The sequence below is a fragment of the Glycine max genome, chromosome 5, assembly GCF_000004515.6.
Source record: "Glycine max cultivar Williams 82 chromosome 5, Glycine_max_v4.0, whole genome shotgun sequence".
In the NCBI taxonomy this organism is placed as follows: domain Eukaryota; kingdom Viridiplantae; phylum Streptophyta; class Magnoliopsida; order Fabales; family Fabaceae; genus Glycine; species Glycine max.
In genome coordinates this window covers 39,505,668-39,629,174 of record NC_038241.2, presented here as the reverse complement: position 1 = coordinate 39,629,174, position 123,507 = coordinate 39,505,668, and the positions used below count along the sequence as shown (strand labels likewise).

Here is a 123,507-nt window from a genome sequence, read left to right as displayed (position 1 = left end):
ATAATGGATTCAAGTATTAATATACTAGTAAATTAGAATAAAAATATTAAAATTATTATTCACATAAACATAGGTTTTGTTTTAGACGATCTAGTACTAGGCATGACGAAAAATCCAATTATCCAACTCAATTCACAAAGGAAATCGTAGACTAGCATCTTGTCACAAGCCTCAATGGCCCCCTGACCATCGACCATGCATACCCAAATCATGCATTCAATCTACACTTATACGTGTTTGATAAGTAAGTGATTAATTCTCAAATGACTTCACCTAAACTATTATTATATTTTTCTTATAATATATGGTTTCTTTTTATCCATTAGGCTCCTTTCATCAGGCATAAACTTTTTTTAATATATTATTTGTGTGAATTATTTATTTATTTTTTTTTAAAAAATTCCAATTGATCATATTTAGTAAAATCTCTTATTTTAATTAATTTTTTTATTTATTTATAAGATTCAAATATGAAACTTTGCTTAGGAGATCATTGTACACAAATTTACTTTAACATTTAAGTACTTATATATGGTCATCCCTAACATACCAAACATTCATGCAGTTTCTCCATTGCCAAACTATTGGCCAAGATAAAGATCGCAATTTCATGCTCATCAACTTTTCTTCTATTGGTCAAGATATCGTTGAGAAACAACGTAGAATGATTGTAAATTTATTTTATTAATTAATGTGCTTATTTACACATTATCACAAATATTTTTCTATAAGAAAGATAATCTTGAAGAGCATTTACAAGGTCCTATATGTAGAATGTAATCATGTATGGTAAATTGGGCTCTATTCCAAGCCTATGCAAACACTATTGGATTTTGGGTTGTTGCTTTTTGCACCCTCTTCAATTTTTTTTTTACATTTCATATTAGTTATTTCAAAATGCAATTTTACATTTAAAATTTTTCATTTTAGAAGAAGAAAAAAAACCCACAAGAAACAACTTAAAGGTACGGAAAGAACAACCAAACCAAACGTTTACAAAACCAAACATAATAAAAATATTTAAACATAAATGAGATTATTTTAAAATTAATTTTACCAATACTCACACTAAATGAACGTTGATTTGATTTAAATGAACGTTTAAATCAAATCAAATCAGTTTTTATTTTATTTTGACAAACTAAACACAGCCTACCTACATGATTCCAACTTACACTAAAGAAAAGGAAAAATTCAGCTTTGCCGCATAGCCAGAGGTTTGCTGGGTCCAATATGACGGGGCATTATAGGAACCATAAACATTAAAGTAAATAAATACTGATACAGTACAAGCTATGGTTTTTACCAAAATAGGAAAAGAAAGAAGCAAATATCGCCAATTTGTGGACGTGAAGCAATTTTGCGTCTGTACTGTTCCATACGAGATCAACGTGGATCATTCACCGCCAGTTCTCAATGTAGAGATCATTTTTAAAACTACAAAAAAAAAATCGTTATATTTTCAAAATAAACATAAAATTTAGATATCAAAATAGTCTTACTTGTTATTTTTTGAAACAAATATTTGTACCCTTAAACTCGTTGTGTCCCTCACTATTTATACTTTCCATTGTGCAGCAGTGCATATACGATGAGGTGAATATATTTAAAAGTACACCAATAAACGCAATCCAGAAATGGAAAATTGGATAAAAGTCTTTAAATGACTTGTTTTGAGAGTTATAAAAAGCTTCTCAAATCCTATCGGATAAGATGTTAATAATGGGAAGAAAATTGATAAACCAAATAAGTGACAGAAAAGGTAAGCAGAAAAGACAGTTTCCTTGTGGGTTATTATTATTATTGTTATTATTTTAAAAGCAAAATCTAATGTGGATTATTGGTATAAGAATGAGGATTATATATTGATGGTATAAAAGAATTATATAATTATTTAATTATAATTCATTAGTAAATTTATTAAATTTTTAAAAATAATTATATTAAAATAATTTAAATGAAAATTTGTGACTCAATAATAATATAAAAAAAGCATAGACATTAAGTTCTATTGTTATTATAATTTTCATGCATGATTAGGTTAAGATTTTTACACTCTCAATTATTTAGTAGAAATTATGTTAAGTGTATTTCTTTAAAATGACTAAATAGGGAATAAGTATAGAAAAGATGAATAAGTAAAATGTGTTTGTGGGTTAAAAAGCAGAAAAGAAAAGACAGGGGAAGCGTTGACGTGGAATGTAGCATGGATGTGAATCACGAAGATTTGTACTGTTGGAAAGCAGAACATGTAAATTGCAGCATGACGTCTCTAACAAGTTATGAAGTAGTAGTTTTATTATCCGGTGTGCGGTGGAACCTGATAAAGTCTGGCATTGACACTCAGATGGATTCTAAGGCATTGCCAAGCTCCAGTTTAAAGACTGCAAAGTCTCCTCATAATTCTACAGGGCCAGGATCTGGTGGGTCTGACACTGATGGTGTGACTTTGAGAGAATGGTTGAAATCTAGGCACTGCAAAGGGAGCAAAACAGATCATTTAAGTATATTTAGAAAAATTGTGGATTTGGTTGATGGTTCTCACTCTGAGGGAGTTGCAATGCACAATCTGTACCCTTCTCATATTAAATTGTTACCATCAAACCAGGTTATGTACCTTGGGTTGCCTACTCAGAAAAAGATATTAGATAGTATTGCAAATTCTGAAGTTCTTCAGCTAGAGAATTCTTTTATTAGGAAAAGGCTGTCAGAGAAGGTAATATCTGCCTCTCTTAATTTGCGGTCGAAGAAACAGAAATTCAATGAAAATGCTAGAGTTGCTGGTGATTGGAGTCAATGCCCTCCAAGGACTGACTTGAATCTTCAAATTGCCAATGATATTAAAGTCAATGCGGTGGGATCACAAGATTATTGCAATGAATACAAGGAAGATATCCAATTTTCTAAACATAATATGCAGAGCATGTCTCGCATCCCTCACATATTTAATGCAGGTCAATTGCAATTGAATTCTTTAAATGAAAGATTGGAAGATAAATGGTATGCAAGTCCTGAGGGTGGTTGCACAACATCATCAAATATCTACTGTCTGGGAGTCCTTCTTTTTGAGGTGCATAGCGTAGTTGATGGATGCCATCTTTATTACATTTATTCAATGTTCACTTGCTCGGTTATATTGTTGACTTCTCAAAATTGATGTGTTTCTAAATACGAAGTACACATGTAGGAACTAGGAAACATGCTTCTATCTGTGTTTTTGGGGGAGGGGGAGGGGGGTATGTCTTCCCTTGTTTTGAGAATTACCTTACAAACATCCTTGCAATGGAAATCTGACACTTTCTCTATAAGAACGAAGAGATGTTTCTTGACCTAAAGTTCAAGGAATCTTTTAATCTGTTTCTAACATGAAATAGCTTATTAAAGAGATTACTTATGCTTGTTCATTGTCAATTGTCTATACTCTACTTTGAAATCGTTAACATTAAATAAATAATAAGACAACAGAACTGTAATTTACTGTTTGTTTGGTTGACTTCAAACTCTGTCTTTTTTAGTTTTTGTTTTCACTTTTAGCAACTATAATATATTGTCTGTTTTGTAACATTGCTACCTCATTCTGGATTGATGAAAATGATAGTGTTGGTGGTTACCCTAAATCTTTCCAATCAATTACTTGTTATAATAAATTTAATCCATTAATTGTTTTGACAGACCTTTGAATAATCTGATATTCTTTTATTAAATATTAATTCTTAGTCAATTCTTATTGAAACATTACAGTAGCATTAGTTTACATAAAGTTACGGACTGATTATATTTTAGGTCATTTCTTTCAGTTACTTAATGATTTTGACTCAGAAAGAGCACATATTGCTGCAATGTCTGATCTTGGTCGTAGGATTCTTCCTTCAGTTTTCCTTTCAGAGTATCCTATGGAGGCAGGATTTTGCCTTTGGATGATGCATCCTGAACCATCATCACGTCCAACAATAAGGTAACACGGAAATCTTTGTATCATAGTTATCAGATTTCCTTTAATTAAATTAAATGCAAATATGATTCCACAAACATCTGTTACAGAAATCTCATGTTTATTTGATAAATGTTATAAAACTAAATCATGGCATGTTCTCTGGGATGATGTTCAGAAACCTATGTATCGGTAGTTAGAATTCTACTGTCCAATGTCCATCCATTTGCCATACTCCTTCCAAGAGTTCTCGAGCCTTTTCTTTCTGAGTGAGTACCATGATCCTCATTGGGTTTATCAATCATCTCATATTTAGCAGAAAATCTCTCCCATTATATTTTTCTAGATAAAGTTTCCATTGTGGCCCCATCCTAACAAAGATTTGATACTTAGTCCACCCCATTAAAATTTTGTCATCATTGGTCTACAGTCTGTTGTGTTAACTACTCTCCAGTGTCATTGAGAGTTTGAAGAAGAATATACTACCTTTTGGTGAATGCATTTTGGAAAGAATATCACACAAACCCCAACCAAACACATTTGTATGGATCACTATGTACACTGTTTTCCATCTAAACCAAACAGGCAGCTATAAATCACATTGTTTTCTTACTATTTATCTAAAATAAGTTTTCTGCAATGCTTCATCTCTTTTCAAATTCATACTGTCTGGTCAGCTTAAGGATCTATTCAGTATCATATTTTTACTTATCTGGAAAGGGTGGCTCCAATGCTTAATGTAACTGGTTGGGGTGGTGTTAGGTTCCATCAAGAGCATCACACAACAGGGTTCAACTCCACGTTGGTTGAAACCAATGGCTGACAATATTGTGGAGCCCTTGCTACTTTTCCTCTCCTATATCCTAGTTCCCACCCATAACTTGAACATATCCAGACATTAGTTAAAGATTTATTAACCACCTAATGGATGCATCAACCTGCAAAATCAAAGATGGGAAGAAATTCTTTATTAATCAAGTATAGTAAAAATAGTTTCATTTTAACTAGATTGTGAAAGTGCATACTGAAATGCGAGTTTTCTTTTTTCTTTTTGTTATTATTTTTTAAAAAAAAATTGTACTTCTGGCAAGCTATTGCAGAGAGTTGATTTTTTTCTTTCTTGGAGATGTCAAACTCTTTTATTTGATATTACTTACTACTGACTATTATATAATGGTATGTGCGTTTTCATGTTGGTCTGTACTAAAACACATCACATTGATTGTTTGGCTTAGTGAATTTTGAAAATTGATATTCTTCCCTTTCAGTCCTTAAATACAGATTTAGGAATGTCTCAAGTAAGTATTCTACTAGGCTTGTCCTTTAATTATGGGCCTCAAATATGAGTTATGCACACAGTTGGGCAGCTTGAGAGTGGAGAGGCAGATAAGATGATCCTAGACAAAGAGTAGGGGATATAGATAAAAGACTTCTGAATATTGTGTGTCTCAGGTGCACACATGTGTATTATTTATAAATGGTCATAAATACAAAAGAAATCAATGGAATCCCAAATTTACAGAAATGACTTGAACGGGATAAGATGGGAGAATAGGGGGGAGAGAGAAGGCAAGACTAATGGAAATTGAGCACTAGAGGAGGTTCACCTTGGGCTCAATTTTCTGAGAGGGCTTCTTTTTGCTCTTGTTCTAGATTAATTTACTAGTCTTGTAAGGAGGTTCCATTTTCTTGTCAGTTGAAGTTCTATATCTACCACAGCCCACTATGATTTCCTGAAGTTATAACGCATTTTGCACAACAGGGAGATCCTACAATCTGAAGTGATTAATGGAATGCGGGAGGTGTACTTTGAGGAATTATCATTAAGTCTTAATCAAGATGATGCAGAATCAGAATTGCTATTGCATTTCCTCATCTCACTAGAAGAGCAGAAGCACATGGATTCCAACAAATTGGCAGAAGAAATAAGATGCTTGGAATCAGATGTAAAAGAGGTTGAGAGGAGACATGACTTGAGAAAATCCTTGCTTCCCTCAAGCTTGCAGAACGACTCCTCTCTTCAAATAGAGAATGTGTCTCTTCTTAAAGAATCTTCAAGTTCAGAAACATTACCACCAGTATCCACAATTTCTAATGCAAATGAACTGAGATTGATGAAAAATATGTGCCTACTTGAAAGTGCTTACTTTTCCATGAGATCAAAAATTAAGCTTCCTGAAACAGATACTGCAACTCACCCAGATAAAGATATACTGAGAAATCATGACAATTGGTGTGTAGCTCAAAAAGACATGGAACAACATAAGACGACAGATACTTTAGGAGCTTTCTTTGATGGTTTGTGCAAGTCCACACGTTATAGCAAGTTTGAAGTGCGGGGCATAGTAAGAAATACTGATTTTAACAATCCTGCAAATGTAATCTGCTCTCTGAGTTTTGATAGGGATGAAGACTACTTTGCTGCTGCTGGGATATCAAAGAAAATTAAAATTTTTGAGTTCAATGCACTTTTCAATGACTCCATTGACATCCATTATCCTGTAGTTGAGATGTCAAACAGATCAAGGCTCAGTTGTGTTTGCTGGAATAACTACATCCAGAACTATCTTGCCTCGACAGACTATGATGGTGCAGTGAAGGTTTGTTTGTATGGCTTGCACATTAGATTGAATACCATTTACACTGTTGCTTATATCATTGGCATACATTCTTTGCTTTATTCATCAGTTATATTTTTGCACATGCAGTTCTAAACCAAAATGTAATGGTTTACCTTCAAGGGTCTACTAAAATTTTCACTTGTATATTTGGGATAAAATTGCATCTATGGATGAGTTTGTTATGCCTACAAAAAAGGGAGCAAACCATTGTGGATGAAATTTATGTGAAAATTTGTATTGAAAATTCATCATTTAATTTTTCATTCCCATTTTCAAGAATATGTGAAGCTAACCCTAAAGGGACAAATGGAGAACTTTACTCTAATTTGGTCCACATTGGCATCCGAGTTTTAATGAGCTGATTAGTAAATTATTAGTTTCTTTTCTTGGCTTTTCTAATTGGTTTCCATGATACTCTATGTTGCTTGTATGATTATTGATGACCACATGCAACGGCTGGCTTTATTATAGTTCAAGGATGGATTGCTTTTTTACTCTAGGAAGCAGAGAAAGTAGTACTGAACATGAGTATGTTATGATACATTGGGTCCCATCATGTAGAGTTTGTCTGATAAACTAGAATGACATTGATATCCACCGGAAAGCAAAAAAAAAAGTTGGAAGTTTTTTTTTTAGTATGAAAAATGCAACCATTTCTTGATGATTTGTATGCTCTTATTTCCAGCATCACTAATTGCATTGCCTAAATGACTGCATTTTCAGCTATGGGATGCTAACACAGGCCAGGGGTTTTCTGGATTCACCGAACATGAAAAGAGGGCTTGGTCTGTTGATTTCTCTTTGGTATGCCCTACTAAATTTGTTAGTGGGAGTGATGATTGTTCTGTGAAACTGTGGAGTATCAATGAGGTAAGCTTAAGCTCTTTAGCATGCACACACAGTCATAGGCACACCACCCGCTTAAACATTGAATGTGCAGAATTTGCTTGATGGAAAAACAGTAATTAAATAAACTGGGGTTACTATCGATTGTTGCTTTCTCCCAAGTTGTTATGGCATTGGTGAATCTGATCTTGGCTAAAGCTACAGCAAAAAATAACATGATAGTTTCTACCATATATTCATCCAGAGCTAAAAAAAATGCAAAATTATGTTGCAGAAAAAGAGTTTAGCCACAATCAGGAATGTTGCTAATGTCTGCTGTGTTCAGTTCTCTACTCATTCCTCTCATTTGCTGGCCTTTGGATCTGCTGATTACTCAGCATATTGCTATGATCTTCGCAATCTTAGAAGCCCTTGGTGTGTGTTGGCTGGCCATCGTAAAGCTGTAAGCTACGTCAAATTCTTGGACTCTGAGACACTTGTTTCTGCATCAACCGATAATATGTTGAAGATCTGGGATCTCAATAAAACCTCTCCTGTGGGTCTATCAACTAGTGCTTGCAGCTTAACCTTGTCAGGACATACTAATGAGAAGGTTTGGGTTTAAGTATTGTTGCACTGATTGTAAATTATGTCCGTGACATCTTTAAGGATCTGTTTGTCACATCCTTCCAAAATTTGTTTTAAAAAAAGAAAAAATTATCTTTTTTTTGTGGTGTTAGATATAGCATTCTGATGGTCAGAGTAGTGAAAAAAATTTTACAAAATTCAGATTTACCTTCCGAAATGTTATTTGTTAACTCCTTCGGTGAGCAACTCATAAGGCTGCACATCAGAAAGACTGACTTATGTTCCACCTCTTGCTTTGACAGAATTTTGTGGGTTTATCAGTTGCTGATGGATATATAGCATGTGGTTCAGAAACAAATGAGGTATATAACATTTGTTAGTCAGGCTTTTAAGTTATCAAATTCAAAAATGTTAATTCAATGAGTATTTTATCCATGTAGCTTGTTTTAATTTTACTGGTGTTGTTGTATATCAACTATTCGCAAACCTCTCTGAAATGAGAGTACTTACATTCTATTATGTGCTTGAATATGCACAAATTTTGTGATGATGCCTATATGTGATCTTGCAGGTTTTTGCCTACTATAAATCACTTCCAATGCCAGTCACTTCGCACAGGTTTGGGTCCATTGATCCTATTTCTGGTAAAGAGACAGATGTTGACAATGGTCTGTTTGTTTCAAGTGTGTGCTGGAGAGAGAAATCAGACATGGTTATTGCTGCCAATTCAAGTGGATGTATAAAAGTTCTACAGATGGTTTGAGAGAAAGCTTGCCCTTGATAATGGCACCGTTATAGTTTAGGGTTTAGGGTTCCACAGTTATAGTGTTTTACCCGTGTCACTCAAGTCAATCCCATCAATTTTCTCCATGTGTATCTAAAATTCTGTTAACATCATAATTTGATGTAGGAGGGATTGGTTTCAGGCATAGTTAGGAGTAGAAACAGTCACAATCTTAATCCAGATCTTCTAATTTGAAGGTTTGATTAAACATAACGAAAGCTTGGACTTTAAACCTGAATTTCAATAGAAAAGGCTTGTTATACATAAAGTCTCGAGGATCAATTTGAAGACTGGAAGCAGATTCGGCATGTAAAAGATTAACACTTAAGAATGGACATGGCAGGAATTTCTACAAACTTTTAGTTTCAAGATTATAGTCAATATCTCTGAATTTAGTGTAAAGTGTATGTTGGAGCTAGCAATTGTGCACTTGTAATGAGATGTTTGTCTCTTAAAGCATAAAGCAGCTTCAGTAACGCTAACGCCTTCAAAGGAAAGCATTTTCAATTTTTCCCCTATAGTTGCGTGCGTATGTGTATATGACATTAGCATTACGGTCTGACCATGTTATTATTTAATGGCATCTGGTTGCTGTAATTTTGCACAAGGATTCTGTAAAGTTTTGAGGCTAATGCCTCAAATTCATAATGAGCTAGATATTTATCCGAGTATTGTAGTATTGTACGGTTGCTTCTTTTCTTCTTTTTTTCCCTTAATTCGTGATACATAAATGTATTTAAACTTTAAAGTATAGCGCGTTGGTTTTCATTTATGCTAGTCTTTTTACTGTGATTTTTTAACATAATTTAATGTGCCCAATAACATTGGTAACACATAATTTAACTGGACAGATAAAATCATAAAATCTCAATGCTATAACTTGAATTTCAATAATGACGAAGTGAAGGAAGCACTAGCTCAAATGCTGCATCCCTTGACAGCCTCACGTCCAAATAACACACCAGCCTTATTTTATAAGCGCTTCTGGGATCAGATAGGAGACGAAGTAGTGTACACTTGCTTGGATATTCTGAATGGTGAAGGTGATCCTACGGGTATGAATAAAACCTTCACTGTCCTTATTCCCAAAGTCAAAAACCCAGTTAAAGGCTCTGAATTTAGACCCATAACTCTATGCAATGTGCTTTTCAAGTTTGTAACAAAAACTATTTCAAATAGACTTAAAAAGATTTTGCTTGACATTGTGGGGGAAAATTAGAGTGCTTTTGTGCCAGGAAGGTTGATTACTGATAATGCTCTCATTGCATATGAATGTTTTCACTACACGAGGATTAAAGATAGAGGAAAAAGATGATTTATGGGGTTAAAACTTGATATGTCGAAGGCTTATGATAGGGTGAAGTGGGGTTTTCTGGAAAGTTTGCTGAAGGTTATGGGTTTTCCTAGCAGATGGAACTCTTTAATAATGAAGTGTGTCTCTACTGTATCTTTTTCTGTTCTTGTGAATGGAATTCCTCATAGAGAATTTTGTCCCCAAAGAGGTCTCAGACAAGGAGATCTCCTCTCCCCTTACCTTTTTATTTTATGTGTTGAAGCCATATCTGCTATGTTATCATCAGCAGTGCACAATGGTCTTATTCATGGTATTAAAGTCTCACCTAGTGCACCTATGATCTCTCATTTATTTTTTTGTAGATGATAGCATTATTTTTGCACGAGCAAATTCTCAGGAGGCAACTAACATAGTTGATGTTTTGAGTCCTATGAAAAAGCGTCTGGCCAAAGAATTAATCTCCACAAATCTGAGCTTTCTTGTAGCTGAAACGTGCCTAATACCAGGACTGATGAGCTGATTTTTCAGTTGGGTGTAAAAAAAGTAGAAAGTCATGAGAGGTATTTGGGTCTACATACTTTAGTGGGAAAATCCAAAACTCAAAATTTCAACTTTGTGCGAGATAGGGTTTAGAAGAAATTGAAGGGATGGAAGGAGAAAGCTTTGTGAAGAGTAGGCTTGAAAGTCCTTATAAAATATGTTGTTCAATCAATCCCCACATATGTGATGGGTTGTTTTATGCTGCCAAAGTTGATTTGTGAGGAGATAGAAAGTCTCACGGCAAGGTTCTATTGGGGGGAGATATTGAAGGGTGGAAAATCCATTAGATAAGCTGGAAAAAACTCATAAGAAATAAAAAAGAAGGGGTCTTGGTTTTAGATTTGTTAAAGCTTTTGCTTGCAAAAAAGTGGTGCCAGCTTATGACGAAGGAGACATCCTTGTTGGCCAGGCTTATGAAATCTAAATATCATCTCCATGGGCCTTTATGGGAAGCACGGAAAGGATACAGACAGAGCTTCACCTGGACTAGTATATGGGAGGCGAAATGGATCTTGGAGGAAGGTTGCGTGTGGAGCATTGGCGATGGACGGTTTGCTGACGTTAATGTCTAGAAGGAATGAAGGTCAGTGAGTTGATGAAGTAGGATGAATTTTCCTGTAATAAGGAATTGTTATCTAGTTTTTTTGATATTTCAATAGTGGAATGTATTGAATCTATCCTGCTGAGGTGGACTATGGAACCCAACAGAATTAACATCTGAACAGAAGGGGGAGGTTTTGTGGAAGAACATCTAGATAGGAGATGCAACACCAAAATGCATGCGCTTGTAACTTGTAGGGAGGCTCAGAAAGTATGGTTTGCATCCTCGCTGAGTCTAAGATTTCATAATTTAAATTTTGATGATTTCAAGCAGTGGGTGGAGTTTGCGATTGACATAACGGATGAGGACTCTAGAGCAATGGTGTCTGCGATCTTGTGGGCAATTTGGTACATTAGGAATCGACTTGTTTTCCAAAATAGGAGGATGGAGATTCAACATGTGTTGAGTAAGATGGCTCCTGTTCTACCATCAGGGAAGACATTACAATGGCTCAAGAATCAAACTTGATTCCAGCCTATTAGAAAACACCACCATTGGACATTTTTAAGATAAATTTTTATGCTGCTATAAGAAAAGAGGTAGGAGCATGCTTGGGATTCATTGTGTGTGATTCTGAAGGTTTGGAGCCTAGGGAGGCTGAGGCCTTTGCGTTCAATGGTCAATTATCAAGGCAGCAAAGTTGCTATTGTCTGATGCTTGTGATGAAACAGGTTGTTTGTAGATGGTACAAGAGTGGAACAAGAAAGAGGGTCTTCCATGGCATAGTGGAGGATAGTAGGAGATTCCTTGTTAATTCCCATAGAAAGAACCTCTTATTCACCAAGAGATCAAGGAACCAGGAAGTTCACTGTTTAGCATCTTTAGTTTTTACTTTTCATGATGTTTGCTGGATTGAGGAGGTCCCGTTTCAGCTGGACCAAATCATAGCCAATAATGTATCTTATTTAAATTTTCATCATCAATAATAATCCAGCTTTAACCTAAAAAAAAAACTTAAAATTCAATTGGTAACACAATAATTATATGTTAATATACAACAACTTATTTTTCTTTAAAAATATTTTAATAAGTTAAAACATTATTTTTTGAAAAATATAATCAAGGTGTAACTTTATATATATATGTCTCATAAGAAAAAATTTCCTATATATGTCAGTTTTATTTTTCAAGTTATAGATGGGGTGCTTTTAGCAATCTAGACAAGACAAATGCTAAACAAGTTTATTTTTCGGTAACAAATACATGCTCGCCAATTGTCATTATCGATATCTTAAGATCCTTTAAATCATGATGAAAATGTTAAACTATTGTAGCTATGTAATTTTTCTTAAAGTTAACACAATAATAAAGTCTCGTGACGTGAGTTAGATTCGTTACCTTTTAAAACACTCGAATAAATATCTTAGAAATAAACAAGAATTTATTTTCTGTATAAACACGGGTGATATTTCTTTTGATAAGCTTTTCTATAAGTACATCTAAAAAATAAAAAATAAGAAAAAAAAAGTTTATAAGTTAAAATGAATTTTTCATTAAGTAATTTATAGATATTATTTATTTTTTTAAAAAACATATAAAAGAATTTCTACTAATTAATTAATGAAAAACTAACAAAGAACTCATTTTAACTTGTTAGAAAATTCATCTTATTATTTTCTTCTTTCAAAAATATTTTTAATGAAATTTATCCAGACATATTCATAAAATTCATATTATTATTTCTTTCTTTCAAAGATATTTTTGAGGAAACTTACCAAAGCATACTCATACCAATATACAATGTCCTGGAGCAGGAGCACACAGGAAAAAAAAAAAAAAAAAACAGTAGTACGAGTGAGGAAGGAAAAGGGTGGCGCCAAAATAGAAGTGGCAGATTTGTTGGAAAGTAGGAACGAAAGGGCAAAATGGGTTACCGAACCGAAAGATATGCCCCACAAAACCATGGCTTTTTCCTCTGTCCTGTTTTGTCTCTCCCACGCATACGCCACGCACAACACAACACAATTCTCAGCTTCTTCAGCGTTCTTTTTTTTTTCTCTCTCTCTCTCTTCCTTACGCACCCAAGAGAGAGAAGGAGAAAGAGAATCGATCGACGCTGCTAGAGAAGTAGAAGAAGATGGCGGGTGGTGCTCCCAAACAATTGTTCGGATTCGGAGTTGTGGCGTTGCTTGCCACTCTCATTCTTCCTCTCTTTATGCCCGCCGCTGTTCAGGCTCAATCCGCAGCCCCTGCACCTGCCCCTACTAGCGACGGTAATACCCACTCTTTTCTATAATCATTTTCTTTACTTTTATATGATTGCTTCACACTTTACAATTCTTTATTATATTCATGAAAATTAAAATCATAATATTGTTCCAAATTCCAGTATCCAGTTCCTTGCTTCCTTCTTTTGGAAAACCAGAATGTAAATAATAAAAAGTAAAAACATTTATATTACACTAAAAATGTAATTTCAAGCATCACCAAGCCTTTAAATCAATTAGTGTGTAATTGTTTCAACTTATTCATTAGTTTTCAGTTTGAGTTCTATTGTCCATGATAGTCTTATTCAAATTGAGCAGGATTATCCCTAATTGAAGACCACTATAGTCTTTGTCAAAAAAAAAAAAAAGATTTCAAGTCTATTTCTTTAATCAGCATTCTCAATAAAAGAGGCTTTTTGGGAAACCCAAAAAAAATTGTACTTGCATTATTTATTTTTCTGGTACTTGTTTTATTCATACAAATACATAAAAAATATCTCAAATAAATTTAATGAAATAATTCTGCATTATTTGATTTTTATTCTGTAATTCAGGGTCCTCCCTTGATCAAGGGATAGCTTATGTGTTGATGTTGCTGGCTCTGGTACTCACATACATCATCCACTCGGCCTAAATTTCCTCCACCTTCTGAACTTATAGAGCAGAAAAGGGTTATGGGTGTTTGAAGGGGGTGTTGTGTTTGTTATGATTAACAAGTTTCGTACATTGTGTAGCAAGCAGTGGGAAATGTAATATTGCTAATACTTATGTTAGAAGAGTAGGTGTTATGTTTATTTTCCCAGTTAATAAAGCGGTCTGTGCCATTTAGTGGCTAGTGGTTGTGGTCAGTACCTGGTTACAGAGATTGCCAATGCATTTCTTTTAATAATAATTATCTTGCTTTTGGCATAATGATTATCTTGATTGATTAATGAACAGAAATGAACTAATCCAACATGGAAAAAGGGTAACTCTTTTTTGTTGTTGCAACAAGTGAGGCGTGTCATCGTTTCCTATGCAGATGCAGGGTTATGTTCACAGGTAAGAATTTCTGAAAAAAAAATAATTAAATTTGACTCTAATCAATTAAACATCAGTGGAGAAAAATGGCATATCATCAACCAAAGATGGAATATTTTTGTCTTCTCCCATAACGATCAAGGTTCTCGAACAGACAGAAGTCCACCCATTAGAATGCTGGAAGTTGTATTCATAGTTAGGTAGAAACACATACAATACACTGTAACAAGTCATACATTCCATTGCATCTCGCAAAGGGATTCAGTGTTTAAGTCGAACAGGGTAAAGGGGAAATCTTAGGCCACATTAACCCCACGCCACAGCTATGATTAAGGTGGTTAGGAACGGGCAAAACGAGCATAACATCCGATGATGAGAGATGCAAGCCATTGATTTCACCTCCCATTCAACTTTACACTTAACCAAAAAAAATATGTTAAAATCAATTATTTGTGGATGGTAGAAATTCAGATTTGAAACTGAACAGTTTCTGGTACATGAATATTTGAATTAGAAGGCACTTGGGATGCAGTCATACCAATTAAGCCTTCTTGCCACTGGGTTTAGTTTCCTATTTTTCCTGTCCAGCTAGGGAAAAGTTCTTCACTTTCTGTGGAGGCAGAAAACAGAACCAACTTAAAAAACAGAAGAAAGCACAACTTTGTTTAAACATCTGCAAACATAAACTCAAATATATCCAGTAATCAAGTTGGAATATATAGGAAAAGCCATAAACAACCAACCCTGAAGCGCATAATAATAATGTTCCATCCAGAGAAGGCAACACTACCAAATATGCATTCTGATTAAAGTGTTTCATATCATGTTTTGTATGATAGATCAAGTGCAACTCCAATAATATAACTACTTTCACATTCTGTTGTTGTGGCCACATCTTATAATCAAAGGGATCCGGTTCTTCAAATGTAAGGGAAAAGTAAGTAATTGTGGTTGTTTGTAAGAAAACTAATAGTTGATATCCAAACACATCTCATGATTTGTTGTTTATTATACATAACATTAACTATTGATTTTCTTATCGTTGACTCAGATTACTTTACTTTACCCTCTAAAATGAGTTGTTCATGGCCAATCCAGTACTGATTTAAATTGCTAAAACAAAAAATCTCCAAATTGACCATCAACTAGAAAGATTATCTAAATGAAGAACTCGTAATCCCCAAATTCAAGAGATCCTTGAAAGAAGTGTGTGTTGTCTACATGCCAAACGAGTACAATTTACTTCCCTCATCAACATTCTAAGGTGAAACCAACATGCTACATTACAACGAGGCAATTGAACGTAGAACGCAGGCAAAGAAAAATAAACTAAGTCTTGGATTGCATGCTTGACAGTTAGGATCTTAATCATAAAGGATTGGTTCGGATATCGAAAGGAAAGAGTACCTTGACGAGGACGCAGTGGCGCAATGAATGCAAAAGGCGAAGGAATTTGTCTTCTTCATAGGGAGACTGAGTGACGCAATTAAGAAGTGCGAGGGCTTCTTCTGCACACACCGGTTTCGCTCTACTTTCCTCCATCCTCGCTCAGTTAATTAGGGTTTTACGCACAAATGTTCAATTCAACTAAAATCCTTCTTCTCTTCTTCTTAATTTAAAAGGGAGGGTAATTCCTAAGGCGGCAATTGGTATTTCGCTAAACCACGGCTCCTGTGTGATCCGCCTGTTTCTTACTGCCTCTCCTTCCTAGCTTAGGTTTTGGTCGGAAAATTTTGTTGTGTATATTAATTTTTTTATTTTTAATTTTCAAAGTTTATATACAAAACAATTAAAATAAAAAAATAAATTGTTTTGCATATTCTTTATACTAAATAAAATACACTCGTGTCCCTTGTATTTTTTCCAAATTATATTCAATATTCCTCTTTTTTATATTAATTTTACCCTCTTCAGATAACGTTATTAACTAACCTCAATTGAAATATGTGAGTAAGATCAAATTATTTTATCTTAAATCTTTGTTACACTCACATCCCTTTTACATTATTTTTACCTTATTTCTGTTAACATAGTCAACTAACGTCAATTGAAATATGTGAGGAGACGAAATTGTCTTACCATCTTCCTTAAATACTCAATAACACTTGATTCTCTCAATGAACTTTTCTTAAAGTACTAACCGTTTTTTTTTAATAGTTGACTCTTAATTCATTATTATCAACACTTGAAGTAATCTATATGCCTTATACGTATTGGTAATCTGTATGTGTATTTTAATTTATTTTTTCAATTTGAGATCAAAAAATTATTTTATAATCATTTTAAAATTTTAAATAAATTAATATTTTTGTTTAAAAAAATTGGTAATAAATAAATATTGTTGTAAATTTTTTGTGTAATTTTATTTAATTAATTATATTCATTTTTTGAAGTTGATTTTTATTAAGAACTTAAGTAATCTGTTTATTTTAAAACAAATGTATATATATTATTGTGATTTAATTATTTCTAAAAAAATTATTAGTAAATTACAATTTGTTTATTAGTATTTAGTATTAAATATTTATATGGAAGTATAAAAATAAAATATTTTCATTAGTAAAAAAAATTAAAGTTATTGTGATGGTAATTTGTTGAGAAATGAAATAGTTATTTGTTAGAAATAAAAACCAAAATTATAGTTATATTTTGATCATTACTTTAAGTTTACTAGAATCGAATCGGTGTTGTCAACCCTATATATTTGAAAGAATAATTTCTATATGCATTTATGAATATATTAAGGTAATAAAAAGTTAATGAACAAATAATAAAAAATTTATTCATGAATTATTAAATTGGGATTGATTGAAGTATTGGTTGAACGCTTACATAAATTATTATGACTGTTTTAATGTGAAAATTATGGTTAGAACCAGAAGTTTGGGTCGAACTTTAGGCAAGGTTATAAGAAGAGTCCTAGGGAGAGAAGTCAGCCATGATGCAGATGAAGCCCCCAAACGACAAAGACCCATAGCATTCGCATATGGGCAACGAGAAGTTGCACTTGTTGGTGAGGATATTCACCATATGGATCATGCAGATGACGAGGATCATGAACAGCCTGAAGAAGCAGCTGTTGATGATGTGACACTGATGTCGAGGATTTTTCAGGCGGACCCCACGACACATTAGTGTTGCAAGATTATGTTTATCATGTGGCCGCGAAAGTTTGGAATGGAGAGGTATTTATATTTTGAAATAAATGTTATTTTCATAAATAATTGTTATTATTGTTGAAATGATTTAAATTATTATTTTCAGGAATGTCCTGAGCTGAAATTATGCTCCCATGGAAAGAATGTTGATAAATTTAGTAGGCCTGCCCCAGAGATCGAAGGGTCAGTGGCTGTCACAGGATTAATTCCTTTGATCGCATGTTCACTGGACATTGGTGATCGCGGACTTATGTCTGCTTTTGTGGAGAGGTGGCATACGAAAATCAGTAGTTTCCATCTGCCGGTAGGAGAGGTGACTATCACCTTGGATGATGCGGCGTCGTTGCTGCATTTGCCCATTACAGGCACATTCCATAGTTTTGAGCCTCTTCATGTGGATCATGTCGTGTTGCTCTTAGTTGAATTGCTTGAAGTAAGTGTTGAAGAGGCAAGAGCTAAGACAGTACAATGCCATGAGGCATATGTTTAACTATCCTATACTAACCACTCCTTTCACAACCAATTAAAATAAATGAGGTCCTTCCTCTAATACCATTTTTTGTGTTTGATCTCATAATCACCGCGACAAATCCAATTTCATAAGTAATAGATCGAGCCTAATGCAGAACATCGTCACGGGTAGCAAACACCTACAATGCAATGCAATCCATACAAGTTTAGTCTTCAAGGGGCATTCATTTAATTACTTAATAACAAAATCATATTAATACTTGAGAAGTATTGAACACATTAGAACAATCAACATGTTATTCATTCACACTAGTTTTGTTTTCATTTTGGTCATTCATATCAACTTCTTCAGACATTACACTATCATACATTCACTGATCTTCGTCCATCTTAACAAAACATTCAAAAATTTCAATCACAAACAAAAAATCCCTAACCACACCATAATTATACAATCATGTAATTTTTTGCATTTTTTACTGCATTTATTAATATAATAAATTAAATTAAAAATGAAAAAAGTTAATTATGTATCAATTCTTTTCACATTAATATCACTTTCAAGCTATACACACTACAACTATCAAATGAATATTCTAGCTATATCTATTTAAAAGTTCTTTAATTATCAATTCAATTTTTTTTCCTAATTGAACAATAAAATAAAGTTATATAAATAACAAATAAATTTAAAAGAAGCATACGGATTGGTAATCCATAAGAAGATTATGGACTGGCAATCCGTATGCTTCTTATGGATTGGTTGCAATTCGTATACTTCTTACAGATTGTTAATCCGTAAAAAAGTATATGATTATCAATCCGTAAGTTATATATGATTGTCAATCCGTAAATTTTACATAACTTACGGATTATCAATCCGTAACTATTACGTGAAAAAAATCAAATGAAGAACTTACCTCTGCCATTAATGGCCAAACCAACCGCTGCGATAACCACCACTTGTCGATGAACCATCGTAAACAATGCATCTCCACCAAAGTCGACACAAGAACGATTGATAAACTCTCATGGAACACCTCTCACGAGAACGAAGCTCAAGGAAAAAAAACAAAGTCGTGTGAAGAAGGAAAGTGTTGAAGAACAACTTATAACGGAGAGGGATATAATGGAGATTTTTAAAAATTGTTGGGTGTACCGGCAATTTTACTAGTGCCCAAAGCAATTCCCTTTTCATTATAGTGTTGACAAAAAAAAAGCCAATAGAAAAATGCAAGTATACAAGATGACATTCTATTTTAGGAAAACTTTTTACATTCCTAGTGTTACTTCGTACTGTATTATGAAAAGTTCACTCAAAAATATAAATTACTAATACAATGAAAAGTACAGGATATAATAGTGAAAGTGCAAGAAACAACATCTTTATTCCAATACCTCAAAACTCTTTCTGATTCTTAATTTAAGTCTGAATCCATCTTCCCACTCTTAATGATATAATATGAGGTGTTTGCCGTCTAAAGAAAAAAAAAAACACTTTTCTAGCACTAATTTAAATATCAAAATCCTTACAAGTGAACACATATTAGGACATAGCCTAGGAGTTTTAAAAGATTTGGTCCAACATTTTTTCACCCTGACGAATATTTGTCTCCTAGATTAGAATGAGTTTTTATTTGTGTATGAATTGATATTCTAGCACCTACACATATACCCTTTTAATTTATTGGATATAAGGCAAAAAAAATAATAGTTATTCAACTTTCTTGGTACTTCAGTCCAACTTCTATAATTATCCGTGAGCAACTTCTATATATTGAACAGAAGTTTAAGGAAAAGGAACTAAACTCTTTTAATATTAGAATACATGCTACATGCTTTAAAGAAACATACATAATATTCACAAATTATGTATGGAAAAAAAAATCAACGAGCTTAAAAAAAATATGGCGCATCCGAATAAAAAACTATTGTAAATAAATAAACAAGTTATGTGTATAAGCATTGGAAATTTTACTCCTTAAATTAAATTTATTTAACCCAATTTAAATTGATGAATTTATTTTACCCAACTTAAATTGATAAAAAAATAGTCACGCCGATATGGGGTCTCATTTTGGTTGTTTTGTGTTTTGGGGTGCCACTGAAAGCACTCCCATCCCTTTAATCAGAACCGGGTATAGGTACAATCGATCATCAGTTGAAAACTAGAATTTGATCCATTCTTATTTCTAATAAAAAATAATTGACTTGGTCAAGAAAAACGAGCTTCGCAATAACCGCACAAGCAGGAGGAGAAATACCAAATTTAATGACCATTATTATAAGGGTATCTTCAATTTAATCCACCTTTTGGTTCAATTACATACCATCACAATTCACAAGTTAACGAACAAAAGGCAACACTGACACAAATTGGAAAGATAATGGCCGTGAAAATGCATCTTAGTTTCTTCATCTTAGCCACCATTGGCTGCATGCCATTGGTATCTGTGAGTTCGACGACTCATGTTGTCGGACACAAATTGGGTTGGAATTTGCCCAGTTACCCAGGGTTCTACGACGACTGGGCCAAGAAACAAACCTTCGTTGTTGGTGACGTGCTTCGTATGTGTCATAATATTAATTCTCCTATCTTCTTGCTTCTTCATATTTTTCCTCAACACATATAAAAAATGTTAGAAAAAGAAGTGTTAAAAATAAATAAATTTCTAACACCCCTGAAAACAATTACTAACAAGGCAAGCACAGGAACAAGTAATTTCTTGTTTAGCTATATATACTAAGTTTAATGAAATTGAATATTGCAGTTTTCCAGTATCACCCAGGACAGAACACGGTGGTTCAGGTAGACAAGAACGACTACGATCATTGCACTACCAGAAATATCCTCCACACCTACTTCAGAGGGAACTCTTCTGCTACTTTGGAGAAGCCTGGGGACTATTTTTACTTCTCTTCCGTTGGCAAGCATTGCGACTTTGGCCAAAAGCTTCATGTTACTGTTTCTCAGTGAACCAAATCCTCTAATTAACTTCATCCTAGTTCATCTCATCAATTTCTGCAAGTCTTCTTGATTGTGGGCACAAATATTGTTTTAATTTGTTTATCTTCTGTATTAATTGTACATAGTTTAGGTTCTGTTTATTTGCTTTAATGCCTTTTCACATTTTGCATATACTATTATATTATTAAAAAATATTAATATAAAATATTATTGATTTGAGATGGTTTTAAGTTTTAATCATGTTTATGTACTTCCAAACGTGTACAAAGCGTTAATTTTATATCAATAAATGTTAATTATTAGTATGGTTAATTATTAGTGTGGTTAATGGAAAGGTTTAAATTTGTGATCTCTTTTCTTTTTTTCTTTTCCTTTTCTTTTTACCATTAAATCAATCTATGGTGTACAAAGTTTTAGTGACATCAGGAGGCCTTATATAGTAAATCAGTACTTCCCTTTTATAAATCTTTTAACGAACTTCTTTATTATTCTATATAAAGACAGTATTAAATGAAAAATAAGTATATTTAATGTCTTGTAAATATAAAATGTGACATATCGCGCGTGTTCGTATATAAGTTAGCTAGCAACCTAATTTATCATGTCCAATGGCTAAAGGATGCATACGATAAAACTAGTAGTTTAGCTTTTAACTCCAAAATTTAGAAAACATTTCTCTTGGGATAATGTCAGGCTAGGTTGTGTGTGTGTGGTTGAATGATTATTAAATATGGAATACATATGTGGAAGGTCTTTTTTGGCATTTCCCAAGGGAAAACCAGTTTTTTTTTTTTTTTTTGTTAGCGTGTCCGGAAAATGATTTACTGTTATGAGGGGCTGGGCACACAGGGGCTGCTTAAAAGAGCAAACAAACTATTCAATTCAATCAATCAAAGCAAGTATGGTTCCAGAGACAAAGCTCTGTGTATTGCATTTATTGTAGATATATGATACGATGAAAGTTTTTAATGGAAACATGCAGAATGCAAAGGCACATACCTAATTGCTAGTAGCATATATAAATGTATATCATGAGAGTGGGGACCTAATCTGTATCAGCTGCTTGCGAAGATGGGAAGGGAAAAAAACCAGTCACCGGCTTCGTTTCCTGAGTTCCAAAATCCCAGTTTTTTTAAATACGACACTATTTGTGAAATTGTGGACCAGCCCTTTTTCCCCAATATTTCAAACCTGCATTATATGGTTGATGCCTTGATCTACCAGACAGTGACTTATCTTTGACATTTTTATCACACATAACGTCTTCACTCTTCACGCAATACACGCATGCATATATACCCTACACATTGATATTTTAATTCTCATCACCCGACACTTAATATAATATATAATCACTGAAAGGTTGAATGGATATGACACATCAAAGAAGGTGCCGGGTACGTGGAGTCAGAAGAGCATGTTCTTCACTGTGTTGTTAAAACGTGTGTATATGGCATTAGTACTCATGTAAGGAAATAACAACTAACCTAACACGGTAACACCACAGCTTTACCATGATGTACACGAGGAATATAAATATCACCCATTAATTATCAGTTAAAAACACGGGAAAGGGAAAGCTTATAGGACGGACATGGTTTTAAATGGCATTCTGCAACAGTAATTGCAACCCTAATGTCAAAAATATTTTGATTCACAGTAATTACGATCCTATCAATCACATTTTCCTGTATTTACTCACACTATAAATTTTTTTTGACTCACCCCAACACAATCACAATTATCATGATGACTGCAATTTAAAACCATCATGTCTCTGGTGAAACAGAACTGGGTTTTATGTTGTAATATTTTTTCTACAAAAAACAATTTCAAGAGTGATGATTATCTACAATTATGTACGCAACCAAGCTTAAACAGAACTGGGTTTTATGTTGTAATATTTTTTCTGCTTTTCCACCCGGTAAATGGCAGTGGCATGAAAAAGTATTCAAGCATTGTGCCACTTGCTCGCCTCTGTTTGTGTCAGAAATTAAAAGAAAAAAAAAACAAACTGCACCTGATCGGTTTCCTTATTCAAAGGCCCAACCGCATTTTCATGTTACCTTTTGTAGAAAGTGTTTTAAGAGTGAAATATTTCTTTTTATTTTATACTATTTCATGGGTATTATCAATATTAAATATCAATTAAAAAGGCAATTCAAATTTAGTAGTAGTACAAAACAAAATAAATTTCTAACGCTTCACCAGTTAAGAATTTTTCTGCTTTCGATTTATTATACTCAATATCGATTTAATCTGCGCCACAATTGACATCTTATCTTGAAGATCCTGTCTGATTTTTTTTTTCTTTTCCTTTTCTTCCAGCTGGGGAACAAGCCTTAATTTGGCCCAAACAGAAAATATAAAAGGAAAAAGAAGCTTAACAGTGTGTTTGATTTGGCTTTTAGTTCGAGACGGGCAAAAGAATTAGTCTTTTTCTTTTTATTGCTTTTTAGCATCGGAAGAACAAAAAAAGAAGTGGGTAGCAAAAACAATTGATAGAGTTCACTTTCTAGATTTGACAAGCTAAAATATATAACTAAGGTTTTATACTTAAACAAACATTTTTTATCAATAAGATTAAGATGATTTTTTTTGTTAAAGGGATTTAGATGAAATCATATCTTAGAAAATGGAAGGAAAAATGTCCTTTCACAGTTCTAATCCTATGTCTACTGTGGATAGTGCATGTCTGCACAAATTAACCAAAGATGCCTTATACCTTGATTCCTTGAATTCCTGAACGGAAATATCCGACAGCAAATTTTTATGGTAAGAAAGGGGTTCGCGAGGTTTGAATATCCGGTGAAGTGTGTAGGTGACGGCATTAATTTCACCCGAGCAAACTCTCAAAATAAATAAATACAGTAAAAAAATTCTTGAGCACATTTACCATACGTACAATAAACAGTTTAAGTTAGGTGAGAGAGTTACGTGCCAAAAACCAAATTCATTTACCATAGCGTAAGACTTTATGAACAAGTAATACTTGTATCCAACAATACCTCTAAATACAATACGAATAACCAGATATATTAAATTGCTCTCATCTTCTAAATATATAAATGGAAAAAAGTTACAAATGATTAATGGTTCTCATTTAGAAATGTTGCAGCAGATCGAATAGTTAATTAATGGAAGCCACAGTCTCATGATAATATATTAACAAACATAGAATATAGAAATTCTCACCACAATGGAAGCAAAAATGAATGTTAATAAGTTATTTCAAAATGGTGGAGTCGGTGCTTATAATGAATTTACTTATAAATAGCAATTCATATGTTTGGGCATTGACAGTTGAATTTTTTGATTCAGTGGAAAAGCATTGACGGTTGAACACTAAGATTTGTTCGGATTAAAAGAGAGAAAAAACTCAAAGATGGTAAAAAGAGGTTACCTTTCCTAGTCTAAATTAAGAAGAGAAGAAAAAAAAATATCATCTTTTTTGGTTTGTAGAGGAGGAGAGAGGTTTTTCTCTCGAGTTAGATATGTTTTAGATTTTTGTAAATATAATAATATTTATTTTTACTCTCTACATTTTTTATTAATATAAATCGGCTAGATGTAGTAGTCTTTGTTTTTCATAAAAAAATTTCCTTTTTTTTTGTCTTTGATTTATGAAAATAAGGATTATAGATGACAAGGTGTGTAATTTGAATGGTTGCTCAATTACTGTAAAAGATGTCATATTCTGAGCTCTTCAATTGTGTCTCTACAACACGTCATTAAATATTTTTCATCTTTTTTTTCAATACTCCAAAAGACTTATTTGAAGAGATAGATGAATAAACACATAAAGACTTTTTAAACATTAGTTGTAGACCATTGTTCAAATAAATGACGGGAGTGACGATACCTTATCTTAGCATGAGACACTAAATACCCTTTAATTTTGTATGTGTTATATGTATATTATTTCAAAAGTATAGGACAAAATAGCGCTTTTAAATCAAACATGTAATATAGATATTAAGACACAAAACAAAAGCATTTTGAATTAAACATCTCATAGAAATTCAGTAGGAAAATGAAAACACTGAAACAATATGAGACTATTAATGAGTGAAGATGTTTATAAATTAAAGATACCTTCCATTCCTAAATAATATGAGACTATTTTAATACACAGAAACAATCCTATTAAATAAACAAGTCCTATATCGTAAATGTATTAAGTTTTAATCCGACTAAGTTTGAATTTAAATAAACAATTCTATTAAATTAACACTTCTAGTCAGGTAAAGACAAAATTAAACGCTCCAGACCGCTAAATGGGTGTATATTATTAATATATGCGACGAACGTTTCTAAATATCCTTTTTTTACATGCAGACTCGTGTACCAAGAAGGTAAACTATACCATTTGCTGGTAAAAATAAATAAATAAAACAAACAAACAAACGGGTGACTTATGAGACAGAGTTATTTTATACTACTATATATTTAAGAAACAAAAAGAGGCAACACCGTGGGACGCACAGTTTTACAACTAGTGTGACTTAATAAACATATACTAGAACTAGAATAAAATAGAAAATACAAAAAATACTACCACCCACCCATGTCGAAAACGAAATAAAAATAAGGGTTTTTTTTTTTTGCCTAAACCCCCAAAGAAAAGAAACAAAACTGATAGCAACCCCCGAATTCCCCCCGATACAAAAACTTGGGCCATTTTCGTTGGCAATAGAATTACAAAGACGACGAGAATGGTGCCTGTCTCAATCAAAGAGCGACAAGAGGATCCCAAACAAACAAATCCCCAATGTCTTGGAAATTATCACACTCTCTATGCCAACTCGTAAAACCCAAATCTAAATTCTCATTAACAAAGCTTCCTTTGAAATCAAAATCCTCCGCCAAGAATATACTACTCTCTGCCACATTATTATTATTATTAGTATTAATCCCTTCATCAAACATATCTAACGTGCTTTGAAAGTCAAACACCACATCGTTTGGAATAGGAAACACTGACTCCGGTTTCAACTTATCATTATTACTATCTTCCGAAACGCATGAATACTCGCACTCACTTGAGGGCCCAACGACGTCGTTTGCGACTACTGTTACGGACTCGTCGACGACGTCGTTTCCGGTTGCGTTTGCGGTTACGGACTCAGCTTCCTCGTACACCGAACGGCACCCAAGAACCGAAGTGGGGGAACGCAAGTCGTTGTTCCGTGACTCCTCGCCGGAGCAGTAACCGGTTTTTCTGTTCTCCCGCGGCGGCGTTACGAAATTGGTGAGCGCGTCGGCACCGCGAAGCTGAATGGCCGCGTTGTCGTACACAATGGCGGCTTCCTCGGCGGTGTCGTAGGTTCCCAGCCACAGCCGCACGCGGCGCAACGGGTCCCTAATCTCCGCCGCCCACTTCCCCCACGGCCGCTGCCTCACTCCCCGGAACTTCTTCGCCCCCGTCCGCCGCCGACACGATGGAGCTCCGGCACCAGCCTTGAACCTTCTTTTCCTAGAAACAACGTTAACGCAACCACCACCGCCGCCGCCGCCTTGGATGGTAATCTCGTTGACGAAGTATTTGACTCGGCGGCGCGTGGAGGACACCGAGGGCTCGTCGTCGTCGCTGGAAGAGTCAGTAGCGTCGGCGTCGGTGACACGTATTCGTATGAGTTTGGGGTAGTGACGCTTCTTCTTCAAAAGGGTATCTTCTTCCATGAAGAGTTTTGTGCGGTTAAGGTGGTGTGTGTTTTTTATGGAAGATGAAGCCATAATAGCATTGAAGGAAGGGGAAACGGTGGAGTGGGATGGTGAAGTGAAATAGAAATACTAATGAGAAAGGGAAAAGAGAAAGAAAGAGAGAGAGATTCCTTGGAGAATGAAGAGTGGACACGGGCGGGGAAGGGGTGGGAGAATATAAATAAAGAAGGGAAAGGAAAGAACACGTCAGAGAGAAGCTTATAAGGGATAGAAATCAAAGCGGCAATATGGGTTAAATATTGCTTCTAAAGTTCATTAAAGAACGAGAAACTTCAACGAAAGTTACGTTTAAAAGGACAGAATAACAAGAAATTTTGTAGCTTAGAACCCAGCACCAACACCAGAGCACATGGAACCTATGGGACGAAGGAAAAGTGATTTTTTTTTTCTTTCTGGTAAGGTTAGAAGGATAAAATAAATAAAGAGGATTTAATTTTAACAGTTTCTATGACCGGAAAAAAAAAGTAATAACTGCAGCCAAGGATGAACTAACTAATTGCAGGGGATATCAGTGAGTTTTGGTACTGTGAGGAGGTATAAGAGCTGAAATGGAAGGAAGAAAGGGTGTGAGAGGAGATATATTTTATGACAAATGCTAATTTTCTTGGAACATTTGGTTATGCTTATGATTTTTTTATTTATGTTTTCTTATAATTTTTTTAATTCTGTAACCAATATTTTTAGTGAGACCCATATTTTATTTCATATTTGGGCTTTAAAAAAGTTACTATTTCTTTTGTTACTTGAAACCTATTATTGTATAGGATCCAACGGACCCATAAGCTACAATACAATTTACTTTACAACGCCCGGTTTAAATGCTATTTAATTCCTGGCTGTGATTTTGTTAATATTTTTTGGGCTAGCCTTTGAGGAGGTGATGTGTAGATAGGAGACACATAAGAAATGGGGCAGTATTAAGGCAAATAATAGAAGGACACGTGGGAGGACAGAAGGCATACCGATCACGTGAGGTGAGACACTTTGGCTCAGATCACCCATTCTTTCACTGAAAAAGAAGTGATACTCTGTGCTTGCTCCTTCTTATAGGCAAGGTTCTTAATAAGAAAAAAAAAAATCTCTAGTTGAAAATGCCCTAAACATGCATAATAACGATTAGCTTGTAAAGAAGGCTGTATTGAAACCCTTTCAATTAAAAAAAACGTAAAGTATAATATAAATATGTGATTGAGATTACTTTAAATATAATTTTTAATTATATTTAATAATTTAAAGTTACTTTTTATGAAACCATTTGTTGACAGGAACATATGCAATTATGTAGTAGTTTCTTAGGAGACGTTTGTTTCATAAGGATGTAAACTAATGATTAACATGTATTAATAAAAAATATATAATCACAATATTTGAGCCTAGTAATTTGAATGGCTGCTTAAAAAGTTAAATTGATAAGTGTTCAACTAAAATATTGATCAATCTGTCAAGTGTCAAGTACGTTTAATTTTTAAAAACTGACTGATTTGAAAATCAGTTAAAGCCAGTTAAAAAAAAAAGTGAAATTGGGTGGATTACTCGATAGATCTCTGAATTATTTTTAAATTTTCAAATAGGTTCTTAAATTATTTTTTAAAGCTAAAATATGTTTTTCTATTTTATAAAATTAAAAACATTAATCTGTATCCTTATAATTTTTTTTTGAATATTTTTCTTATTTTTGTTTTTATGTGAAAGTTAAACTCACAATAATTTCTTACCGCCAATCAAAGACATTATAAATTTTGTTGGTACAATTGATTTCATTTACCAATTCTTCACACGTCACAATTGTGTGTTCCCAAATGTTACTTCCTTCATTCTCTTTTATAAATAAAAAATTGATTTCACAATTATAAAGAAAATTAATTATTTTTAATTAATTTTTTAAAAATTATTATGTATTACAATTTGATATTAAACATAAATTTCCTATTATTAAATGGAGTATTTTAAGCATAATTTGGTTAAATGAAGTTTATATAGTTAAAATTTACTTATAAAAAAAACAAATTTTTTTTCTTATAAAAAAAGCGAAAGGAGTACTGTACTAAAAAAGAACTTTGGTCATAATGATGAGAGTGCTATATATACATGCAGATGCGATACAACGGTTACGAGGTGCACTTTACGGAAGAAAGCAACCACGGGACAGTTTGACTACGGTCAACACTTGGAAGCAAAGGGAATGTAAATTAAAGAAATACATAAAAGCAAATGATGTGCCAATGATCCAAAACTTACAAATGAAACTCGCTGCATATATATATTTATTTATTTATAAGAAAAAACAATTAGGATATTCCATTCATAATGATATGCATTGTACAACTTGATCCAAAACTTAAATATTAACATAAAATCATTACATTCTAACTAGACTATAAGTGACATAATTTCCTTGTTGTCGAACAAAATTCACTCCTGAATTAGAAAATAAGAAGAGAGTAGATTCTTACAATTGTTAATGAGAACTTGAGAGGATAAATTTGAAATATCATGTCAATAGCTACACTTAATTAATCACCAATTCACATTGTTTGTAAGCATTTTGATTAGTCATCTGTGTCTGAACAGTCTGCGGGCTTCGATTCTCATTTCTCTCAATGTAGGGACTAAGGACAATATATATATAATTCAAGTGCTTTTATTTAATAATAAATTATATAAACACGGACAGATTTTTACACGATCTTCTAATTAGAAACTAACAAGTATAATAGATTGAATAGCTAGTGTACGAACTATGTAAACAGATTTTTTTGCATGATTTTTAAATCATAAGTTATTATTTTTTTAGGGAAAAGTTATAAGTTGTTATATATGATATGTTTAATATTTTTTATAATAATTATCTTATATTAGAAATAATTTATAATTGATTGACTGCATCTTTCACTTTAATAGTTCATAGAAATTAAATTTTAAAAAATTTATTGATTTTTATAATAATCATTTTAAAAAATATATACCAACAATAATTAATATAAGTGGTATTCATTTGTATCATCACTTAAGTGATTTAGATTTATAATCTTGACTTTAAGTATAAAATAAATTATATTAAAAAATATATTTATTTTGTGTGTACTCATTCATCATCTTATTTATAACAAAAATTAATTATTATTTTAGATGAAATTATTTCATATCAATACTACTATGATGAGATAAAAAAAGAAGCTTACAAATGATATCAACTATAATCTGTGATTGATTAAACTTTTATACATGATTAAATTACTCTGATTAGATATTGGAAGAGGCCTGATTTTCTGGTACCTGTTATGCTGTGGTCGGTTCGTCAGATGCATCACATATATGGATTAATATTAACAACTCGTGCTGAACGCTGGGTATGAAGTTCAAGTACAGTGTTGCAGAACGTACAACACGACACAATACAAGGGTGGCCATTCTCCACGCACCCATCCACATATTGTTTGAGAAATTTGAGAAATTATATATATATATATATATATATATATATATATATAGAGAGAGAGAGAGAGAGAGAGAGAGAGAGAGAGAGAAATAAGAAAAAAAAAGGAAAAAATATGAAATGAGTTATTAAGAATTTAATTTTTACGTGACTATTACCATAAAAGATTTTACACCGTTAATTAGTTAAAAACTATTATTGATATGACTCTTAAAATATTTATTATAAAAGACAGAAAAATTATCATTCATAATGGTATATGATTGAATAATAGTATATAAATATTTTACATTACAATACATAAACTATTTACTTAATTATTGAAAAATAAAAAGAAATGAAAATTAAAATTGTAAAAATATTATATAAATAATACAACTAAATTGGTTAATAAATTCTAGGTCACTCCAGGACAAGACTACTAAAACTTAAGATTAATTAGGCCTATCAACTAAAAAATATTTGTTATTACTTTTATAAAACAAAAAAAAAGACCACGTATGTTTATAAAAAAAACCACATAAACTGGCAAAAAAAGTCATATATGTTCATAAAAACACAATACAAGTTGAAAAAAAATAGTTGAATGTATAACTTTCTCATTTAAAGCATAAAAAAGAAACTCTCTCAAAGTTTGATTTAAACCTCTTTTGGCATTGTACTAGCTTTGAATGAATCGCTGAAGAAGTGCACTTCAATTTTTTCTTATTTTATTTCATGTATTAACCTATTATGAGTCATTATTAAAGAAAATTTGCATAATAGGGATACATACATAGATGATAATTGAAATACAAGTACATTATTACTCGCTTTTCCTTTATTAATATAATTTTTTACAGACAAGTGAAAACCATTTGCGAACATTTAGTAGCAAAAAGAAAAGAGAATTAATATTTTAATAAAGTTACATTCACTTTAGTTGTTTTTTTTTATAAAAAAAAATCATAAGCTTTTTATTTTTTTAATTTGATCCAATAATTTTAAACTAGTTGAGCCAACCCATATTATATTGAACCCCTGTTGTGTGTACTTTGGTTTAAGGAACGTTTGGTTTGCATTGAAATTGTTCATGACTTCTCCACTATCGTGCTTGCATAGGCTTGGAGTTAATAGAGCCCAATCTACCCATACATGATTACATTCTACATATTGGAAGTAAAATGTCGACCTAGTAAATGAACCTCAATATTTTTTTATATAAACAAATGTCATTTCTGTGAAAATGTATAAATAAACATTTTAATTAACAAAATACTTTTACAATTTATGTAGTTACTTGACCCAAAGGGAGTAGTTCTTGATTATTCTGATTGAGTCAATCGGTTGGAATCAGTTTAAATAAAATTTCAACAATTATTTATAAGAGAAGAAAATCAATTAACAATTTTTTCCATAAATTGATTTTAATTCATTAAAGAAATTTAATTTATTTCCTTTATTAGTTCATTTTATTTTCTACATGTTGGCATATGTTTATCTACCCATAATTTTGGATGTCCTAAGAAAAGAACACTCTTGGAGGCAAGAATAATTGGTACAGAGTTGTGCAGCAGAAAGATTCAGTGGAACAACATAAGCTCTTCATTAATTAATATATTGGTTTCGAAGGGATCAAGTGCGCGAGCTGCACCATCTGCCATCTGGGTAGATACCAGCCTTGCAAGTTGCAACCACATCAAATTGTAGCATCTGATAAGCACGTTCTACTCACCTCTGCACAACATTAAGCATGAAACAGGATATTTTCTTTCTATATAGAAATTTTTGCCCTGAGCTTCTTCTTTACTTAATTAGATAATTCAAGTTTCAAGAAGGATAACATGTTTGGTGTTAGTTTGAAGAGTCTTACAGAAAGAGTAGCACCTACTGTTTATTTTTCTCCTGTTTTGGGTCAATGTAAGCTTTCACATGACTACACCATACCTCCTATTAGGCACTACTCAGTTAATTAAGCGGTTCATTAGTTTACAGTCTTGCTTGTATAGAATGTCATTTTAAGAACAATATAAAATGTTTACTTAAGCTAATGGTAACAAGTTCTTTATTTTGTGGTCGTTTTGCTTTCATTTTGAGATTATCCCCCTCCTAATTAATCACCTTAAAGGCTTAAACGTTCAGCACATTTACTATGAAGTATATCCTTTCTGTACATTATCTCATTTATTTTATTAGAGTCTGTCTTTAACAGTCAATAAGCAATATCACGAGTTACATTATTTTAAACATTAGAGTCTATCTGATTGTTATACACGGCCATAAAAAATACTATATTTTCCTCTTTTATCTACTCCAAAAATCTAATCGGCAAGGGGATGGCATCGACATCTTTTATAGGCTAATTTATAAAAGCTGGTGGAAACATTTAAACACCTTTGCAATGACTCTTCAATAAGTTAGAATTTTTTGTTAACATGGACCTTGATGCTAGATCCTTTGGACCAGAGTAATAAATGGAAAATTGAAAATGTGATCTAGCTGACTAGATCTGCTTATCCAAAGTTAGCTGCACGTGTAATTAATACGATCTTTACCTTCCTCCTTTTTCATTATTTTTATGAGAGTAGGAATTTCCCCTACTGCAAGTATGATACCAAAAAAAAAGAAGTTGGAAAGGAATTACTACAGTCCACACAGTACTAATTTCGAACTTTTAATGGAACCTTCCTAAATTGTCTTTCAGTTTGCACGTATATTTGATTGAAAATTTACAAACTTGATATGGAACATTTTTTATTTACGAAGTTAATGTTGATTAAAAAAGTTTAAAGTAACACAATTTATGATTGGATAAATTAAAAGTGATTTTGGTAGAACTAATGGTTATTGCCATAAATTTGTTGGAGCTCATGGAAAACAAACAAAAGTAATCCAACACTGCTTCTAAATTTTGGACTACAAATAACGTAATATGGCCCACATGTACTGATTTCGCTAATTTGTGAAGCCTGAGATTCTATTTGACCGAACAACCCGAGCCCAAGCTTATGTGACATTAGAATACTTTTTTAGCTATTGTTATTTGCAGTCCACCTAATTGCTAATAGACTTTCCTTTTAATTTTATTTTTCAGGAATATCCCATAAAAACACTTCTCTTCGGAGATGAAAGAAGGCTTCTCCACCCTGGATGCAACAAATGGTGACTAAGGGTATGGTGAGGCTTGGTCGATCGTGGAGAGACTTTAGTCTTGGAAGATTCATCATGATGCCAATTTTGCATAGAATACATTTTTTTAAGTAATGAGTGGAAGAAGAAGGGAAATTTAAGGAAGAGAATAAGAACCATTTGTTTCTGACAAGGGACTCCCAAATGCAATATGAGAAGCACAGTTCCCTCCAGAACCATGAAAACAATCTAAGGCACACAAATTTCTCACCTTTTTGCGCCAAATTGAAAAAATTACAAAAAGGTCAAGAAAAAAAATCAAAGCTTTCTATGTCAAGTAAATTGAAATTTGAGATCATAATTCAATTTGAAAGGAGAAATTGAAGTAGCGATACAAATTTGAGGGGTAACTTCTTCAAAAAGGGAACAAATGAAGGAGACAGGATCCCCTTTTCCTTTCTGCGATTGCAATTCGCAAATAAAAGGATCAGTGTTGTGATTTTAGTTGTATTTGGCGTTCAGGAAAAAACCAATCTCGTTTCTTGCACCAACTTTGCTTTTTGTGGCCACAATGGAAAGTTAAATGTGAAGGGAATGATGATTTTAGGAGAAGGGTGTGGTTTTCCGAAAGCAAACTCATGTGGATGTGCAGGCTTGGTGGTTTTTCTTGATTTGAGGATCAGCTGGGACTGGGAAGTACGGGTGTGTGCAAAGGAGAGTGTAATCAAAAGGGTAGAATAGTAGTAACAAGGGAGACTAAACTATTTCCAGTCATCATCAAGAGCCTAATGCTCATCTTTGCAGTATTTTCTATACCCAGTTCTCTATCTAACAAAATGAACACAATTAGTTAATACACCCTATTGTTTTTCTTGGTGTACCCCCAAAATTCCTAATATTTCCTTCCTACCCTTCCTCTCTCAAGTAAACCCTAGCTGCTTCTCCCCCAAACCTCCACCTTCATCCCCTTCATCACCATTTGGTGCAGCACCCAAACATCATACCACACCAAATCCACCACCCCACCACCACGTGCATCATTGTGACCTACAAGCCTCCATGCCACACCACCCACATATAGTCTTGGATTGAGTAATTTATAATACATCAATGAATGTATTATGGATTACTCAATTTAGAATTATGGTTATTCGAATTTGATCTCTGTTTCTATTTCACGATGACCATGCTCTTCGACATCGTGTGTCTCCCTTCCACTGGCTGCATCACAACAGTGCCATCTCTGGTGGCAGTGGAGTAAAACACTACCAAAGGAACATAATAGTCCATTCTGGTTTATTATTTTAGGTTATGGGGTACATCAAACAATAAATGACGTACATTAAGTAACTGCCCAAAATGAAATTAGTCCTATATGACTAACTTTGCTTGATAATTGACGAGTACATCTTATCGGTTGCAATTTCTGCAAATGCGTAATATTGGGTTGAACATTTCCGTCCTAACAATTTTTGCATTTGATATCATATATCATAATTATAGGCTTTTTATTTTAAATAAATAAAAAAATATTTGTTATCTTTTAATTTTATATATGTTATACAAAGAAAGTTAACTAAATAATTCTAGTTTTATTTAAAATTGACTTAAATAAGAGTATGTTTAAAAGGTAAAAGTGAAGAATAACAGAAATATTAAAATGCCAACACATATTTTTGTATTGACTTCACACTTTGTTTTTGCTATCTTATGAAATTGGGGCTGAACCATTGTTCCAGATTCTTTTAGCAAATTTTCTTTATGATTAATACTAAGAAAGTTGTTTGATTTATTTAATGATATTAAATTTGCTAATTTATATTATTTTTTCAATATTACTTTTAAAATTATGAAAACTTATTATCTCACCTTTCTACCTAGTTAATTAATTAATTAATGTCTCCATTTTTTTTTGAACGGTTATGCAATTTTATTTTATATCTAGTCATCTTCAATTTTTATAAGAGAAGAAAATTGTTCTTTTAATGTAAGGCAACTGATCTAACTAGTCAAAATTTTCCTCATAGGAGAGAGAAAATTTGTCTTATTAATGTACAATACATATGATTCGTAGACCACAAAAAAAAGTAAAATAGTTAAAAGTATTTTGATAAAAAAAAATATAGTCGATTAATACAATAGACAATTTGGAGAGGAAGCAAGCAAATTTCTCAAAAAAAATTCTAATATAATAAAGAGACAAGAGGTAATAGTTGTTAGACCACTCTTGCAAGGGAAAAACAACAGGTGCACCTTCTCGGTAAAGACAGCTTCACAGTTCACACACAAAAGAAATGCTTCACATTATAACCACTTGATTGCTGTACCAGCGCATGGAGCTTCCTTTTGCGCAGGGTCAAATCAAATACTAACCCACTAGTTAGTAATATTTAACCAACTCAAGCAACTTAAATATGAGAAAAAATATAATGATAGTAATAATAACCACGCTCTTGTTCAGAACTTGGGAGTTAAACATTGACAAGATACCTCAAATCACAAACAAAGGTTAACATCTTTCTTTCATTCACTTCCCAAGGGGAAGTAGGAGGGAGTGGAAGGAGAGTTACCATTGTCACGTTGATACTTGGTTCCCAGATGATGAGTGAGTATCTGCATCAATCTGCCTCACATTTTCTATCATCTTCACTACTTCAGACATCTTAGGCCTCTGATCGGGCATCCTAACCACACATGACATGGCTATCTGTAACATTTCCACCATCTCTTCTTCTATGTTAGGATATCTCATCAGCTCTAAGTCAAACACTTCAGCTGTCCACTCCTCGCGCACAACTGAATGAACCCACCTCACAAGGTGGATAATCTCATCACCACCAGTTGTGTGGATAGGGGATTTCCCAGTCAGAAGCTCTAGCAACACCACACCAAAGCTGTAAACATCTGAGGGCTGTGCTGCCTTTCTGGTGTCTGTAACTTCTGGTGCACGGTAACCGGCTGCTCGTGATATTGGTAAGGCAAGTGAGCTTGATATGGTTGCCAGGCCAAGGTCAGACACGCAGCCATACTGTTTGGTGTTGAGGAAGATGTTTGAGGATTTGATGTTGCCATGTACAAGCTTGCCACCATTCTCAACATGAATACGAGCAATGCCTCTTGCAGCACCTAAGGCTATTTTCAGTCGAGTATCCCAATCTAAAGGCACCCTATCCTCTCCTCTTTTGCCTGAAATTTGCAGAAAGCAGAATGGCTTTTACACGCAAGGACAGTGTATAAATGTAGTCGTGTAATGTACTAAAATAGCATTTTCAAGACAAATTATTTATTTACATAGTTTGAATCTTGACTTCTTTTGCAAAACAGAAAATATTGTGTGTAAGGTACACTAAGAGTGAGAAATTGCAAGATGTTTTTAACTATGGGGGCATTAAAGTTATACAAGCACTCAAATATTGAAAAGGCACAGAAGTATCAACATATTTACTTTCCTCCTGAGTGAGGCTCCTCTGAAGTAAAGAGATGTCTAAAGTTAAAAAAAAAAAAAGTAACGATGTATTCACTGGTGATTTGAAACGAGTTAACTTTACGATATACTTTAATTCAAAACAATGGAAATACCTTACTTTCTCACTTTACAATCTTTATTATAAATGAGTCAAATCTATAAGAGGAAGGCCAGTGAAGTGTTATCAAATAAGTATTAAAAGGCCTCGTATTTTAACAGTTAGGTATGCATGAAAGAGACTACAACTAAGCCAGAGAAGTGAACATGTACATGAAGCTATTTGAATAATCAACAGACCCGTTTTCACGATATACTTTAATTCAAAACAATGGAAATACCTTACTTTCTCAGTTTACAAACTTTATTTTAAATGAGTCAAATCTATATGAATAAGGCCAATGAAGTTTTGTCAAAATAAGTCTAAGAAAGCCTTCCTATTTTAACAGTTGGGCATGTTTGTCAGTGACTACAACTAAGTCATAGAAGTGAACATGTACATGAAGCTATTTGAATAATCAACAGACCCGTTTTTATGACGAATATTGTTCATCTAAAATGGTAAAATTGATTATATTTGATTTAGGAACATTATTACATGTAAGAACATATGTGAATTGGAAGACAAATTACAATGAGCTAAAACAATGGTACATACCATGCAACATGGAAGAGATGCTCCCCTGACTGTGGTAATCATATACCATGAGTTTCTCATCTTTGGAATAATAATATGCCTTGAGCTCAACCACATTCTCATGCTTAAGACTTCCTACAATCTCCATGTGCTGCTCAAAATCCTTCTTTCCAGCGGCTACCTCCTTCAACCTCTTCACAACAACCATGGTTGCATCCTCAAGTATTGCCTTATAGGCAGTTCCAAACGTTCCCTTTCCCAGCACCTCAGCAGAAGCCCTCAACAAATCCTCCAAATCATAGGCATAATTACACCCCTCAAAGAAAACCAGTTTATTGTTAGCATCCTGGTTCCTTGAAACTGCTTTCTCAGGAGACATTTCTCCCTTGTGCAACTTCCCACTGAAGGTTTCCTCATCCTCGTCAACTCTTCTTGAGCAGCACACAAACACCAAAGAAACAAAACACACGAGGCCTAAAACACCAGCAGCAATAATAACTCCCAGCAGCGCAGCTTCGCTGAGCCTTCCACGCTTCCTGGACTTGAAAGATGGCTCATGAGCCGGTTGAGGCTCTGGAGAAACCGTGGGAAAACTTCCAAAGGAAATGTTATTCCCAATGAATGCAGACTCAGGAAACCTTAGCAGGGAATTAGGCACACTTCCCTGCAAGCTGTTGTTGGACAAATTCAGCACCTGCAATCTTGACAGGTTGAGGTCGGGAATTTCTCCAGAAAGACTGTTGTTTGCAAGGTTCAAACCAGCAAGCTGAGTCAAGTTGTTAAGGGAGGAAGGGATGGTGCCATTGAAATGGTTATTGGACAAATTGACAACAGTGAGGTTCTTCCAGGCTGAGAAATCAGGCAAAGGACCAGAAATATTGTTGAACTGAAGATAGAGAAAAGACAAGTTCTTCAGATTGGAAAAATCAGAAGGGAAATGGCCAGTTATGACATTGGATCTGAGGCTCAAAGTTTGCAGTGCTGAGAGGCGGCTAATAGTATCAGGCGGAATAGTGCCATGAAATCCAACCCCTGGCAACCTAATTGCTATTACTTTGGACTTGTCTACATTGCAAGTCACTCCAGTCCAAGAATCACACATGGGGGAACTCTCATTCCAATTCAGAGGCCTTGAAGGAGGGAACTTGCTCACAAAGTCAAGCAAAGCCTCCTTGTCTTCAACAGGTTCACCACTTACTTGCCACAGAACCAAACACAACAACAGGGAAATGAAAGAGAAAATGGGTAGAAATTCCATTTCAGAATTTTTTCCTTCCACTTCTAACAGCAGCAAGGAACGAGGTGTTTCTTCTGCTCTACCTTTTTTCACACTGCAACACAAGACTAATTCTGCATAGACTGAAATGAATCAATCACCACAAACAAGTTTGTTAGTTTAAACAAAAAAAGACACAGTTTCCCTCTTGAGACAAAGGGGAAAACCAAAAAAGGGAATGGAAAATAGTAAAAAAAAAAAAAAGTGTGGAAACTGGAAAAGGAAATCTGATTCCTAGAAGATTGTCTAAGAAAGTAGAAGCGGACACTGAGAAACTTGTGCATAAAAGAATGAGCTCGCAGGCTGTGTTTTTTAAGTTATAAAAAAAAAGGAACATAATACTAGTATATTAAATTTTATATTTTTTTTATAAAAAAAAAGTAGCGTCTGTTCAACTTGTAGCAGATATGGTGCATCTTTTGGCTCTTTATCGCGCAGCAACTTTTCGGAGGAGATGACAGAATCGAGAAAATTCAAAATATATTGGAAGATAAGGAAAGTTGAAACTCACTTGGCTCTATCTAAGGCATTCTTGTTTTCCTTTGCAGATCTGGTGAAAGAATGTTCTCTTTGTCCTGCAAAAGAAACAAAACAAAAGACCCTTTAAATCTAACTGTACTAGTTATGCGTTGGGAAGGAATAATGGGTATGGTAGATGAAAGTAGCAAGCAATGCAAAATGATATAGAGTGAGTAATGAAGAAGAAAATAGTGAAATACTAGCACGAAGGTGAAGTGGGTGGCATTGGAGACATTATTCCTCCATTACAACGGCTCTATTCTATTAGCTGCTGCGGTGGGTGTAAGTGTAACCGTGAGGGAGAGAATTGGAACGTCTCAAAGAGTAAGAGTAACAGAAAGACGCATGGCTGGCAGCGCCACTCAGAAGAGGAGAGAGAGAGAGAGAATAACGGTGAACGTTCGAACGGAAAACCGCTGTTCATAAATTCATGGAAGGATGGGTTTATAGGGATCACTGACGTGGGTCAATTAGCTCTTCACATGTGGGTCCTTTCTTATATTTCCGTGTTTTTTGGATTTCTTTTTACACAAAAAATGTTACTGTTAAGAGAACAATTTTATTTGTTTTTCTTTCAGTTTTAAGGGTTTTCAACGCTAAAATTGCACCTGTGCTCTATTAGCAAACATGTGGATTGATTCAATTCTAGAGTTGTTTTAATTTAATTATTAATTTTGATAAATAATTGGATTAAATACTTAAAATTAGAGTTTTATAATGTGTATATTGATTTTATTTAATTTTAATAGGATTTGTCTTTCATAAAAAAAAATGCATATGATATGTAAAAAAATGATAGCCGTGGTTTGTTTATTATTTCTAAAAATTAGGAGTTTAGGATAATTTTTTTAAAAAAATGTTTAAAATAAACATACATGTATTTAGTTTTTATATATATATATATATATATATATATATATATATATATATTAATATTAATTATTTTCTTAATTTAATCCAATTAAATAGGATTATTACAGGCATCCTCGTTTTAGAGTTTAATATAAATACATATTTAGATATATACAGGGTGAGTTCGCTTAACTTAAACAAAATAACTTTAAAATAAATATTTTTTTATATAAGTATAGATAAAATTTACTTCTTGAAATAAATAAATGAATAACTATTTTTAAGAAAAAATAATTTAAACAAATATTTTAAAAATTAGAAAGATGCTTATTTTTTATTAAAATAAACACTTATTTCAACAAATAAATTTAAACAACCTCAGCCATAAACTTTAAAAGCTTAAATTATTTTAAGTCAACACACTTTTATTAGTTGAGATATATCTATTTAATTAAAGAGTGAGTGCTTTTATTTTATTTTAAAAAAATCTTCAAACTGAATTGAGTAAGATAATTGTGAGCGATCTTTTATACATTTAACGTAATCATATACTCATAACTTCGAAATTCTGGTTAAGTTATTAGTTGATTCATGTGATTATGGTACAAAGTAAATATTATACCAATATACACATGTTAAAGAATTGGTGTTCTATTTCTACCTCACACATTGAGTCCAATTTTTTTTATAACTCATTAAAAATTAATGAATTAACACCTCATTATATTATTTAAAACATAAATAATTTTTACTGTTAAACTTACATTTTTACAATATAAGTTATTTAAAATTTGACATATGTAATTATTATAATAATATAACATAATCTTTAAATATATTTGTGTGTGATCAACAAAGTTTCCAACAATCAACTTACTTGAAGATCTGTTATTTCCTTTCTCCCTAGATAGAAATAAGAAAAAAAAAGTCCTTTAATATATAATAAATATGTTAAATTGTCGTAATCTTGTAACGTTGAAAACTTCCACATCTCTGTATAATCATTACTATGGCTATTGACAACTCGAGTGTATAATCATACAAAAGGATAAAGACCTTGAAGTAGATCTATTCATTATTTGCATAATGTTGGAGAACAAATTTAGAGGTGTGATAATATTAAATTGCAAAAATATAATAATAGAATATAAACTACCCATTAGGTTATCATTAGTAACTCTAGTGTATAATCACACAATTAACTCGATAAAGACCTTCAACTTAATCTACTCGTTAATTTACCCTTTTAGGAGAATAATGTGGGAAGGTGGGAGCAATGAGTAGTAGGTTTAAGTGGCTGGTGAGTGGTGAAATGATCATTAGCCCTTTTACAAAAACGACAAATAGTCAATGTTCAATGTTGTCAATGGTCCAACGCGAAAAAGGACTTGTACAATTGCCCCAAAAATCCAGTAATGATTTTGTACAATTTGCATACATATACAATTTCATTTGTGTTTAACGTTTTTAGTGGTAAAATCACATACGAGCATATCTTATCAAAATCTATTACTTCTACTGTATCCATCTTTTTAAATTATCAATCTTTATCCTTCAAAAAAAATTATCAATCTTTAAACATTCTAGTATTCTAGCTACCAAAGGTTATTATCTCATCATCAATAGCGCATGTTTTGCAAATTCTTTGCCAGCTTTGATTAAAATAGTGATCTTAGAAGCAACATGTTCGTAAGATTTACTAATTTCTCTCATTGATCACGTGTTTAAAAAAATGACTCTCCTGTTATTCTTAATTTGCAAAATAATGTCAATGGTAAATTAGTAAATTTAGTGTGAATCATATGATGGTTTTCCACGTTATATAATTTTTCGAATAATTTTATCTGCAACTCTGCAAGAGATTATTGATAACATAGCGATAGATTATGATTGAATTTATATAAAAAAAGTAGTTTAAGGGAAAATTTGTAACTACGATGACAAATCAGATATACTTAATGAGTTCTTATTTTTTTTTAAAGTAGTGTGTTTTATTTTTAATATTAATGTTCTGCATGAAATCGTGCAAAGATTATATAAAAAATATTATAACTATAATTATTACAAGAGTTTAGTTTTTATGTAGTGTAAAATAAGTTTATACCTTCATTTAATCATAACTCATTATTGTTAAATTTATTGATTTTTAAAATAATTATTTTAAATTTATTTAAATGATATTTAGACATTAGTGTAAAAATATTTTATAATGTGAGTGCATAATCATTAAATTCTAATTAGATAATAATAATATTATTTTCACCTATGTATTTTTTTTTATACAAGGCTTTCTCTCATTTTTTTTATACAGGCCTTTGTCCCATGCTTTTAGCAAGAGTGATTTTAATTTTCATAATTTATAAGTTTTTCGTTTTGAATCATCAACCGATTAGCCTATTTAAATATAGGCCCGACAGTGTAGTAGGCATTTACATAGACTAACAAATCAAACTAAACTTTTAATATATAAGATCAAGCCTAAAAAAGGGCATAGAAGGTCTGTAATTATATCCCTTAGCTTCTTTTTCTCTGTACACCTTCTCAACCTTTTGTAATTTCTTTGACAAAAATATCCTTACCATAAACTAGTTTTCAGAACGTGTGCGACTCTCAATCAAATGCAGCAGATAATACGTTTAAATTTATATTTCAAACAAAGGATAATTCGTATGCAGTGTTTTTTTAGGTTTTAACTAACCATTTAAATTTAATTTAAGAAAAAAATGTTATGTGAATTTTGAAAGAATATAGCTAAAAACTATTACTGTATTTGAACATGCCTCGTGGAGTTTTTTTAACTCAGCTTTGAAGTTTATGAATGGAGACATGGAGTTTTCAAGGAAAAACACATGTTTGGGTTTGTTTTTATCAAACGTAATTTTGTTTCTGAATTTATGTGAAACTAAAAGTGGAAAATTATGACTTCATGTTTAGTTGAGTATTTAACATTTAAATTTATTATAAATTTGTTTTTTATATGAAAATTTTCAAACATAATTTTTTTAGCCATTTTATTTTTAAAATTTAACTAGAGCATGTTGATAATTTTAAAAAATTATACCATCATCCAATTAGAAGCTGTCATATATATATATATATATATATATATATATATAATAAGATTATTTATTTTTATAATAATTATTTTAAAATTACTTCTATAATAATTTAGAATTAGTCAATAGTATAAAATTCTTTACACTAACTCAAGCAATTTTACAAAATCATGTAAACAAATATTTTTAACTTAAATAATATTTTAAAATGTAAATTAAAACATTCAAGAGAAACAATATGTAAAATTATTAAAAAAATATAATTAGTATAAATAAAAAAGTATAAGTAGATCATATTAATTTTTTTTAAGAATAATAATATTTAAAAGTAAAAATGAGATTATAAATTTAAATAAATTTAGTTTGATTAAATTTAAACAATTGATTTTCAGAATGAATAAAAAGTAATTAATTTTAAGAGTGGTCTCAAAGTCTAAGGTGAAATTATTCCAATTTAAAGAATGATCTCACTCAAGAGTTTAAATTTTAAATATATAATTAATTACCGTAAATACTTGAATGAAGAAATTTTTCACCTACAATAATTCTATCTCACTCAAGTATGACTGCCTCTAGTGAAAAATAATTGTCATCTTTATAAAAAATACAAACCCAATAAAAAGTTTGGATAATTTATACAACATCTTAAGCTTAAATTTGTACATAAATTAAAAAGACTAGCCCTAAATTCAGAATATATAGGAGAAGGGTACATATGGGCATTAGCACTATTAGCGTTCCACGCTCAATCCTTTGGTCCTCAATGATCAAGTACGGTAATCGTTCTGTGAATTGAGGTTTAAGAAAAGGAAACAAGAAACAAGATAAGAAGAAAAACAGTCCAAATTATGGTTGTCTTTTTCCTCCAACAGCCAACGTTGAAGTCTAAACTACCTCTGTCCTCTTCGATGGCTATCATAACAAAGCCTTAATACACAGGTCATTGTCCAGAAAAACGGTTGGTCGGGAGGGAATGTGGATCAATCCCTCATTAGGATTGTGCGTCTGTGTCATGCAAAAGTGATAACATGGAATAATGTTTGGTTTGATAGACGGTGCATGCAGCCCTGTGACAAATTAGTTTTTACTTTTTGGCTTGGAGTTTAGTTTAATTAGATAAGAATAATTAAATGCACAAAGACTGAAATTTAATTTTGGATCAAGCAGTTCGCAAAGGATCTAGATCTAGTGTCTCACACACGATTAATTAATAAAGTTCCAAAACTTTATGGTAATGTGTAACAATCATTTTTTCTTTGCAATAGAAATTAAAACAAACCGTCACTTGTTTAGGAACCATCCAATTATTGTTTGTAGATTATTTCTGGAAGAGAATATTTTTAGTTAAATGTCATTGTATGAAGAACATTCACTACAAAGTTGTTTTCCGAATAGTGCATTTCTAGTATTGCAAAGTTTACTCAACTACTCTCATCGCCTTTAATAATTTTGCCTGCTTTTTGGTGTTGAATTCTATTTGGAGTGGCTGAGACTGTATTGTTTGTAAGTTAGTTTGGGTAAAGGAGGGCCAGAAGTTATCCTGTGGTGTGGGGAAGACATACAACGATGACTTGTTCATATGCAAGTGTTTCGTGACTAGTTCAAAGTTTTCATAGTTTGATGCGTCAGTTGGGTGGGGGGGATGTTGAAGTGTGATGGGGACTAATCCTACTTTATGGTCTCTGGGATTTTGGTAGGACCTCTATGTTAAAAATGCAAAGAATAGATAAAAAGAGAAGACGAAGAAGACATTATAAAGAGAAGAACTTAACAAAACAAACTAATTAAATATAGTTATTAAGCCTTATTAGAGTATGATTTACTTAATAAAAATGAATAAAAGCCATTAAAGTAATTAGAAATTTATTACTATAAATATTTATTGAGAAAAATTCAATTCTTTCATTTACTCAAATCCTTCATTTACTAGAGATAGTAACTATAAGTGAAAAATAACTTATTATAAAGGTTGAATTAAGTTTAATCTCATATTCTTATATAATATCAGGATTTATCTTAAAATAAGATTTGTTTCTTAAAAAAAATTAAAATTTATTTTTTAAGGAATTTTTTTAGATAAATACATAAAAAATTACGTTGTTGATTTTTCGTTAGCTGTCTTTTCTTCTTAGAAGAGTCTGATCCCACTTAAATTGCCCAAGAGGGCACTAAACAGAACGCAACCCTTAGAACATAATATAATTTATTATTTGATAATTTTATTTTTATTATTAAGTTAATTTTATGCTGACTTCACTTAATAACCTGTAGCAAACAAGGGAGATCGGCATGACCCATTTGTGTTTTCTCGTCTGCCGAATGCACCAAGATCTCCTGTGCTGTGCTGTGCTGTCCTTTTATACAAGTTTACCTCAGAAGCCCAATCCATTGTGATTTTTCTTTTTAAATTCATTTTCCATAACACCCTTCCAATTTCATACGATCAAAATTTTGTGCTCAGTTTTCATAAAAATAAAATAAAATTTCCCAGCGTACATAAAAAAATGTTTTCAGCTTATACTCAAAAGCAAGCAGTTCCATTAACAGCAAGCTCAAAATCCAGCTGCTTTATTATAAACATAACATTTATTTTTACCCCATTTTTATCTTATGTTTCTCTTTCTTTTAACTTTTTTTTTCTTCTTATCTCCCTTTTTCATCCATGCAAACTGGGGCGGAGGTTTTCCATTTTCCAATTCACCGTGACAAAACTACATAGACTATGCTATTTTGGGAAAAAGGGTTTGAACTTCAATCTGTATTCTATATATATAGTCAACAAATTTTTATGGCATGTCCCTTTTATTTACAATCTTATCTTGTACGTTTCAGTTTGCACTGACAGCTCAATCACTTGCCAAAAAATAATGCTGAATGTTGTAGATAGTTTATTAGACCACTCCGGCACATGCCTTAGATATTTTTTGTCAAAATAAAATTTCAATTTTGATAGCAAAATACATGCAAATTACTCCACCTAAAATTCATCCTACTTTATTTGCATCTCCATTCATTTCATATCAAGTTGAAGGGACCACAAAGAGCTCGAGTGGCCAGTCTATTCTTCACCTGGTTCCAACGTGATTGGTTTCTCAATTGCTGCACCATTAACACAAACCATCTGCTTGTACTCTTCATCACCCAAATCCACTATCCCCTTGGATTTTTTCTCCCAAGGATTCCAAACAACTATGCAATGGTTAGTTTAAGTTGTTACATTACATAAGAAAAATGACACTAACCTACCAACATCATTAAGCATTTCATTTAAAGTGCAAGGGACCATACCAACATCTGGAAGTCCTTCTTTTCGTATGACACTTGTTTGTTTCTTTTAATGATCTATGACAGCTATCCCATTCCCGGAGGAATCAAGATACACTTGATCCACCTAAAACATGGGGACAATAAAGCAAGATCATAAAATCTTAAGCCTTGGTTTACACTTAACTTTGAGTAGCTGAACTTCATTTTTTTAAAAAATAGGGACAAAACTTAAATGCAGTTTTATTTTTTAAGTGCTTTTAGTATTGTTTTTCAATCAGAATTTGAGTTTTATTTTGATAATTTATGTTGATATTTAATGTAACTTTTATTATACAAATTATCAAGGTGAAACCCAAATTCTAATTTAAGAAGAATATTGAAAAATATCTAAGAAATTATATATAAGATTTGTTTAAAGGAAATATACGATAGAAATAATAAAAAAAAAAAAAATGTCCCATTATCTTTTACCACTACATTTCACCTTCTCTGCTGAAAGACATCCATCTAACCTCCATATTTAGGAAGATTTCGATACAAAAAATCCTACTATTCATAAATTTACTGTCAACTTCATTTTAATTGTCTTAAGTTATCAAGTTGAATCGTCATCCTAATATCAATTATTGTGCATTTAAGTGGGTTGTTGAAGTAAAAGTATAATGTGAAATCATACATTAAGTAAAAATGAGAAAGTATAATGTGAACTCATAAATCCAAACTTTAAAGTTTTAGATTGAAGTATGATTGAAGTTAATTTATGTAATTACTCATAACCCTTTAATGTAAATCTCTTGCTTATGCCCTCAATTTCACAACAGATTGCGACTAAAAGAAGTATAAAGATATGCTAACAATTGTATGCCAAAACATAATTTACCTAAAACTCAAGCAATCAGAGTCGAAGTAGAAGGGTTCAGAGTTTCAACCCCCGCTGTTAACTCTAATATGATTATGAACACGTGACTGCAATAACAGACTTAACGATCCAGCTACTTAACAATTCGAGTTTGGTTTTTTAAAGAGTTTGGAATGAGGCATAATTCAAACTTCATAAAATGGTCCCCTTCTGATTCTTATAAAATGATACAAGTAGATCGTAGAACATTCAAGTAAGTGCTAGATGCCAGAGCCAATGTGCCTGTTATTGCAATTGCGGATGGAGAATTATGGAATGATGGAAATAACCATCAATCGTTCGCACAGTGAAGATAGCGACTCCTAACTCCTAAGTACTATCCTTAATTAGGTTGCAGTGGACCTAACACGGTCATTTTTCAGTTTGTAAAATTATCTTACACTAGAAAATGAGAGGAAGAATGACTCTTTGTGCTTCTCATTCACAATGTGGGTTCAAAGAGTAAAAAGAAGACTGGGTTGGGGATGGGGATGGAGGCGAGGGCCTTATCCTTCGGCGTTGGTACACTTTCTAGTTCGACGTACATGAAAGTGGATTCCGAAAACTTGCCCTACTGGTAATTGCATATGGTCCAATAATCGAGTTGTCCACCTCATACTTTATTGACCAATTTATAATTTTTATAATCAGAAATAAAAATTAAATCTTCAGATTGAAAGTGATAAAAATATATCATATTAATATAGATTCAGACTTCAGAATGGAATGTTTTGGATCCTAAGTGCTCCCTCACTTTATAGTATGATAGTTTATTCTCAAGAAGTTCTCCTCACTTTAAAATTTCAAAATTTACAATTTTATAGGGCAAATGAAATAACACAAGTTGATCCGCTTAGGCAAAGTTAGAATTTATGAAGTTTGAACAATGTGCTCTTTAAGTTTCTTTTTGCCCCTCTTTGTCGGAGAAATTCTTATGTCCGCAAATATCGTGAACACATCATTAATCTTATGTCTGTGTAGTAATTTTTTTAGTTGGGATTTGTTTACTAACTTTAACATCTCATTGGTGCTATCGACAACATTTGTCGATAAAAAAATAGTTGAGTCAAAGAAAAACATTAAATGGTTGGGGGGTAAACTTAGGAAATACATGGAGAAAATAGCAAATCCCATGTGAGTTTCGTATAAATTGGTTCACAAAGTAGATCGTGGGATGTGGTAGTGGGGTAACGATACGTAATAAGTTCTATCATTGAGGAAGTTTCCTGTGCATCGTCTCCGAAAATGAACGACGCAGATGTCTCAAAGCAAATCCAGCAGATGGTGCAGTTCATCCGCCAGGAAGCTGAGGAAAAGGCCAACGAGATCTCTGTCTCCGCCGAAGAGGTTTCTTCATTTCACCATTTTCTCCCTTTTCGTTTCCAATTCATGCTCTAAACGGAGTCGCACTTTTCCTTCTGCAGGAATTCAATATCGAGAAGCTGCAGTTGGTCGAAGCCGACAAGAAGAAGATCAGGCAAGAATACGAACGCAAAGAGCGCCAAGTTGAAATTCGCAAGAAGATGTAACTTCCTTTATAACTCTCTACACTTTTTTTTTTGTCTCTTGCGAGTTCGAAATAAGTTAGGTCTTCTCGTCCGTTAATATCAGTTGAAATTAAATTCTGGAGAGTGAGTCCTACTCGTATAGGTATTGATCCTTGCGTGTGATTGTGATAATACCGCAATGTCTATTGATTGTGTTACTGGTACTGCTAAAGCTTGATTTTTCATGTAATCATGCATTCAGCGCCTCTATGATCATTCGATGAAGATCGAAATGCTGAGATTTTGAATGTGTGTTTTAAGTATTAATATATGATCCGTCCGATCGAACGGTTCTGAATTGCTGAATGCGTGAATGCAGGCAATCCAGATCACTAATGAAATAGTCCAGCGGATCCTTGTGGTCTTGTCTTACTATTCAGTAAAATCAATAATTAATGTTAGCTCCACTTTGAACTTTTTGCATTTTGAAAATATGGCTATAGGTTTAGTTTTGTCTCTTTTATTTATTTATTTTGTTTAGTTTTGAATTAGTTCAGTTTGATGTTCAAGTTCAATTTCTTTCAAGCTGTTGATCTCTGACAAATTACTTGAACTCAAGGATATTGCCAAAGTTTGATGAATGGAAAATTCTCTGTTCTTTGAAGAAAATGATGAGTGAGATTGAGATTTTAGTTTCTGAGGCATAAATCATGTGAAATGCAGAGCATTGTGTTATGCTTCAAAGTGGAAAAAGCAGTGCTAGTTGAGATAGTTTAATTGGGCACAATTAATTGTTTGTTGCAGTGAGTACTCGATGCAGCTAAATGCTTCTCGGATTAAAGTTCTTCAAGCTCAAGATGACGTGATCAGTTCCATGAAAGAAGCTGCATCCAAGGAACTGTTGAATGTGAGTCATCATCGTCATTTGAATCTACTGAGTCATCATCATCATGAGTACAGAAACCTTCTGAAAGATCTCATTGTTCAGGTCAGTTAAATTTGAATATGATACACCTACTTATGGTTTCATAATTTGATTTTGCTCTTCTGCCAAGTATTGTTGTTTCCATTTTTGGTAAGAGTCTTGCATGTAGTCAACCAGTGTTGCTGTTGTATTATTTGTGATGATGGCTCAGCATTAATATTTTCTTTGTAATTTGCTTTTACCTGGCGACACCAATGAATCAATATCATTGATTGTTTTGAAATATAACTATTTGCTGATGTGGGAACCAGTCTTGGTCTTTACTGTGGTGTTTTCAGTGCCATGGATTCAACCCCTGCCCTATCCTCTTACCCTTCCCTCTTTCCCTGGTCTACATGACCTTTTTCAATCCTTTGCAAGACTACATTCTGCTATTATTTTATGGACTACCTTTCTATCAGTTAGAATGTGGACTTGGAATATAATATAAGGACTGTGTGTTACAGTGTTTGCTTAGACTGAAAGAACCTTCAGTCCTATTGAGATGTCGGAAAGATGACCTGCACTTGGTAGAGCATGTGCTGGATTCATCTGCACAGGAGTATGCTGAGAAAGCAAATGTTGATCCCCCAGAGATCATTGTTGACAACCAAGTTTATCTTCCACCTGGACCCAGTCATCACAATTCTCATGATCTCTACTGGTAATGTTCATGTTATAATCAAATCTTAACTAAATGTCTGTCCCTGCCAAATGCCAATCAGGGCCTTGCTTTCTTAACCCATGCTTTACCTTTTTTCTCTTGATTCGTTGTAATTTAACATTATCTTCTGGTGTAAAAGCATTAATTTCAAATCTTAAGATTTATTTGTTTATAGTGTTTGTAGTTGATTGAAGATACTTCCTAAAATCATATTAGCTTTTTTTTTTATATTTAAATTTCAGTTGTAGCACAACTGATTATTTTAATTGATATTCAGCTCTGGTGGGGTGGTGTTGGCTTCTCGTGATGGAAAGATTGTGTGCGAAAATACTCTTGATGCACGACTTGATGTAGTGTTCCGTAAAAAGCTTCCAGAGGTAAGTTTTTTGTTCATAGCAGTTGTCTTATTCTGTGACTTGTATCCATATTTGCTGTCCAATTGTTTGTATTGTGACTTTCATATTTTTTCCAAGTAAAAATGTTGTTATTTTCGAGATATTGAAACTTTGGCACTGATACGTTCTGTATCAGAGGTCAGATGAGAAATAGGAAACAAGAGAAAATAAAACAGAGAAGGGACGCGAAAATGATGAGAGCAATGCTCCCCCAAGTCAGAAAAGATTCTCTAGACTCCAATTCTCATTCATAATCATCCATAACCCCTATTTCAATCATGACTCCCTTACATATAACCGTAATTCCCCTTACCACTACCCTCTCTCCTCTGACTAACTTATTATCCTCTCAAAAGTTCACTACTGGTTAGATATTACCCTCTTGGGCCTACAAGTATAAAACTTGCCAAACCTATTGGGCTGATTCCCATCAGATACTGACATTGAAATAAAATAATTCAGGTGAATGATACACACTGATGGACAACTAGAACAATTAACTGCAATGAATTTATGTATGAAAGGATGCAAGGTTCAGAAATTCTGGGGCTTTATGACATTTATGTTTGATACGATATAACCTATCAATTCTCATTTAATTCTTCAAAATTTCTAAGCTGCATAATTATTTATCAAAAATTTATAATGAAGTAATTCTAAGATAATATATAACTCATTTAATACAACTAATAACATCATTGGTCTAAAATAGGATTTAACTAGTTTTAGTTTTGAAAAACTTCATTGAATAGTTGTAAACAATTACAGTATATCAATGATATTTTATAAGTAATGATTTAATACTTCTAAGTTCTGTAAGACATTAATTGCCTTTTGTTAATATTTCTTTCAATATTTTCAATTCTAAAAATATGTCAAGACTATCAATATCTACTACAAAATTTGGTAAACCTCTTCAGTCTTCAAGACTTGAACACTTTTACGACTCACTGGACCTCTTCAAATATTCACTTTCCTTCGAAGGAATATGAAAATGAAACAAAAGACTGACATGAACTAAAGGAAGATAATAACAAATTAATATTAAAAAATAGTAAGTTAGAAATACAAAGGAGACCCAAAGTAAGGCGGAAGGCAAGAGAGAATGGAGCTAATTAGAATATTGGGTACTCAAAAGAAAATTTTGAGATAAGTAGTTAAAAAAAATGAATACATTTGTCAATGGATAGAGATAATAGATTAGAATATATATTGTAACAATAACTTTGATATAAATTAAGAATTGACAGTAATTATTATGTTAAGGGGAAGGAGAGAGCCAGGAAGGGAATGTTGGATTAAGGGTTGCCAAACTTCTTCAATTAAAACTCTGTGAACTTGGATGTATTGCTGTCACTCAAATAAGGTATATATAGCATTTATGATTTACTTCCCTTTCTCAAACGGCTGTGTTTGGGAACCAGTTACTAACTGGCGTTCTTTCAAAAGTAACAAAGGAGTTACTTCTGCTTCTGGTGTCTCGGAATGCACAAACGGTCGTTTAGATGCATCGGAATTCGTGCAGCCAAGGTTTTAACGGGGAAACAAACATGCACTATTTATTTTCTTGGTTTCATTCTGCAATATTATATACACTTTCTATTGATTGCATTGAAAATATAACCAACTAAAAATGACATTTGATTTGATTTTAAAACTAATAAGTCTAATTTTTCCCCTTTTATTTCTGTGCCTTTGTATTTGCTAGACTGGCCCGAGAGATCCTTTTCACTAATTTTTTTCACAATTCTTTTTCCTCCAAACAAAATGTACTGTATTCCCATTAATTCATGACTGGCCAACTTTGACTTTGGATGTTGTATGGTTAACCATGTCTAACGACTACATTCTTATCAAGTTTCTTGCTCCTTATTGCAGATCCGAAAGCAGCTCTTTGGACAAGTTGTTGTTTGAAGATTTTGATTGTATGGTTTGGTTACCCCTGAAATGTTTATATCCCGAAGCATCATTAGCTTGTCTTTGACCTGAAAAGCTGCCCTGCCATTGCTTCTGTGTACTTATAATTATTGTCTTTTAAATAACACCATATTTCGGTAGTCCATTTGTTCCCATGTCGTGTATGATGGGGGATGCATCGTTCTAAGTTTTCTTTCGTGATGACTTTTATCTCATTGACAATAAGTGTTTGCTCCGGCTCATTGCAGCTTTGATTTTTAAAAAAATAAAATAAAACAGGGATTATTTATTCATTTATTTATTTTCGCTCATTCCTTATACACATTTTTTATCTTACAATTTATTTTAACCATTGAAGTATTTATAATATTTATTTTATAGATCAATATAAATATTATAAATAGTACAATATTATTTCAACACTATACTTCATGAAATTGATAAAAATAAATATTATATTCATTTTATTATTTTTTAAATAATTTTATTATTAGATTATTTTAAAAAATTAAAATTCTAATACCCCAAAATATATAAATTTATTCATAAAATGAAATTAAAATGTATATAAAACCTTATATAAATATGTTCATTTCTTTTCTTTTACATCTTTCAACTATTTCAATAAATAATTTTATCAAAAAATTATGATTTAATAAGATAATTTAAACACTTTTGACTGAGTAGTTTTTTTAATCAGTTTTTATTAACATAACCTTTATAAAAAAAAAAGTACAATAGATATTTATATTATTATTCAATAAAAAATCATCATATCGCATATATTGAATTTATTTTTGTATAGCTATTTTAAAAATCATAAATAATAATATCATAAAAATTAAATTGGTATTTTTAATGCACACATAAAAAAAATGTTAGGAAAGAAATTAAATATAAACGAATTTTCCACGCGAGAACCAAGATGTGCAGCATAAATTGTCACCTTGTTGAACATGCATAAAAAAGAGGTGAGCTGGCCTGGGCTGTGATATTGGGGCAGCGCAGCAATACGTAACAAGTTCTATCATTGAGGAAGTTTCCGGTCTCCGAAAATGAACGACGCAGATGTCTCGAAGCAAATCCAGCAGATGGTGCGGTTCATCCGCCAGGAAGCTGAGGAAAAGGCCAACGAGATCTCTGTCTCCGCCGAAGAGGTTTCTTCATTTCGCCATTTCCTCCTCTTTCGTTTCAAATTCATGCTCTTAAACGGAATCGTACTTTTCCTTCTGCAGGAATTCAATATCGAGAAGCTGCAGTTGGTCGAAGCCGACAAGAAGAAGATCAGGCAAGAATACGAACGCAAAGAGCGCCAAGTCGAAATTCGCAAGAAGATGTAACTTCCTACATAACTCTCTATACTCCTTTGTTTTTTTGTTTCTTGTGAGTTCGAAATTAGTTAGGTCTTCTCGTCCGTTGATATCAGTTGAAATTAAATTCTGGAGAGTGAATCCTACTTGTACAGGTCTTGATCCTTACTGCATTGTCTAATGGCTGTGATGAAGATCAAACTGCTGAGATTTTAAAATTGTGCTTTAAGTATTAAAATATGATTTGTCCGACTTGGTTGAACGGTTCTGAATTGCTGAATGCGTGAATGCAGGCAATCCAGATCACTAATGAAGTAGTCTAGCGGATCCTTGTGGTCTTGTTTTACTATTCAGTAAAATCAGTAATTAATATTTGCTCCACTTTGAACTTTTTGCATTTTGAAAATATGGGTTGAGGTTTAGTTTAGTCTCTTTTATTTATTTATTTATTTATTTTGTTTGGTTTGATGTTCAATTTCTTTCAAGCTGTTGAGATCTGTGGCAAATTACTTGAAGTCAAGGATATTGTTGAAGTTTGATGAATGAAAGATTCTCTCATCTTTTAAATTGAGAGTTTAGTTTCTGAGGCTTGTTTTATTTCATCATGTGAAGTATGGAGTGTTGTGCTGTGCTCTAAAGTGGCAAAAACAGTGCCATTTGAGATAGTTTAATTTTTGTGGCACAATTAATTGTTTGTTGCAGTGAGTACTCGATGCAGCTGAATGCTTCTCGGATCAAAGTTCTTCAAGCTCAAGATGACGTGATCAGTTCCATGAAAGAAGCTGCATCCAAGGAACTGTTGAATGTGAGTCATCATCATCATTTGAATCTACTGAGTCATCATCATCATGAGTACAGAAACCTGCTGAAAGATCTCATTGTTCAGGTCAGTTAAATTTGAATATGGTACACCTACTTATGGTTTCATAATTTGATTTTGCTCTTCTGCCAAGTATTGTTGTTTCCATTTTGTCCTACTTTTGTATTATTTGTGATGATGGCATGGCATTGTATCTATAACTATTTTCATTGCAAATTTCTATTACCTGGCAACATTAATGAATCAATATCATTTATTGTTTTGAATCATAACTATTTGCTGCCATGGGAACCAACCTTGGTCTTTACAATGGTGTGTTCAATGCCATTGGTTCAACCCCTGCCCCTTCCCTCTTTCCCTGGTCTACATGACCTTTTTGAAACCTTTGTAATGCTATATTCTGATATTATTTTATGGACTACCTTCTACTAGTAAGAATGTGGACTTGGGATATAACGTAAGGGCTGTGTGTTACAGTGTTTGCTTAGACTGAAAGAACCTTCTGTCTTATTGAGATGTCGGAAAGATGACCTGCATTTGGTAGAGCATGAGCTGGATTCAGCTGCCCAGGAGTATGCTGAGAAAGCAAATGTTGATCCCCCAGAGATCATTGTTGACAACCAAGTCTATCTTCCACCTGGACCCACTCATCACAATTCTCATGATCTCTACTGGTAATGTTCATGTTATAATTATATCTTAACTAACTGTTTGGCCTTGCCAATCAGGGCCTTGCTTTCTTACCTTATGCTTTACCTCTTTTTTTTTTTCTTGATTAATTATAATTTAAAAGTATCTTTTGATGAAATGTTATCAATTCTTAAGATTAATTCATTTCTAGTGTTTGTAGTTGATTGAGAATGCTTCCTAAAATCATATTAGGCTTTTAGCTGCTTTGATATTTAAATTTCAGTTATAGCGCACCTGATTATTTTAATTGATATTTAGCTCTGGTGGGGTGGTGTTGGCTTCTCGTGATGGAAAGATTGTGTGTGAAAATACTCTTGATGCACGACTTGATGTAGTGTTCCGTAAAAAGCTTCCAGAGGTAAATATTTTGTGCATAGCAATTGTTTTATTCTGTGACTCTATCCTTTTTGTTAAATATTTGCCGCTGAATTTTTACTGTGACTTTCATATTGTTTCCAAGTAGAAAGTTGTTATTTTCAAGATTTTGACATTGACATTGAAATAAAATAATTCAGGTGAATCATACACACTGATGGACAAAATTAGAACAATTAACTGGAACGAATTTATGTATGGAAGGAGGGTCGGATTCCGAAATTCTGGGACTTTAGGCAACATTTATTTGAGGCCCAATATAATATAACCTATCAATTCTCATTTTATTCTTCAAACTTCCTTTTTTTTATAAGAAATTCTTCAAAATTCCTAAGCTGCATAATTATTTATCAAAATTTTATAATCAAGTAATTCTAACATTTTTCAATATATAATATGTAATTCATTTAACACAACTTATAATTTATAAAGTGATGAACTGGTTAACTACGTCTAACGACTAGGTTCTGATTAAGTTTCTTGCTCCTCATTGCAGATCCGAAGGCAGCTCTTTGGATAAGTTGTTGCTTGAATATTTTGATTGTATTGTTTCGTTACCCCTGTAATGTTTATATCCCGAAGCATAAGCTTGTCTTTGGAGCTTAATAGCTATCGTGGCATTGCTTCTGTCAACTTATAATTGTCTTTTAGATAACACCATATTTCGGTAGTCCAGTTGTTCCCATATTGTGTATGATGGGGGGGCATGCGTTGTTCTAGATTTTAGCGTATGTAATATATTGAACATTACTGTCAACATTATGACGGAAATATAACGTTCTATATTGTCGTATCTGATGCAAGTAAAAGCCCATATAGAATATGGGTTGGTTTGATCCAATCCGATTTTCAAGCCTGGTTTGACGGATCAGATGGATCAATCTGTGTATTTTGTCGAGCTCTATGTGAGATTCCAACCATAATCAATTATCATATAAGTATAAGGTTAATTTGTTTTAATTTATATATTCAAATAAATATTTTCATATTTTTTTGTGTATTTGTTCAAATTGTTTTTGTTTTAAAAAAATAGTTTTCTGCTAAGAAAAAAATTCTTTGCTTCTTGAAAAATACTTATATGAAAAAATCTATTTTAAAATTATTTTTTATAAGTTTAAATAAATTCATCTATAATTGACTGAGTAAAGTGCTCTGTGGCTCGTGATATACGCGATTATGACAAATGATATTAATTACTTTTAGGCATTTAAAAAAATGAGGCACCAAACTTATATATATCAACATTTTTTTTATTTGAGGTAAGCTGTATCAACTTCTTTATATGTAAATATTCATGAATTATATAAATAAATTTTAATATATATAGCAACTTGTTCAATGTATGTCAACTATATCAACTTCTGTTTATTTTATATATATGTATATAAATATAAATCATTGTAGTACTGGTGCATACCAAAATATCAACTGACACACGTCAACATATTAGTAGTTATTTAATTTTATTTTCTTGAAAAGAAAAGTAAGGTGGCCACTAAAAGAGGGCCGAGTATGAAATATAAATATCTGGGTTGACTGATTTGGTAGGAACCGAAGCGCAGTCGTTTGATTGTGAAGTGAGTTCCGATTGAGCACGTCTTGGAGGCAACGACGTCTACGGCAGCTCCTCGTTGGTGGTTAAGTCGCTTGTCCTTTCAGTCCCTCGATGAGTCCGCCAACCCCTAAAAAGCACTTCTTAGTTCTCCCTCTCCCACTAAAAACCATAGTAATCTAGATAATAATTAACATCAACCCTCACTCCTTCGCACACCAAACCCTTCCTTCCTATCTCTCACTAATCTAATGGAATCCGCAGCACTGTCGCGCATAGGCCTGGCGGGCCTGGCGGTGATGGGCCAAAACCTAGCCCTAAACATCGCAGAAAAGGGGTTCCCGATCTCCGTGTACAACCGCACGGCCTCCAAAGTGGACCAGACCGTAGATCGTGCCCGCAACGAGGGCTCCCTCCCTCTCACGGGCCAATACACCCCTCGCGACTTCGTTCTCTCCCTCCAGCGCCCCAGATCCGTCATCATCCTCGTCAAGGCAGGCTCCCCAGTCGACCACACCATCGCCGCCCTCTCCGACCACCTCGACCCCGGCGACTGCATCATCGACGGCGGCAACGAGTGGTACGAGAACACCGAGCGCCGCATGAACCTCGTCGCCGACAAAGGCCTCCTCTACCTCGGCATGGGCGTCTCCGGCGGCGAAGACGGCGCACGCCACGGCCCCTCCCTCATGCCCGGTGGGTCCCACCATGCCTACTCCAACGTCCAGGACATCCTCCACAAAATCGCCGCCCAGGTCGAGGACGGCCCCTGCGTCACCTACATCGGCGAGGGAGGCTCTGGAAACTTCGTCAAAATGGTCCACAACGGAATCGAATACGGCGACATGCAACTCATCTCTGAAGCCTACGATGTTTTGAAGCACGTCGGTGGCTTGTCGAATTCCGAGCTTGCGGAGATTTTCGTGGAGTGGAACAGAGGGGAACTTGAGAGTTTCTTGATTGAAATTACCGCCGATATTTTTAAAGTGAAAGATGAAGATGGTGAAGGGTTTTTGGTGGATAAGATTTTGGATAAGACTGGGATGAAGGGGACCGGGAAATGGACGGTGCAGCAGGCGGCAGAGCTTTCGATAGCCGCGCCCACGATTGCGGCGTCGTTGGATTGCCGGTACTTGAGTGGGTTGAAGGAGGAGAGGGAGAGTGCCGCGGCGGTGCTGAAGGAAGCGGGGTTGAGTGATGAATTGGGGAGGGTAAATGTGAGTGGGGTGGATAAGAAGAGGTTGATTGATGATGTGAGGCAGGCTCTGTATGCTTCCAAGATTTGTAGTTATGCTCAGGGGATGAATTTGTTGAGGGCTAAGAGTAATGAGAAAGGATGGAACTTGAATTTGGGGGAGTTAGCTAGGATTTGGAAGGGAGGGTGCATCATAAGGGCCGTGTTCTTGGACCGGATCAAGAAGGCTTATCAGAGGAACCCTAATTTGGCGAGTTTGATTGTGGACCCGGAGTTTGCAAGGGAAATGGTGCAGAGACAGGCTGCGTGGAGGAGGGTTGTGGGGTTGGCGGTTTCGGCTGGGATTAGTACTCCCGGAATGTGTGCCAGTCTTGCTTACTTTGATACCTATCGGAGGGCAAGGCTGCCGGCAAACCTTGTCCAGGCTCAGAGGGACTTGTTTGGGGCGCATACTTACGAGAGGGTTGATCGCCCTGGGGCTTTTCATACCGAGTGGACGAAACTCGCTCGCAATAGTGGGGCTGGAGTTGGTGCACTCAATTGATTGATTTTGGGTTTTGGTTGTTTGTTTAATGGTCGTGCATTGCAGTGCAGCATTTGAGTTGTAATTGTTTGTTTCTTTGAGGATCTTTGGTAGGGAGAGAGCAACTATTGTTTTCTTGCTATAACTGTTTTTAATCTTAATAAAACAAAGGCATGTCATTTGGCTTCCACTGGCTTTTGCTTAAGTAGAGTACAGGTTGTTGATGCTCTCATCTCGTCTGTATTTGTTTCCAATTAGAGTTATAATTGCATTTTTGGATTTGATTCCTCTAAAGTGAGGAAGGTTAAAATAAGTAATCTAGTTGTTGATGTTGATATTTCAAAACATTCATGATTTATTATCTACATGCATGTGATGCTGGCTGTAAATTTTCTTATCAATGACTGAGATTGTTGCTTACTTTATTCTCCAAAGTATCTCTTTAGAAGAGACTGATCCTTGCATTTTATACTTTATTTTATATAAAAAGCATTAATGACTTTCTTGACAAAATGTGATGAGAAGAATTGTGTTGACTCCTCTAACATGAGGAATATTTAAGTATTAAGAAAATCAATTGTTGATATTTTAACGCATTCATGACTTGTTATGGATGTGATATTGGTTGTTGATAGTTTCATCAATGACTGAAATTGCTACTTTACTCTCTAAAAGAGCTGCTCGTGCTAGAGGAACCTGATCTTGTATTTTGTATAAAACACATTCATGAATTTCTTGACAAAATATGATGAGAATTGTGTTAATGATTTTTGTATCAAGTCAACTGTGGTCGGAACATCCTATATTAATGCATGCTAATTTCTTGTGCATTACGATATAGGTTATCCTGGTGTACGTGGTGAAGGATTTTCTCTTTTTCTTCCTTTGTTACTTTACATGCAGGTGCACTTGTAAGATTTTGTGCTTCTTGTTGGTGCCTTGATGGCCAAGTTTTTATTTTTACCTTTTGGTAAATGATAGCGTGCTTTATAGGCTGTTATTTAGCTGGTTTTCCTTTGGGCAACCTTCTGGATGTAGGACTCAGTAATGCTTTTGTGATATAGTTTCTTTTGGAGTTTACGCTGCTTTTTTTGCTTCAGTTTATTAAATTGAATGCCACATTTACAGTTGTAACTTGGAAGAGACTAATTAACAAATGCAAATTGCTTCATGCCATTGAGAAAAGGTTGATTATGTGTAAATCGTGACAATTCTTTTCCCTGGCAGAATATATTCGATAGTACAAAGAAAGTTAAAAGACTAATAATAATTTTCATTCTTGAAATATCTACAAAACTATTCCTTCATCTGTAGTCAGATACACTTCCTTTGTTCGTTGCACAGAATGGACGAACCTTGTTTGTTTTGTTATACATGCACAGACAAAACAGTATTAGCAAAGTAACCAGAGTAATTTGACAAAAGATTATATGGGGAAGATGCAGTGGACTAAAGAACACCGCTCTCAAGAACTGGCTGAGTTCTTGTCACTGCTGCGGAGGGCATTTTACTGTTGCCAACCCATCTACTTTCTAGAACCTGATCTTCACCAGCTTGTTTTTCCATGGCTTGAATCCTCTTGGTCTTGAGAAGTCTCATAGAAGAAAAAACCGCATAGCCCGCTATGATCAACCCAAAAAATCCAACAACAAAGCCAATCACCCACAGATACCATGTTCCCCGCTTCTTCTCCAATGGGAGTACAACTGAAAAGTGGCCCTGGTCTCTGGAGTTACACACTCCAGGGGAACTCATCTCAGTAAGTTGAAATGTTCCATTGGCATTGAAAGCTACACATCTCACCCTTGTGTTGATGCTACCCCTACCCATAAATGTAACGTTGGGAAATTGAACAGATATGGGCTGCCCCATTGTGTTGAGAGTGATGTTTCTCTCACTCGTGTCTGTTACATTTGAGGCATCAAAAACCATGAAGCCGACAACAGAAGAGATGAGTGAGTAACCTGGCAAATTGAAGTAGTGGGAAGACCAGTTGCCCAAGTTTTGGTAGACAATAGCCAACCTCCTCACATGGGGAATGGACATGGTTCTTGGTGGGATCTGAAAGTAACTAAAGTTGGCACCTTTGTTCCAGAGCCTTCTGCTTCTGAGACGTACTACTGAAACATCCATACCGGACAGGTTCCTTGGAAGAAGAGCATCATATAGAGCACCAGTTTGAGGCCTGTGTTTGACCAGTGACCTGAAAGCAAAATCTTGAACCAAGGAATTCAATGATTCACATGCAGCAGCAGTGTTGTCCAAGCTGTGCACCAAGGAGCCGCAGCAACACAAGGTGAGAAGCAACACCCAGATGAAATCCCAGTCAATTTTGGATCCCATTAACACATTCGGCAAAAGAACAAGCTTAGACAAGTTTTAAGGAATGGAAGGAACAATACGGCGATCTGTTTTAGGTATTGCTGCTTTCATTTGTTTCATATAAGAGCTGATTGTAGATGTAAATATAGGAAGCACCAAGTCCAATGATTGTTACTTTCCACAAAGAAGAAGCATGCTCAGGTTTGGGTCCCAACTACTGACTCCAGAGGGAAGAAAGGCTCAAAAAGTAGCAATTGACTAGGGGCACTCTGATTCCATCTCATTCTCATGACTTGTGTGATTGTGTCTGAGAATCTTTGTCACTACAATGCGAGAACCAACTTTAGCATGCGTTGATTGCTCATTTTCTCCGGAGTGCTGCTAGGTGCACCCAGCATTATTGTCGGTGCACCCAGCACTAACCACGAAAAGACAAAAATAGCCCTTATGGATCAAGTTGATCCGTAAATTAATTTTTAAGACTTATGGATCAACTTGATCCGTAAGTCTTTTACGGATCAACTTGATCCGTAAGTCTTTTACGGATCAACTTGATCCATAAGTTTTTCATGGATCAAGTTGATCCGTAAGTTGATTTTTAAGACTTACGGATCAAGTTGATCCGTAAGTCTTTTACGGATCAAGTTGATCCGTAAATCTTAAAAATTAATTTATAGATCAACTTGATCCATAAGGAGAGAAATTAACAAGGGTAATTTTGCCATTTTTAAAAAATGCTGGGTGCACCAACAATAATGCTGGGTGCACCTAGCAACACTCTTTTCTCCTGGGAGGCAAATGATGAACAATTCCACAAGCCCAAATTTCGGCCCGTCAAGCCTGCAGGGGCTCATCTAGCATTTAGGCCCAAACGTATATGCCCAGCCCAAATTTCCACTATATAGCATTTAGTTTACTTTTTTTTTATAATAGTTATTTTTTTAAAACAAAAAACAAACATACTTATCATAGTTTATCATATTTTTGATTAATTGTTGTTGTTAAAAAAAGAGAAGTTGACGTTCACAATGTATGGAAATTAAGATTAAACTCCAAACAAAATCTCTCAAATGTTTACTCGAAAAGTATTTTTGGAGTAAATAAAGTATATATTGCGTAAAGGTATTTAGATTTTCATCCAATTACAAAATCGTTAAATATGATATATTTATTTATTTTTATCATTACTATCTTAAAATTTTCTGCTTCACACAAAAGTACATCAAAATTAACTTAATATAATGAACATAATTTTTTTTTTCAATATCAAAGAAATTAGAAATAAATAAAATTTCCACGCGTAAGCCAAAATATATTTATTTTAAATTTTGTTAGTAGCTTGAAGATGCATAAAAGAGAGGTGAGGTGAACTCGTGTGGGGTGTGGTAGTGTGGCAGCGACACGTATCAACTTCAATAATCGCATCGCAGAAGCAGTTTCCGGTGCATCTCATCGTCTCCGAAAATGAACGACGCAGATGTCTCGAAGCAAATCCAGCAGATGGTGCGGTTCATCCGCCAGGAAGCTGAGGAAAAGGCCAACGAGATCTCTGTCTCCGCCGAAGAGGTTTCTTCATTTCGCCATTTCCTCCTCTTTCGTTTCAAATTCATGCTCTTAAACGGAATCGTACTTTTCCTTCTGCAGGAATTCAATATCGAGAAGCTGCAGTTGGTCGAAGCCGACAAGAAGAAGATCAGGCAAGAATACGAACGCAAAGAGCGCCAAGTTGAAATTCGCAAGAAGATGTAACTTCCTACATAACTCTCTATACTCTTTTTTTGTCTCTGAGTTCGAAATTAGTTAGGTCTTCTCGTCCGTTGACATCGGTTGAAATTAAATTCTGGAGAGTGAGTCCTACTCGTATAGGTCTTGATCCTTGCGTGTCATAATACCGCAACCTCTACTACTGACTGTGATTACTGGTACTGCTAAAGCTCGATCTCTAATGGAACCGGATTCAGTGCTGTTATATTTGCACGCATTCGGCGCATTTATAATCGTTGGATGAAGATCGAATAGTTGAGATTTGAGTGCTTTTTAAGTTGATTAAAATTTGAGCATTCCGATCTTCATCCAACAGTTCTGAATTCCTAAATGCGAGAATCCTAATGAAATAGTCTAGCCGATCCTTGTGGTCTTGTCGAATTATTCAATAAAATCAATAATTAATGTTAGCTCCATTTTGAACTTTTACATTTGCTAAATATGGCTTGAGGTTTAGTTTAGTGTCTTTGATGAATTTGTTTATTTTTTGTTTGGTTTTGAACTAGCTCCGTTTGATGTTCAATTTTTTTCAAGCTGTTGACATCTTTTGGCAAATTATTACTTGAACTTGAGGATACTGTCAATGTTTGATGAACGGAAAATTGTCTGTTATTTTAATAAAATGATGAGTGAGATTGAGAGTTTGGTTTCTGAGGCTTATTTTATTTCATAATGTGAAATACACTGTATTGTTTTGTGTTTTTATAAGCTGCAAACACAGGGCTAGTTTAAGTTTTGTGGCACAACTAATTGTTTGTTGCAGTGAGTACTCAATGCAGCTGAATGCTTCTCGGATTAAAGTTCTTCAAGCTCAAGATGACGTGATCAGTTCCATGAAAGAAGCTGCATCCAAGGAACTTTTGACTGTGAGTCATCATCATGATGATCATGTGTACAGAAACCTTCTGAAAGATCTCATTGTTCAGGTCAGTTGAATTTTAAATATGGTACACCCACTGTGGTTTGATAGTTTGATTTTTGCTGTTCTGCTAACTATCATTTTCAGATTGTTGTTTCCATTTTTTTTGAGAGCCTTGCACATAGGCAACCAGTGTTGCTGCTATTTATGTATTGTGTCCTACTTTTGTATCATTTGTGGTGATGGTATGGCATTGTATCTATAACTAATATTTTCATTTCAAAATGCTATCACCTGGTGACATCTATGAATCAATATCATTGATTGTTTTGAATCATAACTAATTGCTGACATGGGAATCAACCTTGGTCTTTAATGTGGTGTGTTCAATGCCATGGGTTCAATCCCTGACCCATCCTCTTGCCCTTCCCTGTTTCCCTTGTCTACACGACCTTTTTCAATCCTTTGTAATGCTATATTTTGCTATTATTTTATGAACTAACTTCCATGCTTAAGCATGTGGACTAGGAAGATAATATAAGGGCTGTGTTGCAGTGTTTGCTAAGACTGAAAGAACCTTCTGTCTTATTGAGATGTCGGAAAGATGACCTGCACTTGGTAGAGAACGTGCTGGATTCAGCTGCTCAGGAGTATGCTGAGAAAGCAAATGTCGATCCCCCAGAGATCATTGTTGACAACCAAGTCTATCTTCCACCTGGACCCAGTCGTCACAATTCTCACGATCTCTACTGGTAATGTTCATGTTATAATTATATCTTATCTAACTGTTTGGCCTTGCCAATCAGGGCCCTGCTTTCTTACCTTATGTTTTACCTTTTTTTTCCTTGATTAATTATAATTTAAAATTATCTTCTGATGAAAATGTATCAATTTCAAATCTTAAGATTAATCTGATTGAGGATGCTTCCTAAAATCATATTAGCTTTTAGCTGCTTTGTCAAATTTCAGTTGTAACACACCTGATTATTTTTGTTGATATTCAGCTCCGGTGGGGTGGTGTTGGCTTCTCGTGATGGAAAGATTGTGTGTGAAAATACTCTTGATGCACGTCTTGATGTAGTTTTCCGTAAAAAGCTTCCAGAGGTAAAAAAAAAATTGCATAGCAGTTCTTATTCAGTGTTGTTAGATATTTGTTGCTGAATTCTTTATACTGTTGAGTTTCATATTGCTCTCACTCAAATAACTTGTATGCAGCACTTATGATTCACTTCCCTTTCGCAAGATATGTATTTTTCTTGGGTAGTGCTATTCACTTCATTCCGCAATATTATATACACTTTCTATTGATTGTATCGACATTATAACCAACTAAAAATGACTTTTGATTTGTATTTAAAACCAATGAGTCCCTTTTCCCTCTCTATTTATGTGCCTTTGTATTTGCTAGACTGGTCCAAGTGATCCTTTTCACTAATTGTTCCTCAAACTTTCTTTCTCCTTCCAAACAAATGTACCGTACCCCCATGAATCCATTATTGGCCAACTTTCCGTCTATACTATATTTTGTTAACTTTGGATATTGTATAGGAAGCAAAATTTGGAAGGTCACAGATTAAGTTGAAATTGTGGTAGCCACTCATTCATTTCTTCTTTCTCTTCTTTTTCTTTTTTTCTTGGGAAAGGGGTTTAAGGTTAATTACTTTAAAGTGATGAACTGGTTAACCATGTCTAACGACTAGATTCTTATGAAGTTTCTTGCTCCTTATTGCAGATCCGAAAGCAGCTCTTTGGACAAATTGTTGCTTGAAGATTTTGATTGTAATGTTTGGTTACCCCTGGAACTATATCCCGAAGCATAAGCTTGTCTTCATGTCTTGGACCTGAATAGCTATCAAGCCATTGCTTCTGTGAACTTATAATTATTGTCCCTTAAATTACGTCATTCTCGGTAGTCCAGTTGTCCGGCGTTCTAGATTTGATTTACTTATGATTGTTATGACGACAAGTGTTTTCAGCTTTGAGCTTCTTGGCAATAAAACCTTTGACAAAAGCCTTGACCCAAAATGTCGTAAAGGTTTAAACTCACTCAACACCCCTTCAAATGAAACGCTCGTCTCAAAGGTAATCTAATTACTTCTGCAGGTGGCTAATGTACCCTAAAATGTGTCAGAGTGCATCATCAATAGCATCTTTCTATACTCTTTTTACATCTTACACTAGAAAAGTGATAAGATAAACTTTGATAGTAAATCCAATGTTAATCTTACAACCATTTGATGGCTCCTCACATTCGATGAGACAACATGTTAGTGTTTGTCTTTTACACGTTGTTGACATACCACAACTATAAAAAATTAAAAAAACTTTAAAAAAAAACTAGATTTCTCTCTGTGTCGGTTAGCTTTTTATTATTATTAAATACATTATTGTTAAAGACTTAAAGTCCTTATAAGTGTTACCCTCTTTGTCCACTGCGTATAACCACAAGAAAACAAGTAATCAATTAGAAAAGTCCAAAAATATAAGTTTAGGTTTTCTCATATTTGAGTTTAGCTAAAATTAAAAGGGTGGATTTTTCTTATTTAATTTAAGAGAAAATATCACTTTTAATATCTCATTAGTTGGTTGGCCTTACAATTCATTTATGATGTGATCATCATGGGTCTATATACGCCTAATTATTGACGAAGACTAGGGTGGGAAAGGCAAACTCTGTTGCCTATCATGTGTGAGTTTGATTTTTTTTTCTTGTTTTTTCATTTTATCCCTGCACACCCTTCTACCCTCCCTCTTTCTTTGGCTCTCCACTCACCCACCACCTACAACTCCAAACTAGTGACCCCACAACCCTAAACACAACCCTATGTGACATTCATTTTCTCGCCGAAAACCTCCATTGTTGCATGCGAGGTACCATCATTGTTTTCCTCTTCTCTTTCTTCCTTACTCCCTTCTTTGTCAAATACTATTTGCAATTTCAAAGAGTCATTGTTGTAGCGAAGACAAACAACAACAACCGTTGTGTGTCCAAGAGTCGCTGTAGTCAGATTTGTGAGGCAACAAAACTCCTAACAAACAACAATAACTATTGCACGTCAAAGAGGCTATTAGAGCTTTGATGACAAGCAAAGAGGAAGCATCGATATGTGATTATTGGCATTTATTTTCAATATGGGTTTTTCTTTCATATTATCCTTGCAAATGGAGAAGAAGAATAAACACCAATAATGTATCTTTGATTTCAAGGTTGGCATAGTGTTTGGTTCGATTCTAATTTTGTGTCTGTAGTGTGCATCAGAGTTGACGTTGCGTAAAACGTGATGGCATGAAAATTAATGTGGCATGATAGGTACTCTGGCAACAATATCACGAAGTAAGTATGAAGAAGAATAAAAGACAATCAAGAAGAAAAAAAATAATAGAAAAAATAAGAAAGCAAAACAATCTGAACGGTCTCCTATTTTTAACAATTAATCTGACAACCCACAATATTCAAACTACATTTTTTCAAACTCACATTGGATAGACAAATAGTTTGTCTTTCCGATCCTAATCTTCGTCCTAATTAGTTGGCCATGTTATATTCAGGCAAATTTCTCCATCTGGGGTAGTTTTAGAAACTATTTTCCCATATGGAATTGTTTCCAAACATTTTCCAGCATGGGGCAGTTTTGGACGTGTTTTGCATGCACGCAGCACCCAAACCGCCAGAACCACTGGCGAGTTTGGTGTCGGTGAGCAGATCGCCAGTGTCAATGGCAATACGTGCATGGTGCGTGAAGGAACCGCCAATCAAACTGGCGAGTTCCAAGTTGCCTTTTTGCAGGCGTGTAAATTAAGTAAAATACATAAAAAACATAAATTAAAATAAATCCAAAATACTATAAAAATTAAATTAACAAAATTATAAATTAAATTACATAAAAAACATAAAAACATAAAATACTAACTAAAATACTATACAAATAACAAATTTAAAAATTTAAATACATACATAAATTTAAATAAATACATCAATTTAAATAAATTACCAATTTTTCCCGATTAATAAAATTTAAATTAACTTACATATATTACACAAATAAATTAAAATAAATCCAAAAAATACTATGGAAACAAAAATTTAAACAATATATATAACTAACAATGTATCATATATTAGAATAAAAATTAAAAATAAGTAAACTAAATAATATTAACATTCTAACAAAATTATAAATTATATTACATAAAAAACATAAAATACTAACTAAAATTCTATACAAATAACAAAATTAAAAATTTAAATACATACATAAATTTAAATAAATTACCAATTTTTTTCCAATTAAAATATTTTAAAATAAATTACATATATTACACAAATAAACTAAAATAGATACATAAAGAAATTTAGTTAGTATTTTATGTTTTTTATGTAATTTAATTTATAATTTTATTATTTATATAGTATTTTAGTTAGTATTTTATGTTTTTATGTAATTTAATTTATAATTTTGTTAATTTAATTTTTATAGTATTTTGGATTTGTTTTAATTTATGTTTTTTATGTATTTTACTTAATTTATGTTTGACTGGCGATTCCCATGGATATTGATATCGCCACTCGAACTGGTGGTTCCTTCACGCACCATGCACATATCGTCACTGACACTGACGATTTGCTCATCGACACCAAACTTGCCAGTGATTTTGGCGATTTGGATGCTGCGTGCATCCAAAACACGTTCAAAACTATCTCATGCTGAAAAATATTTGAAAACAGCCACATCTAAATAAATAGTTTCTAAAACTACCCCATATGAGAAATTTGCCTTATATTCACGGGTCCATTTTTGTTACATCAAATACGGAAAAAAGAAGTTTCTAGTGAGTTAGGTTCTTAGCACAAAACTTTGCTCTATTTGTATCGGAGTTTCCGTTTTCTTTCCTTTTCTTATAAGCTATTTTAATATTCTTTGTTGCCTTTACTGGTAACACTGGCGTCAAGTCATTTGTTTCATAAGATGCTTCGTTACTGAATAAAAAAATACATTTTATTGGATTACATTTAGGTATGGCAAACAAAGGAGTGGATTCCAATTTGAGGTATGAAAGAGATAGATTTAAAATTTAATACTTATCCATATTTCTGTCAGGTTTTATCTGATTTTTTATATTTTGGTTATATTATTTTTATATTATGCGGTTCTATCAAATTTGAGTATATATAGTTATACACAGGTAACATGCCACACCATTTTTTATATTTTGAATTTATTGATATATTTTTAAAATAAATTACAATTAAGTTATTAATTATGTTTTAAAATAGTTTTAGTTAAGTATAATTTATTGTAATAAAAATTAAATTAAATTTTGGGAAGTATATTTTTAAATGTTTAGTTTTATAAAATTATAAAAATCGATTTAATTGCCAAAAAAATATTTTATTGGTGATTTGTAAATATATTTTATTATGTCTAATATTAACTGAAAAAATTAAAACACTTATAAAATAAATTAAGAAAAATAAAAATCTAATTTTTATAAATAACGAATTAATTTAATTTAGTATGAACGATCATAAAATATGAGCCAATAACTATAAAATAAATGTGTAATAAGTGGTTTCGTGAGAAAATAATACATATAAATCTACTGTGTATGAAAATTTTGTTAATTTTTACAATAATTATTTTTAAATTCGTAAAAAGATAACTTTTGATTAATTAATAGCATAAAAAATTTATACTGATGATATATATTTATTCAACTCTAAAAATAAATATTATTTTTCATGAAATAAGTGTCTAGAAATTTCATGTGTCTAGAAACACTTCTTTCGGATAAGTAACACATTTCTTTGAATGAGTAAATAAAAAGGGTTTTATTAAAATTTCAGCCCTCCTTTTTTGTATTTGTGAAATTTCCGTGTATTACCTTGCGGGATTTTTTGTTGTTGTTGTTATAAGTACATCATTATTACTATTTTATTTAAAAAAAAAACATGCAAACAGTTGTTAAACCGATATTTAAATAAATAATTGATTGCTTGAATTTGGTAAATAATTAATCTATATTACTACCATAGTTCATTCTAAACAAATGGGCATAATTTAGCTTTTCAATATTTAAAAGATAAATACATCCATTAATGGAAAGATAAGTACATAATCTTTTTTTTTTATATATTTGTGTCATTAAATTTTTAAATTATAAACTGAGTTGGAAATATTTTTAACATTAAATATTTATTTGAGAATTTAATAACAAAACCATAAAAGCCTAAATTTGTATTAAATATTAAATATTAAATGTAAACGTATTCAATATCAAAGTTTTTATTTATGTTAAATATTTTTTGGGAGTTGGTGTTTTTTCATTTTTTCATTTTTGTAAGTTTGGTTTTTTAATTTTAGTCATTAGTGTTTTTTTTACTTTGATTCTTTTAAGATTTTTTTTTAATTCTATAAATTTAGGTTCATTTTAATTTTTATTTATGTAAGCGGGAACTTATACGGATTATAAATAAAAAAATTAGAATATTAAAGAAATTAAAATAAAAAAAATAAAAATTAACATAAACCTAAAATAAACAAAAATATTTTATAGATATTAAAATTTTAAAAAACATCAACTTACCAAAATAAAAATTGAAGAGATAAACTTACACCAACCAAAAAAATAAATATTAACTTTACATAAATAAAAATCATACTTAAATCATTTTGTTTTCTGCCTTTTGAATTATATACTGCGACATATGGCCATGAAGTGACCTCGTAGCTCAGTAGCTCACTAGCTAGTACTTCATCAACAATTTGCCTTGCCTGCCTTTCTATCTCTAATAATATATTCCTACTCAGTCGCAACGTGCTTTCCCACCATAATTTCTACACCTGATCACGTGCTATGGCCCTTTTTATTTGCATCACCAATTCAACGTCTCATAAAATTTTGCTTGATAATTTTTTTTACAGTCTTTCGGAACTGCCTATTTTTTTTTTCAAGTTTTGAGTTTTTCCTTTTCCCATGAAAATGGCATGATTTAAAAAAAAAAAAACCTCAAAACAGTTCTTTTTCGTTTGAATATGAAGAGTTTTATACTTTTCTACGATGTAATATCATCTTTACACTTTAACCAAAGTAAAATAAATAATAATTTAAAAAGTAAATAAAATAATTAATTCAAATATAAGATTTTGATTAACGAAATTGAATTCAGTTCTATTCATGTCAACCAACGACTTACTGTATATGTTGAGTACATATAATATTTACTTCTGAAAATTACTATAAAAAAAAAATAACTGTATGCAAACCTAAACTCAGATTGTTAACTTCTTTTTTGAGTTTTGGGAAGGAAGAGTAAGGTCACAAATTGGGGGTCCGTAGGTTAGTGCTAGACACGAAATATAGCAATTGCAACTTTTGTAGGTGTTTGAATAAAAGTAAAGAGATGGATAGACAGTTGAATCTGATATAAGAGAGTAGGTTTGAGATGGATGGATGGACAGGTCAGAAGGGAAGGGAGTGAGTGATTGGACAAATTGAAATGAAATGGTAATGAAGTGTATGAGACACCCCTCATTTGCTACTCAGCTTTTTTCGATAAGACCCATTTCTGTAGCGACCCATCCACAATTTGATGTGATGGTAATACAGAAACCATGTGTCTTTTTTTCTTTTTCTTTTTCTTTTTTTAGATATTTTTTTTTGTTAAACATAATTTTGTTCATGTTTCGTAGAAATAGAAGAAAATCTATATTTTTATTTTTTTTTCTTAATTTCTTTTTAGGCGTTAGTAACATACAAATATTTTTCCGTAGAAATATTATTAACAGTAAAACTCTTCTTTTTTTCTTTTACAATTTTTTTCTTTTTAAGAATTTAATACATATGATCCATCTAGTACTGATACGCATGTCTCGTATGTTATGGACGGATAAATGCGAAAACATAGAGAAGCGGAGCATTTATTCTTTATAATTAGTGCTTAGGATTTATTTTTCCAAATTTTGCTTATTGGTAGTAGTTGATTTTGTTTTTTGGATCGTTTAATGGGTTCTTAACTTGTGTATTGATAGTTTTTGATTTTTTTATTGTATTTTTTTTTAAAAAAAAGATGAGAGAATAAAATATAATTTGTCAAATCTCATGATGCATTCCCCAAAATAAACTCTCATTCAGAATGTAATAATAAATAATAATATTTGTTCTCTTAATTATTATTTTTTAATAATGACAACATGAAAATTAAAACTTGGTGCATACTATTTAAATCTCAACTACTGAGCTCTCAACTACTAAACCAACTCTTTGTTAATGTATTAATTTTTTAAAAATATAAAAAAAAATTGAGTGATTTGATTTCACTCCAATAACTTTTCTTTTTTTTTTTTTTTTTGCTGGAGGGTTGGACAAACACCCCCAAACCCGAACTAGGACTTTATTGAAAAATCAATAAAAGAGGCATTCTCCTTGAAGGAGTTACAAGCAAGGTCAGGGCGAGTCTGAAACAAGCAAATATCCCTGGATTCACTCCATTAACTTATTACATGTTTTCTTGAATTAATGAATATGCACGTATATACAAAACAAATACTGTACTTTATTTTACAAAATTAAGAAGGATAGGTTTTCTCCTTCTTAATTTTCTAAAATACAGTTTTTAATATAATTGTAAAATAATTTTTTTAAGAAGTAGTATAATTTTATAAGAGTTTTTAATATATTTTTTCAATTAAAATTAAAATTTTACTTCCATAATTATATATGATATTTAATATATGCAATTATTACACAAATTAATTACTAAAATATAACTCTAATATAGAATAACACCAAAAACATCAAAATATCTACATGTTTTATCACATAAAGAATTAAGAATCCACAACAACGTAGGCACTGATCCTCGGTTCATATACAAATATACTCTATCCAGAATTTTCCATTGTCCTCCAGTTCTTCTATTCTTTTATTAAATTTATGATTCTAAGTTGTTACTTTACTCCTGAGGCAAGAGCTGACCGGTAACACTACTGTTGTAGCAAAGGCGAATATGAATAACGTTCTACTTTATTAGTGATATGAGCTTCGACTACATGGACTTGTCATAATATAAATTTTCTTACTTCCTTTTGTAAAATTTTATATTTTAATTAATTAAATTACTTTTTAGAATTATTTTGAATTAAAAAAGATCATGAATATCATGAGATTCGGACATTTATTTATTGTGTCCTTTAGCAATTAAACGTTTTAATGACTGTATTAATTATTTTAATTATGTTTTTATCACCCTCTAATTTCAAACGGTCACAAAGGTACCAACCTATGCTATATATACTATCCTTCTTGACTTTGTTTTAGACACCAAGAAAAACTTCTCATCTCTTCTTTTTGTTTTCCTTCATTGTTGTTAGATTTTGAATTTTCGACGTTGTCAGTTATGTGGCCTCAACATGTTTGAGAACACATGAGATAATACATATAAATCCTTTAGGACACCATTTATAACAAAAATGATAGATTTTAAACATAGCTTGTTTTCTTTCCTAATTATGACACATACAAATAAGTGATTAATATTTTTCACTCATTACTTTACAGTATACATGCAATTCAAAATTTACATATATCGAGTGAAAGGAAAATCTGTTCTTTTTTTTGTTGCCCGATTCATATATTTTTTATTTTATAAATTTTAACCGTCAGGGACTTAACGCAGAACCCTCCTTCCCTTCTAGCGCTTATAAAAAGCCCTTCATTTCGTGGAGGCTGCTGTGAGTTGCTCGCTCTAGATAGTTTATAGAGATTCATGATTGTTCAAAGGCATGGTTTTGGTTTTCAAGATGATCCTTTTGTAAAATATTTCCTTCTCAATATTTACTAGTACTACCCCACCCTTTGTGGCCGTGTTTAATTAACGATGAGCATCTTCTACTTTGTTTTTGTTGAAAATCTCGCAGATCTGTGCCCTGGTGTTGCTCCTAACCAAAGTACGTTGAAGACCCTAAGGTAAGAGAGCTTTCTTCAGTCCACTCATGGGTGACAGTAAGATTCAATTAGCTGCCGACTCATTCATCCAAATGTTGAGTGTAAGCGAATAAATATACTCAGCAGATGAGTGAATGATGCGGGAGACAAATTGAATCTTAAGTTTCCTGTACTTGGACTGAAGGGAGCTCCCTTTTCCTTTTGTCTCTTACTTCTTCTACTATTTTTATTTGCACATGACAAACTGCATATCATTTCTAATCTCTCTTTAAAGTAAGGTAGTACATAATTGAACTTTTGAACTTAATATGCTGTCCCAAATTATGTTCCCCCCCGGTTCCCAGGTTGTGATTAATTACAGTTTTCTTCTTCTTTCGGTGTAACTTTGTTGCTTTTCAACAAATATATTACTGCTGGCATGGCATGTAAGGTCTTTGACAATAATAATATTTGCATTAAAAGTGATTTATGTGCTTGTGGTGGCGTTGCTGGTAAGTGATGCCAACAAAACAAGCTCATGCTTCACACAGTTTTCCAATAAGAGTTAGGTTAAGGTTTGCAGTTTGTTGAGGTCTTCTTTTCCTCAACAAGGGTTTGTGTACCGAGATGAAACTGCTTATTTGTAATAAATGCTGTAAGTGTTCTTCAAGTTCCGAGTACTAACTTATGGGAGAGAGACAAGAAATAGCTCGAGCCCATACTCTAGTACAGTACAAAGTCTACTCCTCATCTCGGGTCGCGCTCTTTCTTTGTATCAAGTTCCTAGACGGTCATGTCTCCCACAGCGCAAGTGAAATGACCAACATATCCTTTTTCGCTTGCTTCTTCATTTCAGAATTTTAGACTGTTTCTTTCTTCTTCCACCAAACAAGATTCAGACTGTGGAAAAGAGTAGTGCGAACAATGTTTACTTTGGTGGAGTTGGATTTCTAGACTAATATTTTATTCTGATGCTCTAATTTTAAAGCGCGGTGTATTATGTTGAAATTCCCCATATAAAATTATGATTTTTTGTTTGTATCTGGTATATGTTTCATTGTACACCAGTGTAAATCCCCAAGGTTTTAATGTTCTTTGGTATACTGTATATGTCAAGCTTTGAAATAGTTCACAGTTGGAGGAATGTTTTAGTTTGAAACGTCGTTTTTAACTAAGAATAATAATTTACAATCAAATGAGTGCAAAATAGAATTGTGCATAATAATTAAGATAGAAGGATTCAGGAAAATAAATTCTTATTTTATTTACAGGAAGTATGTGATACTTTTATTCTTAAACAACGTATTGATAGAGTAATTAATGGTATTAATAGTGTAATTTTTATCTATATTAATCAATTTAATCTCTTTACGACACTCCGTCAGATTAATGCTGCAATTCTCAATAACAAACTAAGTTATAGTATAGAACAAAAAAGTGGATTATATATATATATATATAGCTCACCCGTTCAATCTTCTGGACTCTTATCAATTTATATAATTTCGTTTTGGGTAGTATTATATATATCCACTGTATAAAAAGCTTACACAAACAATGCAAACCAACAACTCTTAGCTAAGAATTTAAAAATAAATAACCTGCGTATCAAGTTCTTATAGCTGAAACATAGCATTCCCTACCATGGAAGGGAAGTTATTGCCAGCAGCAGGTGTCTGGCCTTTCCACTTCCATAAACCCAGAAGACACTGTTGTTGGATTAGAATGTATACATCACCATACAATCTTCCCTCCCAGAGTTTCTTTTCCACTTGAACCGAATCTAACAGCCCTTTTAACGTGCTTCGTTTATATTGATCATTGCCCCATCTTTAACCAACACAATAACCAAAGTTGTTTGTAATTGAAAACAATTAACAAATAAAATATCATAATATTCCACGTGCCAATCACTTAAAGGACCACTGCTTAACTGATTAATTAATGCATAGGCATATATTTTATATATAGTACTTGAGATTTGACAAAAGGATTGCTTTGTGTTACAATGCAAATCTGTTTGATTTGCCCTAAAGTTTAATGTTCCTTTATTCTCTGGGACCTAGATGTTTCCAACCCATTTGGAAATGGTGAAATGGATAGTTTGCTATAATCATTAAAGCCTTGCCCGGTATTAAACTATATAAGATATTGAAATAAATAAATCTTCAGTGTGGGCTGCTCGCGAATCTGTCTGCCCCTCCTAAAATAGTAGCTAGTCAATGCAAGGGCTCTAATTGCTTTTCCACTCCTTATAAATAACTATGAAGAGAATACTCACACACAAAAGCTATAGGGAGAGAAAATGCACATGGATGTAATGTATTGCTAGCTACATACAAGGAGCTTATCTAAATGATGTGACAATAATAATATTATTGGTAGTGGGAAACAGATGGAAGTAAAATACGACTTGATATGGTATCTGAGTGTAACTTTCAATTTAGTTTTAATTAATGACATTGGCTAGGTCTTCTTGCATATCAATCAAGATGCTTCCATCAAGACAAGCGATTCATATGCAACCAATAATTGTTTTGAAGGAAAAATTAATTAAGCACCACTCAGTTCAATATGGATTTTCAATTGTTAGATATATGGAGTAGCGAAGGTTCTTTTGTTCTTGTTTGAGTCTTCCTCCACAATGAGGAGCATAAGAAAATAACAAACTTTCGCAGCGCAGGCCATGTTTGAGCACGAGTTAGACTACAGAATGAAAGTTCAAAGTAAATAAATATCTGCTACGTGTATCCTTCACTAAAAAAAATTTAAAATGACAAAAAAATATTTAATTATTTGGTTATATATATCAATATTTTTAAAATCAGACTCATAATTGAATAGAAAAAGGCATTATTTCACCATTTATTGATTCAACCATGGTTAAACTATGGTCGAACAGGAAGTTATTATATTAATATTTTTCATATTATATAATATTTTAAGTAATAAAATAATATAAATTATAAAAAATATAAATTATTATAAATCACTAAATTATATTTTTTTATCGTATAAAAAGTTAATAATAATGTGATTTTAAATTAAAAAATATTTAGATACTAAAAATGATCAAATAAGTTTTTTTTATGAAAATTACACATTTGTTGATACTTATAACTCTTTCTGAGTGAACTAGTTTTTATAATCATTGTATTTCTTGTAAATAAAATAATGTATTTAGATTTAATTTATTTTATAATTTGAGGAAATAAAAAATCTCCTTAGTTTAATTTTCTTTTTCATTGCTTTTATCTCATCCCAAAGTTGGTAGCCCAAAATTCCTTGGGCCAAAATTGTTTATCCATTTCGTGTCTCTATTTATGGAACCTATTTTTTAAGTCACGTATTTCAAAAATCAAATTATTTTGATGTATTTTTTTGCTATATAAAACCAAGTGTTTGTAATTACTGCTTATTAACTTTACAAGGTTTTTCCTATTTTTTATACCTTTTCTAAAAAAAATATATTTATTTTTAATTTAATTTTGTTACACAGTAAATAACAGTATTGAAAATATAAAAAAAAAAAAATGTAAGAGAATTTGAATGAAGTTATGCATATTAGCCTTTTCAAGCAATAAGGATAGGGGGCATCGCAGGCGCAACAAAATGGGAAGCTGCAGTGTGGATAGGCTTGAGGTGTTCGAAGTTGGACCATGCAAAGATGGTTACCAAATGGGTCTCTTAATTGGCCAAAGATTCTCCGAAACCATAAGGAGTAGAGTGGCCTCAGACCTCATTCTACAAAACCAGCTTCGACCCTTTGCCCACTCCCCTCATTCACAGTCACTTCTCAAACCACTTTTTTATAACAATCAAACCAAATTCCCAAGGTATTGGGATGAACTTTTGGGGACAGCAGCAGGAAGCGGTGTGCCATTTCTTGATGTAAATATTGCAAAATCATATTATTATACATAACTAAAATGCAGCAGCAACATTAATATTTAGTGTCTTATGTATGTGTGTTTTTTTATCAGCAAACATTAGTTTATTATAAGGGTAGTTTTTGTTAGCAGAGAGGATTGAACTCGTCATCTTTTATTTTATTTTTTTTAACCATGCAACCCTCTTAGATCTCCTGTCTTGTGTGTGCGTGTTAGCAGATATTGCTTATCAACTTAAGGAAGGAGATTCTGGCGTTTATTCAAAAAGAAGGAGCAAAAAGTGCCAACTCCGATACCTCGGATGATTGCTCCGATGTTCTTGTTGTCAGTGAATCTATGGCTATTGCGGCGCACAACGAAGATGCAAATGTTGCCCTTGTTGGCCACACGTAAGCATGCTTGGTGATAGATTGATTATTCATCATGTCTTGTCCTCCTCGCTTCAGAATTCGAATATTTATGTGTGGAATTACATTTACATGTGCAGCTACATAATCAAAGGAATCTTGCCGGATGGACTCTTCTTTGTAGGTTATACATATGCCGGGGAGCTTCCAAGCTGTGCATTTGGGTTCAATAGCCATGGACTGGTAAAAATTCCATGAATCTATACATCACTTGTCCTGATTTTTTTGTCTACATTATTACTGATCTTATAATTATAATATAATATGTGTATTAGTGTATATAATCACCGATGAATTCATCAATAATCAAGGTTCTTTATTTTTCTCCTCAAAGTAAATTTCTCAATTTAAAAGGTGTAATGAATGTAATCTAATAAGTGATAAATTTAAGGATTTACCATGTAATTAAATGCATTAAAATGTAAATTCTCATACATTCTGTCTAATGGATTGATGGAAGGGAATAAAACAAAGGAGAATGAAATATAATGGTATCATGTTCCATTGTTTGAATTAGTAAAACGAGGATGGAATATAATAGAAGCAAGTGAAACCCGTTCTACTTTATAGTTTATTCTATTATTTACCTTCCTTTTCTCTCCGAATTTGGGAGAAATAAGATGGAATGAAAACTTTGTTACTTCGTAACATATCCAAACAACAAAACCAAAGTTTTATTCTCTATTATATTTTATTATTCTTCAATTTTAATTCATTTGATTCCATCTTTTTCTATCAAATTCAAACATAGTCATGGAGCCTAGCAATGCCCTCCCAATTGTATGAAAAAATGTTATGCAATTAGAAAACAACTGACTTTATGATCCGCAGGCATTCACTCTGGATTCTGTACCCCCCGCTGAAGATGAGATTGTGGCTGGTGGCATTGGGCGCAACTTCATTTCGCGAGACCTTCTTGAAGCTACAAGCATGGATGATGCAATGAATGTTAGATTTTGCCTGCTTTTGCTTCCCATCTTAATGAACTCTTTCATAACATTAGTGTTTTCACTTTCTGTGCTTATTTCATCAGAGGATCAAATCGTCAGAAATTTCTGTGGGGCATTCTTATAACTTGTTTGAAACAAGCACGCGCAGGATTGTTAATGTTGAAACCGCATCTAGGAAGCGGATTTCAGTTTATGAAGTGGGGAATACACCTTTCTTCCATGCAAACATGTACCTCCACCTACCGATTAATCAGGCAAGTGACAGATACAAAATCCTGTTTTCCATTTGTTTGATTCAGACCACCCCATACCAAATCACATGGGCATGTTTTACTACTTGGAAATGTCTCAATTCACTTCACCAATCAAATATTTGAACTATTGAGCAAATTGCATGCCAAGATATCATAAAAAATTCTATCTGTGAAACATGTGTATCTATGACTAAAGCATCATTTGGATTTAATTCAAAGGTACAAGATGAGAATTCAATCAGCAGACATAAAAGGGCAGCTGTCTTGACAAAAGAATCAAAAGGGGATTTCCTGTCACTTCTAGGAGATATGGATGACAAAAAATACCCTATCTACATGACTGGTAAATTGAAGACATCTCACATCTGGATCCCTTCTTGTAGATATACTCTTGATTATCACTTTTTCTTTCTCCTATTCTCAGGTCCATTACTTCACACCCTTTGTACTGCCCTTATCGATCTGGACAAACAGACACTATCAATTATTGAAGGGAATCCAAAAAAAGGAGATGTTTCACATGTTTTCTCTATCGCCCCTCAAAAGTCACCATGATTCTAAAGCAGCCTAAAGTCATTATAATTGCAAAAGAACCTGTTACTGCAGTTCCTTTTTTATGCTGGTTTATAGAGGCCCAAGATATGCCCATCAATACACCGCACAGCTGCAACCTGATCACAAAGGGACCTTATCCATTTGGTATCAAAAGCTTTGATAACAAGTAGTTTTGAATGTTTAATTAAATGAATTGTTACCTTTCCATGGATCTCATATTTTATAGGACTATCTAGTTGAGCTCCTAATGCCTTTAATTTGGTGACTGTGCTATTGATGTCAGTCACCGTAAATGATAGAAGTGAGGAGTATTCCTTCTGCATGACTCTGAAATTAAATAAGTTATTTTACCCTTTTAAAAAGAGAGTAATCCCTAGTGTTTGTTTTTTATACCTTGAAAAATCTTTATCATCAATTTTGATTTTCGTCACTTTAAACCATCCAAGTTTTGAGTAGAATAGAAATGATAAAAATTTTCTCACCGGATGGTGATGTGGTAATATTTCTTAAGCACACTATACTCGATAAATAAAGCTTAAGAGTTACAATGCATTGTTGTCATTGTTAGTGTTGGTAAGTCAAATTATCAAATAGATGGCGGGCATGCGAGCAAGAGTGAGAGGAAGTACTTTGGGCATTGCATGAGGGCAAGTTTTGAAGTTCGGCCCAACAAAGAGTGCACATGTTGGTGGTGAAGCCCAAGCCTTCTGAGTTGAAGCGAGCGGCTTTTTGGAACGTCTTTGTTTAGTTGTAATATCCACCTCAACCACGCTGTCATCACCACGTGTGTTCGTTAATGGAAAATGTTGTGTTGTGAACTATTTAATTGTATGGATCTCACTCTGAATTTTTAGAGGCCATGGCACATTTTGGTATCAGGAATTTTTTTAATTCTTTATTTTTTTATCATGGTATTGCTATGAAATTATCCATTGCTGAAAATGATGACAAATATCCATTTGAGATCTTAAATGATATTTTCTTGGCAATATGATTTATTTCATAAACAAATATGATTTTGATCGGTCAAGACTTTCTTTATCTCTTTTTTCTACCTATTATTCACACAACTCGTTTACCAATTACCATGCATCTCCCTCCTCGTCAATTGTTGAAGATGAAGAAGGAAGCACCGGTAGCAGATCGACAATGGCAATCAACATACTGATTCTCTAGTCAGCATCGAAGCATAGAGTGGAACATAGTTATGACTGTTTTAGAGGTGAAAATGTTTTTCATTTTATGTATATGATTAGAGATAAAAATGTTCTTGAATAAACTATTATAAGATTGAAAGATTAATCTCTTCCGTTATCATATGATATATGATTGAACTAATGTCGGTTATCATATATTCATTAAAATTTATTTTAATTGTTATAAACTAACAATATAAGTATTTTTACACTTATGACTTTTAAAATGATTAGTATAAAAGTTAAAAAAAATTAATAACAGATATTCCTATGTAATTCAAGGAGGATATATAAATTATTTAATATTTAATATATAAATTATTTTCCCTTCCTTAATTATAAAGTAATTATGTTTCTTGTAATCATGTTTTCTAATTATCATAGTTGTTGAGAATATGATAAATGAGTTATATATATATTTTTTAAAAATATATTATAAAAAATATATGGTTAATTAAAACTTTAATACCTTTTCTAGAATCTTAGATTCCTATCTCATCCTATATAAAAAAGTGTTTTGTTAAGAAACATAAAGAAGCACTTCTTAAAATGTTAACTATTCAAAAATACTTTTCAAAAATTAATACTATCAAATATGAAAATTTAATATTTTAACTTAATTAAAATTTTAGAAAAACTTAAAAAGAAACTTCCTACCAACCAATAACATGACATATGTCCTTCTTGTTAATAATACGATGGAATAAACAGTTACTAAATGGAGTACTTTTTTGTATTCTATATTCCTTTTTCAAGCATTATTATTGTATCCCTTAAAAAAATCATTATTATTGTATAGTAATATACCAATGAATTGAATAAATTTGTGGTTTACAGCATTATAAAGGTGAGCTCACGTATATATATACTTAATGGAAAAGAAAAGAGGTAAAACAGAATGAGACGTGAAAAGCAAAATAAGGGTACTATTTTTTTTTTTCTTTTAACATGCGTTTGTAATATTAGTTTATTAACCTAGAATAAATATAAATTAAGAAATGGAATTTACCCAAAATAACTAAAACAATACTATATATTCGACAAAACTAGCTTATGATAGGTAATAACTGAAAGTTGTTCTTGCCGACTTTGATAAAATTATTTTATTGAAATAAGAAAAAAATATAAAATGATAAAAATGAGCATATTTATATGATATTTAATATAAATATAAATTTTATTTTATGAATAAAAATATTTTTTAAGGTATTATAATTTTAATTTTTTTAATTAACTTTAAACTCTTATAATTTTTTATTTATAGATAAATTATTTTAATTACTTTTTTAGTTTCCATTATTACATTTATTTCATATAATGTATTTTACTATTAATTGTATATTATATCTTAAGTTGACATTTTATTTTATTATGTTAATCAATAATTGTTAAAATAAACCAGGTAATATAAAATTATTCAAAAAATAATAAAATAAATAAAATAAATCTAACATTTACACAATTTCGTGAAGTATAATGTGAATGAGTAAAAAAAAATGAAATTATATTTCATTTTAAAAAGATAATAAAAATTTAATAAATATTTTAAAGATAAAAAATAAAAGTTAGAAGTTAGTATCTTAAAAATATTAGTTCAACCAAATAGTTAAACAATTTTTTTAATTAGAAACAAAAGTTAGAAAAACTAATTGGAATAGCTTCCCAAACATGACCTAAATACATGAATAAAATCACTTTTCGAACATTAATAATTGGATCGATGAATGCAACTAAACAGTGTATCGTGCAAATTACGTAATTTGTAACTTTGAGTAAACTTTACTTACAATAGTGAGAGTCTTAATCTTAAAGTTATTATTGTAGATATAATTTATTTAATTATCATTCTCATTCTAAAGATTAGTCTTATAATTATATAGAAATATTCTGCTAATGACCAAAAAATTAAGGAACGATAGGACTAACTAAATTTGTATAATTAAATGGTTAGATGATTTTCTTTGCTAGACCAAGGTTAATTAACATCGATAAATTGTTTGTTTCTGATTTCAAAAGAGGAAAAAAATGCACTGTATGAAGCATGTTTGTCAAAAGGTTGAAAACTTGCTTTAACGTTACGCTGTTTAATTGGGTACCTGAACGGAGAAACAACAAGCACATGCACAGAAGTATATAAAAAATGTTCATGTGATTTTATAGAAAGAAAAATTGTATTTGTATTTTTTTATATAATAGAATATACAACAAATTAGCGAGATGAGAAGAAAAGAAGCCATGTAACAAGATAATTAATGTAATTGAGATATAAAAATTAAATAGCATTATAAAAATATCATGAGAATAATATGTTTCCTAAAACAAAACATAATGAAGTAATGTAACCTTGAATGTATTTTTTTGAATGTATTTTTCATTCGAGTGATGTGGAGTTTTGGACACATTCCTCCATTAAAATATTCTCTCTCACACATTTTTTACTTTTATTTTTCTATATTTTTTATCACATATTATATATTAATCTTCTCCCTCTTATTAGTGAAACAATCACGTTTGAATTACATCAACTTATTATAAATAATAATAAAAATTCACTAAATATTTAACATAAATATATATATTTAAAATACTTTAAAACTCAAATTCAAAACTTTTAATTAAACTAAAATAAATATAATCTTAACCGTTATTACAAAAAGTCTTGGCGGGCGCGGCCGGATAGATAAATTGCAGACGCACTGGTATGTAAAACTAATATCCTTAATTTTGATGTTTTTCTTTTATTAAATTTCTTCCAACTTGCTAGCAATTGTTTCCAATAGATTTCAAAGTTGTGTCTCACTCCCTCTCCCTAGCTAGTTATGTTCTTCAGCCCTCCCAGGCAAGACGAAGCAATATAGACCATGCAAACACTTGGTCCTCTTCTTCCACGATATCATATACAATGGAAACAATGCAACATCGCCAATACTTCTACTCTAAAAACAAACTGGAACTGTCCCACCACTATGGTTACGTGATAAACACTTCTTTATTACATAAATACTTATACAATAAACAATAATCAATTAATTAAGTTAGAACAAATTAAGCCATTTCTTCGTACGAGCCCATATTAATGATTATATACGTGCATGCTATGTTAATAATATTTAATTAATAGTATGGTATGTTATAAGGCTGCACACAAGTTGGGACTGTTGGGTTCAATTTATGGGAAATTTTTACCGGATACAAATAGTTGAAAATCGGATTACTTCGAGTGAACACTGATCAATTATCTGAGAAAATGCCAAATTTAAAAAAAAGAAGGAAAAAGGAAAAACACGCAAAAATAGAGATTTACACTCAGAAAAAAAAAAATCTTGGCTATTGCAAACAAATGCTTTTCGCTTGTTCCTTGCTGTTACCTATTTTACTCCTAGCACGGGAGATTTGCCCCCATAGAAGTTAGGTTTGCCTAGCTCCCACGTCAAAGTACATGAACACAAACTTGATTTTTTTATTGTTTTTTTTCAAGCCGTCCCTATGTTGTTACTTTAAAATTATATAATTTTTATAATTTTTATGGAGTGGATACATAATTAAATATTAACATAAATATTATTCTGTTATTTTAAATGGGCAGCAGAGACAACAAGCAAAAAGGACAAGTCAAATCCCATGAACACCAATGTCTTCTCACACACGGATGAAGTGGTGCCACTGGCACACACACACTAAAACCGGAAAAAAAAAAAAAAAAGTCAGCTTTATTCTTTTCTCAATTTTACTAGCACACGTACAGCTACACGAATCAACCTACCCACACTCTCTCAAATACTCTCACATTTCGATTCCCTCTTCAATTGAACACGCAGCATGCATTCCCTCATTCAATACACTCATAATTAACTGATGTAAGAGGAATTGAATAAGCTTTTTAATAAGGTCATTTGTCTCTTTTTCAACCCGTGAATTAACTTCATTGGCCACTTTAACATCCTTACAAACCATCATCAAATTTAAAATCATTTGATATTTTTTCTTAAGCATTTCTATATATTTATCACATATTTATGTCATCAACCAACTATACTGAAAACCATTGAATGAAGACATACTAACGATCTTATATTTCTATCACAAACTTCATTCTTTAACGGAAGAACTTACATACTCTCTAGACTCGAACAAGAGATTTCGAAAAGCATTTTACTAATTATTGAACAACTACATAAAAGATCTGCCTCTACTATAAAACCTTCAAGAATTTTGAATCATGCAACAAACATAAGTTTGCTGAATTGATGACAATACAATGCTAGTAATTTTGGCAAGATGTTGAACTTGTGGGTAATTGATGAGAATTATGATGTAAGGTCATGATGAAGCAAAGATTATTGCAACTGATGTAACGTGGAAGCTATCAAGTTACAATCACTAAACATATGTGGTTCGGATTTCACATGTTAAATTTCACTTGTAACCAAATCAGCACCGGGGGGGGGGGGGGGGATAATCATTTATATATTCTCCGAAGTTTGTAATAAAAAAAATTATTTTTTATTGCTATTGATATATAATATAAATTTGAAAAGGTTGTCATCACCTTCACTTTTTATCTCACATTCCAATTAGCATGTTCAATTATCAATCAATTAGCGAGGAACGTGAAGGATTTGACAATAGAACTACTAATGATGAAATCTGAATGACTTTCTGGTTTGGTGATTTAGTATTTTAGGAAAAAGATATTTGGGCACTTAAAATGTTTGTTGACACCTAGAGAATGAAAAAAAAGAGAAAAATATAAATATAATAGGTGATATAATATGAAAAATAAAAGAGATATTAATAAAATATTTAAATATCATAACTCATTATTTTATAATAACCTATCACTAATGGAGCAAATACGGCGCAACAACTCCACTAGATGTTGCAATGATTCAACACCCAATTTACACCGTCAGTAAGTGACGTTTTTACTTTGCAACGTTTAAAATGTGTCCCACGACCAGTTCTCACTGTCCCAGAAAAAAATGTGAAAAATCAAAAGGTATATATATATATATAAAGATTAATCGGAGTGTTGGGGTTGAAGATGAGATGTTTTGCTAGCTAAGTGCTTCCGACGCAGCACCAACCAGCAACTGAACCAGTTCTGGTTGCACCAGATCGAAACACGTTTAGTCGTTTATCCATTTCGGTCCCTGCTGTAGACCTTTTACGTCTAATGCATCCAATCATTTCGCAAGTCTTACACATAAAGCAAGCTAAAATAAGCCCTTTTTTTCTGTGTAATTTTCTTCTCGGGGTGATAACAACCATACCTTTAATTTAAAGCCAAGCTTAGCTATTAAAGAGAAAAGACCAGCTAAGATAATGTTCTTTAGAGAAACCTCAAACCAAAAAAAGAAACTTTGTGTTATTTAGTCAACTTAAAAAACTTTATCTAAGCATAGAAAAAGCATTATTCCTAACCTTGTACATTGCCATGGCACGGATATATTTAATTAATGGTGGTAACTTTGCTTTACTGTTGAAGTCTAGAGTACTGCTTATAAATTCCAATTTCGTGACACATTGAGTCAGGCAAGTAATCAACAACAACAATTAATGGAGCTCACGACGAGGCTCGTTTCGGTTATCTTGTTCTTGCTAGTGATCAGGGTGGGATGTTCCGCTTCTCCACACCATTGGAGAAAAAAAAGGGTTGGCGAACCGTGCAAGAAGTTGGTGTTTTACTTCCACGACATAATTTACAACGGTCACAACGGCAAGAATGCGACTTCGGCAATTGTGGGCACACCCGCATGGGGCAACAGGACCATACTAGCGGGGCATAACCACTTCGGTGACGTGGTTGTGTTCGATGACCCCATCACCTTGGACAACAACTTGCACTCGCCACCGGTTGGACGTGCCCAAGGGTTCTACATTTACGATAAGAAGGACATTTTCACCGCTTGGCTTGGCTTCTCCTTTGTCTTCAACTCTACCCAGCTTAGGGGTACCATTAACTTCGCCGGTGCTGACCCTCTGATGAATAAGACCAGGGACATTTCGGTAATTGGAGGGACTGGTGACTTCTTCATGACTAGGGGTGTGGCCACTCTCTCTACGGATGCATTTGAAGGGGAAGTTTATTTCAGGCTTCGTGCGGATATTAACTTGTTCGAATGTTGGTGATTAGTGAACAATAAATAAATCAACCCAGGGAAGAATTTCTTTTTATGCATGGTTTCTTATTTTGTGTCATCTATGTAATCGTTTTTTTTTCTTCTAATGTGTTGGAGGGATATATCATACGACGTGGGAGTTCTGTCATACTCTTAGTAATCAAACTTTACTAGATGTATATGACGGCTCCACGGCTTAAGGTCGACGACGTCGTTATTTATTCTGCTTATTTAGAATTTATTAAATAATGATTAACATGCATGTATGATTAATTGTTTTGTTCCTAAAAGATTGATTGTTTTCTTGGATTTTTTTAGTTCATTCCCCTCATCATCTCAATTTTCTTGATGTACATTTTGGAATTAAGCTCCTTAATAATCCTACTCCTCAACCACCACTTATGGAAACCGAGGAATTCAAGCTTGCAATGGCAAATTGGCAATCCATGCATATGGGATTCGTGCTTTACTTGCGTGACATAATTTATATTGACAAAACTATACTCTAAACTTTTTTCTAACTAACCTTAGTCTCTCAATTATGTTTATCATTAATTTTAGTTTCCTCCAATCAAATATAGAGGGAAAAATTGTCTTTGATGGTGTATGTGCGTTGTTCAAGAAGATACGATGAAATTGAGTGGTTATTCATTGCCGAAAAAGGAAGAGAAGTACATAAAAAAAAATTAGAAACATATGAATTGTCAATCCGTATGACTCATATAGATCAATAATTCATATGTTTCTAACTTTTTTAAAAGTTTTTAAATTTTGGTTTCAATATTTTTTATAACTATCAAATTTAATATATTTTTAAATTTGATTTCAATCATTATCTTAAACTAACAATCTTATTATATTTTAAATCTTAAATGGTTTCAATATTTTTTATAACTACCAAATTAAATATATTTTTAAATTTTATTTCAATCATTATCTTAAAGTAACAATTTTATCCTATTTTAAATTGGAAATTTTGGTTTCATAATTTTTTATAACTAAAAGATTTATTGTACAATTAAAAATTATGTTTCAATATTTTTATAACAAATTTTAATTATTTAAATTTTTTGTTTGAAATTTTTTTGCATCTAACAAATTTAAATTATTTTTAATTATGATTTCAATATTTTTCATAACTAACAAATTCAATTCTTTTAAATATTTGTTTTGATTTTTTCAAAAGTTAAACAAATATAATATAAAAATATTAAAAATTAATTGTTTCACCAATCTAATCTTAATTTTAACAATCTAATCTAATCTTAGTAATAACTAATATATTTTTTTATAAATAAAATCAATAATTAACATATAAATAAAAAAAATTATAAAATTTCACTAATATTACAAAACAATATTACACTATAAAACAATTTAAATAATAATTGATAAATATATATTTACAATGTAAACAGAAATTTCAAAAAAAAATAGAAGAAAAAAACTATTTAACAAAAAAAAAAAAAAACCATACGGACTATCAATCCGTATGACACATACGGATTGCCAATTCATATGACCCATACGGATTGATGATCCCTATAGGGTTTTTCCAGAACAATGTCATTTTTGTTTGTGATATTGCTTCAAACAACAACATCAAACCAATATCAACAACATCCACCACTCACGAAGGAAGAATAAGAAGCACCAACAGAGTGAAATGACACAGGGAATAGGAAAAAGAAGAATCACAGCCGCGCAGGAAGTGAAGGAAGAAGAAGAACTGCAACCAAGAAGAAAAAGAATCACAACGAGGAAGAACCACGAACTACCAAGAGAATGAAGGAGATCACGAGGAGAATGAAGGAGATCACGACGTGCGTGAAGGAGAACGAAGAAGCAGAAGGAGAATGAAGGAGACCACCACAAGGAAGAAGAAACACAACACGAAGGAAGAAGAAGCACTATGGTGGAATCGTACGGATACACACTATAGTCCTATTTATATTAAGAGGATGAAGGGCATTTTAGCCCTTTCACCTAGGGTTCTGGGTGTCCCAACAAAATTGTTGAATGCCCAAAGTAACACACTATTTTAAAGTGGACAATCTCACAAATTGTGGGCATTTTTATATGGGCTAACTTTCGACCAAAAAATGGGCAAACTGAACTCGGAGGAAGGCCCATTCAGAAATCGCCCAAGATTTTTTTGTATGACAGTTTATGGAGAAGTGATTCTTACGGAAATCTTCTCTTGTATATAAATTCCAGCCAAAGAAACCTAGTATAAAATCTGAACAATTGCTATAAACAGTAGAGACATGGTTGACGTACGTTCCTCTAAAGGAACCATTATTGGAAAAGAACATGTTCTTCCAACCAGACAATACAAGACTCAAGTGTCCCTTGTTATAGGGCGGCTAACATTATTACAAGCATAAGAATATAATATATATATATATATATTCTGTAGATACTGCACTATGGGTGAAGCGTGAAGAAACTACATTTGTATAAGTCTTGGAATATACCTTATGCAGCGATGAGAAACTATATACGTTCTTGTTATTCCTTTCTATTCTTAAGGTCAATTTGTTGACTACATGTATCGGATGCGTTCTCGTTGCTCGTCTTTCATTCTAGCTGCAACCTGAATTCATTTGTGTGCTAAGAGAATAATTGCAATATAAGCTCAAGTGTAGAAAGGATACTGTTTTTTTAAGGAAGATATAAATAAATGCCGTAAAGACACAGATCAGGATATTTAAAGTAAGAAGATTTTATGAAAAAAGGATACCAACTTATCCCATTGTAATCTTTAAAGTATTTCAGCTGTGATTTCTAATAAAAATATTTATTTAGCTCTTTTTTTAATCAATGAATATTAGTTATTTTTAATTTGAATTGTTAATTTTTTTTATTAGAATATTAATAAAAGGAATTTAAACCCATAATTTTTTTCTCTTTCATTTTCTTTTCAATCACCATGTCAATAGTTACTACAAATATTAGTCGTTAGTTTATTGATTTTTCTTAATGAAATATTCAAATACATAACTTTTTTTCTTTCTTACTTTCCTCGATTAGGTTAACCTTAAAAGAAAAACATTAACACCAAATTTTTAATATTTTTTTATCATATTATAAGTGTGGAATATCTAGGAGACTTAGTTAATAGTTATTTTTTGTTAAGAAATAACTTATCTTTGCTAGTAAGTTCTTCTCTCTTATTCATATTATTTTTTTTACAAGATTCAAACATGACATTTTATTTAAATATCTAAACCAGATCTTTTTTATAGTATTAATTAAAAATTAAGAAGTTAGAGTGAGATTTAATAAATAGTTAATGAAATTCATATAATTACGTGATTTTTAATAAATTTCTCCGATTTATAATGTAGTTGAAATTAAAAAGTGTATATCTTCGATAACATTTCACGGCAAATTTTTTAGTCATTGACATCTCTAGTCACACGCACTCAGTGATTATATATGCTAGTTGTGTGCGTGTGTTTTCTCTTTTTTGTGGCACAATTTCTCTTTACGTGTACCAATTCACATCTGTAATTTGTAAACAGACTCTAAAACTTTTTTATATATATGCAACACAAGTATTTCAGGAAATTCGATATAATGAAGCTAAGAATATGCTTCCAATTGAGGGGAGATTTTTTCTGATGAAAAAAGAGGCATGTGAGGTGAGTGAAAGGAAATTTGCAGTGGCAGACGTGGCATTAGCTTGGCCATTCCAAAGGTCCTTGAATGAGAAAGTGGTGAAAGGGACGATTGTGGTTTGTGGAGAACTGGGGATGGACACACGTCACTCTCAGTCTACCGCTCCAAACCTTTACCTCCACTTGTATTATTTTTCCCACTTCCACAATTCATTTAACATTTCACACGACATTCAAATCCCTTTTTGTCAATTGCTTGGAAAAGTATTTTATACACACCCCTCAAATAAATAATCGACAAAATCAGAAATCGTCCTCTTAGATCGAGTTGGCTTTAAAACTTGGCTACTACATTCAGTTCATGAAGGATTAGTTTGACAAAATGTTAAGATTAGATATCTTGATAGTTGAAGATCAAATAGTGATGACACAATTGTACTAGGGCATTCCCACATTGGGATAACTGTTTATGGAGTCATATTTCAACCTTGAGGTACCCCCAATAAATGAATAAATAACACGCTTGAATATATAGACGATCCTCCGACCAATATTGCTCTACAGTTTTTCATGACTAAATTTTTTTGTTTTCATTCATATTTACTTAGATATTAAGCAAAATGAGCAAGAGTTGAAGCTGAATTGATCTCAGAGAGGCTTGTTATAAAACAAAAAGGTGTGAATTGTGATCCAAGACATTTTTTTCATGTAATGTCATGAATTAACTACTGCCCACACCGCACAGTATAAAGACACCTAATTGCACAATTTTTTTTTTCTTTCTTAAAAAAGTGATAGTACTATGCAAGTAGTAAGAATAAGATATAGAGGGAAGATCTGGTGGGACAAAGAAGCACACATGCTCCAAGTCCAGACTCGAGATCCACGATGCCACTTTTATTGGTTGTTTCTTCTACTTTCTTTTCCTATTTATTTCGTTATATTTTTGTTTAAAAATAATACAGGAACAACATAGTATTTAATTTATATTATCATCGTTCGAAAATGCAGTGTTGGTGAGTGGTGACTTAGTGTGAGAGCCGATGACTCATTCTGAAACATGGCACGTGCATTCTAGGATCCGCATACCAAAAGGTATATTCTTTGAAAAACCTGGGAAAGCAATCCCCATCTTTCCATTGATATTCGTAAAGAAAAAAATTTAATAACCAAAAAACCAAATTTTAAATTAAAAACATAAAAACTGAGGCCATTCAATCCAAATTGTCTTTCTCCTCCTAATTTTGCGCATAGATTACACACACCGTAGATTGTTAGAATATAAAGTCCATAGTGCATATCTAGCGGTGGACTTTTTCTCTTGCAATGCGAGCACCCACAGTGTGATAGCTGGCAAACCAGAATCAGCTTTCGCCGGTTTTGGGCGAAAAGGGTGGGCGGAGGATACGATGAGTGCGGGTGGGACCATCATATAGTAGAGTATCTCATCCAACAGCTCAAATTTCATGTCATGGAATTACGTGTAAAGATCGAACGGCTGGGAGATACAGAGGATAAGGGAATCTTTTTTTTTTCTTCTTATTTATATAAGATTCATTTCATCAAAATTATTAACTTATTTTATTTGATACCATTGAAATTAGGGAACTTAAGCTCTCCATGGATACCCAAGTTTTCTTGGTTAGCTTTAATACTTTGCGGACAAATTATGAGATTGATTTTTGGTTAAAATTTAATCACAATTAAAAAAAAATCTATTCTTTTTAAGGATTATTACATGAAATCAAACTCAAATCTTTTTCTTACAAGCTCATCACCATGTATAGCCTATCAAAAAGTGACAATTATTTTAAAGTTGTTAATAATAAATAAAAAAATTTAAAAATAAAAAATGTAAATTTAATTTAGATGTTATAAATAAGGAGGGTAGAGAATATAATTTGGAGGTTGTAGATGGTGCTAAACGGATCGCCACTCTTTTTGCGAGGGCTTATCTTTGGCTGACTGACTGTCACGCACAAAACGCAGCAGAGGACAAGTGAATAAAAAAGACGCACTCACATAACTTCTCTTTTCCCCTTTGGATATTTTACGATGCAAACACCAAAGTTGAGCTAGGTCTTGCGCGTCATATGCACCTTCTACTCAAGAGCGTGCTCTTGTCCATCCATTCCAGGGTCCCCCGTTTTCTAAAACAATTGTTGCTCAGTGCTACCAAATACAAGTCAAAAACAAAATGACGTTAAATATATACTACTATTACTGATAGTTAAAGTATAACCAATAAAATATATAATAGTTAAAGTACAAGCCAGTATAAAATATAAACGTTTAGATAAAGACAAAATCTACACTATTCATTATAATATTTTTCTATTCTGCAGTAGTTTTAAAAAAATATAAAGCAATGTTGTTTTTCACACACACAAAGAAATGTTTGGAGATTATATTAATATTACAGATGCAAAAAAACACTTCGTGACTTAAATGAAAAGTTATCATATATATGTTGAATGTAAGTTGTTTTGAAATGCGTAATGATTGTTATAAGTTAAAATAAAATGTTATAGTATTTTATAATAATTGGTGATAGAAATGTCAAAAAATTGACATTAAGTGAGATTATTTCTTTTACAATAGTTATAGATTATTATTAGGTTAAATTATTTTTTTGTTTTCTAAATTTAATTTGGTTTTTAATTTTTTATATTTAATTTGGTATTTTAATTTTTAAAATTGATTTAATTTAGTCATACCATTTAAATTAAATTAAAATATTAAAAAATCACACTTCTTAACGATTTAAATCATAAAAAAACACACATTTCCTATCGTCCGTTTAGATTAGAAGCAAAATCAAATTAAATTGATTTTAAAAATTTAAAAATGAAAATAAACCTAAATAATTTTAGAAGAAAAAAAAAACTAATTTAATTTTATTGTTATTATTATTAAACGGCCAAATGCTAAATTTTGTGAATGACGAAGAGGCGCACTTGAAACTTGAAAGTGATCCAATTTGGTATTCGTAAGGTCATCGCAGATCCAGTTTGCGTTGTCTAATTGTTAGGTCATGACTACGTTCTAATATAAAAAATAAAAAATAAAAATTGTTAAGTTTGCACACCTTACGTTTAAAAAATAATAAACCTTGGCAGTTCATATAATTGAATAGTTTTATATATGTATTTATACATATTATTTTATATTTTAATTTTGATGATTTGATTATAGTAATTTTATCTCTTTAACGCCTTTATCCTAGACAGATATTAGATGATGCATTTATTATTATTTAGAGACCTTTTACCTTATTCTGATCCTTATCCAATTCTAAAACACAATGGAATTTTCGGTTTTTTTTTTCATAAAAGTAAAACTCACTTTACTAAATATTTTAAGACCACAACTATTGCTAAAATCTAGAACCGTAAAAATATAATTTATATTTTGTAAAATAAAGTTTGTTAGGAAAATATAAATCGTACTTATTAGAATTTTATTTCTAAAATGAATTTTAAAGTTTAAATAAAGAAAAAAAAATAGTTCCTCAATTAAAAATATTTGAAAGTATTATTATATAAAACTATAAGGGTATTTAATATTTATTTGAAATAATTAAGTAATTCTTAAAGGTCATTAAAAAATACAAGTTTGATGATTGATATAGATTTGGTGTGGGGTCCAAGTCTAAGGAGAGAAGTGACGAGACGAGCCGCTACCGTTTTACCTAACGTCAAGTTGACTTAAGGCGTCCGCGATTGTTGCCTTATCAACAATCTCCTATCACCACGCCGCGCCGCGTTACCTTTAACCTTCCTTTGTCCTTTCACATTCTTTACCCACCCCAACACAAACCACCATCTAGTCATCATATGCTTTATATCAGTTTTTCAAAATATCAATTCATCATCATTTCTTTTCTAAATTTGTTTACTATTTTCACCACTAATTTTATTAATTACTTCACGAAAGATTAATTTATTTTTTTATTATATTATTTTGTATACAATAGTGACCAATCACCGGTGAAAACAATCTATTTAAAAAATAATAAGTAATAAATATTATTACCATACATATAAGATAAAGATATAAATCATAAAGTATATATATATATGGGTTCATCACTTAATAGTGGGTTCAATATATAAATTTAAAGAGTGCAAAAAATAAATATATATGGGTTTATTACTTAATAGTGGGTTCAATAAAAATTTAATATATTTAGTTGTAGTTTATGAAAGCGATGGAGTGTAACTGCTCGCTCTCAATCCATCGGGTTAGATGATTCTGCTCTTGGTGTCTTTCGCTAGTTCAATTTTTTTACATACAAATATATTAAATATACAAATTCTACTGTTAAATAATTTTTTTGGTCCACATTATATATACTTAATTACATTATAGAAGCGTTTATTTATCTATTTATTTATTATTTTTTGAACAAAACGTGTATTCAAAACTGTGCCCTCGAGCCTGCAAAAGCTAGGCAGCCAGCTTGCTCAGTGTTTAGCAACAAAAATTTGATAAGGATCCAAACCTGTAAACTAAATTTATTGTTATAATCCATATTTTCTATAAAAATGAATCGATAAAAAAATTTGATTTTAACTTTACGGATAGAAAAAATAGAAAAGTATCATATATAAAAGTTTTTTCTACTTCAAGCTCATTAAAACCCGTCGACAAAATTGGTCTAGTTGCTATATATATTTTATTGGATTTATATCTCAAATATAAATTCGATATTTTTATTAATTGATAGTAATTTAAAAATATTTCTGCAGACACTTTTAAAAGGTTGAACTTTATTTATTTTTATCTTGTTGAATTTATGAAACTTAAGTCACTTAAATATTTAAACACCAAAAACATTGATGAAGAATCAGAACCATGTCGTAGCAGTGAGGTAAATAAAACAGGTTTCAAGATCAGGTGCTGTCTTCTTCCATAAAGACGTGGTCTCTTTTCCATCTAGCTTGATATAACGATAGGCATGTGTCACGTACGGATACAGTGAAGTGAAGTTGGACGATTTGGCTACAATCTCTCATTCATGCGCATCCAACACTTCACAGTATGTAAATTACTATCCATTAGTATCATTTATCAATATCTATTTGTGTTAATACCCCAGGAGTTGATAGTCAAATGCCTGTCTCCAGAAATACAAGTTGTTAGGGTTAAATAAGTTGTTTCTCTCAACTACTTTCAGATTTGCATTTGCCTTTTTATTACTTTCTCTTCAAAAATTTGTTGATTTTTTTAGTTCTGGTCAAATTTCAAATGCCTAATTTTAGTCATTCTAACAATTTTTATCATTTTTTAATCAATTAGTCCTTGTAAGATTGAATTTTTGCTCCGTTTTTGTTCATTTTTTATGTTTCCAAAGCTTAATTTTGCGCATAAAAATAAATAAAAACTAAAATTAATTGTTTTCTTCTCTGTTGCTTATGAAATATATTCTTTTATAATTTTGATTTTTTAAATTAAACAAATAAAAGTTCCTTTTTTTCTCTTTTCTTTTGTGACAAACTAGACTACTCAATCCAACATGGTTGAGAATTATAGTATATCGAACCAAAAGGTATTAATTTTATTCAAACTTCAAAAACAACAAAAAAAACTCAGTGAAAGTCTTTTCTTTTTTTAAAAAAAAAATTTCACTATTTTTTTTCAAGCTAGGCTTAAATTGAACTACTACCGAATCAGGTTAAAAAAAAACATATTTAATTCAAACTCAAAATTTAAAATTTAAATCTTACATTTTATTTACTATTAAATAAATTGAGGCGATTCGACTACCCTACCCATTTTTTGGGGGTGAATCTACTACCCTAGCCATTTTGTCACTACTAAATTTAAATGCCTATTTCCTCTAATTTCCTTTGAACCAAGGAAACCGTGCGAAGCTCTTTATAAAAAAAAAGAAGAAGAAGAGGAAACTCTGTAAAGAAGCTAGGATTTCACATGTGGTCTAAATGATAAAACCGTTGAAAAATTCTGGAAGAAACAAAATAATAATTGCAGTATAAGTCAAATAAAAAAAGAAAAACAAAGAAAGAAGAGAAACGTAACCCTAGAATCCGTCGAGTATTAAAATTGGTTGTAGCGTACGCTCACTATGAACACGCGCCTCTTCATCCTCATTGCTCTCTCACTCTCTTCTTCTTCGCCGTTTCTTGTCGGCCTTCGCTGTTCACTCTCTCGCTAAATTTCAAAACCCTAGAACCGCTTCTCTAACCGCAAATCAAAATCAAATCGAATCCAATCCAATCGACGCGCTAGGTAACTCACTCTTCCTCAGATCTCTGATATCCAACCTCAATTCTTGTTCTATTTCTCGCTCCAATCTAATTTTCATTGAACCTCTTCAGCTGCGAGTTAAAGGGAATCATCATTTGCGTGCCCTTTCGTTTTCCATTTCGACTTTATTTCTTTGGCATCTGGAATTGTATTCAAAGGACCGGCGTGCCAATGAATTGATGTTTTTATTCTCCTTCTCGACTCTGTGGAAACAGAATTTTTGATTTTGATTGAAGATTCTCAGTTTAGCATATTTCAGCAAATTTAGAACGATGAAAGTTGAATTGGAATATTTGTTTTTTCTCCTCCTTTCCTCTGCAATTCACTGCAGTTCAATAATAATATTTTCTACTTCAATCTTTTTTCTTCCTGAATTAGCTCCGATTTAACGATATGTGATCAAATTCAGCATATTTGGGGTACTTAGTATTAATATTTTGCTGATTCAACTTGTGCGCTTCTATCCTTGTTTCTGGTTTCCTTCTTTCTATTTATTTATTGGAGTTTGTGACTCCAGGTACTTTGATCAAACGCAACAAATTATCCGAATTCTCCATAAATCTCTCTGTTTTACACTTGTTTTGGTCAATTCTTTTGGTGATTTATTTGAAAGGATTTATTTTGTTTATTTTTTTTTCATGGGGTCTACCCTATATGCAAAGAAAGTTTATAATTAGCCATTCTTCTCTTTTTGCTTAGTTTTAATTGATTTTTATTCTTGAAAAAGAAGTAGCTAAAAGAAAGAAGACACAGTTTTCGCTCCAATGCTTTTATTTATATATGTTACTGTGCAACTGAGTTCTAGACTTGTTCGTTGTCCAGGCTCTCTTGTTCGGTTATTTTTTCTTCCTTGTTTATTTAATGATGTTCTGTGTTCTTGTTGAGAAATTATTACATTCAAAGACTGTAGTTATCCTGTGTGCTATACTTAAGAATCCAATGTTTGTTATTTCATATTTTCATCTATGCATTTGCTTGCTCTTAGTCTTTATCTTTTGCTTGTTATGTGCTATTGCATACCTTTTCTGTGTTATAATATTAGCAGAACTGTTTCAACTGATGCACTTAGGTATTTGGTGTTCGGCTGCTGTTTTCTCTCCTAGCTGCTTCTGCTGTTTTATGGAAAAATGTCTTATCAGTTAACTGTCGAGGTTTGCTCAAGTACTCGTACTCTTTAATTTCGATGCATTTGTTAAAGCTAGGCAGACATCTAAGTTCTCTCTATATTTTTTTTAAATTTTATTTGATATTATAAAGTCTCCTTGTGTTTAAGGACCAGCTGGTCAGCAGACTGGATCCAGCCAGTTGGTTCAAAACATAGTATAAAGTGGTGGTCAGCAGGGTCTGACCTGCACTTCTGGTGCTCGTGACAAACTAACAGACAAAACAATGTGCTTGTTTATGAAATGCTGCATTATGTACATTATTATATATATAATAACTATTGACTACTTCAACTACTCGTTCACTTGTAGTTGGCCGAACAGTGACTCTGGCCCTCGGCTATCTCTCCGGTTTGCTAATCAGCACATTTTTTTAAATTAAAATTTCATTCTTTAGGATTTGGTTTGATTTGTAACATTTTTTGGAAGGGCGGCCGCGGCTATGTAATTCTATACCTTTTTCTTTTTATATAACTACAGCTATAGCTACAGTTTTTGTTTTGCTGGCTTTGTGTTGCCCTTACACAATGGAGATCTGTGTACCCAGTTCATATATTTAAATGCTATTATGAGTAGATTTATCTGTAGTGTTGGTTTTATCTCAATTTTCAATTTTTGTGGAGAACAATTCTTATAAAGTTTTTGGAAAAAGTTTTTTTTAAAATTTATCGTCTTTTGCTTGTTTTGGGCCATTGAATATCTGGTGTTTGGCAATCATAAATTTCTTTTGTGCGTGTTTCACTTATTTCTGATGCCATCCATTATCCATGCGTGTTTCACTTATATCTGATGCCATCTATTACCCACTTTTATTTAAATAGGCATGCCAAATCTGACTGAAACCATGTTTATTTTGGCAGATGTTTCAGTTCCAACCATGTGGTTCGTTGCAAACAGTATGAGTGCTTCCATGGTGTGTTTTGGAAGGAGTCGGATCTTGTTAGGTTAATTTGTACTTGCAACTGACAAACTCAACCTCAGCTTAATCTTTCTATATCTTATAGATGGATCGACGTGATACTTCAGGATTTGTCAGCGGGGGTGCATTAAACACCTTTAGACAAATCTAACCCTAACTTTGTAGATAAACATCTCTTTTTTACCCGGAGGTCAGGAAGGCTGTACTGTGAAATTCATAAATAGGATTAGATATTCTTTTGGCAGTGGTTTCATCACTTCCATGGATGCGAGGTTCAAGAACTTTTTAGGATTTGCTGCTAATCATTCTGCAAATGCATTCAAGATTTTGGGCAGTTCAATGCAAATTGAAGGAAGGGGAGCTGATTATCATGGTACAGATACCATCTTACGACTTGATTCCCCTGGTTCTTCAATTCCCACCTCTGTGCCCTCTTCTAAGGGAACAAAAAGGAAGTGGGATTTAATTGATGGATGTATGGGTCAAAGAGTTGACTCTTCTTTGTCACTTGGGCTTGGGCGTTCAAGCAGTTCCTCAGACAGCAAGGGGAGTTCAGCTGCTGCTTGCACTGCTATGTCTTCAGCCAAAGATATTGATGAGGAATCATCTATGGATATTGAACTGGACTTTTTTCTTCATCTTGGCTCTGAGAAGGTACAAAGCCATAAGAAACCTGTTAATTCAAATTTGAAGACATTGGAGCTGCAACCAAAATTTGATTTGGAGTTAAGCCTTTCCACTGGGCCCTGTGAGTCGGATATTACAAGCGTACATCTAAATCCATCACCTCTTCAATTGAATATGGAGATACCATTAACATTCAGTGGGACACAAAATACAGATGAGGGATCAACTTCATGTAGCTGGCAGCCAGGGATTGTTTTGCCATCTTCTAAGATGTCATCAAATACAGGTACTAATTTTCTTTTAAGTCAGTCATCGAAGCAGTTTGATCATAGTCCCATTGTTGTGGACCTCTCGTCAACCGGACCAAAAAGTTCAGTCACCTGCACTTCTGGGCTTACACAGCAGCAACAGCCACTACATCGCCCCGGTAATTCTAAAACATGTCAAGTGGAGGGATGTGGGAAGGGTGCCAGAGGTGCTTCTGGACGTTGTATATCTCATGGTGGGGGTAGGAGGTGTCAGAAACCTGGTTGCCACAAAGGAGCCGAGGGTCGTACAGTGTACTGCAAGGCACATGGAGGTGGCAGGCGATGTGAATTCCTTGGTTGCACAAAGAGTGCAGAAGGACGTACAGATTTCTGTATTGCCCATGGTGGTGGCCGGAGATGCAGTCATGAAGGTTGTACCCGGGCTGCCAGAGGGAAATCTGGATTATGCATCCGGCATGGTGGGGGCAAGAGATGCCAGAGAGAAAATTGTACCAAGAGTGCGGAAGGCCTATCAGGCCTTTGCATCTCACATGGTGGAGGGCGTCGATGCCAAGTTCCTGGATGTACAAAAGGGGCACAGGGGAGCACAATGTTTTGCAAAGCACATGGTGGGGGAAAACGGTGTACTGCACCAGGGTGCACCAAAGGTGCTGAGGGGAGCACCCCATATTGCAAGGGCCATGGAGGGGGAAAACGCTGTACATACCAGGGTGGTGGAGTATGCACTAAAAGTGTGCATGGAGGTACCAACTTCTGTGTGGCACATGGGGGTGGAAAGAGGTGTGCTGTACCAGGCTGCACAAAGAGTGCTAGAGGAAGGACTGATCATTGTGTCCGCCATGGGGGAGGCAAGAGATGTAAGTTCGAAGGCTGTGGAAAGAGTGCACAAGGCAGCACTGACTTTTGCAAAGCACATGGGGGAGGCAAGAGATGCTCTTGGGGCCATCCTGGTTCAGAATATGGCATCCAACAGGATGGTCCTTGCAATTCATTTGCAAGGGGGAAAACAGGTCTGTGTGCACTTCATAGTGGGCTAGTGCATGACAAGAGGGTTCATGGAGGCATCTCACTGGGATCTGTTGTTCAGGATCCTCATTCCAGTAAAGCAGATGAACTAAAGCAGGTACTCATTGACAAAAACATGGATGTAAATATGATGAAAATAGGGAGTAGCCTAGGCGCTGCTGCAACCTGTTCTGACTTCGAGCAGTTGGAAGCTGCAACTGCTCATGTCTCGGTTAAGGAAGGTGGTCACTTGCCAATGTCAGTTGTTGTTCCTGAAGGCAGGGTGCATGGTGGTAGTCTGATGGCAATGCTAACGGGGAGTTCTAGCCGTGGCTCAAGCAGCGGGAGAGGTCTAGTTAGTGATCCATCTGAACCAATCAAAGGTTACCCCATGCCCCAGAGTTGGATTTAAATCTAGTTTTCATTGTTATGGTCTCCGTAGTTAACAAATTTTATCAGCATGTTACATTATTACTCCATTCTACGTTAGGTTGTTGACGAATTGAGTTATTCTGTCATCAGTTGAAATTGAGTTGAGAGAATATCCAAATCGTTTGGCAATCTGGTGGTGGAGGGGGTATCAAGGTAGGAAAATTGTACTTTGATTAGGTAGTTGGTGATGTTCTTTTACCATTCTTCCTCCCTCTGTAAATATTACATCTGATGAAACGTTTAGCAGTTTGTGAATACAGGTTTGCTACCTGTAGTGTAAGGTTGTCGTCAGTGTGCCATGTATTCTATTTAATAATAAAACTTCACTGAGATTGTATTTGTTATAATAGTACTTGTTTTGAATTCAATACATGGCTACCCTCTCGAGTTTTACAGGCCACCGGTCTGAGATTGTACCATTTGGCAATTGTATCGATAGCAGTTTTTTCTGTTTTTCTCCTTTACACCGTTTGCCGGTTTGGTTTGAGAATGAAAATAAAAGGAAAGAAAAAGAGTGAGAAGTGAGATGATTTTTTAATATTTTATTTTATGAAAAAAAGAAAAATAAAAGCATTGCGAGAAAAAGAGAAAAGAAGTAAAAAAAAAATGTGATAATCGTTTGGCAGTTTGGTATGAGAGGAAATAAAAGAAAATGGCGAGAGGGAAAGGTAAGGAACGAAGAAACATTCCCACCAGAACTAAGAAAAAAGGGGGATTTAGGTAGTAGTATGCATGACATCAATGTCATCATTATACACTAAAGAGAAGTATTTATAAAATGACAAATATCTTTAAATAAAAAAAATGATATGAATAAGAGAATAAAAATAGAAAATAAATGTTTTTTAGGATAATAGATGTTTTATTAAATCATAGATAAGTTAAAATATTAATATTAAATAATAAAGAGACGAGAATACAAAATTTTTGGGTTGTCTTTCACCATGAAAAACTCGATCTCATAGAAGAATCCCAAGAACTGGGTTATCAAAGATAAAAAGAATTTTTCTACATCTCAGAGATAGTTGATAAATGAGAAAATAATAAGCATTGAGAGTACCGCTTCTAAGGCTGTCGTATAGATCTCTCCATGGAAAATGAGAGAGGGGGAGAAGATTGGGCTCACATGAAAGGGAAGAAAATGAGGGATAGTAAGAGGCTGGGTGTCACTTGCTATCAAAAAAATAAGAACCTCAAATTGAGTTTCTAACACTGAATGACAAATCAATAATGATAACTAAATATGAGTTGCCAATTAATGACCCGAATGCATTAGTTTCAGCGTTAAAGCTCTTAGTTCATTGCAGCCCCAAAGGATAGAATTAGAAAGCATATCAAAAACATGTTTTTCACTTCTTTCATTTTTCTTTTGTGATACTCTGTTTCTAAACAGAGGCTAACGAGGTGTTTGGTTGGAGAAAACATTTTCAATTTTCATAAATTGAAAAATATGTTTGCTTTTGCTTTTTATTTTTTGTTTTCAGAAAAGGAACATGTTGAAAAAGTGTTTGTTTTAATATGAGCCTTAGCCTCCATCAGATATGCTAGGAGTAATTGGAAGAGACAGTGTTGCATGTAGTGACGACCACCAGAAAATGAATCACAACCCCAACAATTGGAAGAGAGACTTCCTCACTCATACTAAGAGCGCTGAAGCATGAAGTTGTAAGGAGAGGTTGATCCAACTCAGGTTCATGAAAGTTTGAGTGGGATCGACCACGGTGACATAAATAAAAGGAGGTTGAAGTTTTTTATTATATTTACAAGATTTTTGCAAAATTTTACAAAGGAAAGCTGGAAACAACTTCCTGCTTTTTTTTTAAAAAAAAATTGGACATAAATTGAAAAACATTTTCAATCCCATTTTCTATTTTGATTGAAAATAAAAACAGAAAACAAGAAACAAGGAAAATGTACGTCAGCTAAGTGTTTAATAGAAAAGAAAATGAATGAAAAAAAGTTCTAAATGTATAGAAAATAAAACGAAAGAAAAAAATTACAATTGAAATAATATAAATACCTGAAAATAATAAAGACAATTTAATCATTTTACAATGAACAATTCCTTTCACACAAAAACTTACTTTTCCTGTCCTCTGCCACAACAACCAAATGAAGGAATGAAACAAAAATTAAAGTTTTTGTTCTTCTCTTATTTGTTCCTTTTAATTTTGGTGCAAACAAACAAAGTGTCAATCTCCTTAAAGTTGATAAATGGTTTGTTAGGTTTTTTTTTTTTTTTTGCTTCGTATGGTTTGTTAGGTTTCTTACGTTGAGGAACTTTCTGTGTATCATTTAGATGTTATAAAATTTAAACAAGATGTACAAACAAAAAATAACTTTAAAATAATACTAGATATTTTAATATCAATAAATGAAGGAGATGTGACTTTTAAAATTGATTAAAATAATTATAAAAACAAATATAGTGAAAATAAATTATTGCAGTTCACATATATTACTTTTGTTGATATAATATGTAAAAATTCATGATTTTAAAATTAAATTATAATTTGATTAAAATTATAACAATTTTAATTTAAAATTTATTTTATTTAAAAATAAAATATATTTTAAATTTAATGTGTTATATCAAGATTTGAAATTTTGAATTAAATTAAAATGAAATTGAAATTGGGAAAAAGAATTTAAAATAAATAAATTATAAAAAAAACTAAATATTTTATTCGAAAAACTTCATGACTAAACGAGGAGAAATTCTTTTTAAAAACATTCACATTTAAAATTGATTGTAAATATTTTAAATTGTTGATGATATGAAGACTTATAGAGAGGAAAATAATTCTTAATAAATTTGTTTACTTAAAAATAAATTAAAATACAAAGCGTACTCTTTTTTAACAAACATAATCATAATTTTAAAATAAAAAATAATATAATTTAAGAATGCATTGATAAAAGATAATAAATTTTATCTTTAATCATTTTTAAATAAAACATTAATTAAAGAACGACATTAACGATCAAGTTATTGGTTGGATGAAATTGGGTTTGATTTCTTAAAATAATATTTAAAATTCTTGTAGATGAAAAAATATATAATTAAAAAACCACAAGTAGTCAATTACATTATTAGATCTTTTGATGAATATTAATTATCAGTGAATATTTCATGAATGTTATAGTAAAAAAAAGCATTAAATGAGGATAACTTAATATTAAAATCTAATTTTATCAAATACTGAAAATCTAAGAAACCATTCGTTAAAATAAATTATTAAACTATATTTAGCATATAATCAGTGAGCAGAAATGACTTTGTTTGTGATTCTTCCAATTCAAAAATGCAAAATATATCAACGAACAAAGCTACTTACAATAACTACAAAGACACGGATATGGAGACTTCCATTAGGACAGTACACGTAAGATGGTGTTCCGAGGTGTGTTTTGTCTACTGAGAATGAAAATAGGAGTTGAATTTTTAAATTGAAGTATAAAACATGCGAGTTCTATTAAGAAAATTCAAAATTTATCTCCTACATTTTTTTTTCTTCCAAACACATTCTTTCTTAGTGCTTTTTAATTATGTGTGTCGACTCTTTCCAAAAAAAAAAAAAAATCCGTGTGTAGACGACATTTTGTTTTCTTAAAAAATATTTTTAATTAAATTTGAGTATTAAAATTAAATTTAAAGTGATTACTGTTTAAAAAATTTATATTAAAAATAATTTGGATATAATTTTATCACCCGAATACACAAATATATTTTTTAAATTTTAATTAAAGACATTTTTAAAAATAAATTTATCTCTAAAAAACAACAACCAAACATTTTTTTTATCTCTAATCAAGAATGAAGTTAAAAATATTTTTATAAACTAAAATATTTGCGTTTGAACTTCTTAGAAAAGTGACTTTGGATAGTTTTTGAACTGAATTTTTATAAAAATTACAGTAAAAAAATGAAAAAAAATAAAATTATATTTCTTTAAATGTAACTTAATTAACATTAGATGTCTTTTAATTAGTAGTAGTAGTTAAGAATTATGGAGCAAAGTCCATTTTAGTCCTTGTGCCGGCCACATCGTTTTAAGACCCGACACAGACACACTTGGTCTTCCTCTGACCAAGACCAACGAACCAACCTCTTCCTCCGACTACCGTTCTCCTCCTATTTTGACCTTAGTCCATGGGAAACTGCAGCAGCGGGGCCGGAGCCCCCACCACCTACTCCGACGACCATCCCCACCACAACGGCATAACCGTCCTCCCTCCCAACTCAAACCCTTCACCCCAACTCCCCAAGCCCCCACCGACCTCCTCCTCCTCCTCCTCGCTGGGCCGGGTTTTGGGCCGGCCCATGGAGGATGTCCGGTCCATTTACATATTCGGGCGGGAGCTGGGGCGCGGGCAGTTCGGCGTGACGTACCTGGTGACCCACAAGGCCACGAAGGAGCAGTTCGCGTGCAAGTCAATCGCGACGCGGAAGCTGGTCAACCGCGACGACATCGACGACATCCGCCGCGAGGTCCAGATCATGCACCACCTCACCGGCCACCGCAACATCGTCGAGCTCAAGGGCGCCTACGAGGACCGCCACTCCGTCAACCTCGTCATGGAGCTCTGCGCCGGCGGTGAGCTCTTCGACCGCATCATCACCAAGGGCCACTACTCCGAGCGCGCCGCCGCCAACTCCTGCCGCCAGATCGTCACCGTCGTCCATAACTGCCACTCCATGGGAGTCATGCATAGGGACTTGAAGCCCGAGAATTTCTTGTTGCTCAACAAGAACGATGATTCCCCCCTCAAGGCCACAGATTTTGGCCTCTCCGTCTTTTTTAAGCCAGGTTAGTTACTTAGTTAGTTACTCGCTGTGGATCAACTTTTGAACTAGTACTTGGAGGAGGAGGATAAAAAGAAGTAGAAAGTCAAAATGAATTAAGCAACAAACATTTACCTATTCAGGATAGAAGAAAATTAGAAGTTTATCCAAACAATATATATATATATTTTAAGTGTTTGTTCATTGTTGAGAAGTTTATCAAGTGACAGGGTTGGTTGACTTGGGGAGTTGGGTTTTGACTTTTGAGAACAGGGGATGTGTTTAGAGACCTTGTTGGGAGTGCTTACTATGTTGCTCCTGAGGTGCTGAGAAGAAGTTATGGACCTGAAGCTGATATTTGGAGTGCTGGAGTTATATTGTACATTCTACTTTCTGGTGTTCCACCTTTTTGGGCAGGTAGAACTCCTTCCTTTTTAACTAGTAAATATTTAGACCCTCAATTTTATTTTTTAAAGTTGATAAGCTGGGAACTTCTTTTGGTGAGTTGAGACGAAGCTGAATATGGACAAGAATTTATTGTATGATCTGGGAGTACCCACGTGTCTATGGTTCCAGTCAATATCCACGTCACACCTAGTCGAGTTTTATTAATTATTTTTCATAAACTGAAAAATTCGGTTGTGTCATGGGAAGATTGATCAAGATAACATACACATGGTAGTTCAATACCATGGACACGTGTTGAGTATGCCTAAGCATTTATCAAAATTACTATTTTTTTAAATGGGCAGAATAGGTATGGTTTGAGGTATGGCTAGGTTTACCTTGTCTACTAGCAAATCATTACTTCTTGAAAAGGAATGATATTTTTTAGTTAAAACTTGGGACCCCCCTCCCCCCTCAATCAAATCCATTCTTAGCTGTGAGATGAGTTTAATTTTTATTCTTTTGTTATAAATGTGTTCACAACAATCTATATATTCTATTTATGTTGTTATGTTTTGAAATTTATGTGTGTTAATAATTATGTTAACCTACCTGCTATGTTATCAAACATGAGAGTCTACGTAGACTCATGGGAGCTCCGTAAACTCGACTTGTAGACTCGTACCTATAAATAACATACCAATTAATCATCTCAACACCATAATAAAGCATAATAGTACTAAATCACAAATTCCACAATCCTAGAATAACTAAGTCTAGTAGAATATCACTATGATAAGTTCAAACTGCACCAAATAAAACATACATAATAAGTTCACACAATAACAAAACATAACTTCTTAAACTTCTTAAAATGATAACACTTAAAATAACTTTAAAAGGACCAATGCCACTTAAAGAATCAATAAAATGCAGTACATTACATGAACATTTTGGGTTAAATTTCTTAATCCAGCAAACTCAAACTTAAACTCGCGAGTTTACCAAGTCTATTCCAAGTCTACCAAAAAGAGAGTTTGTTAACGAGTTAACTTGAAACGTGCCTGTGAACTCGTAAACTCAGAAAAACTTACGTGTCAATTTTTAAATATTGTCATATCACATACCTGTGTCTGTATCACGTGCTGTTACTGTACCCATATCAACCATATCAATGCAACATAGGTAATGAGAATGAGATATATCTTGCATGGAATTTATGATGTTAATGGTTGTAACTTGTAAACTTGTTTATTGGTTTCATGAATTAACTGTCCAGAAAGCTTAGGTTGTTAAGTGAAGGCAGATGGCTTCATCCTTGTATAACATCTATCACAACTGTTTGAACCTTCTGCTTTGTTTTGAGCTTCAATAGGATCATGTTGGTGCTTTACTGTGGAAGTTTTCTTTTCTTGTACCTTGATATATACAGTTTTGAACCTTTCCAATGTTTTTCACTTTGTTTGTTAATCTTTTATGTGAAGAAAATGAACAGGGTATCTTTGATGCTATTCTTCGTGGACATATTGATTTTGCATCAGATCCTTGGCCTTCCATATCAAGTAGTGCCAAAGATCTGGTCAAGAAGATGCTACGAGCTGACCCTAAAGAGCGACTTTCAGCGGTTGAAGTACTTAGTAAGTTAAATTCTACTCATGAACATAAATTGTTTCATTTTTATGCCAAATGTGGTTTATATTTTATTTTAAACATGCTGACAATGAGGAGAAGAGTCTGCCACAGTTTAACCTCCTAGAGAGGTTCTGAACCTGTAGGATGGGCATTACACTATGATTCAGTGAGGCTGAGATAACAGACAAGAAATAGGATATGGATATTCAAAATAGTTGTCATTTGATAGATCTGTGATATTGTTAAGGACATTGGAATAGTGTGATTCATTCAGTAAAATGAAAAAGAATGAAAAATAATTGTCACATATAAAACACTTCAACCCCCTCCCAAGAAAAAAACCAAAAAAGAAATGAAATGTAGGTCAAGACCCAACTATTCTTTCTACAAATTCCTGAACTTCAGATTTTCTTCTAACCTCATGTATAATGTGCTCTTGTTTTGTCCCTTGTTACACCCCTTTGATATATGATAACTATGTACTTAAAAGAGTAGTATGCAGGAGTGTACTCTGATTAATTTTTTAGTTTCCAAGTGATTGCCACTTCTTCTAAAGCACTAACCCATCATAAGAACATTTAACTATAACTCTTGGCAATTTATTTATTTGAATTAGTCAGTCATAATAACATTACTATATCTTATATATGGTGCAGATCATCCCTGGATGAGAGTGGATGGAGATGCACCTGATAAGCCTCTTGATATTGCTGTTTTAACCAGAATGAAACAATTCCGAGCAATGAACAAGCTAAAAAAAGTAGCTCTGAAGGTAAATTATCTTTTAAGTTTTATCATCATGAACATCATAATCAAGCTTTTGGTAAAATATCTGCAAACTCCACTATATAAATGAATAAATGTGAAGAAGGCATTCATAGCCGACTGGATCAAAGGATAGTTGCTTTTGCTGATGTTAATATCCGTCTACTCATTTGTCAATGTAACCTTCTAATGTGTTAGCAACGGAAGGTAACTGTGTCTATGTCCTTGGGAGCAGAGCGGCAGTTTCTTTTCTTATTAATCAAGGGTTACATTGTAATAATAATAAACCTTAAACCTACTATACAATACTACCAAATCACCCTGTACCATATTGTGGGGTGCGAAGCCCCCACACCCTCGAACCCATGTCATCGTAACCCAACAACAGTTGGGGTAGCATCTGTCCGCCATCCATAACATGAGTCATGCACAATATCATGTAATGGAAGCAGCATATTATTTAGTTTCGTAATAAGATCAACTTGTCTTGAATGATTTGGTTTCATACACAGCTTCTGTATCCAATATCCTGACTAAATGACTTATGAAAAGTATTTTATTAATTTATTTCAATACAGGTTATTGCTGAAAACCTTTCTGAAGAAGAAATTATTGGCTTGAAAGAAATGTTCAAATCCATGGACACAGATAACAGTGGAACAATCACATTCGAAGAGTTGAAAGCTGGTCTCCCAAAATTGGGTACTAAACTTTCCGAATCTGAAGTTAGGCAGTTGATGGAAGCGGTAAGGTTATTGTTTTCTTTTTATGGTTGTATTTTTGTCCAGTGTTTCTTTCAAAAGATTTACTCTCATTTGTTAGTGCCTAGTCTCTCCTAGCCAGAATGCACCTTTTGCCTCTCATTACATACACCTTAGTGATCTTGGGCTTTGGGGCCACATCACTTAACTACTGGAGTTGGGCTCCCCATAGCTAAGTTTATATGTGTGTCAAATACCGTTAAACTCATTCTCTGCAAGCTCATCCTGTCTTTGTTTATTAGTATCTGTATCCAAAACCGAGGTTTGCACTTATGATGAAGTGATGCTAAACTAATGGAGTTTGCTTCCTATAGCTAAGTATCTCTTTGAGCCCTTGTATATCCATATATACAATTTAATTCTTTCTTTGCAATCTCATCTCCTGTCTTGTTGATAATCATTAGCATCCAAGTCTTGTTTTGCACTTATAAAGAACTTGATGCTTTATGTATCATTGTGCTGTGTGCAACAATTGCGGGGAAAGGAGATGCCAAGATGGATAGTATCCTTATGGCTACATGATATTGTGATTACTAGGTTTCCACTTATTGATTTTAATCATGGTCTTTCATAAACTATATGATGACAATTATTTGGTTCTCAGGCTGATGTAGATGGAAATGGAACCATTGATTACATTGAATTTATAACTGCTACCATGCACATGAATAGAATGGAAAGAGAGGATCACCTATATAAAGCCTTTGAATATTTTGACAATGATAAGAGCGGGTAATCTCATTTATTTGTTATTGATAATTTATAGTTTAGCAACATTATCACCTTACTGATTTTTGTGTTAGTTTTCTTCTTGTTGCTTCCGTTTAGGTACATCACAATGGAAGAGTTGGAATCTGCCCTTAAGAAATATAATATGGGTGATGAGAAAACAATAAAGGAGATCATTGCTGAAGTTGATACAGACAATGTAGTTACTTTCCTTTTACCTATTTTTTTGTTCCTTTATATCTCTCTCTCTATATATATATATATATATTTTTTTTTTTTGCTTAGTCCCTTGTAAACATTAATGTCATTCTAGAAAATGCGCTAATTATATTGTTGGGTAATGCTGCTCTCTTGTTTCATAAAGTAAATAGAGCATGTCCTGTTTTGATAACTGTTTCTATAAGCACATATAGGAGAAGAAAACAAGGTTAAATGAATTGAAGTTAAAATCAACTTATGCACTTAACTTTTGTGAAAGTTCTTTTCAGATAACTTCTCTAAAAGTTAAGGTACATAAATTGATTTTAGCTTGAGGAGAAGCTCAATTTTTTTTTAATCTTTTTGTTTTCTTTCTCTTAGAAGTGTTTAAGGAGAAATTTATCTAAACAGGATCCAGGCCTAGAACTTTACTTGTATTTTTTTTAACTTGATAAGCCGTATCATCTCATGGGGTCTCATCCTAGTTCTCTCATTGTTGGTTATCCTAGTGCCAAGTTGTAGATGTTTGTAGTGTTTAATTATCCTTTGCAATATTAATTCTCAAATTTCTTGCAGGATGGAAGAATTAACTATGATGAGTTTGTAGCCATGATGAGGAAAGGCAACCCAGACATAACGCACATAACCCAAAGACGTCGCAAATAAGCTATGCTTTGTGGTTTGTTGGGTTCAGAGTGTCTACACGTTTTAGTATTACGGCCTGCTATTTGATTAGGCACTTGCATGATATTTGTGGGTCTAGACTCTAGTTGGACAAGTTTATTTCTACTGCTTGAGCAGACACGAATGGGTACAAATCAAAGGAAAAACAGAACAATCCTTTTTTTCACAAGTGAGGCACATTTTATTCAGTTCGTCTCTTGGTTTATGCAGAGTGTTAACATTGTAATTAAATTAATCGTTCCTAATAATTCACCAATATGTCAATCATGACATGTACTGTGAGAATATGGATATGCATATTTTGGCTGCAGAGGTACAGAGAAACATAATGAGACAATGCAAAACAGTCTCTGTACTGTGATAAACTCGTGATTTTCTTTGTAGTCTCCCAAGTGCGGTTGGCCTTTCTGCGCTATATACGAACATCAGTCTTTGAGACGTGAAAAAATGTCAAGAATCAAGACTTTCTTCATAGATAATAAAAGTCAAGAGGCTAACTAGAATTAACTAATGGTATATTAATTGACTACACATCCAATAGATAATTTAATCTGCAAATTGTCATCCAATAATTTATTGACTTGGTATAGCTTGTTACTCTTTTTTGTTTCTTCGTATGTATTGTTGGACGTGTATATTAGTTGGAGCTGGCCGGCCAATGGACTAGGATAAATTGCACAACTTGCAAATTAGCTTAATTTGTTTTTAATTATTCTCTTATGCTGAAGTCAAGGTCATTGGGGTTGAAAGAGCAAGGCTTTTCCATTTTTGGCTTTTCTTAAACTAGTTTATAAACAATGATTTTCTTTTTTTGTTTCTCACAAATCTTAATAAACAGTTATGACTTATCCATATCCGTGGACGGGCATGGGCAGACCATAAATTCATCTTTTGGTTCCGGACTCCCGTCCCACTCCTGAGGAAGGTACAGTTTTCATTTTCCTTGCACATTGCAACCCGTTTAGTTTATAATTTAATAAAATTTATTTTAAATCTATAAATGTAATTGTATATATATATAGTCTTAATTATGGATTTTATATTAAAATTAATATGCAGGAAAAGTCTATTCTAAAAGCTTTTCAAATAGATTATATTTGAAGTTTTGAACATTTTTGTGATGAATTTTGATTTAAGGATAGAACCTATTTTGTTGTTTTAGAATTGTGTTTACATGTTCAGGCCTACTCGTGATTCAATCTGACCCATCTAATTATATTAAGTTAATTTTTTTTTTTTTAAAATGTTTAGGTTAAATTCAATTTAATACAATTAAGATATGATCATAAACAGATTAGATAATAGATTTTTTTTTAACTCAATCCAATTCTTACCATATAATTAAATTTATTATTATATAAAAATTAATTATTAAATGTAAAACATATTAGTTTTTAGTTTATATAATTTATTAAATTAAATCATTTATAATTTTTTTCAAGTTGTTATTTTTATCTTTGTATTGATTTCATTTATGTTTTATTATATTAATATAATACTTTATTTTTATTTAAAATAAAAATATTATATTAACATTAAAATCATTAATTTTATTAATTAAATATTATTATAATTTGATATCTTTTAGTATATTTAATCATTATATATTTATAAAATTTTAAGTAAAAAAAATTATTATTTTTTATAAAATAAAAAATATTTAAACTCAATCAAGTCAATTCGTTAATGATCAGTTAGAAATTAGATCAAATTTATAAAAAGAATTGCACAAAGACCACTGTTAATATTTTATCGGATGGATTTAATCAAACTGATCCAATCCAACTCTGAACACCCCTGAGTACGCCAGGCTGTCATCCCCTACTCACTGCAGCAGTGTGCATATTCAGCGATGCCATACAAATCATAATGCAGCATCTCATACAAATTCCACGGATGCTTGTGCAGCATTATGCAGTAAATAAAAAAATTAATCTATGTTGAGATGAACGTGTTTCTATATATGAAAAGATAAGATAAAAAATAATTGCATATGAGGAGTAATTGATGAAGTGCTGGTTGAGAAAAATATGGGGGAAAAAACAAATTACATAGTTTGGATAAGTAAATCATATTATTTTTAGTCTAAATTAAATAAAAAAATATTTTAAGAATAGTTTTACTAAATAAGATGAAATTAATTAAAATTTATTTATATTTTAGACTATTATGTATTTTACTTATCTAGAAAGAATAAGAAGAAAATAGAAATGCTAATAAACGACAATAAGTCAATAACCAGGTGAAGAAGGAAAAGCTATATTCAATCCCTGATGAGATAAAAAAGAACTACAACATGAAAAAAATACTAACATGCGATCAACAATGACCCGCAGGAAATATTTTATATTTTAAAACACAATTAGGAAATGCTAGTGAATTTCATTAGTTAAAATTTACGATAGCAGTTTTATAAGAATATATAAATGATACATGAACTACAGTAAGGGAAAAAACCGAGTTTATGGTGGACCTAATAAAATAATCAAACACGTTCTACATTCGAGGCAATTTCGCGGTCCCAATATACAACAGTTGGAGTCGATTTTTCCATTTTTTTCCTTTCCAAAAACGAGCGCAACGACAACGCTCTCTTTCTCTCAAAACCATAACCGCTTGCTCTGTTTTCTTCTGGCTTCGCTATGAGCTCAGATGCGAGTAGAGAACGAGGTGCATCAACCGTGGTACGTTTTCCCTTCTTCTCCATCTCCACCTCTTTTTTCCCACAATTCCAACCCTAACTTAATCACAAACTGGATCATAAACGTTTTGCAATGCTTCTGGAACTTTCTGCGCTTGTTTTTCGTCTTTTCAGATTCGATTTCCGTAGCATCGATCCAATCCTAACGAATGAATGTGTGATGTAGTAATTATTGAATAAGCACCATTTTTATCGTAAAAAAAGAATGTGCGAAGTGAAAATGAGATCCGTTGTTTCAAATTTGATCGTCATTGTAAACGTGGATCACTGGCATGGAGCCGATCACATACAGCATATAATGTATTTTGCATCAGAAACCGAGAAAGAAATGCGAGTTATTGTGTGGTGAACATATGCTATGTAGGTAGAAGCTTAGAAAATTAAGCTGAAACTGTTCCTGAACATAAACCTCTATAGTCTATTATTTATCATATGCAATATATTGGTAGAATCTTTTTATGCCATAATACTTGTGTTCTTCTGCAACTCTTTTGTCTTTTATTATCAAATGGCTAATGAGCAACTTACAGGAGTAGTATGCCTGTGCAGAAGAAAAGCATTGAATACCTGCATAATCTATTCTTTTGTTCATTGATTTCCTTTTTAACCTAAAGTTTATTTTATTGAACTTAAAGACCTTATATACATGTATATATGTTTTTTCTTTATTAACAGGTGGGACTGAAATTTCAATACAGAGCACTTTTGTTTTTGGCATACCAGAGTTTAGGCTTTATGTTTGGTGACTTGACCTTATCCCCTCTTTATGTCTATCAAAGTATATTTTCTGGAAGACTGAAAAATGTCCAACATGAGGATGCAATATTTGGTGCATTTTCTTTGATCTTTTGGACTCTCTCAATTATTTCTTTGCTGAAGTATGCCATTATCATGTTAAGTGCAGATGATAATGGTGAAGGTAAGGGCTATTTTTCTTTATTATTCTGTCAACTTAGGTCCTTTTTTTTTTCTTGTTACTAAAATTATTGTGGTAATGCTAATACACTTAACTTTTACAGGGGGAATCGTTGCTTTGTACTCACACCTTTGCAGAAATGCAAAATTTTGTTTGCTTCCTAATCATCAAGCTTCTGATGAGGAGCTATCTACATATCACAAACCTGGTTCCTCAAATAGAAATATACCACCCTCACCTTTGAAAAGATTCATTGAGAAACACAAGAGTACAAAAACAGTTTTGCTTATTTTTGTTTTACTGGGTGCTTGCATGGTAATTTGTGTTGGTGCACTCATGCCTGCCATTTCAGGTAAGGTGACATTTTTTTCTCCTCACAAATATGTTAGTGTGTCTGGTGGAACATCTTATCTGATTGATGTCTTACCATTGTATTAGCTCTATTTGTACCTCTGCTGATAAGAATTCTATCTTGCAGTTCGTTCATCCATTGAAGGACTGAAAATTGAAGCAAAGATTACAAACAAAAGTAAGTGGAAAATGCTAATCTTCCACCAAATAATATGTAATACTCAAAGCTTAAATGATCTAAATGAATTACCCACTAGAGCTGGCCTTGTAGTGTTTTTTTTTTTTTTTTTGAGGCGGGGGCCACAAGCTCCTAGGTTCAAACCTTGTTGCCATCATTGTACACACACAAAAAGAAAATCTAAATGAATTAAATTAATCAACTAATAATTTAATACAGACTACATAGAAAGAAGGTAACTTAGAGTGTAACATTAAATCATGTAATGTAACTCCAGAGAATGTGATTGTTAATTTACGATGACTTTTATTAAGGTCCTTAACCTAGATAACTTCCCCTATTTTACCCCAAGCTCATTATATTGTGCGTGGGTTAATTAAAAAATAATGGTCTCTTGATTAGGTTCTCAATTGTCACTTGTTGAGCATTATTTATATATATATTGATTAAGCATTTTCAGAAAAAAAAATTGAATTAAGCTTGCTTTTCATTGTTCTTCAGCATAAGCAAAATTACTAGGGAACAACAGATCTTGACTATATAATCATACATGGATGCTCAAGATTGGTTTTATTCAGTTTTAATCTTGATCATTCATATATGGTTGTATCTTCAAATCTTGTATGAGTATGATAAAGATTTGTTCTCATGTTAACGATTGAGAACAATTCTCACCTGATATGCTTGCTATGTGGTACTGGTCCTATATTTCTTCCTTTTTTTTTTGGAAGGCCCTATATTTCTTCCTTGAAAAATATTATACAATTTTGCTAGCTAAACTTACACATATATCATTTCACAGGTATGGTGTCTCTTATTTCTTGTGTTCTACTGATTGGACTCTTTGTTATGCAACACCGTGGCTCCTACAAAGTTGCATTCATGTTTCCTCCCATAATCATCCTATGGTTACTGACTATTTTAATGATTGGTATTTACAATGTCATCAAGTGGAATCCAAGAGTATATCAGGCTCTTTCACCATATTATACATACAAGTTCTTTAGGCTTACAGGAAAAGATGGTTGGACTAATCTTGGAGGAGTATTTCTGTGTGTTACAGGTCTGCATCTCTTTTAAAATTCAAGTTCCGTTTAAGCCTCATTGTTGCCAAATTCATTCTTTTTTTATCGTCATGTCCAGGAACTGATGCTATGTTTGCAGACCTTGGGTACTACAGACAAACACCTGTTAGGGTATGTGTGGCCAGTAATTATTTGGTTGGATTTTGACTTCATGGTTAACTGTCAATGCTCTGTTCATGACTGACCCTCCAAATAGATACCAAGAATGATTAACATTATTCTACTGCAGGTTTCTGTAAGGGTGATGATAATTTCCTTCAGTCAGTAATATGTGTACCTAGTTGTAATATAATTTTCTCAGATTTTGACATGTTAGATTGCCTATTATATAAGATTGTTGATGATTTTATGCTATGAAAGAACTGAACTTCGGATGGAAAGTTACCACAAAGAAGGAATGATACACACTAATTTGTATTATTACACACATTGTATCATAAAAGTCAAACCTTTGTTTATAATGAATTAATGATGCACATGCATAACAACTGAAGGAGTTTAGGATTTGTTACACTGTAGGTCAATGACATTTAGAAAGTTATTCTTGATTTGTTATCAAGAACTCTAGCTAAAATGGAATATGTGAAATCAAACTTTGAGTTGATTTTCCTGTGGTAATGTATTTCAATTTCACATAATTTACCTTCACCTGTGGCCCTTGACATAATAAATTGAGTCCTTAATAGTGATTCCTCATTTTAAACAGAATGCCACAACTTTTAGATAGATTTTGTTTTTGAAAGTGATTGTTGTAACCGCTATTGTATCCTTGTTACCATGCAGGTTGCATTTTTTTGTATCATTTACCCATGTCTAGTTCTTCAATACATGGGGCAGGCTGCTTTTCTTTCAAAGAATTTATCTGCAGTGCCTATAAGCTTTTATGCTTCTATTCCAGGTCAGTTAAATGTAAATGCTAAGAATAATAGATTTCTGATAGGTCTTCTTGTACAGTTCTAGAAAAACATGGATTGAAGTTATCTGCATTCAGAAGAATTTGATTACTTTAGATGCCTATGGACTTTCTAAGTAGCAGTATATTGAACTGCTGATAATTTGGGGTTCTTTGAATGATCAAATTTTTTCTGTCCTAGTAATATACTAATATATGAAATTTGAAGTATTATCTTTTTATTCCCTGTATCCCAAATTGTTCATTATGAACTGATGCCAGCACTGGTAACTTGACAGAATTGGATACGAGTTCTGGCAATGCTCGACCGGTTTATGTGGACAGTTTTGATAGATAACTTTAACCTTTGACTTTGAGATTTACTAATCTAGCAGAGAAATATTTTAGTGCTGAATTCTATTTGGGGTGGATGTATTACTGTGCATTTTTCTTCATAGCATGTTTTTAATGAACTCAAACTTTTCCCTATGTTCTAGAAACTTAAGTTGGTTTCGCTTACATAGTTACATTAATTTTTATAATTGTATTATGATTCCCGGTTTTGAAAAAGGTGATATCTATAATTTCTTGCTCAAGATTCTATACTGTTGTAGTGTCTATAGATTAGACTGTGTTTTACACTATCTTTTTCTAGCTGAAACCCAACCTCTAACTAGAAGGCTAGAATATAATTGATCTTAGGAAAAAGTGCTGGCAATTGCAACAGTTTAAGTAATGTCACTTTTATTATATAGGATGTAAGTTCCTCGTGAATTTGAGATAAAACTGGGGAAATTTTCTATATTTTGAACAGAAAAAATTAAACTTCTTGTACTGTACTGTTGTTAATGTATGACAGTTGTTGGTGAACAAATTGGTAGACCCTGTTCCTGCTCCTATTTTTCATTGTATCAAAGACATGGGCAATGGGTTTAGCTTAACACTAGTTGATCATTTTTTAGCTAAAGCCTCCAATGGGTTAGTTGTTGTTATTTTCCTTCCTTGTGGTTTTGTACTCTTTTATCATTTCTTCCCCATAAAAGGAACCACTAAGACAACCGTATCTGGTTTCTTAAGTCTACTGTGTACTATGTCTTTAGTGGAATAACATCACCTCTTACTTTTAGCATTTGGGTCACTGTATGCAAAAAATTTACTTGAATGGTAAATGAAGCAAAATTGTTGAGCTGGTAATAATGTACTGCCATATGTTTTTGATGAGACTGCGGTACTTCTTTGAGTCTCCATAATTTATTTCAGAATGTTTTTGTCATTTTGTAGATATTCTATTTTGGCCAGTATTTGTGGTGGCTGCTTTGGCAGTAATAGTGGCAAGTCAGGCTGTCATTGCTTCAACGTTCTCAATTGTCCAACAATGCCATGCATTTGAATGTTTCCCTCGGGTTAAGGCAGTACATTCCAGAAGGTGGATCCCTGGTCAGACATATATACCAGAGATAAACTGGATTCTTATGATAATCAGCTTGGCTGCAACAGTTGGTTTAGGAGACATGAGCAATATAGGATACGCTTATGGTAAGTTGATAGAACACCAGTTGGTAGATTGAAGAATAGTTATATTAGATCACAGAATACACAATACAGTGAAGTTTGTTGTTCCAGAGTCATAGATGATTTCTCTGTCCAAATTACCAGAAAACAGAACACATTTCTCCTAATTCCCCTATTGCACACATATTTAACAATACATATTCTAAAAATCTGCGCTAAGCTGCCAACATGAAAGTTACTGTTCAAGATATCGTAATACATAACTGCTATTGTTATGGATTCTTATTATTACACATGTTTTACACATTTAATGATATGTGACTCTCTGCTAATAACTGTTTCACTGCCCCTAACTCTCAGTTCCCATCACAAGTTGTGTAAAAACAATGTTATTTAAAACATCTAATTAATATTAGTTCGTGGGTTTCCTTATATTTCTTTTATCCAATAGGCTATTTAGTTCTTTATTATGTAAAATAATTTAAGACAGAGTTACATTCTCTTGTATATTATTTGATATTGAAATATGATTGAATTATGATTCATTGACACTTAAGTTACATCCTCAATGAACCATACAATTCAATCTATTTCAAAAGTAGGTAAAACCTTTACTAGAAGTCAAAATTAGTATCAGCATAAGAACCCTTTAAATTGTCATTCAATCATGTATTACGACGTTATTAAAAGAGTTGGCTATGATATTAGCTTCCTAAGAGTTTGAGCTTTTTCGATGATTTGTCAACACTATTAGACTCTAGGGTAAAAGTTACGCTAACAGTGAATAAAAAATAAACTTATTTTACATCAGTGATTGTGGGTGAAAATACACTGATGTCCTGGGTCATTTTATCATTCACTACTGTTTTTCAGCTGATGATTGCTAATAACATCATTTTGTTTTCAGGGATGGCATATCTGATTGTGGTGTTTGTGACCACATGTTTGACATCACTAGTTATCAACGTTGTATGGAATCAAAGTCTTGTAGTTGCTCTGGCATTTGCTTTATTCTTTGGCTCAATAGAGATTCTCTTCCTGTCATCCTATTGCATGAAAATCCCTAAAGGTAGCTGGATTCCACTCGTGCTTTCTGCAGTCTTCATGGTTGTTATGTATGTGTGGCATTATGGTTCTAGGAAAAAGTATTTATTTGACATGCTTAACAAAGTTTCAATGAGGTCGATCCTTACATTAGGTCCTAGTCTTGGAATTGTTAGGGTGCCTGGATTGGGCCTTATCTACACTGAATTGGCTACTGGGGTCCCTGCCAGTTTTACTCATTTCTTGACAAATCTGCCAGCTTTCTACCAAGTGGTTGTTTTTGTTTGTGTTAAGACTGTACCCGTGCCTTGTGTGCCACATGAAGAACGATACCTCATTGGCCGAATTGGACCCAAATCTTATCGAATGTATCGGTGCATTGTTCGAAATGGCTACAAAGATGTGTATAGTCATCAAAATGATTTTGAAAATGACCTGGTGATGAGCATAGCAGAATACATTCAATTGGAAGCAGAAGGTTGCTCTGGAAATGCAGAGGGTTCAGTGGATGGACGGATGGCAGTGGTTAGGACGTCGGGGAAGTTTGGGACTAGATTGCGAATGTCAGAATCTGCTGGTTTTGAAGAAGGCAGCAGTATTAATCTTCCTGGAGCTTTGACTGTTACTAGCAGTAAATCTCCGACATTGAAGAAGCTGCAGGCCATGTATGAACAGGAATCACCTGAACTCAATACTAGACGACGGATTCAATTTGAGTTGCTAAATGTAATATATAAAGATCCACGTGTCAAAGAAGAGCTCATGGAACTTGTAGAAGCCAAGCGTGCTGGAGCAGCCTATGTAATAGGTCATTCTCACGTAAAGGCCAAGTGGAACTCACCATTTCTAAAGAGGTTTGCTATCAACCTCTACTCTTTTCTCCGGAAAAATTGCCGGTCACCTGCAGTAGGACTAAACATTCCTCAGATTAGTCTGATTAAGGTAGGAATGAATTACCATGTGTAGCATAAGTCATTGACAATATTTTGACTGGGGAGTGGGGATGTAATTTATGCAAGTCAGAAAAGAATGCCCCTTGGGCTTCCACGACTGGCAAGACTATGCTACTTTGGCAGATTCCACTTAAATGGATTTAACTCAAGAATCTCCTATTGGCATGTTTGGAGAAAGAGCAGCATCAAATTTCCAAGATCTTTTGATTTTGTGATGAGCCTGGCGAGGTATGTAAATTACTAAATTGGTTGATAAACGAGTTTTGTGCAGGGTCCTGTACCTGTTTTGAGTTTGAGCTTCCCGAATTCCACTTTGGAATCACGTCTGTCTTAACGGTTTCGCTCTAGTTTTGTTGAATACTTTGTATGTAAGCATCTATTGCTGCCTTGGTACTTGTACGAAAATTTCTTCTGTTTTGTTTTTTGCTTGCAATCTTCCTCGGAAAAAACAAGGAAATGAACTGTATTTAGAACTGAAAACGTGTCACGTCTCTCGGCGACGTCCAGATGACGAGTTTGAATTTTAGTTCTTCTATTTATTTATTAATTTTGGCTACTGTGAATTTATCTCTCTTGTTAGTTTTGCTTTGCTGCTTTTACTTCATCTAAAGCTAATTTCCTCAGGATTTCAAACTCTGAAGCATCTATATCTTGTTTGACACAAGAATTTTGGCAGATCCATTCGACAAAAATAAATTTCATGTATCAATTTGGGAAAAGAATATTTCCTGGTATTGTCAAACAGTGTTTTGTAATTATCTAGATGTCAAGTTCCAATAAATACTCAACTTTGAAACTAAATGAGAATAGGTTTAAGATAATTAATGGGAAAAAATGGAAACAATAAGTGTCTATGAAGAAATTAAAGAAATAATAAATGTATACATCTTAGTTATAAATGTCTGTATAGAATTGCAACGATACAAATCATTGGTTAAATAAGAACAAAACATTGACTTTAATAATAATAATAATAATAATAATAATAATAATAATAATGAGGCCGTAAATTTTCTTAATCAAACACCGTGAATCAACTCATTTTACTTACCTCATTTTAAAGGTTTTAAATCTTAAAATAAGATATTACTCATCCTATAAAATTTATTTTGTCTTATGTAATTTATTTATAGTTCTAGAAATTAAACATGTTACAATGTAGTGCAAACACTCCCAAGATTTTGACAAGGTTAATCTTATAGACTTAAATTAGTTTATTCTTATATTATAATTATAATACCAACTTAAAATTACAAGACTCCCACTTTTCTTATTCGCTTCATTAACGTTTTCAAAATATTCTTTTTTATCCTTTTTAAATGTGCCTTGCACACAATGTTTTGGAAATTAATCAAAAAATTCTCTCACAATTTCTCAAACCATTATCTTTTTATGGTGTCAATTTTTTATTATTAAAATGCAATTTAGAGATTGATAAATAATAAATATGAGCTATTTTTTATAATAAAAATATATTAAAAATATCTTTAAAAATATTTATTTAGAAGTTATTTTTTGCTTAAATGTTAGAAATTGATATTTTTCTTATAGGTAATTCTTAGAAATACAAGAAAGGTCTTACATGCACTAGTTTACAGGCATTTGAAAGATACAAAAAGATACAAAAGTAAAATAGGTTTTTGTCATTGTGAGACATAATAGGCAAATATTCTAACATATGTGGGTAGGAAAAAATTTACTAAATTGATAGAGAAAAATCTAAAATAATACATCTTAGGCAAATAAGGTAGGCTAGGTCACAACATCACATACTGAATTTATCTTTCTTTATATTAATCTTAATCTTTTATTTTTCTTATCTTATCTTTTTTATCTTCATCTTTATCATCTTTTAATTTAAATCGTTTATCTTTTCTATCTTCTATTTTTATCTTCAAATCTTTATCTTATCTCGTATCTTTCTTTAGGTGTTATTTTAAATTTCTTATCTTCTACTTTTTTATAATAAAAATATATTGAAAATGTCTTTAAAAATATTTATTTAGCAGTTATTTTTTGCTTAAATGTTAGGAATTAATACTTTTCTTATTTATAACTTAGAAAAGAAGGGATTAAAAGCGAAAAAGATCCAAAAAATACAAAAATATGAATAAGAAAGATTTTTGGCATCAGGCCGATCCACTTCAACAACTATTAAAAGGGAGTCAAGTCAAGGAGAAAAAATATACCACCCCAGAAACTTAATTCTCTAATGAATACATCCTAAACTCGGAGTTTTCTTTTTA

General features: G+C 32.8%; 15 protein-coding genes and 1 non-coding gene across 20 annotated transcripts; 13 read left to right on the top strand and 3 right to left on the bottom strand.

The window, feature by feature from the left end:
- The first annotated feature begins 2,227 nt into the window (after positions 1 to 2,227).
- LOC100813452 (protein SPA1-RELATED 2) lies at positions 2,228 to 9,515 on the top strand. The gene is made up of 7 exons (XM_006580837.3): positions 2,228 to 3,070; positions 3,798 to 3,955; positions 5,694 to 6,531; positions 7,276 to 7,422; positions 7,673 to 7,990; positions 8,268 to 8,327; positions 8,537 to 9,515. Exons 1-7 carry the CDS (start codon positions 2,264 to 2,266, stop codon positions 8,726 to 8,728), a joined length of 2,520 nt encoding a protein of 839 aa, XP_006580900.3. The 5' UTR covers positions 2,228 to 2,263; the 3' UTR covers positions 8,729 to 9,515.
- A 3,596-nt stretch (positions 9,516 to 13,111) lies between these two features.
- On the top strand, positions 13,112 to 14,303 carry LOC100526942 (arabinogalactan protein). Its single transcript, NM_001369254.1, has 2 exons — positions 13,112 to 13,397; positions 13,946 to 14,303. The coding sequence occupies exons 1-2, from the start codon at positions 13,262 to 13,264 to the stop codon at positions 14,023 to 14,025; spliced, it is 216 nt and encodes a 71-aa protein (NP_001356183.1). The 5' UTR covers positions 13,112 to 13,261; the 3' UTR covers positions 14,026 to 14,303.
- A 6,124-nt stretch (positions 14,304 to 20,427) lies between these two features.
- On the top strand, positions 20,428 to 21,959 carry LOC102660389 (stellacyanin). Its single transcript, XM_006580479.3, has 2 exons — positions 20,428 to 20,608; positions 20,812 to 21,959. The coding sequence occupies exons 1-2, from the start codon at positions 20,428 to 20,430 to the stop codon at positions 21,015 to 21,017; spliced, it is 387 nt and encodes a 128-aa protein (XP_006580542.1). The 3' UTR covers positions 21,018 to 21,959.
- Positions 21,960 to 25,436: 3,477 nt separating this feature from the next.
- LOC100813992 (ethylene-responsive transcription factor CRF2) lies at positions 25,437 to 27,309 on the bottom strand. The gene has a single exon (XM_006580480.4). The coding sequence runs from the start codon at positions 26,742 to 26,744 to the stop codon at positions 25,740 to 25,742; it is 1,005 nt and encodes a 334-aa protein (XP_006580543.1). The 5' UTR covers positions 26,745 to 27,309; the 3' UTR covers positions 25,437 to 25,739.
- Positions 27,310 to 35,278: 7,969 nt separating this feature from the next.
- On the bottom strand, positions 35,279 to 39,611 carry LOC100814524 (probable inactive receptor kinase At4g23740). Of its 2 annotated transcripts, none has more exons than XM_006580481.4 (4): positions 39,372 to 39,611; positions 39,164 to 39,227; positions 37,398 to 38,735; positions 35,279 to 36,462 (listed from the first exon to the last, which is right to left on the bottom strand). In XM_006580481.4, the coding sequence occupies exons 3-4, from the start codon at positions 38,632 to 38,634 to the stop codon at positions 35,852 to 35,854; spliced, it is 1,848 nt and encodes a 615-aa protein (XP_006580544.1). In that variant the 5' UTR covers positions 38,635 to 38,735; positions 39,164 to 39,227; positions 39,372 to 39,611; the 3' UTR covers positions 35,279 to 35,851. The 2 variants fall into 2 exon arrangements, with proteins under 2 accessions (XP_006580544.1, XP_006580545.1); XM_006580482.4 differs by having other exon boundaries at positions 37,398 to 38,726.
- Positions 39,612 to 48,416: 8,805 nt separating this feature from the next.
- LOC100500452 (V-type proton ATPase subunit E-like protein) lies at positions 48,417 to 52,968 on the top strand. The gene is made up of 6 exons (NM_001251391.2): positions 48,417 to 48,591; positions 48,669 to 48,769; positions 49,536 to 49,719; positions 50,163 to 50,359; positions 50,637 to 50,736; positions 52,633 to 52,968. The coding sequence occupies exons 1-6, from the start codon at positions 48,490 to 48,492 to the stop codon at positions 52,666 to 52,668; spliced, it is 720 nt and encodes a 239-aa protein (NP_001238320.2). The 5' UTR covers positions 48,417 to 48,489; the 3' UTR covers positions 52,669 to 52,968.
- Positions 52,969 to 53,598: 630 nt separating this feature from the next.
- Positions 53,599 to 56,691, top strand: LOC100499818 (V-type proton ATPase subunit E). Its single transcript, NM_001354134.1, has 6 exons — positions 53,599 to 53,828; positions 53,907 to 54,007; positions 54,684 to 54,867; positions 55,279 to 55,475; positions 55,750 to 55,849; positions 56,363 to 56,691. The coding sequence occupies exons 1-6, from the start codon at positions 53,727 to 53,729 to the stop codon at positions 56,384 to 56,386; spliced, it is 708 nt and encodes a 235-aa protein (NP_001341063.1). The 5' UTR covers positions 53,599 to 53,726; the 3' UTR covers positions 56,387 to 56,691.
- Positions 56,692 to 57,286: 595 nt separating this feature from the next.
- Positions 57,287 to 59,326, top strand: LOC100818789 (6-phosphogluconate dehydrogenase, decarboxylating 3, chloroplastic). Its single transcript, XM_003525306.5, has one exon. The coding sequence runs from the start codon at positions 57,670 to 57,672 to the stop codon at positions 59,155 to 59,157; it is 1,488 nt and encodes a 495-aa protein (XP_003525354.1). The 5' UTR covers positions 57,287 to 57,669; the 3' UTR covers positions 59,158 to 59,326.
- Positions 59,327 to 60,285: 959 nt separating this feature from the next.
- On the bottom strand, positions 60,286 to 61,570 carry LOC100815056 (uncharacterized). Its single transcript, XM_003524397.5, has one exon. The coding sequence runs from the start codon at positions 61,477 to 61,479 to the stop codon at positions 60,586 to 60,588; it is 894 nt and encodes a 297-aa protein (XP_003524445.1). The 5' UTR covers positions 61,480 to 61,570; the 3' UTR covers positions 60,286 to 60,585.
- A 1,267-nt stretch (positions 61,571 to 62,837) lies between these two features.
- LOC111064655 (V-type proton ATPase subunit E family protein) lies at positions 62,838 to 66,079 on the top strand. The gene is made up of 6 exons (NM_001354772.1): positions 62,838 to 63,024; positions 63,103 to 63,203; positions 63,986 to 64,148; positions 64,637 to 64,833; positions 65,086 to 65,185; positions 65,814 to 66,079. The coding sequence occupies exons 1-6, from the start codon at positions 62,923 to 62,925 to the stop codon at positions 65,847 to 65,849; spliced, it is 699 nt and encodes a 232-aa protein (NP_001341701.1). The 5' UTR covers positions 62,838 to 62,922; the 3' UTR covers positions 65,850 to 66,079.
- Positions 66,080 to 74,031: 7,952 nt separating this feature from the next.
- Positions 74,032 to 74,238, top strand: MIR319A (microRNA MIR319a). Its single transcript, NR_048592.1, has one exon. It is a non-coding gene; the product is annotated as a microRNA MIR319a (primary transcript).
- Positions 74,239 to 77,594: 3,356 nt separating this feature from the next.
- Positions 77,595 to 80,431, top strand: LOC100820390 (uncharacterized). The gene is made up of 7 exons (NM_001255623.2): positions 77,595 to 77,896; positions 78,115 to 78,284; positions 78,383 to 78,485; positions 79,134 to 79,250; positions 79,336 to 79,506; positions 79,726 to 79,849; positions 79,931 to 80,431. Exons 1-7 carry the CDS (start codon positions 77,618 to 77,620, stop codon positions 80,059 to 80,061), a joined length of 1,095 nt encoding a protein of 364 aa, NP_001242552.2. The 5' UTR covers positions 77,595 to 77,617; the 3' UTR covers positions 80,062 to 80,431.
- A 6,315-nt stretch (positions 80,432 to 86,746) lies between these two features.
- Positions 86,747 to 87,652, top strand: LOC100776029 (dirigent protein). The gene has a single exon (XM_003525310.5). The coding sequence runs from the start codon at positions 86,817 to 86,819 to the stop codon at positions 87,387 to 87,389; it is 573 nt and encodes a 190-aa protein (XP_003525358.1). The 5' UTR covers positions 86,747 to 86,816; the 3' UTR covers positions 87,390 to 87,652.
- An 8,227-nt stretch (positions 87,653 to 95,879) lies between these two features.
- On the top strand, positions 95,880 to 102,031 carry LOC100776565 (uncharacterized). 4 transcript variants are annotated; one of them, XM_014775838.3, is made up of 3 exons: positions 95,880 to 96,043; positions 98,342 to 98,423; positions 99,296 to 102,031. In XM_014775838.3, the coding sequence occupies exon 3, from the start codon at positions 99,616 to 99,618 to the stop codon at positions 101,665 to 101,667; it is 2,052 nt and encodes a 683-aa protein (XP_014631324.1). In that variant the 5' UTR covers positions 95,880 to 96,043; positions 98,342 to 98,423; positions 99,296 to 99,615; the 3' UTR covers positions 101,668 to 102,031. The 4 variants fall into 4 exon arrangements, with proteins under 4 accessions (XP_014631324.1, XP_006580546.1, XP_003525359.1 ...); XM_006580483.4 differs by lacking the exon at positions 95,880 to 96,043 and adding an exon at positions 96,968 to 97,254; XM_041015656.1 differs by lacking the exon at positions 95,880 to 96,043 and adding an exon at positions 97,261 to 97,691.
- A 3,593-nt stretch (positions 102,032 to 105,624) lies between these two features.
- LOC100777096 (calcium-dependent protein kinase 1) lies at positions 105,625 to 111,914 on the top strand. The gene is made up of 8 exons (XM_003525312.4): positions 105,625 to 106,498; positions 106,747 to 106,890; positions 108,345 to 108,497; positions 109,149 to 109,264; positions 109,836 to 110,003; positions 110,623 to 110,750; positions 110,847 to 110,946; positions 111,522 to 111,914. The coding sequence occupies exons 1-8, from the start codon at positions 105,841 to 105,843 to the stop codon at positions 111,609 to 111,611; spliced, it is 1,557 nt and encodes a 518-aa protein (XP_003525360.1). The 5' UTR covers positions 105,625 to 105,840; the 3' UTR covers positions 111,612 to 111,914.
- Positions 111,915 to 114,106: 2,192 nt separating this feature from the next.
- LOC100777998 (potassium transporter 3) lies at positions 114,107 to 121,824 on the top strand. Its single transcript, XM_003525314.5, has 9 exons — positions 114,107 to 114,313; positions 115,006 to 115,249; positions 115,350 to 115,598; positions 115,725 to 115,775; positions 116,578 to 116,838; positions 116,919 to 116,971; positions 117,644 to 117,758; positions 119,034 to 119,288; positions 120,172 to 121,824. The coding sequence occupies exons 1-9, from the start codon at positions 114,272 to 114,274 to the stop codon at positions 121,272 to 121,274; spliced, it is 2,373 nt and encodes a 790-aa protein (XP_003525362.1). The 5' UTR covers positions 114,107 to 114,271; the 3' UTR covers positions 121,275 to 121,824.
- Positions 121,825 to 123,507: the final 1,683 nt, after the last annotated feature.

Excerpts from the sequence above, each read along its gene's own strand:
- LOC111064655 (NM_001354772.1), top strand. The coding sequence starts at position 62,923 with ATGAACGACGCAGATGTCTCGAAGCAAATCCAGCAGATGGTGCGGTTC. Across the intron at positions 63,204-63,985 it reads GTTGAAATTCGCAAGAAGAT|TGAGTACTCAATGCAGCTGA; the intron begins GTAACTTCCTAC and ends TGTTTGTTGCAG. Across the intron at positions 65,186-65,813 it reads TCCGTAAAAAGCTTCCAGAG|ATCCGAAAGCAGCTCTTTGG; the intron begins GTAAAAAAAAAA and ends TCCTTATTGCAG.
- LOC100813452 (XM_006580837.3), top strand. The coding sequence starts at position 2,264 with ATGACGTCTCTAACAAGTTATGAAGTAGTAGTTTTATTATCCGGTGTG. Across the intron at positions 3,956-5,693 it reads TCATCACGTCCAACAATAAG|GGAGATCCTACAATCTGAAG; the intron begins GTAACACGGAAA and ends TTTGCACAACAG. Across the intron at positions 7,423-7,672 it reads AACTGTGGAGTATCAATGAG|AAAAAGAGTTTAGCCACAAT; the intron begins GTAAGCTTAAGC and ends ATTATGTTGCAG.
- LOC100776029 (XM_003525310.5), top strand. The coding sequence starts at position 86,817 with ATGGAGCTCACGACGAGGCTCGTTTCGGTTATCTTGTTCTTGCTAGTG.
- LOC100500452 (NM_001251391.2), top strand. The coding sequence starts at position 48,490 with ATGAACGACGCAGATGTCTCAAAGCAAATCCAGCAGATGGTGCAGTTC. Across the intron at positions 48,592-48,668 it reads TCTCTGTCTCCGCCGAAGAG|GAATTCAATATCGAGAAGCT; the intron begins GTTTCTTCATTT and ends TTCCTTCTGCAG. Across the intron at positions 50,737-52,632 it reads TCCGTAAAAAGCTTCCAGAG|ATCCGAAAGCAGCTCTTTGG; the intron begins GTAAGTTTTTTG and ends TCCTTATTGCAG.
- LOC100818789 (XM_003525306.5), top strand. The coding sequence starts at position 57,670 with ATGGAATCCGCAGCACTGTCGCGCATAGGCCTGGCGGGCCTGGCGGTG.
- LOC100814524 (XM_006580481.4), bottom strand. The coding sequence starts at position 38,634 with ATGGAATTTCTACCCATTTTCTCTTTCATTTCCCTGTTGTTGTGTTTG. Across the intron at positions 36,463-37,397 it reads CATCTCTTCCATGTTGCATG|GCAAAAGAGGAGAGGATAGG; the intron begins GTATGTACCATT and ends TGCAAATTTCAG.
- LOC100820390 (NM_001255623.2), top strand. The coding sequence starts at position 77,618 with ATGGGAAGCTGCAGTGTGGATAGGCTTGAGGTGTTCGAAGTTGGACCA. Across the intron at positions 79,507-79,725 it reads TCCACCTACCGATTAATCAG|GTACAAGATGAGAATTCAAT; the intron begins GCAAGTGACAGA and ends TTTAATTCAAAG. Across the intron at positions 79,850-79,930 it reads ATACCCTATCTACATGACTG|GTCCATTACTTCACACCCTT; the intron begins GTAAATTGAAGA and ends TCCTATTCTCAG.
- LOC100777096 (XM_003525312.4), top strand. The coding sequence starts at position 105,841 with ATGGGAAACTGCAGCAGCGGGGCCGGAGCCCCCACCACCTACTCCGAC. Across the intron at positions 106,499-106,746 it reads CTCCGTCTTTTTTAAGCCAG|GGGATGTGTTTAGAGACCTT; the intron begins GTTAGTTACTTA and ends TTTTGAGAACAG. Across the intron at positions 110,004-110,622 it reads TTAGGCAGTTGATGGAAGCG|GCTGATGTAGATGGAAATGG; the intron begins GTAAGGTTATTG and ends TTTGGTTCTCAG.
- LOC100815056 (XM_003524397.5), bottom strand. The coding sequence starts at position 61,479 with ATGGGATCCAAAATTGACTGGGATTTCATCTGGGTGTTGCTTCTCACC.
- LOC100776565 (XM_014775838.3), top strand. The coding sequence starts at position 99,616 with ATGGATGCGAGGTTCAAGAACTTTTTAGGATTTGCTGCTAATCATTCT.
- LOC100499818 (NM_001354134.1), top strand. The coding sequence starts at position 53,727 with ATGAACGACGCAGATGTCTCGAAGCAAATCCAGCAGATGGTGCGGTTC. Across the intron at positions 53,829-53,906 it reads TCTCTGTCTCCGCCGAAGAG|GAATTCAATATCGAGAAGCT; the intron begins GTTTCTTCATTT and ends TTCCTTCTGCAG. Across the intron at positions 55,850-56,362 it reads TCCGTAAAAAGCTTCCAGAG|ATCCGAAGGCAGCTCTTTGG; the intron begins GTAAATATTTTG and ends TCCTCATTGCAG.
- LOC102660389 (XM_006580479.3), top strand. The coding sequence starts at position 20,428 with ATGGCCGTGAAAATGCATCTTAGTTTCTTCATCTTAGCCACCATTGGC. Across the intron at positions 20,609-20,811 it reads CGTTGTTGGTGACGTGCTTC|TTTTCCAGTATCACCCAGGA; the intron begins GTATGTGTCATA and ends TGAATATTGCAG.
- LOC100526942 (NM_001369254.1), top strand. The coding sequence starts at position 13,262 with ATGGCGGGTGGTGCTCCCAAACAATTGTTCGGATTCGGAGTTGTGGCG. Across the intron at positions 13,398-13,945 it reads ACCTGCCCCTACTAGCGACG|GGTCCTCCCTTGATCAAGGG; the intron begins GTAATACCCACT and ends TCTGTAATTCAG.
- LOC100813992 (XM_006580480.4), bottom strand. The coding sequence starts at position 26,744 with ATGGCTTCATCTTCCATAAAAAACACACACCACCTTAACCGCACAAAA.
- LOC100777998 (XM_003525314.5), top strand. The coding sequence starts at position 114,272 with ATGAGCTCAGATGCGAGTAGAGAACGAGGTGCATCAACCGTG. Across the intron at positions 116,972-117,643 it reads ACAGACAAACACCTGTTAGG|GTTGCATTTTTTTGTATCAT; the intron begins GTATGTGTGGCC and ends GTTACCATGCAG. Across the intron at positions 117,759-119,033 it reads CTTTTATGCTTCTATTCCAG|ATATTCTATTTTGGCCAGTA; the intron begins GTCAGTTAAATG and ends GTCATTTTGTAG.